Raw genomic sequence first — 144179 nt, forward strand, 5'->3', positions numbered from 1 at the left:
CATGTGGGGCTGCTTGGATGTGCACACAAACCAAAAAGGGATGTTCAGGACCACCTCCACTCCGTTCCTCAATTATTTGCTGTTTCCAGAGGCACAGTGGAGGCTGGTACAACCCAAAATGTGGCAATGCTGGAGGAAGGAGTCTCCTGGAAAGCTCTGGGGGAGGTTTCTTTGTTTGTTGGTTCTGGGATCGTCACCTGGAGCCCTCCAGAACATTCCATGGGGTGAGAGCTGTGATGGCATCGCTGGGCTCCCCTCCACTTGTAGGAACCAATCTCCACTTGCAGATTTACCCCAAAAGGCTTCTTCAACTCACCATCCCCACCAGCAAGATTGACTTAAATATTTAATTCTTCTTCAGTTTGGCGTGAGAATGTGCACAAATCTGTCCACTCCTCCCAACATAACTGGTGATAGGAGGGAAGGAATTCAATTCTCTGTGTGCAACCATTTATTATGATAATTCCTGGACAAAAGTCCTGGATTTTGTTAGTTTCAACACAACATTTAGTTTTCAGCATCAGGTGGCCCTAATTTTTTTAATATTTTAATTCTCCAGCTGCTTTCATTCCCTCTTTCTCCCCCCTCTTCTCATTGCAATTTTTTGATCGTTCCATGGGCAAAATTCTCTTGCCCTAAAAGTGACAGAACAGAATGAAACAGAAAAACAAAAAGATAAAACTTTCCAGGCCACGCTGGATTTAAGGAGAAGGTCAGGCTGGCAAAGCTCCTTCTGTCAGGAGCAGGCACTGGGATCAACTCTGTTCCTGGAAGTTGCTCAGACTTTGATGAAGAGGATGGTTTTTGGGTGAGGAAACAACTAGAAAATAGCTCATCTGCCAGCCCTTCATCCCTCTGCCCTCAGTTGTATACACAACTTTATTGCTTTGAATTCTTCTCCCCACTGAGATTTATATTTCTCCATGAGAGCCTTGCCTTGTAAAACTTTTTCAGGCTATAGGTGTGGAATACATTTATTTTAGGGCTGGTTTGACAAGAGGAAAAGCAGCTTAAAGTCTTTGCAAAGCTATGCTGGACTACCTGGCCTGTGCATTCCTCCCTCCTGGAATGAAGGAGAAATTGCCAGAGTGTGGACATGAAAGGCTGTCAGTTGATGTGGGACGGGGGACTTGGAAGAGATGGGGAAGGCAAAAAGGAGAATTTGGCAAAATTCCTTGGTGTAAGAGGAGAAAACGAGGAAGCACAATCACATTCAGCGCAGCAACCCCAATGCCATTCACAAATTTCATTTTGAAGAGAAAAAACCCATCTCGTGGCAGTGCAGAGAAAGGCACAGGACGGCCTCTAGACAGCTGACAGCATTTTGGTTCTCCAAACTTCGCAGCAAAAATAACTTCAATGTTTTATTCTCCCCCAACATGGTGTGAGACTCAATGTGCAAAAATCTGCCCACTTCTCCCAGCACAGCTGATGGGAGGAGGGAAGGAATTCCAGGACAGGAATTCCTTGCTCCCTGGAAGGAGGAGTGGAGCTACAGCAGGGAAATGCTGGTCAGCAGCAGGAAAATGTGGAATTCTGGCAGAGGAGAGTGGCCAGGTCAGAACCCACAAAGAAATGCTTGGTTTGGGAGAGGTCCTGATAAATTAAAGTGAAGTGAGGGGTCATCCCTGCTGGAAAAGGGAACGGGGATCTGGCCTGTGACAGGGATTCATTTATCCTGCTCTTTGGGCTGCTGGCAGAAATCAAATTCCTGCTCCTCCCCTCATCATAAAAAGGCAAAATCTGACAGATTCCACAAAAGACCCTTTCCCCCCCAGCCAATAAATCTGTCCATTGTCACAGAGCCTCTTCCTGTCTTATTTTTTCTCTCCATAAAGATGAGTGATCAGTTTTACTCTGACACCAGCACTCTCTCTAGAGCTGGATCTATAATTCATGAGCATGAAAACAGTGGCATCAGAAAGAAAACCTGTCATGAATTCAGCTATTTAAGCTTTTAAATGAGCAGTGATGGCAGCGTGGGGATGCAGAACATTTATTGCAATGCTAAATATAGGGGTAAAGCTAAAAGCTTTCCATCAATACATGGTAAGAACAAAATCCTGAAAGCACTCAGAGCTTGGATTTTTGTCTTCTGGAAATTGGATGAATGGTTTCTTTCGTTGGTTTTGGATTTGTGTGATTTTTGGGGTGATTCTTTGCCTTTTGAATTGAAGATTGTCACTTGCTGGAGGAATTGAATTTGAAATTTGGACTTTTCCCATCTCCTCTTTCCCCCCAGCAGCATCACTAAAGACAGCTCCAAACAGAGAGGGGAGGAAGGGGCTGAGGCTGTTTCATGGAAGGTCCCTCATTGTCCCACCAAGTTGTTTGTGAGGAAGTTTCTCCAAAAAATGCTGTGGTAGACACAGAAGCGGTGCCAACATTGCCAAAGGACAAGAAGGGCCAGCTCTCTCCTACAAATTCCCTGCCTGTTGTCATCTAAATTCACTTTTCATCCATTTGCAGGTGGCCCAGCGCTCCCATCCTCTCCATCCTAATCCCGTCTGTCCAATTTCTGCCGCCACTGCAAACGTGAGCGATGTCTGATGACTTTACAGGAACCTCTAAAACTTGTTCCAGCCTGATCAGGAAGCAAATTCACCCCACTGCCTTCCACAGGGCTTGCAGAAGACCGGGATTTCACGGCGATAATGCGGAAAAGATACGGAAAGGTGAAACACGAAAGGAAAACAGTGCTGCAGCTCAAGCTCGTGTGAATCCCTTGGAGCCCTGCCTGAGGTTTTCTGCTGGAAGCTGGGGAGGTGCTGTGGGAGCTGGAGAACAGGGGAGTTCTCCTGGGATAATTTAAACACAATTCCTGTTGGCTCCGGCCAGCCCTGACGTCACTTCCGCGGCACCGAACGCGCCGGGCTGGCGGTAAAAATAGAAACCTCATAAATCTGCCCATTCCCTTAATTAGGGAACCCTGGTGACAGGATTAAGATTGAATGCTTTCATTTCAGATTGGTTAATGAAGGGCTTTCCAACAGGCTTTTTTTTTTTTGTTCCTCTCTGCTGAGTCCTGCCATTGCTGATGGCTTCAGGTACAGCCAGTCTGGAAAAAATTCCTCTTCCAAAGGTTAAAAGAGAAGATTATGTAAACATTTGATTATCTCCTGTTATGTTTGGGGACTTCAAATGCTTTGCAGACAGATGAGGCCACACAGCTCTGCTCGGTTTGTTTTTTTTTTTAATTAATAGAGTCAACATTTAATCAAAATCAAAGAACACTTCACGTGGGTTTTTGCTCTTGAAATCTTATGAACTGGGAAAAAAACCAACCTCCTTAAACAAACCCTGAAAGAACAAAGTCGCCCATAAAATCTGTCCAGTTTTGCCAGTGAATCTCCCAAGGAAAAGGTGAATTTGGGGAGAGACCAAAAAATTTCTATCCCGTGCTGCCAACTCCTCTCAAACTTAAAGAAACTTCATTGTCCATTCCCACTGCTTTGGTGCCCAGGGAGTTGCAAAGTCCAGGTGATTCCCTGATATCCAGGAGATAAATTTACCTCACCACTGTCCTCTGCAAGGTTATCCCAAGGGATCACCGAGAACGTGCCCAAATTCCCTTTATCATCCTCAGCCCAGCGTTTCCCTGCATCCCGAGTAGGATTTATCATTTTTGTGTGGAGAGCTCTCAAAAACTGCTTTGAAAACAGATGCAGCGGGAGGGGAGGACCCGGGCTCTGCTCCAGCTGATGGAGGAAAACACCGAGGTGCTCGTAGGAAATAACAACAGGCCAAGCAAGGCCAGGGAAAAGGAGGAAAAATCGTTTTTCCTGCTCCCGAGCAAACGCCTGCAGTGGCCAGCTCGGGAACATCTGGTCTCCCAGTGTGTTTTCTCACATCATGCCAATACCTGACTGGAATAAACAACTTTATCTAGATCCTCGTTCCTTGCCATCAGAGGCTGATAAGAAAACTCTGCTATCAGCGTGAGATTCCAGCAGAGGGAAGAAAGATTTATGCCTGCTCCGGAGCTGCCTCCACCCTGCCCGATTGTTTCGCGCTCTGGAGAGCCGTGCAGTGAAATCCTGAGGGTTCTGGTTTTCCAGGAGGCTGTGGAGCACGGCATCCCTGCTGCCCTGGCCACCCACCAGGCAGGCAGCTCGCAGCTCCCATTTGTTTTTCCGTGGGAATGGCACTGCTTCCCTTCGGCAGTTTAATGGAATATTTGGTGCTTCCGCAGCTCCTCTCCCTCCCTGGGCTCTGCCTGCCTGTGAAACCTGAATTTATTAACTGTAAACCCACGAGGCACTGCAGAGGTGGGAATAATTTATATTCTGATGGGCCAACATTGCTGTTCTGCTGGCATTTTGGGATGTTTCCAGCACCATTTGTCCCCATCCAAGCGCTGGGATTCAGCTGGATCCGAGGACGAGCTCCACGATCAGCCTGGGGATTGCTCTCCTCCCGGATCCCTCCTCAGCTCTGTTTTGGGCAGCTTAAATGGAGCAACTAAAACGGTTCCTGATGCTGGTATGAGGTAGAAAAGGAGATAGAAGGGGATCAATTAGGCTTGGGAGGGCAGGTTTAAAACGTTTCCCTGGAGCAGTGCAAGGCTCTCCGTAGGTGAAGCCACCACGGCACCGGTGGGATTAGAGCTCAGCTAATCCCACTCTATTCTTGTCCTGCAACCTTTGTGTCACCTCCAGCCACAGACAGCAGCAAACTTCACATTTCAGCTGAGAACCCTTCCCACCCTGCCTTGGATAGGGAAAAGAGATGGGGGAAATTATCTATTTTCAGCACTTGAAAGAGCATTTGAGCTGTCGAAAGCCTCTTGTCACATCTTCAGCTTCCTAAAAATTCTTTCCTGTAGGTGTGCAGGTTCTCTGTGAGAGTTTGGGAGCTGGGTTCAATTTTGCCTTCCAGTGGGCTCATCATTCAGCTCCCAGCATCTCCCACAACCACTCCTAAAAAATTCCCACTTAATAGCATCGCCTCATTATCATTCCCACCTTATATCCAATGTAAGCTTGACTAAAATGATTTTAAAATTTGAGAAAGCTCCATGATGCCTTTTTTATCCCTGAACCAGCTTGAAAGGAAGTTTTATTTTCTATATAAATTGAATTTTTATGTATTTTTCACATTTTTTTTGGTGCTGAGAAGCTGTTTGTTTGGGCACACCCCATTAATAGGAGCATTTTGGGGGATTTCATATTTGCAGGACTGCTCAGATTTTGGTGTGAGGCTTTTTTTTGTGCACAGTAAAAAGTGGTCATTTCTCGATGTGCAGGCTTTGAGGCAGGTTCAGTCAGATAAATGAGATTCCCAGGGGTGAAACCACCTCTTTCATACAAACCCAGTTGGATGTGGGGGGTCCCACTCAAACAAAAGCTGAGCTGAGCAGTTTAAGAGTTCAAGCGAAGTGCAGTGGGGAGCCCTGAGTGAGCTCAGCATGGCTGATGGGCTCTGCATGGGGAAGGACAAGAACTGGAGCTGAAAAGCTTTTCCTGTTGCAAATTTCATCTTTTATCTCTTCTGTGACAGAAGATGGGAGGTGCCCTGCACTGTGCCCGGCAAAGAACAATCTGGCCAGCCTTTCCCACTTTTCAGTGTCTCCATGAAAAGGGATCGCATCCATTTGTGGGGGATTCAGTGCCATTACAAGTCACAAAAGAACCCCACAACTCTTTGTTTTAATCACCCCCATCCCTCTGGCCCAGAGCAGCAGAGACCCTCGGAAGAGCAGCACCTCCCTCCAGCTGTGCCTGTTCTCTGGAGCGTGTCTGAGCAGGAGATTCATTCTCTGAGAGCTCCACTTCACCTGATAACAGAAAGAAAATAACTCCTCTGAGGGGCTGTGCTGCCCAAGAGCTTTGACAGCTCTCTGTCTCTTTAGGCTCTTGCCCTCTATCCAGTTCTGTGATGTCTGAGCACCTTCTGACCTCTGAGAAGCTGATGAATCATTCTTCCCCCTGCTTTCCTTGAAATGTTAATTAAAACACCCTCCCAGTGCCTGTCAAGGAATACCCTGCTCAGCCAGGGCCAGTAGATACAGGTTGGCAGCATTCCTCAAAAATGCCTTCCCGAGGAGCTGCCTTGCCTTCCACTTCCAGGGACTTGTCTCGATATGAACCTGTGCTTTGAGGAGGAAAAACCTGCCCAAATTCCCTGCAGGAATGCAGATTTTTATGGAGAGGTTGAGAACCAGTAGCTGCCAGCTGTGGGATCTTCTTCCCCTTGGCACTGGAGGAATTAAGTGAGGAGGAATGAAATCCCAGAGCCCATTAGGAATAGGAAATATTAAATATATAACAATAACAATGACAATAATAACAATAATAATAATAATAATAATAATAATAATAATAATAAGAAGAAGAAGAAGAAGAAGAAGAAGAGGAAGGAGGAGGAGGAGGAGCAGGAGAAGGAGAAGGAGAAGAAGAAGAAGAAGAAGAAGAAGGAGAAGAAGAAAAAGAAAATAATAGCAAATGATAATAGGAAATATTTTGTAATATTAATAATTTGAATAGTTTGGGGAGCTGTTCCATAGAAAGCACAGGCACAAATCCTGCCAGGACTCAAACAATGGCTCCTGGGAAGGCCAGTCTTCCACAGGGTTATGGATGACTTCCCAGCCCCAGTCCAAGGCACTGTCAGAGCTCTGCATTTCTGCTTCCCCTCTTTGTTTCCAAGCTCTTTTCTTGGAACTGCCACCCCGTGTTCCCTACCCTGCTGCAGGTGCCTCCACAAACCCCAGAGAGCCCCATGGGAGCTGATCCCACTATTCAAACAAGCTTCCAGAGAACACTGTCCTAGGATTTCTTCAGGAAGAATGTTAAATTTCACCCTTCTTGCCCGTGGAGAGTGAATAAGAATAATTTTATAATAAGAATATATAATTATATATATAATATATAATTTTATAATAAGAATAATTTTAGGTTCAAAGGCTGCAAATCAACTTTTTCTTCTCTCCAGTCTTCCATCCCTTCAGTCCCTGTGGATTTTGACTGTGTTAAGTCATTTTCCTCATCTATTTCAGCAATTTTGGGAATGGTCTGAGCCACTGGACCCTGGGATTGTGCCTGTGCATCCCCATCCCAGAGCACTGCTGGTGGCACACGTGGGGAGTGGGATGTTCCCAAAGTGCTGGACAGTTCATTCACACCAGAACTGGGAAAACCTTCTAGAATGGAAATTCAAATCATTTTTTTCCCTTCAAAATGCTTTCATTAACAAAATATTTCCTATTGTTATTGCCTATTATTAATTCCTAGTATTATTTATTTCCTATTATTATTTCTTTCTTCTTCTTCTTCTTCTTCTTCTTCTTCCTATTATTCCTATTATTCTTATTATTTCTATTATTCCTATTATTATAATTAGGAAATATTTAATGTTTCCTACTCCTAATATTTACAGTGGCCGTATCTACGGGTCGCAGTGGGTATTTGCAATAATTCTTTTTTTTCCTATCAATTTCTGTTCTTTGTTCTCACCTGTTCTGATACTTTCACTGGAAATGAAGGATGAAGAGTAAAGAATCTGAATCCTCTGTCTATTCAGTAAAGCAAATTAAACAAAGAAAATGATGAGAGAATCCTGATCTCATTCTCTTTCCCCTTCGCAGATGAGTCAGGAATCAAGAATGGATTCTATCCCAACATTGATCTGGATGGAAGAGACAGGAAAAACCACCCTGTAAGCACGGAGTGGATTTCAAATAGTGCATCAACCCCTACAGTGATCCGGCAGGTGAAGAAAATTGGGATTAATTTCCCGTGCTGCAGTTCCACAGGTGAGCAGAGGGCACAGAGGGCACTCCCCTGTCACCCTCTTCTTCTAAGTTCTTCTGAGTTCTTCTGAGTTCTTCTAAGTTCTTCTGAGTTCTTCTGAGTTCTTCTGAGTTCTTCTAAGCCTTCTGATATTTACATTCTTGTAATGAATTCTCTCACACACTTTGATGTAAATAATTGTTGTTTTACGTTCCTCTCTGGAGGAGGAGAAATTTGATGGGCTGTTGGTTTGTCCAGTGTCATTGGAGAGGTGGCACTGTCACCCTCCAATCCACTGTCCCTTTTGAAAGTCTATAAATGTTGGGGTCAGAAAATAGACTGCCCTTCTTGTCGGGGTACCTGTTGGCGATTCCCCGACTTCTGGGCCTCAGGTTGGGCCCGCCCTGGGGGCTCCACTGTGGGGAGAGGCCCTCCTGGAGTGGTTTTGTGTCAGAAAAGAGAGAACCACTGAGCTTTTTTCAGTCTTCAGGTTCTTGGTTTTTATTATTTTATCTACTCTCCACACCAGGCTCAGCGTGCTGGAAAAGCACCACAAAAATGGCCAACAATCTCTGGTTCCAAGGGCTTTTAAAGCTAAACTATCCAATTAAGAAATGGCACCTAGATTATTTCCCCTTTTAACCCAAGAACTGATCCCACAGAGCCCCAATGGGGACTTTTCCGCCCAATTACAAAATACCACCCAAACCCATGGAGAAGAAGAAGAAGAAGCATGAAGAAGAAACCCAGGATGACACCCTGTGCCCTCCATCCTGCTCCCATCCACAACACACTAAAAACCCCAAAACCTCAATTTCCCACCTAAGTGACACACCCACACTGCTCTCTACAATCCATTTCACACCTGTGTGGGTTCCAGTCTATCTTGAAGAGCTGACACCTGGATTATTTCCCCTTTTAACCCAAGAACTGATCCCTCAAAGGCTGCAATGAGGATTTTTCCACCCAATTTTCCACAAAATGCCACCCAAACCCATGGAGAAGGAGAAGCATGAAGAAGAAACCCAGGACCTCACCCTGTGCCCTCCATCTTGCTCCCATCCACAACACACTAAAAACCCCAAAACCTGAATTTCTCACCCAGTGACACACCCACACTGCTCTCTATAATCCATTTCACACTTTTGTGGGTTCTAGTCTATTCTGGAGTTTAGGAAGCTTTCTCCATGGATGAGGGTCACAGTCAGTGCTCCCCTGGGGGTCAGGGCATCCCAGAGCAGACAGGGAAATATTCCCAGTGCCCTGGGTTTCCACACCTTCTTTTTTTACCTTGAAGGCTGCAGTGTGTGTGTTGTTTTATTTTGTGTTCTATTGCGACACTTCCCCCCCTCCAGGCCCAGCTGCTTTGGCAGAGATGCCTGTGCAGGGGATTGCAGCTGGAAAAGGGGTGAAAAGGGGCCAGGAGGGGCAGCCCGAGGTGCAGCACATCCCCAGCAGGGCCGGGTGCAGGCTCTGCACACCCTGAGTATCCTGTGAGTAGCGGACGAGGCGAGGCAGGTGCAGGGAGTGCGGGAGGAGTTCCTGAAGCCCAGCCGCTCCTGCCAGGAGTGCTCCCTCCTGGTGCGGTGAGAAAGATGCATCAGGAGGCGAGACTGGAACAGAAAGGAATGAATAACAAAGGCTTCTGATCCCAGAGAGTCTGACCCAGCTGCATCCTTGATTGGTTATTAATTAGAAACGCCTCACATGGACCAATCAAGGAAGCACCTGTTGCATCCCACAGCAGCAGCGAGTCATTGTTTACATTTGTTCCTGAGGGTCCCCCTCAGCTTCTCAGGAGAAGAAAATCCTGACAAAAGGATTTTCATGAAATATCACAACTACAGCCCACCATGAATCCTGACCTTCCAGCTGCAGCCCCGGCCCCGGGCTGGGCTCTGCGATCATCTCAGTGCCCCTCATGATTTACAGAGCCACATGTCAGGGAGTAGTAAAAGGGATTTACAGCAGATTGTAGGTCAGAAGGGTTAGGGCACGCTGGAAATATTGAAAACAAGAGTAAATTTAGCATAAATGAATGTGCTGGATATTGAGTGAGTGCCAGAGCATGTATGGGACTGCAGCCATTGTTTTCTGTGGGTCTGAGCCAAGGACAATGCACAGGGGTCCCAGATCTGTGGATTTGTGAGTAATTAATTAAAAAAAATTAGTAATTGTAGCTGTTAAAAACGAGAAAGAATTTGGATGTCATTGCTCTGCTGAAAATTATAATTATTCCCAACCTAGATCTCAAAGGGAAAGAGAAATCTCTCAACAGGTAAATGTATTCAGAGAATTCCTGGAGAGCTTTTCACCTTCTGTTTTCTCCTCAGAAAAATCCAAATCTCTCTCTCTCTTCTACATACTCGGGCTGCACTTTGCATTTGAAGTTCATCCTGCAAAATCAGCGATTTCTTTAATTCCCTGCAAAGCCCAACTGCCCAGCACAGGCAGGGGCCAGCCCTGAAATGTTTCTGTAATAAGGAGATTGCTCAATTACGAGAGTCTGATAAGGAACCAAAGGCATTTGTCTTGCTCTCTTTGTCACCTGGCTGCCCTCCCTGGCCACTTTGGATGAAACAGTCGGAAAAAAGAAACAAAAACACAGCCAAAAAGATAAAGCAAAACCTTCACTAATGTGACATCTTGTGTATTTTCTGAATTCCTGCCTGTCAGCGAGAGAAGAAGAAAAGCCTGGGAGGCCCAGAAGGCTCAGAGCCCCAAATACCTGTGGGTGGAGGGGAGAACAAGCCCTGCAGTCTCACAAAAACTTTCCTTCCCTCTCAGTTCTGCTGCAAAATCTTTGGATTTTCAGGTTTTTCAGTGAAATATTTCTATTTTTTCCCTGAGGAAGGGTCTCTTGTCACTTTTCCTCCTCTTCCTCCTGCCCCATCTCTCACTGAGGACAGTCTGGAGCTGCTGCTGGGAGCTTTTCCCTCTGATGGGTCCATCCTTCTCCTGCTCTCCTTGTTTTTCATCTCCACCTTCCTGTCCTTCACTGCTGTGCCCTTCCTCTCCCTCTTTCCTGGTTTTGTTGGATGATTCCCATCCCTCCTGTCCTCCAGAGAGGCAGCACTTTAACACTGCTGCTGCTGCTGCTTGTTCACACCCCCCAAAACCACAGCAAATCAGGGAAATATGACTTTGGGTGGCATTTAAGGGCATTCAATTAACACCTGGTGCAGGAAAATAAAATTTGGGTGGCATTTAAGAGCACTTAATCAACACTGGGCGCTCTAAAGTCTCTCAAGTTCAGTGCACAACGTGGGCACAACATGAGGCTTTTCCCCCAGGTACAGAAAAGTGATAAAATTCTTTACAGTGATATAAAATAACAGAAAGTCCTGAGTTGGAAGGGCCCCCAAGGATTTCTGAGTCCTGCTCTGCACAGGACACCCCAACAATCCCACCACGTGCCTGGGAGCATCTTTATTATTATTTTATTATTATTATTTTGCTGGTACAAGTTGGATTAAGCTCTGCAGGTCAAAGCATTCCCACAGCAGTTCAGGTGAAGGGGAGGAGCTTCTCCCTTTGGCCACGCTCTTTTCCATGATGGGAACAGAAATCCATGATGGATTTTAGGGTTAATTTTCCTGGAAATTTTCGCTCCCCTGTTGCAAAAAACATTCAAAGGAGAGTGCTTACGTTTGAGGAGGAGAAATTTTAACTGGGAAGAAAGTGTTAGCAGCAGGATGCCAGCCAAGAATGGAAATATCAGCCCCCAGCTCTGCCAAAAAGCGCCGGTCCCCTCCCCACTGTCAGCTGGAGGTGGCAGTGGGTGGGAGGTGGTGCTGCTTCCCCAGCACAGCGGCACAGACAATGCAAACTGCTCTTTTCTTCCCCTCCTCGCTGCTTTTCCCATCCTCCGAGAGTGCCTTTGCATCCTTTAAATAACCCGGCCCGGCAGGAGTCCTGCCCCAGGGCAGCGCAGGAAAACAAAGCTTTTTTTGGGGACAGGTTTCCAGGGTGGCTCCCTCAGCACCCCCCTGGTGCTGCTGATAAGGAGGAGATAAGAGGTGGAAGGGTGCTGGGCCGTGTGTGGGGAGGGGGATGGCTTTGAGCTGCTTTAGATGAGATTTCAGGAAGGAGTTTGTGCCATGGGGGAGGTGGACACCGGCACAGGTCACCCAGAGAAGCTGCGGATGTGCCATCCCTGGGAATATTCAGATTTAGGCAGGACGTGGCTCTGAACTGACCCAGCTGAGGGTGTCCCTGCTCACAGCAGGGGGTGTGGAATAAATGATGTTTAAAGGTCTCTTCCAACCCAAACCATTCCCTGACCGATGCCATGATTGATTCCCTAATTGATGCCATGATTGATTTCCTGACTGATCCCATGATTGATTCCCTGACTGATTCCCTGACTGATATCATGATTGATTCCCTGACTGATCCCATGATTGATGCCATGATTGATTCCTGACTGATCCCATGATTGATTCCCTGTGATCCCATGATTGATTCCCTGACTGATCCCATGGCTGATTCCCTGATTGATCCCATGATTGGTCCCTGACTGATTCCCTGATTGATTCCTGACTGATTCCATGACTGATTCCCTGACTGATCCTGTGGCTGATTCCCTGATTGATTCCCTGACTGATCCCATGATTGATTCCCTGTGATCCCATGATTGATTCCCTGACTGATTCCCTGACTGATCCCATGATTGATTCCCTGATTGATTCCCTGTGATCCCATGGCTGATTCCCTGTGATCCCATGGCTGATTCCCTGATTGATTCCCTGTAATCCCATGACTGATTCCCTGTGATCCCATGATTGATTCCCTGACTGATTCCCTGACTGATCCCATGGCTGATTCCCTGACTGATCCCATGATTGATTCCCTGTGATCCCATGGCTGATTCCCTGATTGATTCCCTGGCTGATCCCATGGCTGATTCCCTGTGATCCCATGGCTGATTCCCTGATTGATTCCCTGGCTGATCCCATGGCTGATTCCCTGTGATCCCATGGCTGATTCCCTGATTGATTCCCTGGCTGATCCCATGGCTGATTCCCTGATTGATTCCCTGGCTGATCCCATGGCTGATTCCCTGATTGATTCCCTGGCTGATCCCATGGCTGATTCCCTGTGATCCCATGGCTGATTCCCTGGCTGATCCCATGTTCCTCAGGGGCTCCTCGCTGGGGAAGCCCCTCCTGCCTTCCGTGCCTGTCCCAGCAGTGTCACGCGCGGGGTTCGTTTGAGATGCAGAGCACCTGAGAGAGGCTGAGGCCACACCTGGCCGGCCCTGCTGGCTGCTCCGAGGGAGCTGAGGGACGTGCCCGTGCTTGGCATGACCCCTCCTGACCCACTGAGCGGGGCCAGGCCGAGCTGGGCAGCAGCAGGAGCTTCCAGGCAGGTGTTGCACACAATAAACCCGAGCTGCCTCCATGGAGAACCTTCCAGGTGCTGCCTGAGAGGACTTTGAGTCTTTTTCCAGGAAACTGCAGAACCCTTTATTTACAAAGGGCTTTTATGGAGCTCATGGAGCCCGGCGGGGCCAGGGGGAGCAGGAGGCTCCTGATCCCGGCTCCAGCCCCGCCTGCTTGCCCGGGATGTCCTTTGGAGAGGCACAGGAAGAGCTGGGGAGACCTTCCTGGAGCTTTGCAGCTGTGAAAAGCAGTAAACACCAGAAGTGAGCCCAGCAGCAGCACAGTAAACACAGGAAGCTGACTCAAAATGGAAACAACAACAACAACCCCTCCCCCAAAAGGGCCAAAAGAAAAATTTTATTATTATTATTATCATCATCATCATCATTATTATAATATTTTATTTTTATTTTGTACTTTTATTTTAATTTTTTACATTTTTACTCTTTTTTATTTCATTTTTTTTAAATTTTCATTCTTATGTTTATTTTATTATTTTTATTTAATTTTTATTTAATTTTATTATTTTTTTTTAAATCTTCCCAACTTGAATGGGGTCAAGTTCGAGCTCACACACACAAAGAGGAACACAAAGCCTGGCTCTGGGGTTTCTAAATCATTTTGAAACCAGCCAGGGCTATAGAAAAAGATGGAGCAGTGGAGCAGAGCTCTGTTGGTTCTGAGCCCCAGCAGCTCCTGCCAGGGCTGGGTGCTGGAGGAGCAGGAGCTGCTGCTGGGCTTGTTGGTGATTTCCCCTTTGTCTGTTCAAGGGACGCTGCAACAAAAATTTCCTGCTCACTCTGCTGGGAAAATCCCCTCTGTTTGTGGGGATGAAAATAGCTCTGGGTCCAAACCATCCCTGGGCACACAGAGACTCCTAAACTTTGGGGGACAGCTCAGGGATCCCATTTTGAAGTGCCCCCGAGCTCTGTCTATCAGCAATTTCCAGTCCTAACAGCTTGCAAGTCACAGGGCCAAATTCTGCAGGAAATTTGGGAATAAAGAGGAAAATCAAGGAAAGAGAAACGCAGGAAAACCTTGAGGAGGAGCTGTGTTACCCCTGGATTGCTGCTACAAATTCAGCTTTGGGAGCTGGGATGAGAGCGACCCCAAGGAGGCAGATTTGGGGTGTTGGTTGATAAAAAGATCAACATCACCCAGAAAGCACCTGGGGTGTCCTGGGCTGCAGCAAACTGGGGCTGCTCCATCCCTGGCAGTGCCCAAGGCCAGGCTGGGCAGGGCTTGGAGCAGCCTGGGACAGTGGCAGGTGTCCCTGCCGTGGCAGGGGTGGGATAGGATGAGCTTTAGGGTCCTTTGCATCCCAAACGGTTCTGTGGTTATCTGAAAAAAAAAAAAAGAAAAGAAGTGTAGTACCACAATAAACAATGATTGAAATTCAATTCTAGCCAATTCTTCCCTTCAGAAAAGTTTCCATTTTGTTTTCAATATTATCAAAACACAATTTCTCTGTTAAAAAACACTGAAGCACAAATGAAGCATCACTTGGGCGTGAAAGAAGATTTTTCACTTTGCTTGAATGCTCTGCTGCTGCTCCAGATCAAACAATCTTTGCTGTGTGTTTGTAGAAACTGGAACAGACCCTTCCCAAGGTGAAAAGCTTTTCCTCATCCTTTCCTTTGTCCCAGACCCACCAGGCAATAAAACCTTGGGATTTTTGTGCACCAGTTCTGAGAATGGGATTTTCAGGAGCACCCAAGGATCTGTCTGCACCCTTAAGCATTTAACCAGCCTTAAATATAACCCCAACAATGTCAGCAGGCTTGCTGAGAGCCAGCGTGCTTCTTGACCCAGGGCACTGTCAGCTAATCCAGCAGGGCAAGAACTGAGCCTTCCTCATCTCAGACAATGGGGCTGGACCTGGGAAAATAACATCAGTCCCTCTGGGAAGTCCCATTTTCAGTGCAGCCTCCCCTGATCCTGCTGTGGCAGCTTTGGGAGCAGCTCAGGAGATCGAGAGCTCGGCAGGAGCAGGAGTGTCCCATCCCTGAAGGGTCCCCACCTCAGCTGGGGCTGCAGCAATTCAGATAAACCCTCTGACCACCTTCCTTTGCAGGGTGATCCCAGAGTCCCTGCCTTGTAAACCTCTGACCACCTTCCTTTGCAGGATGATCCCAGAGTCCCTGCCTTTTAAACCTCTGACCACCTTCATTTGCAGGATGATCCCAGAGTCCCTGCCTTGTAAACCTCTGACCACCTTCATTTGCAGGATGATCCCTTCCCAGAGTCCCTGCCTTGTAAACCTCTGACCACCTTCATTTGCAGGGTGATCCCTTCCCAGCGTTGCCTCGGTGTCTTGGCACTGGGATCACACTGGGAGCAGCTGGGAGGGCTCATTTTGCAGGCTAGGATTGCTTCTCTCTGAGCCTTTTCCTCCAAAGCCAGGGTGGTGGCCCAGGTGGAGCTCAGAGTGTCCCTCCAAACCCCCAGGGGTGAATTCCCCACCTCTGGTTTTGTGCAGGGGAACCGTTGCTGGTGTGACAGCTGGAATCGGGCTGGGTTTGCCATCTGTGCTGATATCCCAATCAATGCACTCCTCACTTTCCAGCTGGGACGGGCTCCTTGTTGTCGTAGTTGAGATGGACACAGTACAAAGCAACACACTCCATTTTCAGAAGGCTTCAGACCCGTTTTCATTATGGCATGCATGATTTTTATCCGTTCCTACCAAACTCATCAGTTTACACTTTACTCATTGGTCACAAGACAAACAAAGGGCTGATTGGAACAGGCAGCTGCAGGTTTCTCTTATTTATCCTTATTTCTTCCTTGGTTTCTGTGTCAGTGACCTTGGTAGGAAATTCTTCCAGGGGTGAACATGGATCCTCTGATCAAACTCCTCTCTGGCTCACAGAAGTCGCTGTAAAACCTCTTCCACACCTTTTACCTGTGCAAGCACTGAAATGAAAAGGACGAGCCCCAAAGAGCAGCTGAGCAGGAATATTTTCTCCTAAACGCATTCAGGCAGAGCTATCAGCCAGGAGCGGGGACAGATCAGCTCAGCCACAACTTCCTCCTCCCCGGAGAATCATTTTCCACCTGCTTCCTTAACCCCTGATTTTTTATCACCCCATTCACGCAGCTCTCGGGGATTTAAAGCCACTAATGAAAATCGCCTGTCCTCCTTCAACCCCTGCCGGAGGAGCCTCTGCTTCCCCCTCTCCTGGGTCACCCTTAAGAGCATCACCAGACACGGAAGGCTCTGCTAAGCCCTGCAGCAGACAGGGCTGGCAGTGGCCCTGCAGGGGCAGCTCAAGGTGAGCCCGGGGCTGCAGGGGACACCCGGGGCTGGGACGTGGCCACGAGCCACCCCTGACGTGGCACAGCCGGGCTGGCACCCCCCGGCCCCAGCTGGCTGGTTTAAAACCGTTCAGAAAGGCTGTGAGCGCAGAGCCAGGCTTGGTGCTCCTCCTGGTTTGTGGGAGCTCAGACTGCAGCCCTTCTGAGCTGGGAGGGTTAAAACAAACAAACAAAAAAACTAAATAAAAATAATTCTACTAATAATAGTAATAACAAATATATAATAAAAATATAAATAATATAATATCGTATACAATATTATATATACATATATATGCATATATACATAAATATGCTATAATAATATGTGGATATTTACATAGTACCTATATATTTATATATCATACATATATACAAACAATTTATTAATATACATTAATATGTATTAATAGCTAAGTAGAAATATTCTATAAAATATAGAAATAATATCTACTAATATATGATGTATATTAATATATTAAAATATAACATATATTATATATAATATATATATTAAATACCTATATATTGATATATCATGCATATCTATGTATTTTAATTTTTATGTTTATTTTTAATTTTATTATTGTATATATTCATATATTCATATATAATATATATCTATATAACATATATTATTATTACATATATATTAATATATAATGCATATATATGCATTTTTTATTTTTTAATTTTTATTAATGTATATTAATACACATTAATAAGTAGTATATATCTCAATATAATAATGTATAGATGTCTGTTATTAATGCATATATATTTATATAGAATGCATATACATATGAATTTTATTTTTATTTTTATTAATGTATATTAATTTATTTTAATAAGTAATATATATCTATACATAATAATATATAGATATATATTATTAATACATATATATTTTTATATAATGCATAGATACATGCATTTTTATTTTATTTTAATTTTAATTTTATTAATGTTTATTAATATATGAATAAGTAATATGTTATAGTATATATCTATATTATTAATACATATATATTTATATATAATACATATATATTTTATTCTATTGTATATATATTCTACATCTACATGTACAATATACATACAATATAATAAAACATACAATAATAACAACAGCAATAACAATAAACAACCCAGCTTTTTCACCGGGTTTTGCCGCATCAATTCCACGTGCTGAAAAAACGGAGAATTTTCTTTTTCTCTTTTGAGCTTTCTTAGGATTTTTTAATTTTTTTTCATTCTTTTCCATGAAAAATCAGCTGCTCTGAGGCAGCCCCGGCTTGCAGCCTCAACTTTGCTGGGCCCGGAGCGCAGACAGCTCCTGCCCTGCGTAAGCACCTCCACCTAATCCCCGATCTTGTCAATATGTATTTACCCTTAATAACTGGGATCTGGGTCAGCCTTGGGCTCCATTTGTTTCCCCGTGCCCTAAGCCGGGCTCTATTTCTGTCCAGCCTCAATGCTTGGTATTCCCCCTGCGACCTGGGCACTTTCCAGCTTCTGGCTCCCCGAATAAAAGCAGCTCTAAACAAAGCCTCTTTCCAGCCAGCCACTGGATTGTGGGCACCATTTGAGATTTCCCACCCTCAGAAGGTATTTTCGCAGCTCCTGCCCTCCTGTCATCGCTCCAAAACATCTCAAGTCATTTTCCTTTAGGAGGACAAGGGATGAAAATAAAAAAAAACCCCTCTCACATACACAATAATCCCAGCCCTATAATGCCTCTGTCAACAGGTGAGGTCTAAAAATTTCATTAGGGGAAAAAAAAAAGGGGAAGCAGGAACAGCTGCAGGCGTGTTTGGAGGAAATCAGAGGGGCACTTTCCATCTGGCATGTGCTCCACAGGCAAAAGAGCTTTTCTGGGGCTTGGAACTCGAAGGCAACTCGTATTTTGGGGAGCAGGCTATTCTTGGACAGCTCCTTTTAGGCAGCACAGCAACAGCTCCTGTTCAAAATACCCCGTTCTCCCAGCCCAGAGTTCACACCGTGGCTGAAAAGGAAAAAAAGTCCAAGTGGAAAGATGGACATGGCCAAGGTGAGGATGCCTTGGGTTTGTTTCAGGCAGAAATGCTGGATTTTGTCTGAGTTTCAGTGTTTTCCCCACTGATTTAGGGCCTGAGCTGAAGGAAGCAACCTCTGCTTCCAACCTTTCCGAGCTGCACAAGGAACCTCCAAACCTGAACCGTGGGTGGGATAAACTCTTCCCTTCACCTCGACTGCCCCCAGATTTGCATCACCTGGTGCCCGGGCACAGCCACTCAACAACAAATGGCTTTTGCTTTCCTTGAATTTTTAGTTTTGCCCAGGAAATCCTTTTCCTCTGTCACAAAACGTTGTCAGATTTTGCATTTTATTGCGTGCAATAACATCAAATTAAAGAGCAGAGGGGGTGTCTGTGAGGGGAGAGTGCAGAGGGCAAAGCAGGGACTGAGGAACAGCCCCGGGAGTTGGGGAAATCACCTGAAATTCAGGACAATCCACAGCTCCTTCCTCTGCATCCCACATAAAGCTGCAGCCACACAGACTTTGGGCTTGCCCTCTTCCTATTTTTTAAGAAGAGATTAAGAAGGGTTTTAAGAAGAGATTCCACACTGGAAATTTTTATCAAATGTCATTTTCCTAAAAGCTGTTCCCCAAAAGAGAATTCTGCCTCGTCTGACAGCAGCCTGGGAGCTGAGGAAATCCCCTGAAATACAGAAAATCCATAACTGTTCCTTCTGCCTTGCTCTGCATCCCAAATAAAACTGCAGCCACCTCAGGCTGGGACTCTGCTCTTTTTCTCATTTTAAGGAGAAATTCCATCCTGGAAATTTTTATCAAAGGGCGTTTTCCCAAAGCCTGTTCTACCCAAAAGAGAATTCTGCTTTATCTGACAAAACCTGGAAGGTCACAGCCCCCAGAAAACCCCAACACTGGGAAATGACCTTGGGTAAGAAAGCAAGTGGAATTTGATTATTTATTTTTTGGGGTGGCTTTAGTTCTTGGTTCTTTTTTTTTTTTAATTAAAAAATGAAATGCCAACTTGAAACTTTGATTATCAACTCGTGTTGACACACGACCAAGCCTTTTCTGCAAATCAAAGAGCTGATCGATGCTGCTTTTTCTGCCCACTGCCTGCTCTAATCCTGATTTTCTTTTTGGGAGTATTTATCATTCCTGTCTTCTCCAAAGCAGAGCTGCCCTGCGGAGCTCGGGGCTGAGTTAATTGTGTGGGGTCAGCCCTGGCAGCTCTGGGGAGGGTTCCTGGCCTGTGGGCAGCTCATGGAAGGCAAGAAAAGATAATAACACATCACTCATAATACTGGGAGCACAGAAAGGAATCAGAGAGGTCAGAGGAGACTCTGGGGAAGAGAAATAAAAGCTTTGGCAGGATTAAATATTTTAAAAACAAGCAGCAAAGTTGTTTTTTAGTGTCCAAGCGGAGAGAAACTGCTCAGCCATAACAAAAAGTCTCCAGTTCCACGTTGTCCTCGTGCCAAACAGGGAGAGAGCAGCTTGGATTGAGTGGATCTCACTTGTGAGCATCCTTTAATATCCCCAAAACCAGGAATGCATGCCCTGGTTTGTTACATGGTAGGGAGCACAATAATTCATAGATTGGCTTTAATTCAGCTGCCCCAGCAAGAGAGAAGCTGCAACAACAGAAATCAGTCAAACCAGTGACTGCAACCCCCTGGGAAGGAGCCAGAGGTGCTGGGACAGCTCGGGATCAGTCCTGGGGGCTGGGAGGGAGAGCCAGAGGGGCCAGTGATGCCTTGGGAAGGCTGAGCTGGAGCAGAGGCTGGGCAGAGCTACAGAACAAAGCAGGGATTTATTCAAAGCATCTCCTCCATGGATCCACCTTGGGCAGCACAAGAGCCCAGCCAGGGCTGCCCCCAAGATGAACCCAAATGGTCCCAAAATGCACGAGCGCTCCCGGGGTCTCTCCCTTGGATCAGTGCTGCTCCATTTGCACCTTGCAGTTCATTGTCCAGTTCCAGCTTTAGCCCAGGCACTCCCACCCTGCTTGTTTTTCTCTCCTCAGCCCACGCTGTTTGTGCTCCTGGGCTGAGCTTTGGATCATTTGTCCTTGGTGCCCAGCTGGAGCAGGAATTGTTTTGTCTCCCTGCTCTGTGCAGAGAGCTCAGCATCCCCTGCTGTGAGCCCAGCCCCGCACACTAAAGCAGCACAGAACCTGAAACACAGAAAAGCCAAACCTGAGCCATCATTGGGACACTTTGGGGTCACCCCTGGGGCTTTGGAGGGACACTCTGAGTTCCACCTGGGCCACCACCCCGGCTTTGGAGGAAAAGGCTCAGAGAGAAGCAATCCTAGCCTGCAAAATGAGCCCTCCCAGCTGCTCCCAGTGTGATCCCAGTGACAAGACACCGAGGCAACGCTGGGGAGGGATCATCCTGCAAAGGAAGGTGGTGAGAGGGTTCATCTGAATTGCTGCAGCCCCAGCTGAGGTGGGGACCCTTCAGGGATGGGACACTCCTGCTCCTGCCGAGCTCTTGATCTCCTGAGCTGCTCCCAAAGCTGCCCCAGCAGGATCAGGGGAGCCTGCACTGAAAATGGGATTTCCAAGAGACAGATGTGACTGGTATCTCCAAACTGAGCCCTGAGCCTGTCAATATTGGGATATTTGCAGGTCAAAGGTACCCTTCTGAGAACCCACCAGGGGAAGACGGGGAGAAGGCAACTGGTGAAAATGGAAATGGAAGCTGGGGGTGAGAGAAGCCACATTTTCTGACCTGCTGGATTTCCTAGCAAGCTTCAGAAGCTTGGGGCAACCTGGGAATTAAGTGTACAAAAGGGGCTGGTGGGAATTAGGCTTTGCTTGAGTTGGGTTTTTTGTTTGTTTGCCTTAATTTGATTAACTTGTTTCTGGTTCAATCTCTCTCTCAACAATCCCATCTCTATTCCATGGCTTTCCTAAGCCAGCACAATTCACCTCAGAGTTTGCACACAGATGTACAAGTCAGGCTTTGAGAATTCCTCACAAATCCATTTCCCACATCTCTCCACTCTGGTTTTGCCCTGGATTAGGAGCTGCTCCTGCAAACCCCGAGCTGTCCCTCTCTGCAAGGCAGCAGGGAGTTTCAAACCCCGGCTTTGGACGGGAGCAGCGAGCTTTGATCTGGCCTGGGGAGCTCCTGGCACCTGCAGCGTAGGAGATCCATAAAACACAGCTCGAGGCTGCAGCAGCACAATTTCAGCCAAGCCTGCCCCAGACTGGCCCTTCCCTGACTTTTCTCCCTTAATCCTGCGGCTGGAGCTTCCCCCACGTTCAGCCTGTGAACACTTGTGGAATATTTACACCCAGCATTATCTGCCTGCAGCAGAAATCCAGGGAAAGCCTTGCTGGCTGTCCCCACAGGTGTTCCCCCGGCCTGGGCTGCCTCTGGGCTGGGGAATCAACAGGCTTTGTTCACCTCCAGCAAGGCTTTCCTACAATGAAGCCTGAACAATCAGGAATGGCATGGAGCCCCCATGAATCACTTTTCACACTGTTTTTGCATCCTCTGTGTATGTTTGTCTTTCTTCCCAAGGCTATTCCCAAGCTGTGGCATTCCCCTGGAGCCCTATTAGAGCCCATTCTTTGTATTTACTAACAGGAAGCATCACAGCTCTGTCCTCACCAGCTTCACCCGCAGGCCCTCTTAATTATTCGTATATATATATTTTTTTAAGGCATATTTGGCAAAAATCCCCGTTCCTCCATTCTTCCTGCCTAGCAGGTTATTTCTTTCTTCCTCAAGGTGCAATCCAGTTTCCTTTTGTTGTTAAATTGCCTAATCCTGATACTTTCCTGGATATTGTGGGAAAGAGCTCTGCTTGACAACCAACTTTTCATTTCCATCCTGATTAGCGAGCACATAATAACTGGAAGCATAATTTACACTTTGATTTAAGCCACCTCATTCACATTTGGAAGGAAATCTAGGATGACTAAAGCTTGAAAGGAAAGGCAGGATAAGCAGCATTAAGGAGCTGTCAGGGATCGGAATTGCATTAAATGTTCCCGTTTAATTGTCACAGACTTGTGGCCTCCTGCACGAGCACCAGATGATGGCAGAGAACTCTTTAATCTGAATGTATGAAGCTCAGAAAAGAAGGTAGAAGGGCAAGCTGGGTGACAGGAATCCTGCATCCCACTGTCTCTCCAGCTCACCAATATATTCCTGCATTAATGCCTTGGCACTGTTCCCCTGCCCACAGCTCTTCTCTTTCTGAGGCTTTATCCTCGTGCTTTAAACTCATGTCTTTGCCTTATACTTGTGCTTTAAATTCTTCTTTTTGGTACTTAATAAACAACCTAAACCCCAAACTAAACCCAGAAGAGCTGTGATGCTATAAACATAAATAGCTGTATGCTCATAGTGCCATCAAAATTCCCAAAAAACTGCTCCTGCTCAGAGCCTTCACTCTCCAGGGCAGCTTGAGGAGCTTGGCAGATGAGGCAGAGAATCCCTGGATTCACCACCTCAAATTCCAAGGCTTTTCCTGCCCATATTCCAGCCCAGGTATGGAAATCCAGCCTCTCTCATCTCATCACTTCCTCCCCAGGCTGGGCTTTTCCATCCCTTTCCCTTCAATCTTCACAATTCCAACAATCAAAGCCACACCTTTAGATCCTCACAGACACTGACAAGCAGCCAAACACTGAAATTATTGAACAGTGCTTGTGAAAAATGTTTTTTTTCTCCCCTGGCCCTCCTGGGAGATGTTAAAGCAGGAAATCTCTCCTTCCTGATCTGTTCAAATCAAAGCAGATTGACAGAAAAGAACCCCTGAAAGAGTCAGGTTTGTGTTTGTCCCTCAGCTCTGTAGTTCACAGGGAGGTTGGCACTGGATTCGATCACTGGAGTAACTTCAGCCAGGATAAAAAATCCCTTTCAAACTTTTTTTTCGGAGACTGAAATATAAATCACTCTTGCCACATCACGCTGTACTGGTTCTAGCTGTCCCCAAAAATGTCACACAGTTCCACTGGTGACATTTATTTAATTTAGTCTGAAGCGTGTGGGGGATTTTTTATGATGTGATTTTATCTTTTGGGCTGCAGGTGAATTTCGGATAAAAGCCCTGGGTGCAGACTGAGCTCTCATGGAGCTGCTCTTCCCACTGACATCAAATTCTCTTGGATATCCAGGGATCATCCAGCCATAAACTTTCCATGGTTAAAGTTCTCTGGAAAGTCTCTGGCTTTGCCCTAAATTCTCCTGCTCCCTCTCTGATCACTCTCTTTGATGCTGAACAACATTTTTTTGTGACTTCTCTCCGAGTTTCAGCCAGGTGATCTCTTATCTTTGTAAAAATCAAATTCCTGGACACTTCAATAAAACAACAATGCAGGGAATTGAATCAGCAAACCACGCCAGGAGGAAAAAGCCTCTCTGACAAGGAGGTGTCAGGGGTGAGTGCCACCAGCTAAGCCAAAGGACACGACTGTCAGAGGATGGATCAGGGCGAGGGATGTTCAAAGGAAAGCTCAGGGAAGGGAAAAATGCAAACCCCGCACAAATTGCGTGCCTGCCCCGGCAAGCAGAGCTCACACAGGTCTGCAGGGGAACTGGGAGCTCATCCTGGGCACACTCAAGGCTCCCCAAAGTCGCCTAAATTAATCATGGCCTCAGCTTCAAGAGATGCTTTCAGCTGTGTGCAACTGGATGTGTTAATTGCTCTTTCAGTTAAAAGGGGAACGGAGCAGTCTTTGTTTTCCTCGACGTGTTCCAAAGGAGTTTTAATTTCTGAGAAAAGTGCAGAGAGTAACATTTTGTATTTTTTCTTCTGCCTCAAAAGGAAGAGAAGAAAAAGGAAAACAAGAAGAAAAAATTTTGCTGGAAAGTCTTTGGGTTCTTCAACCTTTAATGAAATCAAGCTCACAGCAGTCAATCAATCAAATCCCACTTGGATCAGAGAAGCCGTGGCTGCCCCTGGATCCCTGGAAGTGTCCCAGGCCAGGATGGATGGGGCTTGGAGCACGCTGGGAGAGTGGAAGGTGTGGAACTGGATGATCTTCCAACCCAAACCATTCCGTGATTCAGATCAAAATGAAAAGCTCCACACGAATTCACCGTGCTGCTCCTCCCCCTTCTGCCCAGGGGACGTGGCTAAGGCCACATCAAAACCTGGGGACACCCTAAAGCCCTTTCCCATCTGCTTTAAACACAGGGAAGGACCAGGAGGAACCTCTGGAGGTGGCAGAGCAGTGACACAGAGGGATAGCAGGGCCTAGAGGCCTCTGGTTGCCTGGGTGGGGCTGGGAACAGCTGAGTTCTATTTATCCAGGTGGGGAGAGAGAAATCCAGCAGGATGAACTCATCAAGGAGCTGATTTGCTGTGCCTGGGCAACTGGAAAGGAGCTCTCCCTCTGCCCACCTGGTGGTGGCTTGCACAGGTGTTTGTTGAAGATATGTGTATTTAAATTCCTGCCTCTTTATTACTCATAAATAACAAAGTTATCACCGAGTGCAGAAGCAATAGATCTCCTTCTGGTCTAATCCTGGCCTCTCCTGATCGTTTTATCCCAGGGAAATTCATCACAGCTGAACCTGAGGCTCCTTTAGGAAATGTCAGCCCTCTCTACAAGTCATTCCCCAATGAACTGGCTGGGGAACAACTTGGCATTGCTTCTCATGGGCAATAAAACTGGGAAACTGGAGAACCTTTCATGAAGCAAGTGATCCATGAATCAACTCAGGAGAATTATTGGGATCTTTGGCAGCCGAAGCCGTGGAGTTCCTCACTGGTTGTGGTGCCTGTGCCCTTTGCAGATGGAGTATCAGCAGAGACTCTCCCTTGGCTGGGGACACAGAGATGAAATCACTCTGGGTTCATCACTGAGTTTTTTGCACCACTTTTGACGCAAAACTGACCCTGGAATTGCTGCCAGCCCTGACTGCATGCTCAGCTCACAGCTTTGGGCTATAATTAGCTTGGTTTGGGCAAAGCCAAAACTGAAACCCAATCACAAGAAAAGAGAGAAACAGGAGAAAACTCCTGACAGTTTTTGAAGTGCACATCACGTCATGTAGTGCTCTGAAATCTGCGTTTCAATGCCAGTCTCAGGGCTGAAAGGTACTACAATCACTTGTCTCAGTGATTTTTTTTCTCATTTAGATGATTTCCCCCTTATTTGGGTGGTCATTCCTTCCTTCATCTGTTTACAGATTTCCATTACTTCGAATAACAATTATTTAAGTTCTTTGCCCCCTTGTTGTAGTTGCAATGAATTTGTTGAGTTTTATCAGCAGCAGGTATCAGAGAACTGATGAACCATGATGGGAAATTGCTCCCTGAGCCCTGAAAATTACCTATTTAGACCCCATTTTGCCTCCTGAATGAAATAAAAATTGGTATTCTGAGGAAATGTCTCTCTCCCTATATTCAGTGTCTGGAGAAATAACCTTGCTCTTAATTTAAGCACCTTAAAACCAGAGCTGGATGAATCCAGGCTTTGCTGCTAAGTGAGCACATGGAGCCTCTTTTCCTTTATAATTAGGCCCATCAAACCTTCTAACCCTGAGGGTCTTTTTTGAAAATCCTGCGCTAATTTCAGCTGCTGGATAAGTGTCCAAATGTTTGGGTGCCTATGGAAACTTCCTCTGGAGCAGCCATAAGGAAGCCGTATTTGTAGTCCACGCATTTCCATGTATCATTAATATATGGCAAGAATGTAAGTAGTTGGAAAATATGTTCACAGTCCCTGGTTGATTCTTCCAAGATGGGGCTGTTGTAGGAAAAAGGATTAGGTGAGTTAAAAGTGCCCAGGGCTCAGCAGTCATTAAGAGCTCCAACTGCTCCCAGCAAAAATACTTTTTGCAGCTGCACTTTGGCGAAATGTTTCACGTGGTTGGGGTGGTTTGGTTTCTCCTGGGCATGTCAATATTCCTGGGCAGGAATATTCCACTGCTCAGCAGGCAGGAGCCAAGGTGGGTGGGTGGGTTTTGGGTAAATGTTGAGCTCTGAGAGCTCAACCAGAGGGGTGTTGAGCTTGGAGTAAACATGGAGTAGATGCCTTAGGATTTTAGCTGTTATATTTTTCACCTATTTGTAACCCTGCAGTTCTTCAGTGTGGAACTCTAAACTCCATGTACAGTGGGAGCTGCTGCTTTCCCAGTCTGGGCAGACACAACAATTCCTCTCCAGGCCTGGCAATCAAGGACACCTCACTGCCCCAGGCCCCAGAGATGGAAACAAAAGGGAGCTGGGGGCAGCAAACTTGGGGTCAATGCCTTCATTAGCTGGAGCTGTAATTGGAAAATGAACCCCCAACATGCAAATGGACCAAACTTATAAAAGTGTCAGAACCCGTGACCCCTCATCCATTTTGGGTGGGCCAGAATGTAAGTGAAGGCCTTCCAGTAAATATACCTGCTTTTTATTCTCTGACTTTAGTCTGGCCTCTGTTTTTAGGAGGCCCCAAAGGCTTCAGCTGCAGTGGAAAACAAAGGGGTCAGTGTGTCGGGTGCTGCCAGTTCCCAATATGCAAATGGACCAAAAAAGTGTGAAAAGCCTGACCTGTTGTCCATTTTGGGTGGGCTTTGTTTGCCCTAAATGTACCTGAAGGGTCTTCAATAAATAAAACCACTTTTTATTCCTTTAATTTTGTCCAGCCTCTGTTTTCAGGTAAGCCCAAAAGGCATCAGAGTGATCAGACGGGGATGGATGTGTTATTTACTCTGCTTTAAAAGGCGCTTCCCCGGGGTGGTGCTGCCAAAATTGGGGTACCCGTGGTGCTCCTGGCCCTTCCCAGGCTCCCAGGACAGCCCTTTGCTCTTCCCTCTGTCCCTCCAGGCAGCTCTGCCGAAGCCTTTGTGTTGGGAGCCCAGACAGGGCTGAAAGCAAAGGGGAACTCCCCAGGGCAGTGTGGGAGCGTGGCACTGCCCCAGTCCCCACCGTGATCTGAGCCTGGCACAGCCCAGAGCTCACCCAGAGGGACAACAGAGCTGTGTCACCACAGCAACGGGACGTGCTGCCATGGGGACAGACTGGGATTGGCTTCCTGGCCTGCTGGAGCCGCCTGGGCTGGTGGAAGGGGTTGGAATGGCATGAGCTTCAAGGTCCATTGCAGCCCAAACCATGCAGTGGGTCTGACTTTCTCTGGCTGAATTCTCCTGCCCTTCCCAGCAACGAGGACATCCTCCAAAAACTCATTCAAATCACTTGGAAAGTGATTTTGGTTTAAAATTCCCTCTGCATGAATTTTCCTGAAACACTGGTGAGCTTCATCGCCATGGACTGAGATGGGATGGCCTTTGCAAACCCAAACACAAGAAAAAAATTGTTATAATGGCACCTTAACACATTTTAAATAGATCCTTAGAATTAACAGCAAGCTAAACTTTTGGTCATGACCTTTATAGCAATCTTGAATCTATGAGTAATATTCTATCTGATTCTGGAGAAGTGAAAGTACAGAGTGTTTATTCCTTTACTGAGTAATTTGTTTGGACAATTCCACACCAATTCTTTAAGAGTAGAGTCTGTATTGAACACAAACCCACGATCTTTCCACCTCTGATAAAACAGTGCTCCCTAAACCCAGTTCTACCCCACTCTAAGGTGGGAGCTGCATTCCAAGCAGTTGTTGAGGTTGTGGTGGCTCCCAACCTCCCACTAATCTCTCTGACTTTAGGTCGGGCTCTGCTGTGGGCTGTGTCTTGCCTTCATCACCCACGCACCCAGTATTTCCCTAGGAGTGTCCTTTTCCAAGGAAAATCCAATCCATAAGACCATTTCATGAAGTGGAGATGAAAAAGAATAAAATCAATAGCATTAAGCCTCTGTATAGAGCTTCTAATTTATCTAACGATGAGCCAGCAAACAAGAGTCTGCTGGGTTGTGGTTTTGGCTGCCTGACTTCCCCTAAACTTGGAAAAATGTATAAATAAAGGAACAGCAAAAAGATAAAAAGTTGAATAAACTGTAGAGATACAGCAAAAAAATATATCTGTGCCTTCTTGGAATAACCAAAAGACATAGAGACCAGGGGTGTTTACAGGACAGTGGGACAGATGAGGCTAATTCTGGGATCATATTTTCTGTATTACAGGTAAAAATAGGAATTTCCACTCACTAACTGTCCCATCACAACTGGAGTTTAGGTTTTTCTCAGCTACGTGAGTCTTTCATCCTGTGGAGGAGGATAAAGGCTGGATAATATAAAGGAAAGGGTTGTTGCAGCATCGGGGGTGAAATCAGAGATCTGGACATGGTGGGAAAAGGTGTTGCAGAATGGGAAAAGATGTTTCAGAATGGGAGAAGGTGTTTCAGAATGGGAAAAGATGTTACAGAATGGGTGAAGGTGTTTCAGAATGGGTGAAGGTGTTCCAGAATGGCAGAAGGTGTTCCAGAGTGGCAGTAGATGTTTCAGGAGGGCAGAAGGTGTTTCAGAAGGGGTGAAGGTGTTTCAGAACAGGTGAAGGTGTTTCAGAACAGCAGAAGGTGTTCCAGAATGGCAGTAGATGTTCCAGAATGGCAAAAGATGTTTCAGAATGGGTGAAGGTGTTTCAGAACAGCAGAAGGTGTTCCAGAATGGCAGTAGATGTTCCAGAATGGCAAAAGGTGTTTCAGATCAGGTGAAGGTGTTTCAGAATGGCAGAGGGTGTTTCAGAGGGCAAAATACCATGGTACTGCCCTGCCCCACGTTTTTTAAGAGCGGAGACAACAACAGTTTGTGAGAAGAAGCTGAGGAGCAAGGCCAGAGCGCTGAGCAGCCCGGGGCAGGACAGGGCTGGGCCTGCAGGCCAAGCTGGGCCTCCAAGACAAAGGCGAGGAGCTCGTGTTTGCAGTGTGAAGTCACGGAAAGGGCGCGGGAGCCGGGTGGCACGAGGAGCTCCAGCCCTGGAAAAAGCCGTGGTGGCTGCGGTGCTCTCAGCTCGGCTGCTCGAGCCAGAGATTTCCTGCTGAGCCACAAACGTCACTGCTCCTGCTCCTGCCACAACTGCTCAGGACGGGAAAATACGGGAGCTGCTGGCTCCGTGACTGCCAACATCCTGCTCCAGACCCGGGGCTGACCCTGCAGCAGCCCTGGTTGCCAAGGGACAATCTTACGTACTCGGATTTGTTTTAGCAACATCATAATAAAGGTTTTTCGCTCAACAGTTTGTGAAACTTCGGTTTGAAACTAGAGGCAAAATATGAGATCTTGGTAAAGGATGATGCCAGGGGAAAAAGCAAAAATAACATGTTTTGTGTGTGAAAAAACCATACATAGAAGTGAAAATTCATGATGTAAAAGTGACCATTTATGATATAAAAGTGACCAATTATGATTTAAATTGACCATTTATGAGATAAAAGTCTCGATTTATGAGTGTGAGAGACTGGAGGGGTCTGTCAGTGAGAGAATATTTTATATCTCCTTTCATTTGCAAGAATTCACGGTGGTTTCCTCTAACTACGAACACCACATTCACTCCAGAGAGTAAAAAACAATCACAGCTGAAAAACTTTGTTAAAATGTGTTCAAAAAGGAAAAACTGGGGATGACAGTCAGGGAATCTGAGCAGGCCCAGGTAGGGCTGTCCCCTGGAGAAGGGCACCTGTGACTGCAAAGCACTGAAAGCTTCTAGGACTAAAAACCACTTTTAGAACCCTCCCCAGCACCAAGGATAAAAGCTGAACTGAAGGAACACCAAGATGGGACTCTCTTTAAAACGTTTAATCTCATAAAGAGTAACAGTGAGGATGAGTGCAAGAAACTTGTTCCTATCCTGTTTTTCCTGCCTGTTCAAACCTCTGCCTGTCTGGAACCAGCTGCTCAACGCTCCAAACCTTCTGCAGCCACGTCTGTCCCAGTGCCACGGGGAGAAGATGCTATTGTGAAAATCGTGGATGCGCTCATCGCCCTTTGTTCCAGGCCCACAGCGCGGCCTGGTCCAGAAAACACATCAGGTCATCAAATCAGCGCAGTAAATCTTCCCTTTTACTTAGAAAGACAAAAATAATCCTGACTTTTTCATGAGCTCACACAACACCAAGAGGCATTTCAGACTCAGGAAAGGATCTCATTTCTGCTGTCACAAGTTGGACTGGGCTGCGCTTGGATGGGCCCTGGGGCTGCACACGGAATCCAGCTCTGTCCCAAAGGGGAGCTTCCAAGGCACAGATTTGGTGGCAAGACCCCATCCCCAGCTCTTTTTTTGAGCTCACCAGTGCAGGGGCCCTGCTGCAGCTGGTGCCAGGCTCAATATTAAATGCAGAAGAAGGAAAAGGACTCGGCAGGAGCAGGGGCTGGGCCTCCTGGGCGAGAGGGCCCAGCCGCCACAGAGAGCGCGGAATCGCTTTCCATGATCCTCGCTTGGAGAGCTGGCCTGATTTCCTTTCATGTGTCCTCACTATTCCTATTGGAAGGGATTTCCAGCCTCTGTCTATTTATACCCATTTCTTCTTGTGCCAACATTGTCTCTTCACTTAAATAACTTTCCTCTGCCTGCTGCTTTGCCTCCTTGATGCTCAGGCAGCTGTCAGATCCTCTCTCAGCCTCCTCTCCTCGGGCAAAACAAGTCAATCCCATTTAATAACCCCTGAGGAAGAGTCCCCATTCCCTGGATTCTCCATCCCCTACAACAAGCTCCTCTTTCTGGATGAGCTGGTGAGGATCCACAACCCTTCCTCTATGGAGGTTTTCTATCCAACACATTTTAGGGTCGTGTCGTGATATGAGGACGCAGAGGAAAGGTCTGTGGTTCTTCCTCTGCTTTCACCAGAACAAAACAATCCCCGTGTAATAATGCAGCAATTAATTACACCTCTGGTGTCCCCCACAGAGCTAGGAGGAAACACTGCGGGTCCTAGTGCAGAATATTCATTTTCTCATTGACAAGAGCAAATGAGGACATTGGCTCTTCTTCTAAAAATGTTAAGGCCCAGGTAGGAGTTCAAAAATGAACAAAATATCTGTTTATTGTGTGGAGAAGGATGCAGACCGGTAAAGAGAACAGAGTTCCCTTCATAGCTTGGGAAATGCAAATAATTCCTTTTACTATCATCATCTCTACTTTTCCCTTTTTCATCAGCATCAAATCATGGAATCATTGAATGGTTTGGGGTGGAAAGGACCTCAAAGCTCATTCAGTGCCACCCCTGCCATGGGCAGGAACACCTTCAACTGTCCCAGGGTGCTCCAAGCCCCATCCAGCCTGGCATGGACACTTCCAGGGATCCAGGGGCAGCCACAGCTGCTCTGGGCACCCTGTGCCAGGGCCTGCCCACCCTCACAGGGAACAATTCCTTCCCAATCTCAAAGCTAAACCCACTCTCAGTTTGAAACCATCCCCCCTCCTTTTCCTATCACTACCTGGCAGATAAAAGATCTGTTTCTCCTTGAAGTCAAGTCAGTGATAAAACTCCTGTTGACTTCTTGTTGTTGCAAGGAGCAGATGAGGGTTCTGGTTTTTGTAACATGGACAGAAATCTGCTGGAATAAATGAATTTCAGTGATAACCTCACTTAACAGAGCACCCTTATCCAAGACAGAAAAAAAACCAGAGAGGTTTTCAAAAGATGCAGAGAGAATTTGGTCACAGAAAGAAGAGTGGGGCTGAAAATGGAGCTAAAAATTCTTCCAAAGGTTCACCCTGTGCCCAGATCATCGAAGGTCCTGCTGGAGTTGCACACCCATGATTTACACACCCGCAGTGGGTACTGCTGCTAATGAGCACGTGGTGTTGCCATGATTTACACCTTGCCTCTGGAATACACCTTCCCACAAAAATCCTGCCACATCTATCACCCCAGGCCTCCTCCCCAAACAGCAGAAAGGGCAGAAATAACAAGATCTTGCAGCAAAAAGCCCAATCAGCTCAAAAAGAAACTATGTCAGGAGTAACAAATCCATGGCTTATGTCAGACTCTGCTCCAGATAAGGGGAAATATTTTTTAATGAAATCCAAGTATGGCCCTTGCAGATGTGGAAAGAATGCAGCAGGAAGGTATTTCCAATTCCCAGTGGAAACAGCTTTTGCAGTGGGGTTGTTTTAATATTTTTTTTCCAGTTGCCCCTTGCCCTCTTTGCTGTTTCCTTGGGGACTGGGGAGCAGCAGTGCCCTCATTCCAGACGGGAGCAGACCCAGGGAACGCCTGTGCGAGGCTGTGGAACACGAGAGGAAATCTGCGTTCTGTGATTAATTCTCCTGCTGATTCACAAATCTGATACCGCACCAGTGACAATAAAAATCCCTCCACATGGGAATACTTTTCCACAAAACCAACCTTGCTTGGCCACTGCACTCAAACACCTGCTAAAATCAGGGAAAACGGAGATTTCACCCTGGGTTTCTTTCACTTTCCGGCTTCCCAGTGGGTGGCATTTCCCTCCCTCCTTCCCTTTTCCTTCTCCAGTGTAGAAAGAACTTATTTATGATGGAGATAAGGGAGAACAAATCCTAGAAGAGCCTCTTTGGCCTCAATGCCATGTTTTTGATAAGTGTCCTCTGTTTAAGAAAAATGAGGTTAAATCTTGAATTATTTCTGAACAGTAATAATTCTGAACAGGTTTTTACAGTTGGACAGTAAAACCCAGGTGCTTGTGGGGATGCTGGTGAGATTCTGCAGCTTTATTTAAATCTGAAAAAATATGTATTTCTTTTTTTTTCCCACAAAGGGAGTCAGGGTTTTGCACTGGAGAAAGGCCAGCTTCACCTCTTGATGGTTAAAAAGCCCCAAATATCAGCTTGTACTTAAAATCCCTGCAAATGTTTTGGGTGGCAAAATTCTGTGGAAATTTGGGTTGAGCTGGGTAACATTTTTTCCTTACAATGCCTTCAGCACAATCCAAATTTCCAGAGCAAACAGCATTTTTTCCCCCCGAAGATTTTTCAGCCTTCAGTGACAATTTGCAATGTGTTATTTCAATTAATTGTCAACTGTTTCCAGATCTCAGAGCAGATCACTGGATATAAACCCGGCACTGCTTCTCAATTTGCTTCTCTTTCCTCTCATTTATTTTCCAAGACAAGAGCTTTGGGGTGACCATCTGCTTCTCATTTCAAACCTGTCTGCTTTTGTTGATACCTGATGTCTTCTGCCTCATGCACAAGCTCAATTAAAGATTGATAAGCAGAGTTTTGTTTTGACACAGGTCCCCTCTTCCGAGCAGCAAAGCTTCACAATTCCAGGTTGTTTTTGTGGTGCAGGCTTTTTCAGGGGCTTTAAATACTGTTTTAGACCCAGGTTTGGCAACCCTTTCCAAATCTGCTTTTGAGTTACCTTGTGAAATGGAATAGAGACATTTTTGGGCTAAATTGAAGGCATTTTGAAATGTGAGGCCATAGGAAATGGGAAGTTAAGGCTCCATCTCTTCCTCCCTCCTGGTTTCCATACTAAACCCACTCAGTTTTTAGGCTAAAATAGCTTTATTTGACTAATTCCCAGTGCTGTTGTAGCGCTGTGAGGATCACCCTGGCTCCTCTCCACTCTTTCACCTCTGATGCAGCTGCTGTCAGGTGAGCAGCTCCGGGCAGAGAGCCAAATACCAACCTCTCCACATGCTCAAAGTGATGTTTATTCTCTTAATTGACTCCTTGTCCCCCCTGCCCCCAGCAGGATGAAGCAGCTTTAAACCTTTCCCAACAGCCACCTCTTAAGTGGCAGTGGCTTAGAGCAGCCTTGAAAGGAAAATAGGATGAAAGAACCAATATAAGGAGGAAATTGTGTTTATCACCATCAAAATCTGCTTCCTCTCAGAGCTGTTCAGGGGCCAAATGTGAGGACAAAGTTAAAAAGTGGGATTTAAACTCAAGTGCTGCTTAAAACCAGTTTTATTTCCATTCTAAAAGCTCCAATCTTGCTTTTCCTCACCCAAGTTTTGTGCCTGGAGTGTGATTCTTGCATCAAGAATTTGGTCTTTTGATGGTTTTGAGTAATGGAGAAACCTAAGCCTGCCTGGAGTGGGCTTTGGTTCCCCTAAAACAGCAGTTCCTCACTTTATCTCCCCCTTTTCCCATCCTACAGACAGAACTGGCTGATATTGGGTAGGATGAACCTCAGACAGGAACTTCCCACTCTTCAGGTGGGAAGCTGCTCTTGTCTTCCCTTTTAATTATTCCCCAAAGCCCTTGATTATCCTCTATTTTCCCCATCTAGGCAGAACATCATACGCAAGCAAAATCCTCAGGGTTTTTTTTTTTTTTGCCCTGTCTGTTTTCCTTACTCTGTTCATATTTTTCTCATAAAATCTGTCACCGGTGGCCAGTTCCTTTCTCTCTGTAATGGAAATTTTGGGACTGGTTAAGAAAAAAAAACCCCAATCCTAAATCATTAAGTAAGATAATATCTCAGAATTATTACTTAAGAATGAGAAATTTTATAGCAGACGTTTTGACAGGACATTTTTCACTTACAAAACCACCCTTTTTTTTTTTTTTTTTTTTTTTCTCCCTTAGGTTATAAGGTGCTTAAATCATTTTTGCTGAAGGAAGGAGGAAACAGCTGTGGCTCAAACAAACTTTTTCCGTCTGTCATTCCGTCTTTATTTTCTCTTTCTGTGCATTCAGCACTCTCAGAGTGAAAGCAGCAGCAGCAGCAGGGCCAAGATTAGAAGCTAAAGAATGTAAACTTGAATTTGGATCATTTTGGGCAAGGTCTGAGAGCAGGAGCTCTCTCCTTGTTTCCTGGCCGGGCTGGACACCCCAGTTCTGGGTGAAGAGGCAGGAGCTGGGATGTGCCAACCTCTGCCCATCCCTGCAGCCTGAATTTTCCCTCACTTTGGAACCAGGCTCTGGATCCCATTCCCAGACTGTGAATCCAATTCCCAGACTATGGATCCCCTTTTCCCAGGCTCTGGATCCAATTCCCAGACTGTGAATCCAATTCCCAGGCTATGGATCCACTTCCCAGGTTCTGGATCTCCTTCCCAGGCCTTGGATCCCATTCCCAAACTCTGAATCATATTCCTAGATCATGAATCCCCTTCCCAGGCTGTGGATCCTTTTCCCAGGCTGTGGATCCAGTTTTCCAGACCTTGGATCCCAGATTCTAGATCTCCTTCCCAGATTCTGGGTCCCCTTCCCAAATTCTGGATCCCCTTCCTAGATTCTGGGTCCCCTTCCCAAATTCTGGATCCCCTTCCTAGATTCTGGATCCCCTTCCCAAATTCTGGACCCCCTTACCAGATTATGGATCCCCTTCCCAAATTCTGGATCCCCTTCCTAGATTATGGATCCCCTTCCCAAATTCTGGATCCCCTTTCCAGGCTGTGGATCCCCTTCCCAGATTCTGGACCCCCTTACCAGATTCTCGATCCCCTTCCTAGATTCTGGATCCCCTTCCCAAATTCTGGATCTCCTTCCCAAATTCTGGACTCCCTTCCCAGATTCTAGATCCCCTTCCCAGATTCTGGATCCCCTTCCCAAATTCTGGATCCCCTTCCCAGCTGCTCCCATTTAATCTAAGGAGATTCCCTGGACCGAACCTTACCCACCCAAAGGAAGGACAAGCACTTGAGTGATCATGGAATCTCCAAGGTTGGAAAAGACCTCCAAGGTGATCAAGCCCAACATTCCCATGTCCAGTTTTTGGGGATCACTTTAGGCTGAGATTATTGAAAAGAAAAAGCTTGGAGGGACGTGATCCCAGGAAAACACCAAGGGTTCTGCTGCTCTAAGTGAGGCTTTGCCCAAATTCCCCCTTCCAAGCCTTTCCCTCCTACCCTTTCCATCCCAAGCATTTCTTGTGTTCTAGCATTCCTCAGATCCATTTTCAGGGATTCTGATTTTGGATCAGATCCTGGCTGGTGCCTGTGGAAGTCTCTGCTTCCTCAGGTTGTCTGGTAGCAGGTGTGGAAAACCAGCCTGGATAAATATCATCCATATCGAAGCTGTTTAAATGCTAAACTCCAATAAGGAATAATTCAAATTAATTACATGCAGGAAAACATCCGAAGTCCAGGCCTCATTCCACAGTAAAATATTAGCATGACAATATCAAGAGAGAGTTTTCCATCAGGGAAGGTGTCTAGAAATTTATATTAAATTTTTTACATGAATTTCTTATGAAGGAGCAGAGTGGATCAGCGTGGAGCTGGAACAGAGAGAAGTTCTGCTCTTTTCAGTTGGGCAGAGAAAAATTCTGAACTAAAATACCCCAGCAAAAACCTGACGATTATTTGGGTGAAAAAAGAGTGGATAATCCCACAGTCATGGTTCATTTTTGTGCCAGGTAGCTGGGTTGGCACCCATCCCAAAAAAGCCAGCACGTATTTTGAGTTTGATTTTCATTTTCTCCTTCCTTTAAAAAACTGCCCCCATGAAGTCAGCCAGGATTTAAACAAATACATCTATAGCATGATAACACTGCCCTGAAACAAAATAATTAGGAATGAGGCCTGAAATAACTGTCTAAAGACACTGGGAAACGTAAATCAGGCCAGGAACTGGAATAACAGGGAGGTGATGATGGAGCCTGGCTGAGGTGGTCCTGCTGGAGAAGCCAGAGGTTGTTTTGATAGGATGAGCATCGGATGGATCAGTGCAAGGTCTGGGTGTTCCATGGAGCTCCTGGGCCAATCCATCTCCAAGAAACCTGTCAGGAAGGGCAAATGGGCACTGTAATTCTTCCCACGAGTTAGGTTCTTTAGTGGGAGCAGAGCAGCTTTGAACTGACAAAGACTGACCTCACCTCTGCAAGCCAGGCCTCTTATCTAATCTTCTGTACTTTTATTTTTACATAAACCCCACTAATATTCTATTAAACCTTTTTTATTCATTCTGAAGCTATAGGAATGCTGTTAGTTCTGAGATTTGCACCTCTCCTGTAGATCCCTATGGACTTTTTTTAATGGAAATAAATATTATTCCTTTTTATTACTTGATGGCAAAGAGCTCAACTCAACAAAGGGAGTTTTTCAGTGCGTTTGAGTTCTCAGTTTCCATCTTTATTGAACTATTTCAGACTTTTCCACAAATATTTCCCAGAGCCTCAGGGACACGGGGTGTGCCTTATCAATCATGGAATGGTTTGTGTTGGAAGGGACCTTAAAGACCATCTCATTCCATGGGCAGGGCCACCTTCCACTATCCCAGGGTGCTCCAGCCTGGCCTTGGACACTTCCAGGGATCCAGGGGCAGCCACAGCTTCTCTGGGAACCTGTCGAGTTTTTACCTGCTTTTTGCCAAGGTTGGGATTAAATGTGCTGGAGGGTGTTTCTTGCTGGACTCAGATGTTTATCAGTTCTTATCTCTGTCACACTCTCACAAACCCTGAGTGCTACAGCACTTCAACAACCTAAAAATGGAGCCCCATCTCTCTCTCCACAAGGCCTTTTAAGGATAAACTGTCCAATTAAGAAATGACACTCAAATTATTTTTACTTTTAACCCAATAACCAACCAGCCCTGCCCTGCAATGGGGACTTTTCTATCCAATGACACAAAACCACCCAAACCATGGAGAAGAAGGTGAAGAAGAAGGAGCAGCCTCTGCCCCAAAACCTCCATCTTGCTCTGTATCTATCACTATGTTCTAAAGCCCTAAACTCTAATTTTCCCACCCTGTGATATCACACACTTCTATCCAAACTCCACACCCACAATCTTGGCTCTGTCATTCCATTTTGGGAGCTTCTCCACGGCCCCAGGTCAGTGCAGTGTTCTGCTGGGGGTCAGAGCCTGGCAGCACAGAGAGTCTCAAATTCTCAGCAGCCAGGGTTCCAACAGGCACCCTCTGAATAAAGAATTTCCTCCTCATCTCTAACCCAAATCAATCCGTGATTTATTTCACTGCTCATTTACTTGCAGGATTTCCAGTCCCATCCCTGGGACCCTCAGAGGGAGGAAGCCCCAAATTAAGGAGCCCAGATTTGAGTCCATCACCCTGCCCTGAGCTGGGCATTTCTGCCACCTGCTCAGTGCCACCCCCTCAGTGCCACCCCCAGCCCTGGGCACTGCCAGGAGAGTTTTCCTCTCCTTAAATCTTAAATTTGCTCCTCTCCCTCTTGGCATGACCTGTTAATTTTGAAGGTTGTTTTGTGGGCAGTAAGACTTTTTCCCCCAACATTGAAACATTTCCCATTTATGTTTGGCCCCAACCAATGGGCTGTGAGATATTTTTTAAGAGAAAAAGAGATTAAAAAAAAGCCCAGGGAAGGCCGTTCAGATCCCATCCCTGCTGAGTCACAGGCTGTTCCTCAGGCTCCCAGCAGGAGCTGTCCCCAAGGCAGGACGTTCCTGGGAACACTAGTGAGTCACTGGTGGCACTTTTTATCCCCGTGCATCCATGGATGGGAATAGCAAAAGGTGTCCTGCAAAAACCACCTCGTTTTGTGCTCTTCCTTCGCGCTGCTGAGCCTAACAGGCACTGGGACAATTGGAGAAGGATTTTAAAATGAAGGAATGAATTATTTCCCACTTTATCCCTGTGGAAAATCTCACTTTTCGCCTCGCGTGCATCCACAAACTCAAATAAAGCTCTGAAATTTCTTTTTTTTTTTTTTTTTTTTGGGTGGAAAACATGTTAGTACCACTATTGACATTGGCTCTGAGGGGCAGATGACCAGGAACAGGGAGAGCTGCTGCTTTTTGTCTCATCAGAAATGTGGGGAAGTCAGCAGAGATAAGAAAAGGCACTACTGGCAATGCACGGGGTGGCCGCAGATCAATATTTTTCATGCAAAATGTTTTCCTTAGCTGAAAAACGCTTTGGTTTTGCAGGTACAAGTCAGGCCACGAAAACAGACTTTTGGAACATTCTTGTTTTGCGTTTCAAGGGCTAAAGAAGTTGAAATGATTTGGTTTTTAAAAGAAAACTATCTTTTGCAGGTGTCCCCCCTTGCCTGAAAGCTCGATGTGTTTCAACAAAACCATCCCAAGTGTTTGGTTTTCAATGTAAAAAATACAAACACTTTAAAAAATTCAGGTTTTTTTTCTCTTTAATGAGGTCCATTTTTTTTTCAAAGTTTACAGAAGTTCTATGAGACAAAAGCCAGGAAAATGAGCACAGAAAATAATGAAATGATGGGGCCAGTGGCAGCTGTGGGTGAGGGTCCTGCTGATGAACGAATTTGTGCATTTTTGTCTAATTAGGACGAGGATTCTTGGCCTAGAAAATCGTCATCCTCAAACCAAGGCCTAAACTTTGCAACGTTGTAAAAAACCTGAAAATGCATCTTGGCCTGGAAAGGTTTAGTCAGCTTCAGCACCAGAGTTCATTTCTAATGACGGAAAATCGCTAATCTTCCCAAGTTTGTCACCAAACCAGTGCTAAAATCTGAATGGAAAAAGTTTTGCAGTCATTTCTGTGAAATGTCATGGAATTCAGAAAAGGAGAAAAATAAAGAGCGTGTTGTTTCTCTTTGGCTGTTGGTTCTTGCACGGGCTGGTCTGACTTGACTTTGTTTCTTGGAATCAGCAGCCTGGACTCCACCGACCCCTCGCAGGAAAATCCTTCAGGTACCAGGAAAACCCCGGTGGGAAAGAGCTTTGAGAGGAGCTTGGATTCAAGTTCCAAAGCTCCAGAAATCACCATTTTCTAGATGTTAAATTAGGAATGAAAAGTGTTAATTACTGTTTGCTAACATGGTCAGTGCGCTTTAAACTAATCAGATTAACAGGGTCTTTTTTTTACATTTTTATCTCTAAAAAATACCTTGCAACCCATTGTTTTGGTAGTTAACTTTGGGGCCAAATATAAATGTGAAATGTTTCCATTTAACCAATTTTCAGGGGAAAAAAAACCTTATTGCCCGCATAACAACCTTCAAAATTAACAGATCATGCCAGGAGGGAGAGGAGCAAAGCACAGACCAGGGTGTAAGGAATGCCCAGGCAGAGTAAATCCCAGTGTCAGAGGCAATTCATGAGCTAATCTTCTCTAAAGAGCAAATCTAAAAGTGTCAGGTGATGGAGAGGCAGCCCAGCTCCACCTGGCTCCCTGGAAAAGCTCCCTGGAAAAGCTCCCTGCCTGAGCCATGGAAAGAATGGAAGCGACAAAGCCCTCAGCCCCCGCAGCAGCAGCAGAGCTTTGGAGGTGACAGAAGTCTCACTGAGCATGTGGTTGGTGGCACAAGGATGGGTTATAAATCCTACACCTTCTGCTCCACCACCTTTTCAGCTTGGTGCAAAATATCTCACACAGAGGGTCCTCAAAGTAACAAAGAGTGTGAAATAATTCAATTTTATGTGAAATAATTCAACATTATGTGAAATAATTCAATATTATATACATATATATATATATATATATATATATATATATAAATCTAGAATATCCTGAGGGAAGGGACACCCAAGGATCATCAAATTCAACCCCTGGACATGCACAGGACACCCCAAAGAACAAATCATGTGCCTGAGAGATTTGTCCCAGTGATTCTTGAGCTCGGGCAGGTTTGGAGCGGTTCCCACTCCCTGGGGAGCCTCTGGGGGAAGAACCTTTGCCCAAAATCAGGCGCTGCTCCACACCTGGGCACCACCCACAGAGCGGGGAAAGGGTCAGGGCAGAAAATGAGCTGCAAAAGCTCTGAAACCGAGGGCTCTCTGGGAGTTCCATGGAGTGTAAGGGAATTAAACCTTCCCTTTTGACTATTCTCCTTCATCAAGTCCATCGCCTTTCACAATACAAAAAATCAACGTCTTTCTCTTGAAGTTCTTGCAATTTTGCTTGGATGTTTCCCTCTAATTTCACCTTTTGCAGCCACTTCTTTAAAACGCCTGACAGTTTCTTGGAAAAGCTGTTTCTCAGTGTTGGGTACCTCCTGTATCCTTCACAAAAAACCCCTCACACGTTCCCGAGTTCATAGACAGAACAGCTGTGCATCTTTATTGCACATATGCTGCACTCTGGTTTGGCTCGTGTGCCAGCAGACAGGAAAGTTTTATTTTTAGGCAGATGTGAAAGCCCTAATTTGTTGCAGAGGGGGATAGAGAGCCTAAGAATAGCACACAACGCAGCCACTGCCAAATTAATTAACGCAAACCAAAACAGGTTACAGCTCCCGAGCCAAAGCTACTATTTTCCACTTCCCCAGCTTTCCCCCTCTCCTAAATAGTGGAGTAGGGCTGGAGCTGGAAGAAATGCCCTTTTTCCCTGTGAAATCTACTCATTCCTGGAGGATTTTTTTCGAGGGATTGTGCAGGGAGGTTTTGTCTTGACCTCATAAAACCTGGTGGTCAGATTGCCACCACGACTGACCGACAGCTCCCTTGGGGATGGACACATCCCACCTTTCCCAGCTGGGAAGGGGCGTGGAGGAGAAAAGCTCAGAGCTCTGGGGAAGGTTTGGAGGATCCAGCAAAGCTTCTGCTGCTCCAGGTGCTCCCAGCTCGTGGGTCTGAGGGAGCTGGTGATGCCTAAAGAGGCTGCCTGGAGCAGAGGCTGGACAGAGTTAAAGGAATAAAGTAGGGATTTATTAAAAGGCCTTCAAAGGATTCACCTTGGGCAGCACAAGAGCCCAGCCAGGGCTGCACCCAAGTCCAAGATGGACTGAAAGTCATGAGTTTTCACACTTTTATAAGCTTTGCTCCATTCCCATATTGGGGTTCATTGTCCAATTCCAGCTCCAGGTGATGCAGTCCCATCCTCCCAGTTTGCTCTCCTCAATTCCCTGCTGTTTGCACTTTTTGGGCCTTTTGGGCCTTTTTGTTGTTTGCACTTTTTGGGGCTGAAGCTGCAGCGGTGTCCTTGGTTCTGGGGCTGGGAAAGGATTGTTCTGTGGGACTGAGCTGTGAGGAGAGCTGCTGACACTTTCTGTGGAGTTCAGAGTTACCAATGCAGCACAGAACGGGGAAAACAGGGAAGTTAAACCGAAGGCATCACTGGGGATGGCTGAGCCTCCCGCTCTGCTCTCGGCTGACCACACGTGTTTGCTCTCAGCCCTTCCCAAGCAGGAGCAGAGCCTATTTTAAGCTCTGCCTTCCCCTCACGCATGCACTGTTGCCATAGCTGCAAACCCAATGCACATGGGAAGAGAGGCTCTGGCTCTCTTGACTCAGCAGACAGGCACGTTGTTCCATCTCCCCGCTCCTCAGCAGGGCACTGGGCAATGCTGGGCTGAGCTGAGGCTGCTGCAGTGCCCTGGCTGCTGGCTGAGTGAATCCCTGGGAGCTGGCAGCACCCAAAACACCAACCCCTTTATTTCCCACTTCTGCTGATGGCTTTGGAGCCACCTAAAAAACAGAGGACAGACTAAATAAAGGGAATAAAAAGCAGGTATATTTATTGAAGGGCCTTCACGTACATTTTAGCCCACCCAAAATGGACAAGGGGTCACGGGTTTTGACACTTTTATAAGTTTGGTCCATTTGCATGTTGGGAGTTCATCTGCCAATTACAGCTCCAGCTAATGAAGGCATTGACCCCAGGTTTGCTGCCCTCAGCTCCCTTTTGTTTCCATCTCTGGGGCCTGGGGCAGTGAGGTGTCCTTGGTTGCCAGGCCTGGAGAGGAATTGTTGTGTCTGCCCAGACTGGGAAAGCAGCAGCTCCCACTGTACATGGAGTTTAGAGTTCCACACTGAAGAGCTGCAGGGTTACAAATAGGTGAAAAATATAAAAGCCAAAATCCCGAGGCATCAGCACCTTCCACAAGTGTCCATCAGAGAATGGAATTATTCAGCTTCTCCTCCTGTACCTCCCCAGGAAGGCCTGAGTGGGACAGAGGCAGCAGAAGGTTGTGCTGGCTCTCCTGCTGTCCACTCTTCTCTTGGCTCAGGGTTCAGGACATCTCAGGAGCGTGGGAAATCTCCACCTTTAACTCACCTGGAATTTCCAGGGGCACACACAGCACTTGGAAGGATATTTAAAGGTAAGTTCAACACGCTGGTCGGGAGCTTTGATCTCAGCCTGGCAGTAGGATCCACACCAACACTCGCACTGGATTTTGCCCACGTTTGCAAACTTCCAGCCAGCTCCAATTCCAGGATAATTGCATTTTTTTTTTTTTTTTAAAGGTTTGTTTGCCAGGATATTTCCAGAATAAACCATCAATACACTCGAAAGGAGCCCACAGGCTCTGGCTAATGGTTTGAAAGGATACTTGATTTAAATGCTTAAATTTTCCTGCCCGCTCCTAATCTTAAACAGAAGAAAAACAATCCAACAGAACTTTTATTAAAGGCAGTTGGGTCTTCAGTGAATATGAACTTCCATAAATGCTTTGTCTTCAAAAATTTACAGAAGCTTTGGAGTAAAAAAGATGCAAATGCAGGGGTAGGATGAGGAGGGAGTGATTTTAAGCTGAAAAAGGTAAATTTAGAGTGGATGTTGGGGAGAAATTGTTCCCTGTGAGGGTGGTGAGATGCTGGCACAGGTTGCCCAGAGAATCTGTGGCTGCCCCATCCCTGGAAGCAGAGAGAGAATTAAAAATAACAAAGGCTAACGTGGGATTTGACTTCTGGAAACGATGCTGACGCCAAGAAAATGAAAGAATAGAAGGGAGTTGAGCAAAAAATAAACCCTTGGAAGAGGGGGAACCAAATTTTCCTACATTTTGTAATTTATTTTTTTTTTTCTCTAACTTGCACGTCTAACACTCTTTATTTAATCACCTAAGAATAGATGAGTTAATAACCTGCAAACCTGGGCCTGACTCACAATCCCTGGATGCAGCAGAGGGATGGGAGACAGGCGGGTTTTCTTCAGGAGCCAAACAAGATTAGAAACGACCCCAGGAGCACGCTGGATTTTATTTTCATCCACGGGCTGCTCCAGGTAACATTTTATTCACTGCTTGCAAGTACCTTGGCTCAGTCTCTTTGTTAACTGCTGTAATGTCGTAAGTGTTGCTACAGAAGCAATAAAGATCAGTTCTGGGGGGAAAAAAAGCCATTTACTCACAGTTTACTGTACAAGGTGCTGCCGGAATTAGCCATGGAGATTCAGGCTGTGCTGAAAATATTTATATTGGATTTTGGGGTGGTTTTTTTTGGTACGTTTTGCTTTTTTTCTTGTGGCAGTAGAGCAAAGTCTAAAGGAGCTAAAGGGCACCCAGAGAGTTCATGGTGGCCATGCCTTATTCTGAACCTAACACTCGGACTCCTGGATCTCATCAGCCACTCCTCAAAAAGATAAATTTAATTGAGTTTATTAATTTCCAGCCACGTTTGCTTTAGGTTTGTGAGTGAGCAGCGTGCTTTAGGTTTGCTGCTCATCAATAACTTATGTTTGTGCCAAGGCTTGACCACCACTAAACCCCAGCCCTGCAGCTCGCTTTGGAGCTGTCAAGTGTCAGGATATAAATAAGTGTCAGGATATAAATATTGCCTCCCAGCCATAGCTGTTTATAAAGTGATGCAGCCCTTTAAAAAGTCAAACTATACCGTCCCCTCCCGCGGCTTCCTGCGCCCGCTAATTCCAAAGGCTGCTTAAACACGTCGGATATTTTCCCTTTGACATGCTTTAAATGTAGTTGTCATTAATCCTGACCCCTTGACTGTTCCCTGAGGGACAATGAAGTGATCAGACAGCTGTGCCCCTCATAACTTTTAATACTTTAATGAAATCCCCTCTGGACCTTTTTCCCCCTTCTCTATTCTTTCTTTAGTTCAGCCACCAAGAAAAACCGACCACAATTTTAACATCTAAACACTGGAAACTATGAACATATAACAATGCAGAAATAATTTCTTATTTTTCAATTTACTTAATTATTTTTCAATTTCATTGCTGGAATGAATGAATGAGAGTTTCTATTTTCTTCTGAAAATCTTTTTTTTGAAGTGCCAGTGGTTTGGCCTCGTGCTGGATAACCATAAACAGAATTGTACAACTTTGGACAGATGCTCTTAAGAGAGAGTTCAAGTTCTGCTCTTCCATAGTTTAACAAGACAATAGTCTTTATAAAGCTTTTCCCCGCAGAAATAGTTGATCTGTTTTGAGAATGATCAATCTCATTTAAAGGTAGCAGCTTTGGCTCCCGGATGAAGCAATCCTTATCATTTTATTCTCTCCATTCCCATGGTTGGCGTCCCACTTGCGGTGTTTGGGATTTGCTGGCATGTATAGGAATTGCCGAAAATGTCACAGAATTGGCAAATTGTAAATATCACTGACATTAAAAAAATTAAAAAAAAACAAACAACAAACTAAGAAATTGTTTTCCACTGCCTCAAACTTTCCATGAAAACCCTGTCAAAAGTGAGCATTGCTTTTGACCCTCTAACTTTCCTTGGAAGGATTTAAGAAATCCACCAGGAATAAAAACATTGCTTAATGACTTTGTAGGATTTATTTGTGTGGTGGGGGCACCCTGGTAGAATTCTGTTTAGTTTTTACACCTCCTTCCCCCTTCTCCTCTGGGGATGATGAGAACACTCCTAATTTCAATTAAATGGACTTGCGCTTTATTTGTAAGGTAAATCTCAGCTCAGCAAAAGATCATTTTGGCTGTTTCTGGTAAAAAGTAGCCCAAAAATGTGAGTTTTAGCCAGCCTGGGTTTTTTGGTGCAGCTGCCAAATGGTTTCCTTGGAAAACCTCACAGGAACCAGCCCCTGTTGATACTTTGGGCTGTGCCTGTGGCTTCCCACCTTGGGGAGAAGGGGTGGCAGCTCAGTTTGACACATTTTTAACCTCCCCAGAACTCAGAAATCGGGGAGAAGCTCTGCCCCGTGCTCTGCCCCGTGGCAGCCTCAGCAAAACCCCTGAGAAACCTTTCTGAGCCTTATCTGGGGCACGTCTTCCACCCACAGAACAAACTGGGATCATTTCCAGCACCCAGAAGAAGCAGGAGAACCTGTGAACGTGTGGACTACAAGATTCTGGTGTTCTTTGGACTCTTCCCATTCTGCCAAGCTTCTCCACGAGGGGGAAATGGTTCTGTGGCCTCTCCTGGTCCACGCAGGAGCCCAGACGTTCCCACCTGGGAGTTACATGGCCATGACGCTCCTGATGTCTCTGGAATTCTTAAACAAATGGATTTAATGGGAATGAACCTCCCCAGCTGGAAGCAGCACCCAGGATTTTCTGACACAGGGAAGAAGATTTTACACCTGGGAGCTGGGAAATCTCTGAAAGACCTTGGAAAAGACCTCCAAGGCCCACCTTTGACCAAATATCACCACGCCCCCTAAAACACACCACAAAATCCCACATCTGCTCGTTTTTTGGATGACTTCCAGGGACGGTGACTCCAAGTGTTATTTCCCAGCCCTTCAGGACAGGCAGAACATCACAAAATTTTTAAACCTAGACCTAATTTTAAACCTAGACCTAATTTTAAGCCTAGACCCAAGCCCTGCAGATGAATGATCCAGCAATGTCATCCCTTCTCCACAGCAGAAAGGCAGCCATGGTTTTCACTTGTTCAACATATATTTAATTAAAAAGTGAAGGTGCCTTGGGGATAATTCCAGTGGAGGCTCCGGACAGTTAATAACAGTTACCATAAGCTGAATTCCATTTATCTTTGGGGGATGAGGGCATGTGCTTCGAGAGGGAAGCTCCAGAGCAGCTGAAGGAGGACCTCTAGGGCTCCTCCACAGAAAGCAGCAGTGGATGGAGCAGATTTAGACCAACACGGGGAGAGGAAAAGGGCATCCCAGATAAAAGTGGCTTATAAAATCACTTGGAATGTCAGCACATGATTATGTTGTTTTCCCCTCAATCATTAGGCAGACTGCTGGGTTGCAAAACACTCCGAAGCCTGAGAAACTGCTAATGGGCAACAGCTTTTGGAATGTCATAAATGCTCCATTTACTGGGCTGGAAAGGCAACGCTTTGTACAGTCAGGAGGCAGATGGGGAAATATTTGGACACTTGCGGCTCGTAATAAAAGGAGAGAAAGTGGATTAGTGGGTTTTGTAACTCGTTAAAAAGGAAGGGCTGCAAAAGGAGGATTTGTGGGGAATCTGCACCCACCCCTGACAGTGCCTTGGACTCAAAGTTATCCACACCTGGACCAGAGTGATCCCATGAACTCCCTGTGCCCCACCAGCTCCCAGAACCATTTGCAGATGGGAGAATCTGACAGATGATGGACCTGGAAGACATTGAGTGCTCAAGGTAACAGCTTTTGCTTTATGGTTTGAAGGTGTGAGAGGAGCCCCTCATCTCTCAAGACAGCAAAATCTTCTAAAGATGCAGCTGAGCACACAGTGCTTACCCAGACCTGGATAAATCCAGCCCTACGTGGCTTTTGGCTGCAGCAAGAAGTAGGATGAGCTGGTATCTGCCCCCCATAAATCTCCTTGACTTGCCCCCAGACTCATCCCGACGGAATGAGAACGCCTTTTGCTTTAATAACACAGGGTGATTCCAGGGGTACGTTAGGAAGAGATACATTATAAAGAATAAAAATTCCTCTCCGAGGTGTTGGACGGCACTGAAAAGCTTTGCAATCCCTCCCTGGCAGGCTCAGCACCAGCTTTCTGCTCTTTGTTCTCAGAGAACTCCTCACACTCCTCCTGCAGTAACGAGGCTTTTACTGCCCACGCCAGATCAAAGTTGCCCGGCTAGATAAACACATTTGTTTAATGATTACACCTCCCCGTGCCAAATGAAAACACATCAAAGTGCAAGATTCAACAGCTTTGTATATATTTGTTTCTGCTTGAGCTGCACAATGGAAATTGTTTGTACTCCTGGCCAGAACAGTGAGGGCTCTGCAGCTCTGGAGCTGGGACGGAGCCGAGGCCAAATCGCTCTCCAGAGATTGCCGGCAGAGAAACGCCAGCAATTCGTTTTCACACTTCCAAGATGTGTCATGTACAGCACACAGCGATCCTAAACAATTCAACCAACCCTCAGAGGGCTCTTCAGAGGGAATTTCTTCATGGAGAAGGGTGGGCAGGCCTTGGAAGGAGCTGGAGTGCCCAAGGAAGGGCGGGAGGTGGCACTGGGCTGGTGACAAGGTGGGGATTTGGCGCAGCGTGGGCTCAAGGATCCCCCATAGGTCTTTTCCAACCTAAATGATTTTGGGAATTGTTTCACCACGGGAAATTCAAGGAGCCACCAGAACTGGGCTTTCCCTGCAGGAGCAGAGTCTGGGCTGGTTTGTGTGGGGCAGTTCTAGAGAGGAGGAGCGGGCACCACTGGAGGCTGAAGGAATGATTGTCCCAAGTTTCAGTGAATTTTGGGTCAGGGCTCAGATTCAGCTTGATTAAAAGCTCTTAATTAGTCCCGGCCATGACCTCTGCCACGTTACTGAGTCCCAGCAGCACTGAATAAAGACCCTGGTTACAGATCTGTCATGAAGCAGATCTGAAAGCTTTAGGAGTTAATTGGAATTGTCATTGTTCATTTTCCCAATAATATCAGCAGTTAAATAAGCAATGCAGCCTGACAATTGTCTCTGCTGGGTCTGTAAAAACATCATTTTCTGATGTTTGATTTCTTTATTCTCACTCTCTGACAGTTTACATATTTATTTGCTTAGTCATTTGCCTTCACGACTGGAGGCATTAATCTTCCCTGATTTTGTTTTTATACATTTATTTATACAAGCTCCACTCGCTGCAGCCCACTTAGCACAGCACTTCATTAATATAGCGCCTGTTTTTCTCTCTATGAAACTCATCAAAATCCTAATAGGACAAACACTTGTCAGGTGCTGAACACTCAATCTTCGCTTCTTGTCAGAGTGGCAAGAGAGCGTTTCTGCCACCTGGGAATTGCAGCACAAACCTCTCTCTATTTTCCCTCTCCCTGTGGAAAATTAAGCCAATTTTCACATGCTAGAAGTGCACAGTTGCAAGCTAAATATTGTGGTGGGGTTTTTATTTTACCAACAGAGAGCTTAACTCCATCCCTGAGTGAGCCCTGCAAAGCACCCCGGGAGGAGCTGTTGATGTGTTTCAGTCTAAAATAGTTGATAAGCGGGGTTTTTTTTCTGACAGTGCTGACTGAAGTTACATTTGGATATCCTGGAAATTCCCAAATAGCACCAACAACAGGGACAATAATAACCTGGAGCACTGAACCTTGCCCAGCGTGGTGTTGGGAGGGAATCCTGTTCAGCAGGTTGGGATTTTCCGTTTTATTGCCCATGTTTAGAATTTCCAGTATTTTTTTTTTAATTTTCCCAGCTATTTGGGACTGATTTTAGAAACATTTAACCCACAAAATGCTCGTTTCAGATGTACTGTTTTAACTTCACCAGCCAATGTCCTTCACTGAGACCAAAACCCTCCACAACTGCACGTTCCTTGCCTCGATTGAAGCAGAAATATTTCAAACAATATGGCATTTTGCTTTCAAATCCAGGAGTTTTGCCGTTTCCTTCAGCTCCGGGGGGTTGCCAGCCTGCCTGGAATGCTGTGTCCATTTATAGAGCACTCCAGGATGCTCCCACCTAGAACAGCACAAACCTGAATGTTTTTTCAGGAGGGATCTGATTGTGAAATGAGGCAATTTTTGCTATTTTTATCCCCGTTACCTTTGTCTCCCACCACACATTTGTAGCAGGCAAAGGATGAACATTTTGTTCTTTAAGTTTCCAGGCGAGGCTGATTAATTCTTACATATTTTTTGATAGGGCAGTATCACCATAGTAGCATCAAAAGAAGATTCTCCTCGGTACAGATATTAAACCCCTGATTTTTAAGTTTAATATTGGAAAACCTGATGAGATTTTGATACTTTTGGAGGATCTTCAAATGTCTGCAGACAATAAAAGTAATACATGAAATTAAGGTATAGATTATTCCCTCCAAGGTTTATTTTCTTCGACTGAGAAATGTGTGAAATGAGGTGGAATAATTTTTATATTTATTTTTTGGACGGCATTATAAAATCCAAGCAAAACAATAGAATCATCTCAAGATGAGACCAGCACTGAACACTTTTACAACCCCAAAAAGGAATTAAAATCCATTCTTCTAGAAACCCAAACTCCTCCAACAGCCCCATTTTAGCCGGAATTTCCCATTTCAGTGAGATTTTTGTAAGCAGTGGGAATTATCATCTTCCTGAGGCATTATTACCATTCCAGCTGCTGGGATGGATCCAGATGCATCCCAGTTTTAGTTTGATTTTGGAGAAGCAGCCAGGGAGCTCTCCCTGATATTATTTCAGTTTCTGCAGGCAGAGGAGCCACCCTGAAGAACAGGGAGGTTCCTTCAGCAGCTGTGTGAAGACAAAGCTTAAAATGCTTATTCCTTAAAATGCTCATTCCTTAAAATGCTCATTCCTAATAATGCTCATTCCTTAAAATGCTCATTCCTTAAAATGCTCATTCCTAATAATGCTCAGTCCTTAAAATGCTCATTCCTTAAAATTCTTATTCCTTAAAATGCTCATTCCTAATAACGCTCAGTCCTTAAAATGTTTACTCCTAATAATGATGAATCCTTAAAATGTTTATTCCTTAAAATGCTCATTCCTAATAATGCTCATTCCTTAAAATGCTCATTCCTTAAAATGTTCATTCCTTAAAACAAACATTCCTTAAAATGCTCATTCTTTAAAACGGTCATTCTTTAAATGGTCATTCCTAATACTGCCTGCTCCTAATAATTATTTGGGGTAATTAGGAGTAATAATTCCCAATATTAGGGATTCCTAATATTACTCCTAATATTAGGACCAAGAATTCCTTAAAATGCTCATTCTTTAAAATGCTCATTCTTTAAAATGCTCATTCCTAATAATGCTTACTTCTAATAACTACTAGGAGTAAGTAAGAGTAATAATTCCTAATATTGGAAAGTCCTAATATTACTCCTGACTCCTAATTTTAGGAGTAATAATTCCTTAAAATGCTCACTCCTAATAATGTTCATTCCTAATAATTCTCGCTCCTAATAATGCTCATTCCTTGAAATGCTCATTTGGAGCATAATAATAATAAGAAGAAGAAGAAGAAGAAGAATTCTTACTCCTAATAATGCTTTATTCCTAATGAAACATTCCTCACTCCTAATAATGCTCATTCCTTGAAATGATCATTTGGAGCATAATAATAATAATAATAATAATAATAATAATAATAATAATTACTAATAATTCTTACTCCTAATAATGCTTTATTCCTAATGAAGCATTCCTCACTCCTAATAATGCTCATTCCTAATAATACTCTTGCCTTAGAATGTTCATTCCTTAAAATGCTCATTCCTAATAATGCTTCATTCCTAATAATTCTCACTCCTAATAATGCTTCATTCCTAATAATTCTCACTCCTAGTGATGCTCATTCCTGCCCTGGTGCTGAAGTTCTCCGGGCCCTGCAGCTGAGACTCAGGGAAATCTGGAGAGCAGATGGACCCAAGCGCTGCCTTTCCACCCCCCACCCTGCCCATGGTGTCCCTGAGGCCGCGGCCCGGCCCGAGGTGTTCCATGTGGGCTCCAGGAGCTGCAGGGTGCAGATGAGGCCCTGCCAAACCTTTTCCCCGTGGGGATATTGATTTTCCAGCCCTGTTTTTCCACCCTTGCCGTGGGGCGTAGCTCCCCAGCTGTCCCTGCTTGCTGGCAGGGTATTTTTATTCACTATATCCCCAACCTAGCAGCTCTTTTTCCAGCAGGTTTTAGTTTCCAGTTCCCTCCCCCTGAGCCCTTGGGAAGAAGAGAGGGTCCTGTTTTCACCTCTGCTCCTTTTAGGGCTTCATCAGGGATGCTCTGAGCCCTGTGGTTTGGGGAATCCATTTAGGAATCCACTCCTCACTCTCTAAACATGTGATGATCTCTGCTGGAGTGAGACATCAGCTCTGACACCCCAGATTAAAGCAAGAGTGTCAAAATCACCAATTAATGTGATTTTACCTCCCAGTTTTCCTGGTTTTTACCACCCATGCTTTCCCAGTCCCATCAGTTTTCCTTGATTTTATTAACCAGAAGCTGGTTTTCAGCTCACTGCTGCAATCATTAATTTGGATTAATGATACCACTCCTAACCTACCATTCCACCAATTCAGCACGGTTTGGAAGGAGCCAAAAAGACTCAGATTCCCATTTCTACCACAAAACTGATTTTACAACATTGACCATTTGTTTTCATTGCTTCCAAACCCAAGACAAGCTCTCCCTGTGCTGCAGCCCTAAGTGGATGAACACAATGAACATCAGTGTTCAGAGCAGAAACCCATAAATTATGGACTTGAATATTTAATCCTCGAGGAGAGTAAAATGTAGGGGAAAAAAAAAAAGAATAGTCCTGGTTAAAACATAAAAAGTAATTATTTCTGAAAAAGAGAGGTTTCTGATCAGATGAATTTCTGGGACAGCCAAGAGGATCAGAAGAGGAAATAATGAGGCAAAGGGAGACAGATCCAAATTCCCAATGGTCAAGGGGCTTTGGTGACAACACACTCCCAAAAACCAGCTGCTGTTTGGATGGAAACTTTTTTGGAAAAGCAGAAGCAGCCCCTGATGGAGGGAACTGATGCATTCCCCAGCTGGAATTCCCCAACCGATGGATTCTGCTCAATGCCCAAGCCCGAGCTGCTCTTTATTTATAAGAGAATGAAAAGGATCAGGTCTATTTTTAACTCCCTGGAAAGTTTAAAAATAAAGAATAATGCATTAAGCAGCAGGTTTTGAAAACGAGCCCGTGGGTGTGAAGGAGGTGAAGTCCTGGGGCTCCATCAGCGCCACGAGGAGGAGAATTTAGGACAATATGTGAGGAAGCAGAAAAAAAAACCTGAGGTAAAAGTGAGACATCAATTAATACAGGCCACATTTAGGAGCAGGAATAGATTTAAGGAATGGCAAGGAGACTTTGGAGTGGCCTGGAGCTGAATTCCCCCTCAGCTCACGGAGTTTTAGAAGGAAACAAATTGCACAGAGCATTTCTGCTGTGATGGGAACACATCCACACACGCTGGCTGCAGGGCTGCAAGGTCCCCCTGGCCCAGCCCTGCACCTTTGAGATCCTGCAGTTCCCCTTGAGGGATTTTTCCATCCTTTTTTCACTCATCTTTCCAGCACATTTGTGCCTCTCGCTATTTACAATTCCACTCGGGGTTTTCATGAATGAATTCCACAGCAAATCCTGGGACAAGGGGACAACGATGCCAGCAGCTGGAAACCTGAATTAAGGAGCTCTGAGGGCTGTGTCAGAGCCTTGGTCCCCTCTCCTCAGCCTCTGCCACCACTTTGTCCCTTTTTCGGGTTCACCAGTTGTTTATAAATTCATGGAACAATATTTTAATATGTTAATAATAATTTTTTAAATTATTAACATTAATAATAATTTAATTTCACATGTGTTACATATTCTAGACTATTCTAAGCTTATTTCACTGTATGAATTGTCTTCTTTCAATGTTGGCAAACAAAAAAAAAGGATTTAGCCCCTCAAAACACGACAAGCATTGACTGTTTTTAATTTTTTGAACTGCTTCTTGAGAAATTCTAATTTTCTACCTATTAAACATGCTAGTAGTAATTTGCTAACATTTGCCACCTTCTGCTCTTGGAGTTTTGCGGGACCACCCATGGTTTTCTCCTCTTTCTTCACGAGCTCTCTGGGTTCAGAGGCTGCAGATTTTCCAGGGACCTCGTGGATGAAGGCAGGGATGAATGTTTTAATGAGTTGATAAGACATCTCCCTGAGCAGGGGACTCCAGGTGCAGAGGAGGACATCAGCAGAGGTGGTGACATCAAAAGCCAGCACCAGGGGATGCCAGGGCCACCACTTATGGCTGGTTGGGTTTTTGGGGACCTGCAGGGATGGTGACAGCTGAAAGTGGCCCTTGGGGACACGGCTGAGTGGCCTCAGTGCCAGGTTCAGATTTGGGTTTGGTGGTCCTCAAGGTCTTTTCCTTGAAGAGCTTTTCCTTCTTTTTCCCCCCCCAAGAACCCAAATGATTCCATGATCCATCTCAGACAAACCAAAGGATTTCTTCCTTCCTCAGAGAACACCAACAACTAAACAGAAACTATTTTTTCCCAAAATAATTTTGTTTTTTTTTTCAAGTTCCAGCTCAGATAAAACCTCAAGCTTAGGGTGTTTCACAAAGCTAAAATTCAATCTCACCTCTACAACCAAGTCCTGGTAATTTTTTATCCCTTTCCTTTTATTTCTCTCGCCACAACAGGAATCATTTTCCTTTAAGGCGAGAAAAGATAATAATGAAACAACTCATTTCACATGAAGTGAAGGGCAGGGAGGAGCCCAGAACCAACACAGGGCCTGGCACAGAGCCCACAGAGAAAAACGCTTCATAAGCATCGCTTACACTTGGACTGAAAGTTTCTCTAAAAGAAATTAATCTGAAATTCTGTCCAGAAAAAGGAGAAGTAATTATTTAAAAATCCAATCGACAGACAATGATAGAGGGGTTTTTTCAAGTGTTGTCTATTGCATAAAATTAATATAAAATCATCATAATACATCTTTTTATATAATATATATTTTTATTATTTTCTATATTATAAAATAATAGAATAGAGTAGAATAGAATAGAGTAGATGATATAATAATATATATAATAATGATATAACTATTATAAAATTATTCCCACACACAAACCAGGACCCACCTGAGTTTAAAAAAAGCTGGTTTTTTTAATCACAGAAGGATCAGGGATGGAAAGGACCTTAAAAATCATTGTTTCTGCAGATAGGAATTGCCTAAATAACGGGATTAGCAGCACTCTGAGCCCAAACCCAAGTGACACAACAGCACCAGCACCGAGGGGAGGGACAGCAGAATTCCTCTAAGGAGGACTTTTCCAACAGGAAATTTAGGAATTCTCCTAACCCCAGCTTCACTCCCCAGTCAGGGGCTGCAGGAGGAGGAGGAGGAATTCCCAATTCCCAGTGGAGCCATCCCAAGGCTGTGCTGCTGGTGGGCTCCATCCTCCCGTGTCACCTCCCCCAGCTCCTGCTCCCAGCCAAAATCTGCCTTCCCCCGTCTGGAAAAAAAAAAAAAAAGGGCCAAATTCACCTCGTGGCAATTCCCAGCTGGAATCAAGGGGCCAGTGCTAATGACAGCAATTAGAAATTCAATTTTAAACCCCGCAGGATCCCTGGTTTTGCACTGGAGCTCGGGGAATGATATCCTGTACAAACACAGAGTGAATTTAGCTGCTGAAAGCTCCCAACAGTCTGGCTTTTATTGGCATTCCTCCCTCTCTGCCCTGGCTTCCTCTCCCCCTTATATTTTAAGCAGCAGCTCCTTTATTTCTGTCCATATTGGTGCCTTATGCTCACTGGAAATACAGCAGCCTCAACTTTGGGCTTCCCAGAGCTTCCCCCCCAAGATTTTTAAGGAGAAAAGGTCAGAGTATTCCAGTGAACTGACGCACTCCGTCTAATTTATACAGCAAGAAGCTTAAAATTGTGCGTCATTTGACCATTTTCCATTTGTTCATGCTGAGATTAAGAGATGGGCTTATTGTTGAGCTGATAGTTGAAATTACAACTAAGAGAAAAAAAGGGTTAGAGGGGATCAGTAGCTGCAGCTGGGCTGGGATTTGCTGCCCAGTCATGGCAGTGGAAATTAGAAAACTTGAAAAAAGCAGTTTGGGAGGGATTGGGAGGAGCCGAGTGAGTAATTAACCATTTCAAAGGTGAATGTTTCCAAATAAAACGCGGGAGCCAGGACTTGCTGCGAGCTCTGAGAGCTCATTTCATTGCCAAAAAGCATCTGTGACCAGGGAGGGGGCGAAAAACCCAGCAGCAGCCTCAGAAATCAGCTGGAATAAAGGATTTTACTGGGGACTCAGCTCATCTCGTACCAATCCCTCTCTGCTCTGCACCTCTCACACGGCAGGAGTTCCACCCCACCAAAACTCCCTTCCCTCAGGTGCCTCTCCAGCTTTTTTTCCCAATAAATTGGATGTTTTCACCAGAGAAATCACAAATTTCAGACTGAATATTCCCGAATTTTGCAGCAAGTCCAGTCAAAAACTGGAGCTGTTTGTTCACCATTTATCCCAGGAGGTTTTTGCGATGTTTTCTGCACCCCCAAACCCTGGTGCTGAAAAATCCGACTGAATTTCGGTGGAACCACTGAAATTTCTACAGGAAAATGGGTTCAGCTCCATTTTTAAGAATTAAAGTTTTTTTAAAATTAAAAATTAAAATTAAAATTTTAAAAAATTGAAATCCAGATTTGAAACCTGGACCAGCAAAAATCAGCTTCTATCAAGCTGGGAAATCCATGAGAATTCTCCCAGCTCTGATTTCTTCTCATATTCTGTTCTGTGTACTCCTTGAATCCCAAATTGATCTGTATTTGCACCACCACGGGGAGGAGGGGAGCAGACTTGCTGACGTTTTCTTGGAAGGACTGCTGCTATCTATAGGATTTTCCATTTTCATCTGGGATATTTTCTCGGGGCTGCAGACAGATGGCTTTTCTAGGAAGGTGAAAGGAAGAACGTTGCCATCCCAATAGTGTATTTCCATCTGTGGCAAACCCCTAATACCCCAAGATTCTGCTCAGACTAAATTTAGGGATTTTTCACCACCAAAAATCCTCCTTCCCTGGTGGAAAAAAACAAGAAATCTCACGTTCTGACTTTGCAAATATTCAAAAAAGGTGAAAACACACAAAGCTCTGGTGCCAAATGCTGCTTGGGACAGCCAGGGCAGTTATTTTGCTGTTTAGAGGAAGATTTATGGTGAAATATCCATTAACAAACTTTATAACTCTGAAAAATACATGACATTTTCCAGAGCCCTATCATTCCTGAGTGGAAGTACCAGAAAAATAGGAAAATGTGGCTGCAGGAGGGAGCAGAGCAGCAACTCAAACACGAGGGAGCTAAACCAGGTCCCCTCAGCAGGAGGCTGCCAAAACAAGAGCCATGAGGCCAACCTGAAAAAGCAAATAAATTAAATATTGTTTCAAAATCTGTCAGCAAAGAGTCTGTCTGTAGTTCCACTTCCTGCTCTCGGAGTTTTGTGGGACCATCCGTGATTTTCTCCTTTTTCTTCACGAGCTCCCTGGGTTTAGATTTTCCAGGGACCACGTGGATGAAGGCAGGGATGAATGTTTTAATGAGTTGATAAAATATCAGCTGCTATTTGGCTCCGCCTGTGACACCCTGACAGAGGTGAGACAGGAAGGCCAGAAATTTAGGGAATACCTGGATTTATCTGAATGAAATTTGATCTGGGATTAGAATTTGAATCTTCAGGATGCAGTGCCCAAACCTGGCTGTGAGATCTGAGCGTGACATCACAGAGGAATGGGATTTGGTTCCCAATCCCAATGAAAAGGATGGGATTTCACTGGGAATCCCAGTGCAAGGAGTGGGATTTCACTGGGAATCCCAGTGCAAGGCGTGGGATTTCACTGGGAATCCCAGTGCAAAGGATGGGATTTTACTGGGAATCCCAGTGCAAAGAATGGGATTTCACTGTGAATCCCAATCCAGAGAAATGAGATTTCACTGGGAATCCCAGTGCACAGGAATGGGATTTCACTGTGAATCCCAATGCCAAGGAATGGGATTTCATTGTGAATCCCAGTGCAAAGACTGGGATTTCATTCTGAATCCCAATCCAGAGAAATGAGATTTCACTATGAATCCCAATGCCAGGGAATGGGATTTCACTGGGAATCCCAATGCCAGGGAATGGGATTTCACTGTTAATCTCAATGTAAAGGGATGGGATTTAATTCTGAATCCCAGTGCACAGGAATGGGATTTCATCCTCAATTCCAATCCCAAGAAATGGGATTTCACTCTGAATCCCAATGCAAAGAATGGGATTTCACTGTGAATCCCAATGCCAAGAATGGGATTTCATCCTCAATGCCAATGCCAGGAAATGGGATTTCAGTCTGAATCCCAATACAAAGAAATGGGATTTCACTGTGAATTCCCATGCAAAGGAATGAGATTTCACTGTGAATCCCAATGCCAGGAATGGGATTTCACTGTGAATCCCAATGCCAGGAATGGGATTTCATGCTCAATCCCAGTCCAGAGGAACAGGATTTCATCCTCAATCCCAGTGCAAAGGAGCAGGATCTCATTCTGAATTCCAATCCAAAGGAACACGCCCACAGCAAATATCTGATAATCTCCCACCCTCCAAGGTATGGAGGGAATTTTATCCCAATTCGAAGTGACAACATGAGACAGGCACAAATTATGATTGCATAATAAAATTATCAATTATAATAAACTAAAAAATTATCTCAGAGAGCATTTTTCTCCTGGAGCCCTCCAAGCGCTGACAGAACAAGGAATTTAATCCGGGTGTCCCCAGCATCCTCAGTGTTGGATCACCTGTATTCCAGGTCAAAAATGGGATGGGAGCTCTCCTGGAAGCCACACGTGCAGCAGGTTTATTTCTGCTCCAAATGCACAGGTGGGACAATAAGAAAAATGAAGCGATGCAAAAGGAAGATAAAAAATAAGAAAATGAGGATGCAGCAGCTCCTTAAGCCCCGCCACAGATAAACCTGGACCTGCTCAAAGCTGGTGTTCCCAACGTGAAGAACCCAGCAGCATCTCTGTCCTGGTGTTTATTCCCATCACCAGGCCCATTTCCAAACCTCCTGTCAGATACAAAAAGTTCAGGGAGCTTAAGAGGAAAATGCATTTATAGCCCTGGCTGCACGAAGGCAAAGCAGATAAAGTTCAGTGCCTGAACTTGTGGAGGCTTCAGATGTAATTCTGACATGAAACACACTGTGCCAATTTTCCAGCTCCAGCAAACGTATTAAATGTCATTGTCTTTCTAAGAAGAAAGGATCCATTCTATTTTCTTTTTTTTATTGACTGAGGAAGATTAAAGGTAATCTCCCTAAATCCTCAATCACCCCACAGGATATATTTTTTTGGATGTGGCTGTGTCATTCAGAATATCACATTCTGTAACGGAGAGGACTTGGGTTATCCCTCCCTGCTTTTTTTTGTCCCCTCAAACCTCCCCTAAATCACAACCCTCTGCTTTTGCCACCCAGTTTAAATCTGGTTTTGAACCCAGCGTGGCCACAGCCCTCAAATATTACTTTAAAACACTTCAGAAAGGCCAGTGGCCAAATGCAAGGGGGTTTCCTTCCTGCTGGATAAAAACCAAGTTCAGCTTTGCCAAGATGGATTCGTTTCCCTGCTCCCCCTCTGCTCTCTCCCACCTCCTGTGATTTAAAAAAATAAATCAAAGTTAAATTCAGCCCCCAAACAAGCAGGTGAAAAAAAAAAAAACCAAAACAAAACCAAAAACCACTAAATCAAACCACTTTGGCTTAATGAAATCCAGTTTTTTGTCCAAAGATAAAACTTGCTGGAAACGTCTGGGTCAGGTGGCAGCACGGGGAATTCCGGGGGAATTCTCTGGCTGTGAGGTCATCTGTCAAAAAGGAGGTGACAGAGGTGGGGTTTGTGCCAAATAAAGATTATTTCAGGCCGGGGGTTGCTGGGGACAAGTCACAAAGCCCAGCAGAGCCTGGACTGACCCAAGGAAAAACGACAAATTGCTCCCACGTCAGTTATTCCCTGTCCCAGGATCACCACAGGGACTCCTCTGGAATTTGGGGCCCAGGAAATGTTCAGAGATCTTTAATTCCCACAAAACGTCATTTTCTGTCCCCTCCTGCTCTGCTCCCTGTGGGTTTGGGTGGCTCCTGGAGGCAGCAGTGAAATGGGAGCTTGAGAAGAGATTTGCACCTCCAGAGGGACATTCCCACCTGGAGAGGCACCTGCTGGGGGATTTTGGGATGAGGACAAAGCTTCACCCCCCAGTGGTCACCTGCACTCAGCCCAGCATGGATTTAAAGGCTCAAGATGGATTTAGGAGGAGCCCAGGCCAGGCTCAGCCTCTGCCAGGATGAATCTGCTACAAAATTCAACCGGGCAGTCCAAAAGGCTCCACAAAACAACAAAAATGGCAAAAATTTACAATATTAGGGAAAAAAAAACCACACCAAAGCAGGGGGTCTGAACAACTTGGGCCTGAGGTCTTGACCTTTTCCACCAGTTTTTCTTTGAAAATCTCCATTTTCTTTGAATCCCAGCATTTCTTCCCAAGCTCTACTAAAAAGACTGCTCTGAAATTGACCAGGAGGGAAAAATTCTGCAGGAAAAAGATTTCTTTTCCCAGCATTTTCTCATTTAAAGGGATTAAATCCCATCAATCTGTGCCATCCATCAGGGCACCATTGGTCTCTATAATTTTTTTTTAATAAAAGAGTAAATTTTGGATGCACAAATCATATTAAAAGCAAGGGTTTCAAAGCCAAACTTTGCCCTCCCACCTTTACCATGAAGTCATTCCGGAGAGTTTCAAGAGAAATCTGAATTTCTGAAGTCAGCTTTGACTTTTTCCCCGCGTGTCCAGAACAGGTGGGATGTTTACCTGAGTGAGCGTGGCACAATTAGTCCTGGGTCCTAATGAGGAATTAATGACTGCAAGGATCCTAAACAGTGACAATGGCACAGTTTGGGAGCCTGGCAGTGCTCTCAACAAAAAGCCCCCAGAGCCATCTCCAGTCATTGCAGGCAGCACCTCCAAAGTCAATTTGGATGATTTAATTGGAAATGATGTTTAATGGGAGGCTGGTTTTGCAATTATCATGAAAGCCAAGTGTCCCTTTTGCTTTCAGAGCCTTTTGCTAATGGTGTTCCTTGGATTCCTGACTTTCTGTCAGCTGGGTTTTCATCAGGGCCCAATTTGATGTTCCCAGGTATTTCAAACAGAACACGCCGTTCATTGTTCAAAAGTCACATTATTAGAAATAGGGTGGAAAACACCGTGTTACTTTTTTTTTCTTTCTGTTTGAGAATTAGAGGCTTCAAATTCTCTGAATCTGATATGATTCAACAACTTCTAAAAGACAAAAGACACTGAAGGGTTTTGTATTTGCTGGGCAGTGTCCCGATGAGGGCAGGAATGATGAATCTGACTCCATGTGCTCAGAAGGATAATTTATTATTTTATGATCTATATTATATTAAAGAATACTAAACTGTACTAAAGAATACAGACAGGACACTTACAGAAGGCTAAAGGATAATAATGAAACTCGTGACTCTCTCCAGAGTCTGACACAGCTTGGCCCTGAGTGGCCCAAGAGTGAAAACAGCTCCCAGCAGAATGCACTGGAACAATCACCTGTGGGTGAACAATCCCCAAACACATTCCACACCAGCACAGCACAGGAGAAGCAAATGGGATAAGAATTGTTTTCCTTTTCTCTGAGGCTTCTCAGCTTCCCAGGAGAGAAATCCTGGGTGAGGGGATTTTTCAGGGAATGTGAATGCCACAGGAGGGGAGGCTGGTTTTAGGTTCCAAAGCAGTTTTGGCTCCAAAATTCAGCATCCTCTGCTCTGAGCCATCCCTGTGTCACAGCAAAACCCAGCCTCAGCTTTGTGTCACCCACAGGAGGGTCAAGGAAAGGAAATTCCTGCAGATTTTGGGGAATACTAAAATAACCTGAGCTGGGAAGGATCATCAAAGCTCAATTTCTGCACAGGAAACCCCAAAAAATCCCACCAGCTGTTGTAAAAAACTAATTCACCTTGCTGAAATTGATTACTTAAATATTTTTGGTAATAATCATTGAACTGAGCATGAAGAAAATAATTATTATTGCTATATTTGATTTTTGATAAATAAAAATAAATAATAATAATAATAATAAAAGAATAAATTTTATAATAAAACATATTAAGTAAATTAAAAATATAATAACAATAACCAAAGAGTAAATAATAATGAAATAATAAATAGTTATAAAATAATAAATAGTAATGAAATAATAATAGAATTCTTAATAATAGTAAATCTTAATACTAAATTCTTATTTTATTATTATTTGTTATTTTATTCTTTTACTCTTATATCTATATTTTAGCAGCAGACTGGCAGTGGAAGATGGCAGTGGGAAAAATCCCTTTATTTCCCATATTTCCCATCCCAATCCTGGCGCCGGGGGTGGCCAAAGGTGAGATTTCTTTCCTTGCTGCGTTTCTCTCCATGCTGCATTGGAGCCTTTGCTTTTCTCCAACAGGCAATTGATTTTCCAATTAAAAAAAAAATTGGATAACCAAAAAAGGTTTTCCAATTAAAAAAAAAAAAAGGATAACCAAAATTTTGGTTTTCCAATTAAAAAAAAAAAATTGGATAACAAAAAATTTGGTTTTCCAATTAAAAAAAATTGGCTCCAGTTAAACCTGAGGGAGGAGTTAAATCCCAGGGAGAGGTGCAAGGAGGAAAATCCCCTCCAGTCTGCATTCTCTGCTGCCCTGGCAGGTGTTTCCTTGCTGCAAAATTCCCTTTATTTCTCAGCTCAGCCCTGCACAGCCCCGCTGGGGCTGCCGGGAGCCATCCCCAGGAGCATTTGTCCCTCTCCAAAATGAAATCCAAAATGAAATTCCTGCATTTGCGGGGCACCTCCTCCTGCAGCTCCAGCCCGAGGTTCTCCCAGCCCCCCGGAGCTGCTGCCTCGTGGCTTTTCCCCTCTCCAAACTCTTCACTCCCACTTTGGATTTCTTGCCTCATCCCAATATTTTCTCACCAAAATATTATTATTCCAAATAATATATATATTATTCCAAATAATATTATTCCAAAATCCTGAGGGCTTTAAGGGGCCCTGCTCAGTGGGTGCAGCAGGGATTTGCTTTTGGCTCCTGCTGGAGGAAATCCACAATGGAAAAGCACAAAAAAAATTTCCTTAATGCCAAATACACCTGAATTTTGCAGTAATTTCTGCCTTGGTTACACATTTTGCCTTTTTGCTGTTAGAGAAAAAAATGGGGATTATTGGGGGAAGAAGAGGAAATAAGGAAAAGGAACAACATTTTTGCCTTGTGTCTGTCATTCCTGGGGACAGTCACTGCCTTTGGGCTTGGTCAGAATTACAGCAGCACTGCCCTGAGGAGCCCAAAGTGGGGTGAAGAATGACCCCACTAATTAAAATAAATTGATAATAAATTAAAATATTCCCCACTAATTAAAATAATTCCCCTCTCCAAGTGTGGCCCCATGACTCAGGTCCTGTGCAGAGCCAGAAGTTTTGGCCATTTCAGGATTAATGTTGAAAAAGATGCCAAAAGCTGGAATCCTGCTCGGTGCTGAACTGAAATCTCAGCAAAAAAAAAACCAAAAAAAAAAGCTGCTTTAAGAGATCCATGGCTGCATTCCTATTTATCTTTCTTTTTTATTAAAAAAATCCAACTAATAAAATAAAAGGCAGCTCTCAGAGACTTTAAAGAGAGGAGAGGAAGCTCAATTCAGCCACTGCTGCCCAAACTGATGAGATCTTTGGAAGAGAATCCCAGATGTCAGCAAAAACTCATCTGCTCAGTCCAAGTGAGAAAGCAATTTTTTCCTTTTTTTTTTCTGGAATAAAAACAAGCCAAGGATGACAAGATTGTGCAGAAGAGACAGCAAACACAACAGAAAAAGGAGACGAAAACAAGATTGTGAGGATGGAGGGAAAAAGGTGGCAGCAGATAAGGAATTGAAAGAATTGCAGCTTGGGAAAACAGGAGCTGGGATAAAGCTCCGCGTGCTGGAATCAGGGTAAAAACTGGGAAAAACAAGGGAAAGGTGAACTCTGAGAAATTCTTTGGGTTGGTTCCACTCCCCTGTTTGCCACTCACGGGGCACTTCTTGAAGGGGGGCACATTCCAGCTGGGATCCAACGCACAGGGGCCTCATGGGAAAAGGGCAGGTTCCTGTGTTCCTGCAGGGGAATTTTGGATTTTGCTGGATTTTGGTTTATTTCCAGAAGGGAGGGAAGTTGGATTTTGCTGGATTTTAGTTTATTTCCAGAAGGGAGGGACATTGGATTTTAGTTTCTTTCTAGAAGGGATGGCTGTTGGGTTTTGATGGATTTTGGTTTATTTCTAGAAGGATCAGCTCCCTCAGATCCCACCCCAGCCTTGGGATCAGCTCCCCCAAATCCCATCCCAATCCCACCCCAGCTTTGGGATCAGCTCCCTCAAATCCCATCCCAATCCCACCCCAGCTTTGGGATCAGCTCCCTCAAATCCCATCCCAATCCCACCCCAGCTTTGGGATCAGCTCCCCCAAATCCCATCCCAATCCCACCCCAGCTTTGGGATCAGCTCCCCCAAATCCCATCCCAATCCCACCCCAGCTTTGGGATCAGCTGTCCCAAATCCCATCCCAATCCCACCCCAGCTTTGGGATCAGCTCCCCCAATCCCATCCCAATCCCACCCCAGCTTTGGGATCAGCACATCCCAAAATCTCTGTGCCAGAGATCTAGGACTGGGTTTTTCTAGGACTGGGTTTTTCTAGGACTGGGTTTATCTAGGACTGGGTTTTTCTAGGACTGGGTTTATCCTGAGCCCCTTCTGAGCCCTCCACCCCAATAAATCACTCTGCAGCTCGTTAGAGCCCTGGGAGTTGAATGATTTAATTAAACAATGCCTCAGAGTGGATCAGCAAGTGTGGGGTTTTTTAGCTTTCACAGAGATGGGGCAGCTGAGGCGTTTTAAAGGATTTTATTTCATTATTGATTTTATTTATTCCATTATCAGTCTCACTGAACAGTGAGGCACAAGAGATGTAAAACTCAAAGCCATTCTCTCAGAAGCTGACTTCAAAAACTGAAGTTTGCTGAACCCCCAAACCCCAATTAAATCACACTGCAGCTCGTTAGAGGCTGGAGAGTTTAATTATTTCATTAGCTGAGCCACGCTGGCAGCTCAAAAAACCTGAAGGTTTTGAGCTTGTTCTGTGAGGCTGCACGTCTAGCAGCACTAATATTTATCATATTTCTAATTACAATGGAGTCAGATTGATTGATTTCTTTGCTCGACTCACAGCCTAATTGTTTTAATGCTGAAGTTGAGGTAAAAATAAACTTGATGGAAGTTTTTTTTTTGTAGGGCTCTGGGGTTTGAAATCACTATTACAGTTTTCTTCTTCCTTTATGTTTTTTCTTGATGGCCTTTTTGACATCAGCAAGCACCTTTTGCCTTTTTCCCACAAGCAAGGAACTTTTTTTTTGGTGGCAAAACCATCTCAGGAAACTTTATCCTTCATTCCAGAGCCATTCCTGGAGAGTTTGCAATTCCCAGGTGGAATATTTGCATCCCTGTGGAAGAATATCCCAATTTAACAGCTGAGGGATGCTGCACTCATTCATCCCAGTTCCACTTCTGAACCCTCCCCTGCTCTGAAACCTTTCAAACTCCCACCTGTGGAGACGCTCCGTGAAAATTCAGTGAGAGAAAGAAATAACAAAGCAGTGAGAGGACAATCGGAATATTTGGTCACAGGAAAAAAGTTCATATTCCCCCCCCCAAAAAATAGGAAACCTTTTGGAAAGGAAAATTCAGCCCCTCCTGGCAGAGCAGCACAAGCTGCTCCCTGTTTGGAGTCATCCTGACTGCTCAAACCACGGCAGAAAAGGCTGATTTTCCATTTTTGATTTAATTTTGATGGTATTTCATCAGTTAGGGGAGAAGCTTTAGGAAAACAAATCAACCCCAAGTAAAAAATCAATTTAAACCTTCAAAACCAGCAGCAGTCCTCCACAGCAGCCAGCTGGCCACAAGCCTACTGTTAAATTAATAATTATAAACCCCAGAATAATTAATGGAGCAGTGTCTCAGGTGCTGTTTTGATGTAAATCTGAGTTACTGCGTGGCTGAAGAATCCAAATTTATCCCAACAGGTAAAACTCCCAGCTGATTTCACCCCGAGGAAGGGAGAGCAGAAGAATCTCCTGTAACCTGTTAAAAACAATCCAGGATGGGGGAAGAAATCAACCACAAGATCCTTGATTCATTTATCTATTTTACAGTTCTGAGTAAAGAATATGAAATATTTAATCATTTTATAAATAAATGTAATAGTAAATATACTACATCGACACATAAACGGATTGCTTTCTGGAAGTCAGTCCCAGGTTCATTCACTGGAAAAAATTCAAGATTGGGAATCAGCAAATGGGTGTTGGAATGAGGAGGAAAAAAAAAAGAGCTGAAAATGCCTAAATGACCCAAATTAGCTCATTTTTAACACTCTGAACCAAGCTTTGTTTGCTCCCTCCCAGAGCAATAAATCCCAATAAAGCAAGAAGTGCAGGAGCTCCCAGCTCCGGGCAGGCTCCACACCCCCATCAATATTTGATGGAGGCAGAGTTGCTGTTTCATTCAGGAAATGATCTGATAGCATCAAGGGCTGGGAGCAGGGCCAGAGCAATTCCCGGGGCAGGAGCAGCTCCCTCCCTTCATCCGCTGAGCTTCGCTAATTGCTCCTTCTGATTGTACATTTATTAATTGGACACCCAGGAAAAGGGCTCTGAGTTTTCCTTGCAGCAGCTCTCTCCTGCCAGGCTGGCAGAGCAGGCTGGGGGGTTTAAGGAGCCTCTGGAATGGCAGGAAGAGAGAATTTGAACAGATTTTGTTATATTGTTATATAATATTTTATTATTGTTATATTGTTATATATTTTATGATATTGTCATATTTATGATATTGGGATTATTGGATCAACTGGTGATATAACCAGCGATTATTGTATCAAACAATCTCCAATAGAATCATTCCAGTCACCTCATGCAGCTGCTTCTCAGCCAGTTCTCTTTATTAATTTTTAAATTTTTTTTAAATTTTATTTTAATTATTTATTGAATTATATTTATTCTTTAATTTTCAGAGGTTTTCCCCTCAATTTTGGCTCTTGCTTGCAGGTGACCTCAGCCTTTTGGGAGGGCTGTGGTAGAACAAGTCCCTGTCCTGCTTCCACAAAGGATTTTCCAGCTCAGTTGGGGCAGGAGTGGAGGAATTCATCTTTAAATTCTTTTAAAGCTGCTTTTATTTTTTGGATTATTTTTTAGTTGGATTAATTTTTGGTTTTTTGGTTTTGTTTTTTTTTAAATAAAAGCATCTTCTGCTTCCTGAAATGTTTTTCCATAACTGGACTCTGTGGAGTGTGAGATTCAAGAATTGCCTCAACTCCCACCAAGCTGCTTCCCTCCAACAGCAGCCAGGAACAGAACGAGGGGCTTTATGCAAAATGAGGAGGATGGGACTTGATAACCTAAAGCTGTAATTGGGAAATTAACTCCAATATGCAAATGGAGCAGAACGGGTGAAAATGAGAGTCCCAGTGACCCATGAGAGCTTCTGGAGCTCCAGCCCTGCACGGCTCCGTTCTCAGCTGAGGAGCAGAAGCTCCTCTCTCTCAGGGACTCTGGAAAAGCTGCAGACAGGCTGTGGGGTTGGGATGGAGTTTAAATGGGGTTTTATTGGGATTTTATGCCGAAACCTGAGGAATGTCCTCTCTGCAGATGGGTCAGGCACCTGCTGGAGGCCACCCATGGAAGGGGATCTGGGGGAAGAGTCCTCCTGGTGACGCCTCAGGTTTGGCTTTTCTGTGTTTTTGTGACACCCTGCAGCCCCTGGTGACACCCCACAGCCCCTGGTGACACCCCGCAGCCCCTGTGACACCCCGCAGCCCCTGTGACACCCTGCAGCCCCTGTGACACCCCGCAGCCCCCTGCCCTCAGCTCCCAGCCCCTGGTGACATCCCGCAGCCCCTGTGACACCCCGCAGCCCCTGTGACACCCTGCAGCCCCTGGTGACACCCTGCAGCCCCTGTGACACCCTGCAGCCCCCTCCCCTCAGCCCCCAGCCCCTGTGACACCCTGCAGCCCTGTGACACCCTGCAGCCCCTGTGACACCCTGCAGCCCCTGGTGACACCCCACAGCCCCTGTGACACCCCGCAGCCCCTGTGACACCCTGCAGCCCCTGGTGACACCCCGCAGCCCCTGTGACACCCTGCAGCCCCTGGTGACACCCTGCAGCCCCTGGTGACACCCCGCAGCCCCTGTGACACCCCGCAGCCCCCTGCCCTCACGGGAGGGGCTGCACGCCAGGGTCTCAGATGATTCTGACCTGGCTCTGGAACATCCAAGAATCTGAGGGACATCCTGGCTTCCGACATAGCTCAGGCTTTTCCCACCTTCCCAATTTTCTCTTATTTTCCTTATTCTTTTAAAGAAACAGTTTCCTGTACCTGGGGCAGAGCTGGGTTTTGAGACCTCATGGAAGGAGTAAAAACTTCCCCCGCACAGAAAATTCCAGCTTTGGGCTGCTCAGGGTGGTTTCTTGGGATTTGAATTGGCTTTAGATACACAAGAAAGGTGGTGGAATTTCCCTTCCATGAACTTCCAGGCAGAGCTGGAACAAAGCTGGAAAGCAGGAAGGGAAATTTTAATCTGCAGATAAAAATAGGAAAGAGAGAGAAATCAAGAGAAATCGAGGGAAATTAAATAAAGAGAAATTAATTAGTGAGAAATGGAGAGAAAGAAAGAGAATTGAAATGGACTGAAACAGAGAGAAATACAGAGAAATAGAGAGAAAGGAAGAGAAATGAAATAAAGAGAAATTAATTAGAGAGAAATAGAGAAATAAATTAAATAGAGAGAAAAAGAGAGAAAGAAAGAGAAATGAAGAGAAATTAATTAGAGAGAAATAGAGAGAAAGAAAGTATTGAAATGGAGCAAAATAGAGAGAAATAAAGAGAAATAGAGAGAAATAAAGAGAAATGAAATAAAGAGAAATTTATTAGAGAGAGAGTTGAAATAGAGAGAAATAAAGAGAAAATAATTAGAGAGAAATACAGAGAAATAAAGATAAATTAATTAGAGAAAAAGAGAGAAATAGAGGGAAATAAAGAGAAATGAAATGGAGATTGGAATGTTCTGCTTCTTTACTTTCCCAAAGGGAAGGAAATTCTGGGATTGCCCTGGAGATCCCAGGCCTGCAATCCCATCTCCCACGCCTGAAAATGTGCTGGGCAAACTGGAGCTGGCTTCCATTCATCTTTCCCGAGGGTGGAGCAGGAGGAGCCCCCAGTGCAAAGAGAAGAAGCCCAGGAAGGAGCTGGGAAGGCAGAGGAGCTGCAGTCGCTGCCAGGGGCTGCGTCCTTGGCCTGGCAGCTGCAGAACATCTGGCCACTGACACCCGGGACTTCCAGCGATTCTGCAACTTCCCATCTTCCTTTCCATAAAACCCCTGCCATAAAAATAAATAAATAAATAAATAAATAATGGAATTTCCCAGCACATTCTCCAGTTCTGAGAAATGAAATCCTTTGCACCAGCCTTGCCTGTTCCTGCTCATTAACAAGCCTTGAATTTCCCAACCAGGAGCAGTTCAAGGGATCAGGAAATGCAGATTTATTTTTAAAATACCACAGAAAGCACCAGTGATTGTGGCAGACTTTACCACTGATTAGTGCTCACTGATTATTATTTATTAATTTAATTATTATTTAAGAATAATAATTTAAATAATAAACGTATTGAATCACAATAAATGTAATTAATAATAACTATGATACCAATTTAATAACGATTTAATAATAATTTAAACAACGAACACATTAAATAATAATAAATATAAGGATAACGAATTACTACAATAAATATTTAATAATTATTTTATAATATTTAATGGTAATTTGATATTTAAATATTTAATTAAAATATTCTGCTGCTCTGGGATTTTTCAAACACAAAAAATGCTTTGGAAAACCACCCTTAAGTCAGGTTTAGAGGATTGATCTTGGAATTGGTTTGGAATAATCACACCTGGTGAGGAAGGGCCAGCACGAGGCAGAAAGTTGCCAGTCCAGGATTTGCATCCTCAAGAGGAATAGGAAATGGGAAATTGGGAAATATGGGGAATTGGGAAATATGGGAAATTCCAGTTTTGGAGCTTCTCTGTCCAGGTTTTATCCCAAGAGCAACTTTATGGCAATATCTTCTCCTGCAGAGATCAGCTAGCCTGGGTCACAAAAAGTTCTTTATTGGGAGGCTGGGGAGGGCCTGGCACAGGCTATCCCAAGAATCTGTGGCTGCCCCTGGATCCCTGGAAGTGTCCAAGGCCAGCTTGGACGGGTTTGGAGCCCCCTGGGATAGTGGAAGGTGTGAGGGTGGAATTGGATGGGTTTTAAATGCCTTTCATCCCAACCCAATCCACGATTCCAGTGCAGAACTGAGCGAGGCACTGAATAATCAAAACAATTCCCAGTGAACCAGCAAAACACAGAGCTGCACCCCTGAATTCCTGAGTTTATTCCGCAACATCTCAGCTCGGGGCTGTGAGAAATGCCACTCACTCCCAAAAATGGAAAAGATTTATTAAAACCTTATCAAAAATCCAGCAGAAGACTGAAGGGAGAAGGGAGCAGATGATTTTCCCCATCATGTGCTCACCCACACCATGGAGGATTTGCCTTTTAACCCTTTATCCCCTCCCGAAGTTCTGTCCATCTTCCCTGTCCAGTGGTGGAGATCACCTCCTTCAGTCCTGATTGGAGGTCACCTGTTGCCATAGTAACCAGCCAACCCACCCAAATGTCCCAAACCCAGGCCATCCCATAATAACAATGCAGGGGGAGGTAAAACATAACTATAGATCTACAAAACTTAACATTTATACGTGATATTTGCCTTTGAATTGCGAGAGTCAGCCATGGCATTACTCATCCCTCGCAGGGTCATCACCCCTGCTCCAGCACCAGCCCTGGCCGTGGGAAACTCCTCATTTCAGGCTCACTTTTGTGTATTAAATGTATTAAACTTAAATTTTTATATGAAATGTATTAAATTTAGAGGTTTTTTTACTAGAGAAGTGAGCCTGTGCCTCAGCCCAGCATGCAGAATTCCTATTTAATGCCATGGGGGTTTATTAAAAAATATGGAAATTGATCTAGCACCGATATCCAACTGTGACGGACAAAAACTCTCTCACAGTTTAAAGTTAGAAAGTGTGTGTTTGTCGCGACGCCGGGCAGCGTGCGGGAGAGCTCCCAAATGCACACCACGATTTACAGGTGATTACAGAGCTCTTTTATCCATGCAAGTATTGAATACAACTCATATACATATAATAAAATATGTATATGTACTTTATAAAATACAAATACATATCCGTGATTTTGGTACATCCCATTGCCCGCTTCGTGTGGTAATTAGTTCAAAAGCCATTAAGCATGCGCAGTGTGTTCCTTGAAATGGGTCGGTGGTCGCTTTCATGGGGAGGGGTCCCAAAATGAGGAAGTAAATGCAGTCTTCCTCGTTCTGACCTTTTTACCTTTTCAATGCAAATGTGACAAATGAACCCTTGGTGGGACTCCCGTTCCTTGTCTTCAGTTGGTTCCAGAGCAGAGGAGGCCCACGATTGTCTTCTGTTCCTCAAAGCTATTTGTCAGGTTCTGTATTCTTCATGATAAACCCAGCTGACCAAACATTATGTTGACAGGCAATCAATTATTAGTTAACTACAAACTCTTGACTTCATCAAGGCCTACCTATTTGTTTTAATTTAGCATTTAATTAGGTCCTAATTTTTAATTAGCTCCAGCAAAGCTTATCTCTAACGAAAATCTTAGCTCCTCTAAAATCTCTACAGTTTTTAAAGTTTATGTTTCCATGGGAGGTTTGCCCTCCCCATCCTAGAGCGCCACACACAAAAGACACAAAAGTGAAACCATTCGCTCATCCACCCAAAGACTGAGCAGAAAACCCTTTTTTAAAAATATCATCCTGCTTTTTGGAAATATTGCTCTCTCCAGGACTGAAAACTTTCCTCTGCATTGCCCTATTCTGTGTGGCTCTGATTCTTTATGAAAGAATTCCAGATCTCTTCTAGAACATCATTTGATGACATCTGCGCCGATGCCACGGCCGTGGATGCGTTGCCGTGCTACAGAACAAATATTTTCCCCGTTTGGGTTGTTTGACAACAAACAAAAACCCGTGGGGAAGTCGTTTTCTGATTTCCTCCTCCAGGGAGAAGTGATCCTTGGAACCAGAGCAGCCTGGCTCCAGGGCAATTCCTAGAAATGAAACGGGGAACATTCCGTGCCAGGGAGGGGTGGGGATGCACAGCAGCCCTTCCCAGCCAGGTGCCAAGGAGATTTGCCTCCTCCCCTTCCATAAAAATGGGATTTAATGGCATTTAATGCTCTCCAGGATCCGCTGGGCGCTGAGCTGGATGGGACAGGGGTTTTTTCACCTGGATTTTAAGGCAAAGCTTGGCAAAAAGGGTGATTTTTTTCCCCTTTCGGGCTGATTTTTGTCCATTTTGGGGCTGATTTTCTTCCTTTCAGGCTGATTTTCCTCCTTTCAGGGGCTGGTTTTCCTCCTTTCAGGGCTGATTTTCCTCCATTTTGGGGCTGATTTTTCTCCCCCTTTATAGGTTGATTTTTTTCTCCCCCCGCCTTTTCCCCCATATATTTTGGAGCCAATTTTTTCTCCCCTCCTCCTTTCAGGGCCGATTTTTCCTTTCCTTTTTGGGGTTGGATTTTTTCTCCCTTTCAGGGCCAATTTTTCTCTCTCCCCATTTTTTGGGGCCATTTTTTTTTTCTCTCCCCCTTTTTGGGGTCAATTTTTCTTCCCCTTTTGTGTCTGTTTTTTCCCCCCTTTTTTGGGGCCCATTTTTTTCCCCACCCTTTTTGGGGCTGGATTTTTTCTCCCCCATTTTATGGGCTGGATTTTTCCTTTATTGCAACCCAAATTCACCTCCCCCTGAAGTGCTGATAATTGAGATTTTGTTACAAATCAGCATCAAATATTTCCAGGAAATGGGACGGAATTTGGCTGGGAAAAAGGGGGCACTGAGGCGATTATGGAATTCAGATCCCATTTAACATTTCGAGTCCTCATCCACACACAGGATCAAGAATTTGACCCCCAATTTTAACCCCACAAGAGGAGCTGCAGATACAAAATGTGTTAGAAAATCCTACACATGGACAAGAGCCATTAAAAGTAATTAATGAGAATTAACTCAATAATTAATTGGGGGATGAAGGGAGAGAATTAAGTGCATTTTAAGGAGTTATTCTTCAAGAAACAATGCAGTGATTTCCCCCCAAAGCATCAATTTCCCCCCAGTAATGGACAGGATAAAGCTGAGGGAACTTCAAGAGTTTTTAAGCCACATAAAAAGAACATTTTATCATTTATGTACCTAGCAGAAAATGCAGCCTCTGTAAGAACATTTTTGCTCCATGTAAACCCTGATAGTCCAAAAATTTTAATTCTTCATGGGCAGCTCGTGATGAATTAAATTAAATTGTGTGGGCGCAATTTATGGGCAAATAATGCTGTAAAATTGCATAAAATACAGCTGTGACTTTGAGGAACCAAAACCAGGCAGAGAAATAGGAGTTTTCCAAAGCAGGGCTGGCTCAGGCAGTATTTACTTGGAATGTTCAGAAAATCATCTTCAATTCTTTAATTTGATCTTCTGTGAACTTCAATCATTCATCCACTGCACTGAATAATAAACTTGGGTTTAACTAAGCCTAAATTAGGCTTTAGCTAATGCACGCTCTGCTCTTGGTGCAGGAATTCTCTGTCTGAGCATCCTCCTTGCCCTTGGAAATCATTTCCAGATATTCTGGAATTTCCCACCGTCCTTTAGATAAAAAATCCTAGCCATTAAAAAAAAAAATTAAATAAAACTATTTTATTAAAAATATCAAAATGCTAAATAAATATACAACGAATATATTGTGTTAGTCTATAATAGAATATATAGTACATATATCATGTTAAATAAATATATTATTAAATAAAAATATTATTATTAAATAATAAAATATATAAAAATGCTCAATAAATGGCAGTCTCTCATTTCAATTTGATTTCAGCTCCCAGTGAAACTCCGGATTCTCTGCCAGATTGCAGAGGCTTTAAGCACAGGAATTCTCTCCAAAGGGGAACGGAACACATTTCAATTCCTTCATTATCAGCTCAATGGAGGTGTTGAAAGATTTTATCCCATCTCCAGGTAATTCCCCATGGCTCCCTCTCCATCTTAATCACATTTAACAAAGGCAATAACAATTAAAACAAAGAGGGATTGATCAGGCAGCGTTTTATTGCTAACCATTGCTTTGCAAAGCTGCCATAATTTGGAAAAAATTAGATTTTTTTTTTATATACAGTAACAGCAGGACGAGGCATGAGGATTACACAGGAAAATTGGAATATTTAGATTTATATATTCTAACCAGGAATAGAAATCATTTAGAGGGAGAACCTCCTGCTCAGGCAGCCCCACAGGCTGTGAGGATTATAAAATAAAAGGGCAGCTTGATGGACAAAAAATACAAATAATAAAAATGCAATTTTTGGATACAAAAATCCCTGCAGCCCCCAACCCCTTTGGGATCTCTCCCTGCCCCTGCCCAGCTGCTCTGGGTAAAACCTCTGGAATTCACCCTGGGTAGGAATCGAGAGAAACAGGAATCAAGAGAATGAAACAGAGATGGGAATGTTCTGCTCCTTTCCTTTTCCAAAGGGAAGGAAATTCTGGGATTGCCCCGGAAAAAAAGCTCAGGAAAAACTTTTTTCCTCCTGTCCCCAACCACCCCGGTGGATTTTGTGGGATCACACAAGAGCTGAAAACACTGCAGGAATTTTTTAATTTATTTTTGATTCCTTCTTTTCCTTGGGAAGAAGAAAAAGTGAAACTAAACTTTGGCCCTACTCAGCATTCAGAGCCGCTCTTTGCTTCCAGCTCCGTGCTGCTGTCAGAGTTTTTCCCAGAGTTTGGGCTATTTTGGGTTATTTCGGGTTATTTTGGGGCTGGCCAGGCAGTAAATCTGGCAGGAGATGCCAGTCCCTGATGGCAGAGCTGTGACCTCTGCTAGGGGACATTGCTCTGGGGTTTAGGGCTTGCAGGATCCTTGGAAAAATAAAATTAAAACCCCCAAACCGACCAACCAACAAAACAAAACCAGGAAAAAGCAGGACAAAGTTGAAGGCTTGGTAAATATGTAATAACTAACAATTAATCATAATTAGCAATAAATAATAATTTACAATAAAATTAAAATAAATACTAAATTAATTAATATTATTAATCATTATTAATATTTATTAATGCAGAAAAATCTGTTCACCAAATTTTTGTCATCCCAAGCAACACCACAAATCTGAGTCAATAAAAGCTGATTTAAAAAGCCAAATCCCACCATTTCAAAAGCTATTCAAAGCCAAATTTATTCATTTAAGGCCCTTTTTATTCATTTCAAGGACTGCTATAAAGTGTTTTTAAAGGAAAGAAGGAGCTTGTTGGGCTTTCCCATACTCCTGCTGGACAATTCTCTGCTTTAATCTCTGGTTTTTGCTTTATTTCAGCTCTTTGCCATTTGATTTATGCAAGGAAAAGCCTCAGTGAGGTCAGAGATCTTCACCTGCCCAACAGGCAAACCTAAAGTAAAAAAAAAACCAAACAAAAAACCCCCCCAAAACCTCAAAATAAAATAAAATAAAATAAAATAAAATAAAATAAAATAAAATAAAATAATAAATTCTACAGGGCCATGTGACATCAATCCCATAGCTCCCTCCATTCCTTTAATTTCAATTTTAATTAAAATCTAATTAATTAAATTAAAATTAATTTCTTTTTAATTTCCTCCAATTAAAATTTTGGGAATTCCATTCCCCAGTTTTAATTCCATGCTGATTAAAATTGGGGAACAGAATGGAATTCCTAAAATGGAATTGAAAGGAATTCCCAAAATGGAACACAGTGGAATTCCCAAAATGGCATTGAAAGGAATTCCCAAAAAGGGAATGTAATGGAATTCCCAAAATGGAATTGAATGGAATTCCCAAAATGGAACACAGTGGAATTCCCAAAATGGCATTGAAAGGAATCCCCAAAATGGGAATGTAATGGAATTCCGAAAATGGAATTGAACGGAATTCCCAAAATGGAATGGAACGGAATTCCCAAAATGGAATGGAATGGAATTCCCAAATGGAATTGAATGGAATTCCGAAAATGGAATTGAACAGAATTCCCAAAGTGGAATTGAACAGAATTCCCAAAATGGAATGGAGTGGAATTCCCAAAATGGAATGGATGGAATTCTCAAAATGGAATGGAATAGAATTCCCAAAATGGAATTGAAAGGAATTCCCAAAATGGAATTGAATGGAATTCCCAAAATGGAATGGATGGAATTCCCAAAATGGAATGGAGTGGAATTCCCAGAATGGCATTTCAGCCTCAGCTTTGGCTGATGGGATCCTCTTGATGCCCCTGGCAGTTGGATGGAATCTTTTTGTCAGAAAAAATGAAAATATTTTTCTTTTTCCCGCTCCCAGGCCGTGGGAGCTGCAAATATCCAGCCCCGGTGATGCACGGAACCCGACTGCTCTCCGGGCAGTCCCAAACCCAGCTCCAGTTTCTCTCGGCAAACACTGAATTTGTCATCTGCTCGTTAACCGAGGAGCTGGAATGTTTCCCGAGGAGCCCAGGAAAGTCCAGCCCCTTTCAGGAGCTTTTCAATCCAGCGATCCCCTGGCTCAGGAAACATCCCCAAACGGAATCTGATTGCTGCAGATAACAATCAGCTCTGATTTTCCTTTTTATTTCAAATTTTTTAGTTTTAAAGGGAATTTTTGGGCAGAGCTCTGAAGGTTTTCTCTGCTCCGTTCCACACTTTGATCTCTCCCTTCGAAGCAAAAAGAGGCACAAAAATGAAATAAAAATTCAATTGGAGCAAAAAGAGGCACAAAAAAATGAGATAAAAATTCAATTAAAGCAAAAGGAGGCACAAAACTGAAATAAAAATTCAGTTGGAGCAAAAAGAGGAACAAAAAACGAAATAAAAATTCAATTGGAGCAAAAAGGGGCACAAAAGAGACGAGATTTTAAATAGATTTTGAAGAGATTTTAAAGAGATTTTAAAGAAATTCTTAGATTTATTTTAGATTTTTTAAGCTTACTTCAGACATTTTTACATTTTTAAAGTTAAGATTATTTTAAGATTATTTTGATTTTTTTCAGTTTTTGGGTATTTTTAGAATTTTTAACATTTTTAACCCTGCAGCAATAAATACCCTCAAGGAGGAGAAGTCAGGGCCATAGTTTTTAAAGAGACTTTAAAGAGATTTTAAAGAGATTTTGAAGAAATTCTTAGATTTATTTTAGATTTTTTTTAAGCTTACTTCAGATATTTTTACATTTTTAAGGTTAAGATTATTTTAAGATTATTTCGATTTTTTTTGTTTGTTTGTTTTCAGGGTTGGTTTAGATATTTTTAGAATTTTTAGCATTTTTAGCATTTTTAACCCTGCAGCAATAAATACCCTCAAGGAGGAGAAGTCAAGGCCGTAGATTTTAAAGAGATTTTAAAGAGATTTTAAAGAAATTCTTAGATTTATTTTAGATTTTTTTTAAGCTCACTTCAGATATTTTTACATTTTTAAGGTTAAAATTATTTCAAAATTTTTTTTTGTTTTGTTTTCAGGGTTTTTTTTAAGATATTTTTAGAATTTTTAGCATTTTTGCTAAAATAATAAAATAGGTAATTATTGCAGGAAATTATTCAAAAGAATAATGTTAATTGAATAATTTCCAGCAAACACAATCATAGCGGATCCCAGGTTGGAAGGGGCTCCCAAGGATCAAAGCCCAGCTGCTGACAGGAGCTGTGTTGTGACTAAACTGGATGTTTATGATGGATGAACTGCAGTTTTTAGGATTTTTAGGGGATGTGGAAACACGAGCTCCGTTCAGGAGTTTTTGCCTGTCATTCTTATGAGACAGCAAAGAAGAAGTTACGCTCCACTGGCCTTAAATCTACGTTTAAGAAGTGGCTTAAGTTAATGTGCACAGAAAGATCTTTAGAGAACTCTGTCAATGCTGGAAAACTCCTTTATTTCTTTGGTCTGACAGAACTTTTATTATGAAAAAACATTCCCCACATACATCGCTGAGGACTTGTCTGCTGCGTCACCAAATTAATATTACTCTTGGAATTCAGCTCTTCAAAAACTGCAGTGACATTTGGGAAGAAGTCCCCACACTCAACTTCTCTTGCAACTAATTATTTGTGACCCCATAAATATTTCAGGAAGTACCATAAAGAGGTTTATTAAGGTTTTGTTGTTTTTTTTACAGTTGATTGTGTTATGGATAAGTGTCAAAATTCATATTTGATGAATAGCAAATGTAATATAGTATAAAGCATATTAGAAGTAGTTATGGGAATTACAGGATTGGGTTCTATGTGGGGACGGTGTCTGGACATGTTTCAGAGAAACCAGGGAAAGACGGGCCGGCAGGATTGAGAAACTGGCACTACACATACCTCACCAAAAGACCACATTTACATGTGAAGCACAGCAGTAACTCAGGGTTTCGAGGTTTTAGTTAAGCAAAGAATTACGCCATCGACAGCACACCTGACTGCTCACGACTGGAGGGAAGGAGACAACACTATTCAGACTTGTAATCTGTTTCTGGGAAGTCTCTTAGTTTGTAAAAGGGACTTCCAGTAAGGGATGGTTATCTGGTATTTGGAATGTTAACAAGGATATCTCTCTCGGTATGGGACGGTGTGGATTGTTAGCATGATTGTTTGAGTCCTGTCTAGCACAAGACCAGAAGTCGATGAATTATTCCCGAAGACATCGAGGACTGGACCATCTTCCATCAGATAGCATTCTGCTAGACCAGAGAAACCTTTGGGACTTGCTTGATTAAGAAAAGGACAAAGGACTTCCTAGCCCGCGGCAAGAAAAAGAGGATAAAACCTAGACTCGAGAAGGCCATGGTGTGCCGCTGCACTCTGGAGCTGCCAGGGCTCAGAGAAAAAGAATATAAAACCTAGACTCGAGAAGGCCATGGTGTGCCACTGCACTCTGGAGCTGCCAGGGCTCAGAGAAAAAGAATATAAAACCTAGACTCGAGAAGGCCATGGTGTGCCGCTGCACTCTGGAGCTGCCAGGGCTCAGAGAAAAAGAGGATAAAACCTAGACTCGAGAAGGCCATGGTGTGCCGCAGCACTCTGGAGCTGCCAGGGATCAGAGCTGCACAGCGTGTCACCCAGAGTCTAGTCCCGGGCTAGACTCTGTCCGATCCGTGGCTGACCTAAATCCCGTCATTTTAACGCAAAATAAATTTTGTACCTTGTTATTATATCATAATTCGGCTATGGCAAATTATTGATAAAATTAGATTGGCGATTTCATTCGTAACAATTGCAAAGGAAGAACTGCTGCTGCTCCCAGGGCTCTGCTTTGCGCAGGAATGGAAACCAAAGCCTGTCACACTCTCAGGGAATGTCTTCCCCGTGCATTTGTTCGTAAATTAGAAACCAACCTTTAGCTCCTGCCAGCAGTCCCCAGAGTGAAGTTTCCACGTCTGCACGCAGGAAAACATTCCAGCAGCTCCCCCTCGCCGAGGAGGGAAGGGCCCTTGCACGTGCTGGGAGCAGAAATCCTGATTAATGTCACATCGACTCGATGTCACTTTAGCTCTGGTGAGGTTAATTGGGTTTGAGCCTTGTGCATGAGCCAGCAGGAGCTGTCCCCAGCTCGGAGCTGTCAGCCCACAGCCACAGTCCTGTGCTCTAACACTCCAAAGTCACTGTTTCCTGGGATTTTAGATCTTCAACTTGCATGGAAAAGGCCCAAAAAGTCATAAAATCTGCTACTGCAATGAGATTTCTGATCTCTGCGGGTAGTGGCATTTCTTTATCAGTTCAGCCTGAATTTTCCCTGCCATAAAATCCCTGGACAAGGTGGGATGGAATCCTCAGAACAGCACAAGCCAGAGATGCTTTCAGGGAATGCAAAATCTGCAGGATTGCACTTCAATATTCCTGCAGGACTTGGGGTTTTTTAGTCCTAAAGAAGTCCCCCGGTGGAATTTCTGGTTGGAAATTCTGAGTGGAACCCAAAGGGGTTCTGGCAAGCAGGGAGCTGAAGATTTCTGGGGAATTTGAAGCAGATCTTGCTCCTCACATTGGCTTGGGAAGGAAAGCATCAAGACCAGGCTGAGAAGAAAAAGAGAGTCCCCAAAATATTCATATTTTAAATGAATTATTCCATTTTCCTATCCCCCCTTCATATTTTAGCTGGATTTCACAGAAACTGCTGATCCCTTTGGATTTAAAGCAAACATTCCTGCTTTCAAGGTGAATGTTTCCTGCTGGGAGCTCATTTCTCCTCTTAGGCTCAGCCCTAGGCCAGGCTCAGAGCCCGGCTCTCCCCAGTCCCAGCCTGACCTCTTCTGACCTAGTGAAGAAAATCGGTTTAAGCAGCAGGCAGAGAAATCTGGGGCCTTTAACACGAACCTGAAATCGAATTTGGCGTTTTCAGTGGGATTTTTTTAAGATTAAGATGCTGCTTTAGTTTGAGCAGGCAATAAGATTCTTTCTGGAGCTGACAGCTCCACACGAGATTCCTCAGGGTGGGATTTTTGGAGCAAAGTTTAACGACATCAGGAACATTTGAGGAACTCTTCGATTCACGGAATCATATTCTGGGCTGGAAGGGACTAGAGTATTAAAATCCAAGTCCAGGTCATTGAGGCATCCCTTTTATAGCTACAGAATTTCCTGATGTCTTTGGGAAAATTCAAACCTGTACTAAAATCTGGCTTTTCCTCCCAATTCCCATTTTTGGGGCAGTTTTCCCAGGATAACAGCCCCAGCTGTTACTAAAATCTGGTTTTTTTCCCCCAGTCCCCATTTTTGGAGCAGTTTTCCCAGGATAACAGCCACAGTTACTAATAAAATCTGTTTTTTTTTCCCCAATCCCCATTTTTGGAGCAGTTTTCCCATGGTAATAGCCACAATTATTATTGAAATCTGGGGTTTTCCCCCAATCCCCATTTTTGGAGCAGTTTTCCCAGGATAACAGCCACAGTTATTAATAAAATCTGTTTTTTTCCCCCCAATCCCCATTTTTGGGGCAGTTTTCCCAGGATAACAGCCCCAGGTGTTACTAAAATCTAGGTTTATTCCCCCAGCCCCCATTTTTGGAGCAGTTTTTCCCGGTTAACATCCCCAGCAAACAGGTTTGTGTGTTCCTGCCACCCATCCCCTCCCCAGGGAATTGCTGTTGGGCCTCCCTGTGACAAACGAGCAATTAGCACTCATTAGGTGAGCCCTTCATTCCTCAACTTCCCAAACGCATTTTCCCTCCCAGGAGAAGGAATCCTGCTGATCCCATGGTCCCAGGGCCGCTGTTACAAACCCAGCCAGGCTGGGATTAGTCCCAATCCCAAATTTTCCGGGCCCAGCCCAACCCTGCAGAGCCTCTTTCATCTCCCGGCCATTCCTGGAGGATCTGAGACAGATCAGAGCAATATGATTGAGTTATTAATTTATTAATTATTCCACAATTATTAATCGTGCAGTCACCAACACAACTCATCCAAAAAAAAAAAAAAAAAGAGTTTCCAACTCTTTGCATCTATTTACCCTTTCCCAAATATTTTTGTGCTGCCTGCTATTATTTTATTTCCACTTCTCCCTTCTTAAACCAGCATCTTTTGCCTTCTTTTCTCCTCAACACCCCTTAATAAGAATTCCCAGCGGTGAGAATTGATTCAAAGCTGACATCTTGTTCTCCTCACGCTCTGGAGAGTCCAAGAGCTGGCTGAGAATTGAAATGGGCTACAAAAACAATACTAAATAGGAATAGGACCTGAAAAAGTCAAATTGTCTTGAAGTTTTTGCAGCCTTAATGCACTGTGAGCATTAAAGTGCCTGCGGGGAGTTAAGTGTTGTTATTTTGAAGAGGTTTAATGAAGGCTGGTCTTGTTCCCCCATTAAATGGATAAAAGCTTTCCTTTATCTGCTGCAGAATTTCCTTCACCTGTAACTCTATCCCCTGCTAATCACCGTGTTCTCTGCATGAAGAGCTCTTTAAATACCCAAGGAGCTGAACGCGGCGTTCCCGTCCCCAAATCCCCCATCCGACACCCTGCTGTGCCCTGGCAGAGCACCAGGAAAGGGTTAAAGAAAAACAAACACGTTTGGAGCAGCAGCATTGCATTACCTGGGGCCAAAATCCATCACCGCGCCACGTGCAAAGCGGTTTTGGGGGGTGGCTGGGGCTGGAAGGGAGGAAAAGGAAAAGAGAGGGAAAAAAAAACAACATAAAAAATAAAATAAAAACATTTCAGTGTGCTTGAAGGACGTGGACAGGAATGAACAGAGCTGCAAAATGCTGGCACAGAAATTAATGCACATTCTTATTTAATTTGGGAATATTGGGGTTGGGTTCTAACAAGTGGTTTCAGAAATTAATGCAAATTCTACTTTAGCTTGGGAATAGCTGGGCTGGCTTCTAACAAGTGGTTTCAGAACAGAAAGATGAAGTCCCAGAGCTGCAAGATCGTTCCTGTAATAGAGAATATCTTTAAAAAAGAAGGTAAATTAATCATTTTGGCAGTGTGGCTTCATTAATTTCCAGAGAATGCATCACCCTTGGTGTCCAAAGCAGGGGAGCCAAGAGCCCTTGCTCCCATCCTGTCCCATCCTGGGTGTTCAGGGCTCCCTGCCCAGCTCAGCCTGGTGGAAATAAAATAACTTTTCAAACTTTTTATTTCATTTCTCCAGGCAGGCTTGCTTTGTCTTTGCACCCCTCAAGGCAGAACGAGCTGAGCATCTCAACAGACTGGGAGTGGCACAGAGGATGCACAAAAGATAAAAACCATCAATGAAAATCACCCCAAAAATAAAAAAATCAATGAAAACCAACCCCAAAGATAAAAACCATCAATGAAAATGAACCCCAAAGATAAAAAACATCAATGAAAATGAACCCCAAAGATATAAAATATCAATGAAAATGAACCCCAAAAATAAAAATCATCAATGAAAATCAACCCCAAAGATATAAAATATCAATGACAATCAACCCCAAAGATAAAAATCATCAATGAAAATGAACCCTAAAAATAAAAACCACCAATGAAAATGAACCCCAAAGATAAAAACCATCAATGAAAACCAACCCCAAAGATAAAAACCATCAATGAAAATGAACCCCAAAGATAAAAAACATCAATGAAAATGAACCCCAAAGATATAAAATATCAATGCAAATGAACCCCAAATATAAAAAACATCATTGAAAATGAGCCCCAAATGTTGCCTCTGGCATGGTTGGAGATATCTGGTCCAGGAAAGCCCAGGGCTGAGGACCAAATTAGCATTGGAGGAGAAGGAATCCACAGTCAATGAGCAACAAATTTTAGAAAAACTCTGTAATTTGGGACAAAGAATGGGATCTGTCTGAATCTGAATTTTTTTGGTGTATAAACCTGCAGAAAGCTGGGTAAGAGGCACATATGTGTGTGTGTGGAATACTTTCTGTGGCACATCCTGGAACAAAACCAAGCCTGACTCTCTATCACTTCAAATACGGCATTGGAGGGTTTCTATTTTCCTCCCAAATTTTGGTGACAAGCCCAGCTCTGCCAGGGAAGACTCCCACCAGCCCCGAGCTCCCAGCAGGGCCCCAGGCCACCTGTGCTGGGTAAAAATAGCTGTCACCCCACGCCAGGGTGACCTTGGCTCTGTGTCCCTGCCCGGTGCAGGCTGCAGAGGCACCAGGCTGGTGGAGACCAAATAAATCTGCAGGAAACAAACCCAGCCCCGAGGTCTCTGCTCTGTCCCCGCTCCTGTTTCCATCTTTCCCTGCTTCCCTTCTCCATTTGTCACCTTGCTCCTGTTCTGGAGAACATTCCATGCCTGACATCGTCTCCCTGAGCTTCTGGAAGGGAAAGGGAAGCTTTGGAAAACTGAAAGCTGGTAAAACTCTTGGGTGAAAATCCATAAATAGCAGAAGACTCGATATTTTTAAGGTTCATACATTTTATTCACCTTGCTGCTACAACTTTTAGATATTCATGGGTTTGCTGCAAATAATTGGGGTTTACTCTTGAGCAGCAAGGTGTCCCTCAGCCTGGAATCCCCAAACCTTTCCTCCCCAGCATCCTCTCAACCTGGAATCATGGAATTTTTTGGGAGGGGAGGGACCTGAAAGCTCATCTCATTCGCAGGCAGGGACACCCTCATAGCCCAGGTGGCTCCAGATGCACATTGAGTGTTTGGCACCCAGCTGTACAAAAATAAACCACTTTTAAGGATGCTCATCCAACCCAGAGCTATAAAAGCTGGAGAAAAATCCAACATCCCACTGCAAGCATTAATGGGGGAGCACAGGTGAAGCTTGGACCTTCTGCACTTACCCAGAGCCGAGTTTCCCCCAGATTCTCCACATGATTAAATCTTTGTGCTCCCAGAATGGAACGGGCATGAATCACCCATGAATCCATACACTCCAAGAGAATTTATTTTATGTCCAATGACAGAAATAAAGCCACAGAGGAGCTGGAGTGAAATCAGACCTTCATGCTATAAATCCTTTGTTATTTTTAAAGGAGAATGCTTGATTTCAATCTATCAAAGAGAATTTCTTGTTCTCCCTCTCCAGCCTTCACCTCCCTGTGCTAAGATCCAGCCTGGCCAAAATATCCATGGTTTCATTATTCCAGACAAGCTAAAGAAATCCTTTACGGGTTTTGAGCATCACTGGGTGCTCCATGGATCAGCCAGGGAGGGATTCTCCAGCTGCCACCCCTGAAGGGACAACACATCCAGCAGCAAAACTCACCACTGCAAACACAGTGGAAATCTTTTCTTCATCTTCCACAGCCACAATTTGCACAGGGTTTGTCAAGGCTGCAGATCTCTGATGGTGAAATTCTAAAGATGAATTTTACCAAATTTTACCAAATATTTTTACGCCAAATTTTACTTTCTGGTGTTTCCATCAAAGCATGTTGAGCTGAGAAGAGACTCCACTCTCCAAAAGAAGAACTCAACAAAAACCTGAGCTTCCACTGCAAAATAAACTCCAAAATCTGGTTTCCAACAACCTTTTTATTTCCAGAAAAACATTCCCTGTTATCCCCAGCACTGCTCTGAATCCTTCACTTCTTTTGATTCAATTTTTCTACCTCAGCTGTGCAAGTGGTGCCAGAAACTTCACTGCACAATTACTCCAAAATATATTTTCCCTTGGCATTAACCATTCATTTATCATGGTTGTACTCAGAAAATAAACATCTCAAGACCACCCTGAAGGGTGGAAATTTGCATTGACCTGCAAGACATTCCTCCAGCAATGCATTAAATTCTCGCTACTCAAATATGCCAAGGTTTGAAGTGCATTAAATTGATGCTGGGAAAGGAACTGGGGAAAAAAAAACCCTCTTTAGGCTCAGATTTGTGATTCTTCAAGGTTCTCATACACAAAACTCCACTGAAAATATTCCTAATTATTAATTTGCTCCAGAGTGAGGGAACATTGCTCTCAGTGCATGTGATAATTCTGGAGAAAATGGAGGAAAAAGGGAAATCTCTGAGCTGCAGAAGCAGCTGTAGAATCTCTCTCCATGCTGAGCTGAGGTCTCCACACAGGAGAGGATGAAAATCACTGCAGTAATTTTTCTGCAACTGGGACAAATCCAAATTGATGGTCAGTCCCTTTAATCCTGCAAATTACATGAAGTGTTACTCACTCCTCAGCATTTTTATTTGGTATCATTTGTCCAAATGGATCCAGCTCTTACTGGCCAGGCCAGAAAATCACAGTGAGGAGCAGCCGTGTTCCAGGAACATCAGGTTCTTATTGTCCTGGCCGGGGCTGCATAAATCCATTCAGTGCCAAAGCCTTCTAAATCAGGTGGTTAAAAGTGGGGTGAATGTGAGGGTATTTGGACAGATCCATTTTTTGGGGGGAATAACAGCAGAGAGCACCTCAAATAAAGGAGGAGCAAGAGATCCTTGTCCCATCCCTGGAGGTGTCCAAGGGCAGGCTGGAGCAAGGGGGTCTCTGGAAGGTCCCCTGCCCATGGATGGAGGGATGAGATGAGTTTTAGGGTCCTTTCCAACCCAAGCCATTCCATGATCTCTAGAGGAAGATATGGAAGATGTTGCAGGTCCTTTCCGACCCAAACCATTCCATGATCTCTAGAGGGAGATGTGCAAGATGTTGGAGTTCCTTTCAAACCCAAACAATTCCATGATCTCTAGAGGGAGATGTGCAAGATGTTGGAGTTCCTTTCAAACCCAAACAATTCCATGATCTCTAGAGGGAGACGTGGAAGATGTTGGAGTTCCTTTCCAACCCAAACAATTCCATGATCTCTAGAGGGAGACGTGAAAGATGTTGGAGTTCCTTTCCGACCCAAACCATTCCATGATCTGTAGGGGGAGATGTGGAAGATGTTGGAGTTCCTTTCCAACCCAAGTCATTCCATGATCTTTAGAGGGAGATGTGGAAGATGTTGCAGTCCTTTCCAACCCAAGCCATTCCATGATCTCTAGAGGGAGACGTGGAAGATGTTGCAGGTCCTTTCCAGATGCTGCAGAATTCTGCCACACCTTGGTGTTTGCATGATTGTGGTTCACAAAGCTCCAATTCACTTCTAAACTTTTAAAAATTGCAGCTGCATGAAGCAGCAGGCAGAGCCCCTTTTGGAGAACTGAGACCTTTCATCTGTGTTACTTTGTGGTTTGGTTCCTTGGGCAGGGATTCATTACCTCAGGAATCAGAAGCCTGTGGCAAAAAGGAGGAGATTTATGCACGGTCTTTTCTACCTGAAGGAGACCTCTTGATCCAACCTCAGCATCCTCACATGGAAGAATTTCTTCCCAACATCCCATCCAAACCTACCCTTTGTCAGTTTAAAACCATTTCTCCTACCTACACAATTCCTGATGAGGAGACCCTGTCCCACTTCCTTCTCCCATCAGCCACCACAATATTTACCACATTGTGGGAAATAATCCAAATCATTTTGCGGAAGTTCTGCTCTTGAACACTGCAGCTCCAAGTGTGAAAGATATCCACAAAAATTTCTGAAATTTGCGTGATTTAACTCGTAACCAGAAGTGCTTTGAGCACATAAAATTGGTGACTCCAGGTTTAGTTCGTGGCAGAAGGAAAACCTTGCCAGGAATTCCAGGCAGATCTGCACGTACATTAATACATCAGGGTATTTGGAAATGTGAAAAAAAAAAAAAACTGGATAAGGAAGGTAAATCAGTTTTTTAGTCACCTCCAGGTTATCAAGCAACAATTCCCCAGGAAAAAGGTACTCCAGGCAACACCTGGGACCTCCCAAAATGAAATTAGAGGAAAACCCCAGTGTGATCCCAGGGCACAGAGCATTAATTCGGGATAAATTCTGCAGGATTCCCTTTTCCCAAGCTGTGTTGGACCCTCCTGACAGAGCAATTCCTCTCCCAAAGCAGAGAATAATTCTTCTTCAAGTCAAAAAAGCTGAAAAAAATCTCATTTACAGGGAAGTTTTCCCCCTTATTCCAATAGCATGAAAAATATTCAGAATTTAACATTTCTTCCAATTTCTGCACAAGGTTTTAGCACTTCAGTTTCATTATTTTGTGTCTAGAAACCCCCAAATTTTCCCCAAAACTGAGCTGTAGCAAAAAGCAGTTAAAATAATTAAAATAAACAAGAGCGCTGGGGCAGGGTGGAAGTTTTGCATGGCCAAGGGGAGAATGACAAAGAGGTCAAGTTAAAAAATAACTTGGAGGAGAGTTGGGAGTGAGCCCTGAATGGATACAAGGCCATAAGTCCGGTATTGAAAATAGCAGATATTTTTATATATATTTATTTATATATATATATTTATATATATACAGCCCTAATTTATCCCTGGCTGCCTGGTTATATATTGGACCTCTCCACTTACAGCAAAGAAAATAAAATAATTTGTATTTGAGGCTCTCAGGTTCCCAAATCCTTCTTGTCCCAACCCAGCTGGCAGCTGCCTTCAAAACTAAAATCCTGCTGTCAGCTCAGGAGCACGGCTAAACCTGTGGAAACTCCTTCATTTTTCAGTTCTGAGGGGTAAAACCCCAATTTTTCTGGCACTACCATACCTCCAGTAATGCAGAAAGCTGTTTACAGCCTCTAAAATACTTAATCAGCATGAATAATTTCATTTATAGACATTGTTTTTCTCTTTTTTTGGGGGGGATTGAAGTGAGAATTTCTGTTGGAACAACACAGGAGTTATTTCCTCACCTGCTCCTCTATTAGGGAGAAGCACCAACTGTAAATCTTAAATACAGGAAGCAAACACAACCCAGAAATAAAAAAAATAAAAAAAATAATAAAAAAAAAAACGGAAAGCATTTAATTTTTAATGAAATTAAGAAGAAAATGAGCAGAATAAACAGAAGAGAGTTACAAAACTCAATTATTTTGCATTTAAACCCACAAAAGATAGCAACAACTCAAATAGCTACAGCCTGTGAATGACTTTAGCCTTATGAAATGCAAACCTGCACTTCCCAGGGTAAAATTCCAGGGGTTTTTCCTAGTTTTTTATATTTTCTGTAAAATCCTGGGGATTTTCTTGGGGCAGAGAGGTGAATTTGGCCGTTCTTGAACTCCATTTCAGACATGGAGCATGGACAGAAAAAAAAAGAGAATATTCCACGATTCAATGTGAGACACAGAAGGAAGAACATCACCCCTGATCCACGGAAACACTCTGGCAAAACAAAAAAATCATGGAACTTGCTGATAAAAACCATACAATTTTTGAAAAAGGCGCATTTGGGCTCTTTTTGTTTCATTTCTGAGCCTCTGGATTATATTTTGGATTATTATTTTGGATTATTATTTTGGATTATTTGTCTTCAAAACCCACAATGGCCAGAGATCCATGGGCTGATGACTTTGCTTCCTTGTTATTTTGAATTTCCTAGAAATCAGGAGATAGTGGGAACTGATATAAAAAACAAAACCCAGGGTAGGAGGATTCTAAAAAATCCTGAGAGCTGTGATGCTGGTTTTTGGAGCAGGAAAAATAACTTTAATAAAGCTTTGAGGGTTTTCCCCCCCTGTCCTGGTGTGTTCCAACACGTAAAGGTGCCCAGGAAATTGGAAATATTCCAGAATATTGGAAATATTCCTAATTCTGGAGAGAAGATGTGGAAAAAAAACCCCACTGGAAAAGATTTCCCCAAATGTCCAATCAGAACTAATTTTTTCCCTTCAGTCATCAAGAAGCACGATACTAAATATTAATATTCTGCTGTGATAGGAAAATTAAAGCAAAATATTTACCGGCTTCAAGTTAAATATTTGACTCTTGCCGAGGAGAAGAAATTGAAACAATCCAGCAAAACGCTGCAGTGGGGACAAAACTGCTTTTTCTCCTGGGGTTTTGCTGTCCAAACATTGGGAGCAGCTCTAATAAACATCTGCATAATGAGTATAAACATGGGCGCGGGGCAGGAATTCCGCGTTGAGCGTCGCGGCAGAACCCGGCGCTGTTTACGCACACGAGGGGCTGAGCGCGGGCAGCAGCTGCTCAGCTTTTCACCCCCTCAACCCTCCCCTTTTATTTATTTTTTTTTGCAGGGAAAATCTGGTTGTGTTCAATCCCGAGGGTCCTCGTGGGATGTGGGGTGGTGGACATCCCAAAATTTCGTTTATAACTCGATGTCAGGTTTTGTTCACCCGCGGGGACTCCGTCCCTCCACTCAGGAGGTGAATGAAATGAGATTTTTTTTTTGGCTGCAGCTCTTTCAAACCCTCAGAAAATGCAAAACCTCCGGGAAAATGATCCCTCAGCCCTTTTCAGCGAGGACTTTTCCAGCAGTAGCTCTAAAACAAATGTTTGCCCATGGAGAGGCTCTATTTGCTCAGGGCAAATAAAGAATAAATCAGGGGCTTTGTTGGGAATAACTCACAGGGCTGATGCTCAGGGCCTGTTTTATTCCATGGAAAAATCTTGTCAGGGTCCCTGTCCCCTCTTGGGGGACACAAACTCTGTCCCTGTTTTTAGATCTGGCCCTAAGTCAGGGATGGAAGGAAGGAAAACAAGTGGAGTAAAATTAGGATGTCGAGTGAATTGCCCAGGCTTTGTGTAAAAGGCAAGGGGAGAAATCATTCCTTAGGAAAGCACTTTTTTTTTTTTTTTTGTGGGAAAAAAGAAGAATCATTTTCCTTGGGATGCCAGGCTCAGCAGGTTGGGAATGACATCAACCACTGGAAAAGTCCAAATTTCATTTATTTGAGCCAAAAACTATTGGCTAATCTCGAAAAACAATATTATCTGAAGCAGCAGGGACACTGAGGGCGATGAGGGAGGAGTGGGAGGCACCCACAGCATCTTGGGCAATTGCTGGGACAGCGCTGCCAAACTTCCCTGTCTTCTCTCCCACTGTGCTTTCAGAGCAGGTGACAGGACCTGTGTGACATCTCCCACGGGTGTCCCCCCTCTCCAGGGTGACATTCCCGTGACATCTCCCATGGGTGTCCCCCCTGTCCAGGGTGACATTCCCCTATTCCCCTGTGACATCTCCCATGGGTGTCCCTGTCCAGGGTGACATTCCTCCTGTGACATCTCCCTGTGAGTGTCCCCCCTCCATGGTGACATCTCCCATGGGTGTCCCCCCTCCATGGTGACATCTCCCATGGGTGTCCCCCCTCCATGGTGACATTCCCTCTTTGACATCTGCCATGGATGTTCCCCCTCTCCAGGGTGACATTCCCCTCTGACATCTCCCATGGCTGCCTCCTCTTCATGGTGACATCTTCCATGGGTGTCCCCTCTCCAGGGTGACATCTCCCATGGATGTCCCTCCCCTCCATGGTGACATCTCCCATGGCTGTCCCCTCTCCAGGGTGATATCTCCCATGGCTGTCCCCTCTCCAGGGTGACATCCCCCATGGCTGTCCCCTCTCCAGGGTGACATCTCCCATGGTTGTCCCCTCTCCAGGGTTACATCTCCCATGGATGTCCCTCCCCTCCATGGTGACATCTCCCATGGCTGTCCCCTCTCCAGGGTGATATCTCCCATGGCTGTCCCCTCTCCAGGGTGACATCCCCCATGGCTGTCCCCTCTCCAGGGTGACATCTCCCATGGTTGTCCCCTCTCCAGGGTTACATCTCCCATGGATGTCCCTCCCCTCCATGGTGACATCTCCCATGGCTGTCCCCTCTCCAGGGTGACATCCCCCATGGCTGTCCCCTCTCCAGGGTGACATCTCCCATGGCTGTCCCCTCTCCAGGGTTACATCTCCCATGGATGTCCCTCCCCTCCATGGTGACATCTCCCATGGCTGTCCCCTCTCCAGGGTGACATCCCCCATGGCTGTCCCCTCCCCAGGGTGACATCCCCCATGGCTGTCCCCTCCCCAGGGTGACATTCTCCCCTCCCAGAGCCCCCACATCGCTGCCTCAGTGCCCATAAAATCCACCTGATCCCAAAGAGAGTTTGGGATGGGCCTGGGGACTCCCTGGGGGATCCCCGCGTGCCCCCATGGTGCAAAGGCCTCCTGGGATTTTGGGAGTGATTTCAGCTGAGCTCTGCCAGCCCAGGAGGGGAGGGAGATTTGGGTTCATGATTGACCCCCTCAGGCCATTGATGGGATTGATTACCAATGGAATTGTAATAAATATTGTGCTGGTTTGTCTCGTTCTGCAATAAACGTGATGAAACACAGGCTCTGTCTCCCGTGTTTTTATACTGGACTGACTTTTGAAAATACCTGCTCGAATTCCCTTTTATAGCAGCTCTCTTCTCCAAAATTTGAGCAATTTTAGCAGCGTTTTGAACAGCAGAGGCAGGAGGAGGAGAACTGTTGATACTCTGAGCTTCTTCCTGCAGATATTCACACAGAGAGGTGTTTGCCACATGAAACTCAGCTGGAAAATGCACAAACAAAGCGATTTTCCAAAGTACAAACCCTGCTTGTCATTTTTCACTCTCAGCCCACCTCTGCAGCAAGCCCTGAGAATTCCTCCAGTTCCTGGCTCTGAATTCTGCCCCAAAGGCAGCAGGGCTGAAGTGGGGATTTGGAATTAAAGCTGGATTCCAGCTACCTGAGACTCTGCTGAGCCTTTCTGTCCCCCCAAGGGGGTTTAATTTACACCAGGCACTGGTGGGACTCCAAACTTAGTTCAGGATTTAATTAAGACAGGACTAATTGACCTCCCTGAAGGGGATCTTTAATACAATAAAAATAGATCTAATATTATCTAAATATATAGAAACATGTATAACAAAAATACCCAAGTTTGTCTGCAGACTCGCTGTAATGATTCTGATTTTCCCTTTTAAAAGTGCTGCTGTTGAATTTTTTTCCAGGAATTTTTCCATCTCCCTCCATAGGATGTGAAATGTTAATCTTTTACTTGACAGTAATCTTTGCCTGTCATTAACAACATCCCCTCAATAAAAACAGACTTATTTCCCCCTAATTCACCACAGATCCACACTCCAGACACTTCCCAGTTGTTTTATCTCAAAAGGATTAAAACACTTGCAAATATTCAATTTAATCCACTGGAAGGGAGGGCAGAAATTAATCCTAATTAAGCCGCAGCAGCTGCAGTTCTTAGTGGGATGAATTATCTAATGGGGATTCTTGCTGAAGAATGGGGCTGAGTCATGGGCATCCCATTTCTTCTGGGCTGCAAATCAACCCAAAATATGAAAGGAACAATTCTTTTCTTCCAAAATCAATAGGAGGAAATTGATCCCCAGCCTCCCCGGGCTTTATGGCACGGTTCTGGTTCTGCAGAACAATAAAAGGCTCAGAGCTGTTTGCAAAGCAGGGGGAGGAGAGCTTTTATTAGGGATGGAAACACCAGGAACCTGTGGCACCAGAGCCTGAGAGCATTTGGCTCCTTTTAATCCCAGGAAAACTGCAGGAACTGAAGGTTTTTATCTCCCAGGCAGCTCAGAGTGCCCAGCTCAGGAGAGCTGGATACCTGAACTTCAAAGGATGATGAACAGTTTGGGGTGGAGGGATTTTTTTGGCCCACCAGCAACACTTGGGTCCACTTTGCCTCATTTGCACAGCACTAAATGTTCATTATCGCATTAATTATCACCCGCATGGGGTTAATTTCTATTAATTCCACTCCCAGGAGCACAGCCCATGGTGCCCTGTGGAAAGGTGAGTCCTGGTCCAGTGTTTTAAGGATTTAAGTGACCTAATTTCTGATTGGGAAGGCCCTGATTTAGGGGATTTTGGGGATGGAAAAGCCCTCCAGAGGCTTTGGGAAGCTGTTGGATAAATGCTGTGCGTGCAGAACACGCTGAGAGTTGTTCCACTTGCACCTTGCGGGAATGAAATGAACACAGAATTGATTCTTTCTTACAAACTCCTTTTATTTGGGGGCTGGAAAAGTTTCCAGCTGCCACCAGGTACCAACAAGTGGCTCCATGGGTGAGCTGCTGAAATTCCTTTTTTTTGTGAAATTTCCAAATCCTGACTGATACCTCGCTCCAGGTTTTCTTCCTGTGGATGGGCAGGGCAGGGCAGGGAGGAAGGCCCTCAATACAGCCCATAATAAGCAGCCATTAAAGGGATTTAATAAAACATCAGCCTCATTAAACCAAAATGACATAAAAATAACGTCATGATGCAGGGAAGAAATGTTCTTGTTCGGCTCTAGGATTGTTGTTTACTTGTTTGTTTGCATCTGAAATAATCTTTACCCCAATTTCCCAGTTTTCTTCCATAAATATACAAAATATTAGCTGGCTGCTTGATTCAGTTTGAGCTAAATATGGCTTTTTAATTTCAGATAGATCTTTCTGCTGCCCTAAAATGGCAATACATGTGCAGGGCCATGCTTAGCGTGAGTAACAGATGTTGTGCCTGAAATACTCCTGTAAACAAGGCCTTGAAATGCAAGGTTTGGGAGGCTCAGACTATAAAAACAACACAAAAAAAGAGATCAGTTCAGTCAGGTCATTATTGGGATCATTATTTCTGTCTTGGGGTGACAAATCTGAATCCCCACGTGACTTCCCAGGTTGCTGGAAACCATTGTGGAGCAGGAGCTGCTGCCATGGAGATTTATTCCAGGACTGGCTTTGCCTTTATTCCCTCCAAGAACCCCACCCTGACCCAGAACTGGCCCATTTCGTGCCACGTGACACCAGGGGACAAATCTCAGGTCGTGTTCCTTGCCCTGGGAGGTGGCACCTGAGCTGCAGGAGGTCACAGATGGTGCTGGGGCAGGGTTTAAACCTGCCTGGCTCTGGGCTGGGCTCTCTGGGAGCTCACTGAGCCTTGCAGTGGCTGCTTAAACCAGAGGCTGGGCAAGATTAAGAGAATAAAAGTGGGTTTTTATTGCAGGCCTTCAATAAATACACCTTGGGTAGTCAGCAGCCTCTGAGGGGTACACCTAGGATGGACAATGTCATGAGTTTTTCAGACAATTATAAGTTTGGTCCACTTAGATATCAGGGGTTAATCCTTCAGTTGCAGGTAATGAAGTCATTTACTCCAAATTTTTCCCCCCAATTCGCTGTTGTTTCCATCTCTGGGGCCTGGGGCAGTGAGGTGTCCTTGGCTGCCAGGCCTGGAGAGGAATTGTTGTGTCTGCCCAGACTGGGAAAGCAGCAGCTCCCACTGTACACGGAGTTTAGAGTTACACACTGAAGAGCTGCAGGGTTACAAAGAGATGAAAAATATAGAAGCCAAAATCCTGAGGCATCAGCACCTTCCACAAGTGTCCATCACAGAATGGAATTATTCAGCTTCTCCTCCTCGAAGGATCTGAAAAATATAAAAGCTAAATCCTGAGGCATGGTGATGAGGGCAGTTGAAACGAGCTGGGACAGATCAAACTGTTTAAATCCCAGGTGAATAAAGAGAAAATAACATTATTGGGGTTTTTTTCTGCGGGGCTGAGCTGGGGCTGGAGGGTGGTTGCTGCTGCTGGGTCACAGAGTGGGGTTTTCCCCCAAAATCTTCACCAAAACTCAACTTAGCCAGAGATCAGGTTCAGCTCAGTTTCTATCACAGATCAGTCCCTTGTGCCCAGCTTTCCACAAGGGAACCACGTGGGACAAAAGTGGGACAAAAGTTTGTCCCCCTCGTCCCCTGAACTGTGGCCACCTCCCAGGGTGGCAGCAGGCCAGGCCTCCTTAGGACAGGGAACGGGAAGGGTCCGGGGAGTTTTTGTGGCTGCAGATCGGTGATGTGAGAGGGGCAGGTGCTTGTTAACCGTCCTGAAAAGGCGCTGAAATGTGCTGGCCTTGCTGCGTGCTGTCACTGTCACCTGCCTGCCCCATCAGGGCCTTGCTCCGTCCCTGTCACTGTCACCTGCCTGCCCCATCAGGGCCCCAGGGAGCCCTTCCAGGCTGGCAGCACCTTGGAGGAGCAACAGGAGCCCCGGGTAACCCAAGTCCTCCAGGACTGAGCGAGCAGATGCCAAAGCAGTGACCTCCAAAGGTGTCCTGGAGAGGGCTCAGGAAATCTTATTTCTGGAGTGACCTTTAGCTGAGTTGTCTCCTGTGACAGCTGATAGGGGACAACACTGGAGCCTCAGGATGCGGTGTCAGGAAGAAATACGTACAGAAGGAAATAGGAGAAGCTCGTGACAGTGCAGTCACTCAAGTCCACAATGCAGGAGTAGAAGTTTTGACATCAAAAATACGAGAAATCTCAGCATGGAAATGTTGAGAGTGGAAGATACCAAAACAGCCATTTAGGCCACAAAAAACACAACTGAGAACCAATGTCAGGATCACTGAAAGAGAGGGAAGTCCAAGCTGAAGTAGATTTCCTCATTAACCTCGTTAATTCTTCTAAGGTCATGGAGTAATCTCCAAGAATTAGAGCTTTTCTTGGGAATGACACACACTGGAGAATTCCAGGGACTCTTTGTTGGCTGAGTGTGGCCTTTCTGCAATTGTTCTTTCACTAAGAACACTCAGAGGGCAGGCAGGAGGTGGGGTTGGGGTTTTGGTGGCTGAAAGGGGATTTGGGAGCTTTAATCCCACCTGAGAGAGGTGTGGGCTCTGTGTGCTGTGTCCCCTCCGTTGTGTCTCTCCCGTCCTCCATCCTCAGAGCTTCTGTCTCCTCTTCATCCTTTTGGCCAAGCACCCACGGCCTGTGGCAGCTGAAACGAGCTGGGATCGCTCAAACTGCTCAAATCCCAGGTGAATAAAGAGAAAATAACATTATTTGGGATATTTTCTGCGGGGCTGGAGGGTGGTTGCTGCTGCTGGGTCACGGAGTGGGGTTTCCCCCAAAATCTCCACCAAAACTCAGCAGCTGTGGTCTCAAATGAGCCTTGGTTTGAGCAATCTGGCAGAGAAACCTGAGCGCGGACATTTCAGCCCCCACTGCAGCAGTTGTGAGAAGATTTGGCCTTCTCAGCCAACTGGAATTGCCTCTTAATTATTGTCAGGGCACGAAAATGCAGTTGGTGATTCTGGGGAGAAGTGTGTCCATACCCTGCAGAAAACAAACGGGTGAGGAAAGAGGCAGGGCTGAAAAAATGGGGATTTTTCCTCTGTGGTTCAAGGGGAGCTAAGTGCGTTATTAGCTGCAGAAAGTATTGTATGCTGCTAATTAAAAGAAGATGACATTAATATAAAAATATTTTTAAAAAATATAAATATATGTTCATATAAAAATCCTGGTTGAAGCTGACATGCTCAAGACTCATTCCTATATAGCTATATAAATGTATATAAAATATTTTATATATATATAAAATATATATTATATTTTTAATATTATTATAAAAATACTGGTTAAAGCTGATGTGCTCAGGAATTATTAATATTAAAATATATAAAATGTATGAATATATATACTGTTTGAAGCTGATGTGCTCAAGACTCATTCCTATATATATATAAATATTTTTATTTATTATTATTACTATAAAATACTGGTTAAAGCTGATGTGCTCAGAAATTATTAATATTAATATTAATATATTAATATATTAATATTAAATTCATATATGAATATATATATTCATATATGTATGAATATATATATTAATATAAAAATACTGTTTGAAGCTGACAAGCTCAAGACTCATTCCTATATAGCTATATAAATGTATATAAAATAATTATATATATATAATATATATTATATACTTTTATATTATTATAAAAATACTGTTTGAAGTTGATGTGCTCAAGAATTATTCCTATATATATGTGTATATATATATATATATGTAATATTTTTATTTATTATTATTATAAAATACTGGTTAAAGCTGATGTGCTCAGGAATTGTTAATATTAAAATATATAAAATGTATTAATATATAATAATATAAAATACTGTTTGAAGCTGACATGCTCAAGACTTATTCATATATATATATATATATAATATTTTTATTTTTTATTATAAAAATACCGGTTAAAGCTGATGTGCTCAGGAATTATTAATATTAAATATATTAATATATTATATATATTAATATAGAAATACTGTTTGAAGCTGACATGCTCAAGAATTATTCATATATATATATATATATATATATATAATTTATTTTTAGTTTTTATTTTAAAAATACCGGTTAAAGCTGATGTGCTCAGGACTTATTCATTTAAAATATATAAAATATATGAATATATATATTAATATAAAATATTGCTTAAAGCTGACATGCTCAGGACTTATATTAAAATATATACCTAAAGATATTTTTATAGATATAATACATTATATTATATTTTTAATATTAATATAAAATTCCTGGTTAAAGCTGACGTGTTCAGGCTGGGATTGGAATACAAAGGAACTTCCTGCCCAGGATCTGGAGCACAACGCGAGGGATTGACTGAACTGCTTGACTCCACCGATCCCGTCTGTGAGCAGAAGTGAAAGGAATTAAGTATTTATAGATAAATTCCTGTGCATCAATGGGGAGCAGCCTCTGGCTGAACCTGCTGCAGGTGGGCAGAGGGAGTTTGATGTCACCGCGGCGTGTTTGGAGGTGCCACCTCCCGGCTGGGATTCCTTTTGTCCAGTAGAGCATCCCACAGCACCACGCTGAGGAGCCGAGGGGAAATGCTGGTAAAAATGGGGAAAATGCTGATAAAAATGGGGAAATTATAATAAAAATGAGGGGAATGCTGGTAAAAATGGGGAAATGCTGGTAAAAATGGGGAAATGCTGGTAAAAATGGGGAAATGCTGGTAAAAATTGGGAAATGCAGGTAAAAATGGGGAAATGCTGGTAAAAATTGGGAAATGCTGGTAAAAATGGGGAAATGCAGGTAAAAATGGGGAAATGCTGATAAAAATGGGGAAATGTTGATAAAAATGGGGTAGATTATGATAAAAATGAGGGGAATGCTGATAAAAATGGGGGATTTAATCACCTGCCCCGGGGAGGTCTCACACCTTTCTCCTTGGTGTCCACTGCTGCTTTTTCTTTAAAAAAATAACTCAGTGGGTTGAGTTTGTGTTGGTTTCTGCATCCTTCCTCCAGGGCAGGGATGCTGCTGGTGATGCTGTGCCCCATGAGGCATTTAATTAATGAAGTTGCGGTAGTTAATCAAGATTTATGGGATTTGGGTGCTCATGCAAGGGAGGAAAAGCTCCACGGAGAGGATCATGGAATAGGCAGGGCTGGAAAGGATCTTCGAAGGTCATCCACTGCCACCCCAGCCATGGGCAGGGAGACCTTCCAGAGCCCATCCCAGCCCTTCCAGAGCCCATCCCAGCCCTTCCAGAGCAAATCCCAGCCCTTCCAGAGCCCATCCCAACCTTCCAGAGCTCATCCCAACCTTCCAGAGCTCATCTCAGCCCTTCCAAAGCTCATCCCAACCCTGCAGAGCCCATCCCAACCCTGCAGAGCCCATCCCAACCCTGCAGAGCCCATCCCAACCCTGCAGAGCCCATCCCAACCTTCCAGAGCTCATCCCAACCCCTCCAGATCTCATCCCAACCTTCCAGATCTCATCCCAGCCCTTCCAGAGCCCATCCCAGCCCTTCCAGAGCTCGTCCCAACCCGGCAGAGCCCATCTCAGCCTTCCCAGAACTCATCCCAGCCCTTCCAGAGCTCATCCCGGCCCTTCCAGAGCTCATCCCGGCCCTGCAGAGCTCATCCCGGCCCTTCCAGAGCCAGTCCCTTGCTGCCACCATGTGTCGAGCCAGCACTTGGAACACCTGGAGTCTCCAAGGGAATTTTTGCTGGCCGATTTCACAGGGAACTGCAAATTTCTCCTCCCCGGAGCCTCTGGAGTTTTCCTGCTGAATGCCATGATTTCCAAGCGCTCCATTTTCTCCCTGCCCCTGGATTCCAGCTGTCTTTATTCTTTTTGACACGCTCCACCCTGAGGGATTTAAATCCATTTTTAATTTCAATTGCTATGTGCCTTTACAACTTTAACACAAAGAATTTCTGATGGAGAACTGAGTTCTATAAAAAGAATCTAAATTCACAAATAGTTCCCTTTTAATCAATAAATGTGATTTTGTTTTTTGTCCCATACCAAAAAGGGATGAATTGAAATCTCAGCAGGTAAATTTTAGTTCCAAAAGTGACCTGAAGGATGAAGCATTAAAAGCCATATAAATTTATAATGTAATAATCTTTTAAAAATGGCCTGTAGATAAATATTAAATTCAATTAATGGATTTTTTAAAAAAAATCCGTGATTTCATTTTTAGGAAAATTGCTGGAAGAAGAGCTGGGAAAGGCTGGTGAGAGCTCAAAGAGGTGAGGGAGGCTTCACCCACAAGAGGGAGCTCAGTGAACACGAATAGAAAGAGCCCAAAATCTTGAGATTGCCATGAAATCTGCTCTCTGCCCGGAATTAAATGGAAAAAAGCACAATGGGAAGCACCATAAACCCCTCTTTTAGTGTCGCTTGTGCTTAAATTCACAGAATTTCCCTGGGAATGAGCAAGGGCAGTCGTGGCACAATCACGGCTCTGCTGAGCCAAGGATTCCCAAGTTTGCTGGAGCAGAGGAGTTTCTTAGAACCAGCTAATACAAGTTTAGAGGAGATAAAATCCGATTTTTTGACAGATATGGCCTGGTACAGATCTGTGGATCTGCTGCTGGTTCATACTTGCAGCAGGATTATGCTGTGGGCTGTAAGAGTGGTTTTTTCCCTTCACTTACGTAATAAAAAATTATTAATTCTCACAAATTTGGGCAGAAAGGGAAGGTAGAAAAGGCTCTGGGTGAGTCTTTGTTGGTGTGGCAAAAGGGCAAAAGTCAGGCTTCATCTTCCAGGTTGTTTGTGCAGCTCCCTGGGTTGGCTCTTTGCTCACAGCAGTAAATTTGTAAAGGAAAAAGAAATCCAACATCCTTTTTAGTCTCTTAGTAATATAAAAGGCACCAAACGATGGGAATTTATTAAAGTGAATACTGAGAGGAGAGAAAAAGAACAGCATCAGAGGAAGAGAGGCCACTTTGTGGAGCTGCCTGGTGTTTTGTTGTCTAATTTTGACATATCTGAGTTTTTTTTCCTTTCCACTCTCCCTGTTCTCATCCAAACCCAGAAGCAGAATTGCTGAGATGAGGCAGGCAGAGCCTCTTCCTGACAGCACCCTCCAAAACCAAAACAAAAGTTTAATTCCAGCCCATTTATGCACAGAAAACCCTGATTTCTGAAGATCTGGCTGTCTCAGAAGAGTCTTTGAGTAACTCCTGGATGGGACAGGGAGATGAGCTTGGGCAGGACAATTCCTAGGCTGGTTCTCCTGTGCTGGGAGCTGGGTTTGGAGCCAAACCCCCCAGGCTGGAGCCTTTTCCCATCCCCACGGAGCCCCCGGCGGGTCGGTGCCCACGCTCGCCGGGGTGGTCGGCGCGGGGGAAAGCCGAAAGCAAACAAAGGCCAGCTGCAGCCAGATGTGGGGAGCGTTCGGGGTCACCGAGCCTCCCCGGGCTGGGCAGCACGTGGCCCTGCTCCTGCTCCCAGGAGGAGCCCCAGCAGCCGTCCCTTTCCAAAGGGAATCTCTGCTTCTCCTCCTGAGCCACCGCAGCACATTCGGAGCGTTCTGAGTGCTTCCCGAGCCCTCAGGTGCCGCATTCACATTCTCTGAAAAATCCCTTTGCCCAGGATTCTTCTCCTGGGAAACTGAGAAGCCTCAGAGAAAAGGAAAACAATTCTTATCTCGTTTGCTTCTCCTGTGCTGTGCTCATGTGGAATGTGTTTGGGGATTGTTCACCCACAGGTGATTGTTTTATTGATTTTCAGTGTGAATTATTTTGACTTAATGGCCAATCAGGGCCAAGCTGTGTCGGGACCTGGAAAGAGTCACGAGTTTTCATTATTATCTTTTTAGCCTTCTGTCTGTGTCCTTGCTGTATTCTTTAGTACAGTTTAGTATTCTTTAATATAATATAGATCATAAAATAATAAATCAGCTTTCTGAGCACATGGAGTCAGATTCATCATTCCTGCCCTCGTCTGGGGGGAACACAAATACAATACTCAGGGCTGGGCCAGGCTCACCCAGCTGGACAATCCCCGAGCTGTCCCCACTGCCAGGCCTGTGGGAGGCCTTCTCCCTTCCTTTTCCTGCTGTACCCACCAGGATCCATGAACTCGCTCCCCACAGCCCCACCGGTTTGATTTTCCTGAGGAGGGAGATTCCAGAGGGGATTTGTTCCAAATCCCTGCAGCTCTGGTTGATCCCTTGGGCAGGGAGTATTTCCCACTTTGTCCAAGGCAAGAAATCCTGCTTATTCGTGGAATGAGGCAAGATTTTGCATTATCTTTATTTGGTTTTGTGTATCTTTGGTGAATATTCTTGAGAACATCACTTGCAGTCAGCCGCTGAAATCAAATCAATTTATTCACAAGTCTCAGGTGGTGGATTTGGAGTTATCCCCAAATCTGGAGAGATTCCCCAAGCCTCACCCGATCGATTTGGGGTGATCCCCAAATCTGGAGAGGTTCCCCAAAAAACATCTTTTAAAAGTCCCCCCAAGAAGAGGTTTCTGTGCTCTCCTTACCCTGTGCAAGGGGCAAATCAGTGTTTGTGATTACAGCCTGATCGCATTCAGATCCCAAAAAATGGGGCAAGAACAGAGTTTTCCTTTAAAATTTTGGTTTCATAAAGTACTTCCTTAGGAAAGCGTGAAGGAAAGAACAAAAGGAATGACACTGGAGACAGCAAGAGGAAAAAAAAAACATTGCCAGAAAAAACTGCCAGAGTTTTTTGCCAATTTCCAGGATTACACGTCCATGTCCTGAAGTTACATGATCCATCCAGGATTGGTAATGGCACAATAAATCTCACTCACACATGGGAGAGCCTGACCTGATGTTTCTGTAGAGAACAGATTGCAGATGGACAAATGTGGATTTCGATTCCTTTTTCTGTCTGCTGCAGAATTCTTCAAGGCGACCAGACCCATTAATTTAAGATTTTTTTTACCAGTAACAGCCAGAATGTAAAAATATTCAAAATGTATTCATTCAATGATATTAAATATTGAAAATAAACGTAATAATTAACATGGAATACTTCTTTTTCCACTTAGTCATGGGCATATTTAGACACCTAAATCATCCCTGAGATTGTGAAAGTTGTTGATGCATTTAAGATTCATCAGATAAATCAAAGTCAGTACCATTAATAAGCAGCCCAGGATCTCCCTCAAGGGAAAAAATGAGAAAGGAATGTCCAAACACATTGGGTGGATGATGTGACACCACTTCCCCAATAAAAATATAAATTTACATCACAAAAGAGAAGGAAAACGTTGTTTGTCCTGCTTTTCCTTGAGCTTGATCCCTTGGATTACAGTAAAATGAACCCCTTAATTTCCAAGGCTTTCCTGGGATGTAGTTGAGGCCCCTCACACCTGATTAACCAGGTTATGAGCAGGAATTGGGCAGATTTAAGGATGGGATTAAGTTGTGTATTTGTTGTGAGCTCCTCAGAGTTCACATTTGCATTTGAGCTCACATTTTGAGCTTCGTTTTATGTTGCTTCCAGCTGTGCTCCATGAACTAAAATTTGATGGCAGCAGGATGCCAGGGAAATGTGGGAATGGGTATCCTGGCGGTTTTTCCAGGCCAGATCTTCACCTAGATTGGTGCTCATGGCCCTCAGGAAGAATTTACTCTTCAGCTCTGGAAATGATGTGAACAGTCCCACATGAAATAATTGAGGAGTTTATTATGACGACAAATGCAGGTAGCAACGAAGACACGAATTCTTTACTTCTCCCTGCCCGTATTTTCTCCAGTTTGTGTTTTCCCTCAACTCTGCCTCCCCCAGGGCGGGAGAAAAGGCAGGAGGAGGAGGAGGAGGAGGAGGAGGAGGAGGAGGAAGGACCATCTGTGGTGGGGTGAGCACTGAGCCCCCGAGGCAGAGCTGCCTCGAGCTGCAATTCTCACGATCCCAGGGCTGAACTTTGTAAATAGACTTGGCAAGGGCTCCTGCCTGCAGAAAACAGCCTTGGAGAGGGGAGAAATAAATAAACAAACAACCTTCCTTCCTTCCCTGCAGTCCCTGCCCTCCTGACCCACCTCCAGAGCACACATGTGGCTGCTCCGTTGCAAATTGGTTTGTGGGGTCGATTTTGGTGCTGGAAAAGGCAGAGCTGCTGCTTGTCTTTGTTTCTGGTCTGTCTCTGAGGGGCAGAGCTTGTCCTCTACAAAGTGCAAAAGGGACAAGCTGAGATTTTATCTCAGCTCCGATTTAAAATCTTGGAATTAAGATACCGAGCTCGGGTGTGAATGAGGACGTGGTTCCTTCAGGGCTGGACAGTTTGTGATTAATTTATTTAATTAATTAACCACTGATTTTGTACTCTAGAAATGCCACAGGCCCTAAATCCACCTCTCCCATCACCCCAGTGTCTCCCCAAGGCAATAAATACGATGGAAATGGGCAGCTGGGAGCACAGAGGCTTTGCGAGCCTCACTCAGTGCTGGAGAGAGCTCTCCCAACCCTGATCTCTGGAATTGCTGAGAATCCTCCTGGAAAATCAGCAACATCTTTTTCCGGCTGACGTCCCTTAAAGCTGAGCTCGGGAAACTCCACACTCTGCAATTCCAGCGCTGATGCAGCAGCCAGGGAATTCCTGGAGAACACCACGCGTCTCTCAAGGTGCTGAGCATCCTTCAGCAGATGGTGCCTCATTGGTCTGAGGACAGCAGAAATCAGAGAATCCTAGGATAATTTGGGCTGGGGAAGACCTCTGAGATCATCAAGCCCAACCTCTGGATGAACACCACATTGTCAACCACTAAGCGCCACGTCCAGCCATTTCTGGAACATCCATGGCAAGAAAAGTGTCCACACTTCCCAGGAAAAGCCATTCCCTGGGAGGGGCTGGGCCCATGGAGTAGATCTGGGTGTCCTCACACAGGGCACCATTAAATGCTATTTTCTGCTTCCTTTTCTGCCTCTGTCAAGGTCGGGGTTGAAGGCACTGGAGGCAATAGTTGGTGTTCAGACTCATTGTTTCTTATCCATGTTACAGTCTCACAGCAGTGAGTTCTGCAGCTCGTCACTAACAAGGCACAACATGGCCAACAGTCTCTTGCTACAAGGTCTTTTAAGGCCAAACTATCTAATTAGGGAATCACACCTAAATTATTTGCACTTTTAACCCAATAACTGATCACTCGAAGTCCGCAATGCAGACTTTTCTGTCCAATTACAAAATATCACCCAAACCCACGGAGAAGAAGGAAGAGAAGAAGGTGAAGAAGAAGGTGAAGAAGATCTCCACCCCAAAACCTCCACCTTGCTCTATAACTATTACTATATTCTAAACCCCAAACTCTGAGTTTCCCACCCTGTGATACCACACACTTCTATCCAAACACCACACCCACAATCCCAGCTCTGTCATTCCATTTTGGAAGCTTCTCCATGGCCTCAGGTCAGTGCAGTGTTCTCTTGGGGGTCAGAGCCCGGCAGCACAGAAAGCCCAAAATTCTCAGCATTCAGAACTCCAGCAATCCCGCGTTCTGCTGCTGTGGGATGTGTTGGGATGGTGCCTGGAAACCTGAGCCGTGCCAAACCCATCCTTGGTGGCCCTGTCATGTCCTGCATCCCAACAGGAGCACTCAGCCCTCTCTGTGGAGCTCATTTGCATTCCATTGCAGCTCCTGTTGATTCTTTTGTTGTTTTTTTTTTTTTGTTAAGGTCGGGATTAAATGTGTGAGATGGTATTTTTTGTTTGGGCTTAGATGTTCATTAGTTTTTATTTATATTATAGTCTCACAAACTGTGAGTTCTACAGTACTTTAATAAGCTAGAAATGGAGTTGTATCTCTCTTTTTATAAGGTATTTTAAGGATAAACTGTCTAATTAAGAAATTACACAAATTATTTTTATTTTATATTGAATAACTAACTACTTGTGATCCTCAATGCAGACTTATAAATTTAATTACACAATACTACCTAAACCCATGAAGAAGAAGGTGAAGAAGATGGACAAACTTCTAAATCTTCCATGTTGCTTTATATATATTACTATATTCTAAAACCTTAAACTCTAAGTTTTCTACTATGTGATATTTTACATCTTTATTGAAACTGCACACTTACATTTTTATTTAAACTGCACGCTTATAATCTTGGTTCCATCATTCCATTTTGGAAGCCTCTCCACGGCCTCAGGTCAGTGCAGTGTTCTCTTGGGGGGCAGTGCCTGGCAGCACAGAAAGTCTCCAATTCTCAGTAACCAGAGCCCCCGTCGCTGAGGGCAGGAAGAAGAAGCCAGGCAGGTTCTCAATAAGCCACTGAGCCACCGAGGAGCGCCCACCTTGGCTTTCCTGCAGGGCTGGGAGGGCAGCACGATTCCAACGGCGCCCAAAGCCAGGCAGGAATTCCCTGGCTCCTGGCAGCTCCTGGCCAGAGCTGAGCTGCATCTGCCCCTCCCAGCCAGCCCCCGAGGGGGACATCCACACTTTGCCATGGATCCATTTGTTTTGCCACGGATCCATTGTTTAACCCACCTTGCTGCTGAGCGCAAGTCTGGCTGCTCCCTCCTGACTTTGTCCAAATCCCTCAGTCTGTTCCTGTTACAAGACTCACACAAAAGGACATTTTCTTCTGCTCTTTCTTCCAGAAATGGGAAGGCTTGAATGCTTTTTTGTCATTGTTGTTTTGTTTTGTTTTTCTCCTTTCTCCCGGCTCCTCTTTTGACGGACTGGGATTTTTCATGGCTGTAGCAGGGAGCTGGACGTTCCCCTTTGTTTCAGCAGCGCTGGGTGATGGATCACATTTTAATTGGCGTTGAGGTTTCCAGAAAAAGGGAGCACCACAGGAAGTTATTAGAATAACAACACTCTGCATCTGCACAGGAATTAAAACTGCAAATGGACAGGGCATATTAATTGCTACCAAATGCTTTGGTTCGCTCCTGCCTCCCAAAGCCCAGCTCAACAAAAGCTCGCGTTGGGCTTTTTATTTTTAATGTCTATTTTCCCATCTTTCCCTTCCAGCAAAAGTGATGAAATCTGTAGGATTTCAGCCTTCTGGAGAAAGTTTCATCTGCAGAGTGTTTCAAAGGAGATAAACACATTTGTTTTGACAGGGAGGACACTGATGGCTGCAGACAGACCCAGCCTGGCCAAGGCTCTCGTTCCCACAGCACGAATCCGAGCGTGGGCTCCGCCGGCTCCTGCCAAAGCTGCTCAGAATATTTTGCTCTCCCTTTTTTTATTTTTCCCCAAGAAATTATCAGTGTCACCGAGCTGCATCTCTCGTTACAGAAGTAACAGATTGTGAGTGGTTTTTCTTTCGCTTGCTGTGGTTTTTTTTTCTTAGTTTTGTAAATGAAAGGAGGAAAAGCAAAGGAGAAAAAGCAAATTTAACACACAGATATCCAAAATCTCTTTCAGCCAATTGAAACCCAGTTTTTTCTTAAGAGAGGAGAAGTTGGAAATGTTTTGGGCTTCGGTGCCTTCTTTTCTTTTTATCTTTGATTTATTCCAACATGTTACTTTTCTCTATTCCTGAATTACTCCAGGAATTTTGCCTTTTCCCACATCTTAAAGTTAATTTTGGCCTTCCTTGGAAGGACGTTCATCTTCTGGGCTCTTTTTAGCTTCCCTGAACTGAAACATCCCTTCTACTCCACATCAACTTCAAACTTCTTGTGAATGTCTCTGAGAGAAGGAGAGGGGAAAAGGAAAAGGAAAAAAAGGGAAAGGGAAAGGGAAAGGGAAAGGGAAAGGGAAAGGGAAAGGGAAAGGGAAAGGGAAAGGGAAAGGGAAAGGGAAAGGGAAAGGGAAAGGGAAAGGGAAAGGGAAAGGGAAAGGGAAAGGGAAAGGGAAAGGGAAAGGGAAAGGGAAAGGGAAAGGGAAAGGGAAAGGGAAAGGGAAAGGGAAAGGGAAAGGGAAAGGGAAAGGGAAAGGGAAAGGGAAAGGGAAAGGGAAAGGGAAAGGGAAAGGGAAAGGGAAGGGAAGGGAAGGGAAGGGAAGGGAAGGGAAGGGAAGGGAAAGGAAAGGAAAGGAAAGGAAAGGAAAGGAAAGGAAAGGAAAGGAAAGGAAAGGAAAGGAAAGGAAAGGAAAAGGAAAGGAAAGGAAAGGAAAGGAAAGGAAAGGAAAGGAAAGGAAAGGAAAGGAAAGGAAAGGAAAGGAAAGGAAAGGAAAGGAAAGGGGAAAAGGAAAAGGAAAGAAAACCCTTGGTTTATCTCAAGCTGCAGTTTCAGGGTAGCCCTTGAAAGGTGTAAAAGCCTCCATGGATCTCCTCATCCCTTGGCCTCAGGCCCAGCTGGGCTTGGCTGGAACCCTCCAGTGCACAGGTGGGATTTTAGGGAAATAAACAGCACCATGGGGATGTCAAGTGCTTGTTGGGAAATCCAAGCCCAGGCTCCTCTGTGTCCTGTTCCTCTCCCATCTTGCACATCTGGGACTTTGGCACCCGTCCTGGAGGAAGGACACGCAGCTGACACACAGAGAGGCAGGCAAGGAAATTCCTCCTGCCTGGGGTGCACATGGAGGCTGTGCAGAGAGAGGAAAGCCCAGACCTGCAACTCTTCAAGCTCAAGGAGGCATCACAAAAACCCTGTTCACTGCCTGGCGGTGTCACCTCTGCCACGCCTGCAGTGACAGCCCCTTTCTTTCCAGGCCAAAGAGGTTCCTGAGTGGCATCATCTTGGTTTTATCAGCAGCACGTGGAACCGATGGTTCTGCTGTTTAAAACTGCTTGATATTTGAAATTCCACACGTGTATGGATAATGTTCATGTGTGTGAGCCCCCTGTGAGAGCTGCAGGGTACAAACGTGTCCCAGGTCCCTGATGACATCACAAGATGCTCTTGATTTGCTTTATTTTGGCAATATTGATTATTTATTTGTTATTTTTATTATTATAATAATACATTTTATATTTTTTATATTTATTGATTGATTATTTTCTGTTGTCACTGCATCATTTCAGGAGGACCTGGCACACACCAAGCATCATTCCAATCCCTCTCTTTCCAAATATCCAAAGGTTTCCTAGAGCGTGCCTCTCCAGGGCCATTCCTTTCCTTCCTGGGGTGAAGGATCAGCCAGCAGGAAAAACCAAGCCCAGATCTTCCAAAGGGTGAAGCACGAGGTGCAAATTTAGCCCTAAGCAATGTGGCCATGAAGGGAGCGGGAGGAACAGGGATGGAGGAGCCTTGGGATGCTCCAGCAGGGAAAATCCCAGGTAAGCTGGAAACCCAGGAACCCGAGGGAGATGCCAAGCTCATTAGCATATTTAGAGCCACGGGATAATGAGGAAAGGAAAACAAAACGGGAATGTGGCCATTGAAAGCACTTTGTGGCGCAGTGGCCCAGCGCCAGGGCCCCCCTCTCCCAGCCCCGCCTCGGGACTACAAAGCCATGGCAGGGAAAAACCAACACCACTCCCCAAAAACCGACCCCAACAAAAGCCCCCCTGGCAACAATGGTCTGTCAGGCGTGATTTAGTGGGCCTGCAGCCCCCGCGCAAGCTTCAGTGAGCAATCTCAATCCTCGGGGTTCCCACACTGGGCTGCTGCCCTGCGCTCCCCGCGCACAAAGCCGCGAGCAGAGGAGCGGGGCAGTAAATAAAGCTGCTGCCTTTGTGTGCCTGGGAGGGGGCCTGGCTGCGGGGGAGGCAGGAGAAATGAACTGTGAAATGTGATATGAAATCAATTTCTACTCTTGGGGGGCTGGCTTGGGAGGGAGGGGCGGGTTTTGTCACCCAGGAACAGATTCTTCATCCGTTTGCTTCAAGAAAGCCACGCTTTTCCTCCTGGCTTTGCTCATTCCCACTTTATTTTTTTGGATTCAAGCTATTTATAAATGTGAGGAATTGGCATTCCTCTTGATCTGCCTCACAAAACAACAACAGCCCATCCTCTGGGGAATCACGGTCTCCCATGGAATCTTTGTGAGTCAGGGGTGGCCTCCTCTTTCCTGTGCAACAATCTGAGTTCCTTGCCTCTCTCTGGCCGTGTCACCACCCCCCTGCTCCAGATGGTGCCCCCAGGAATATCAGAGGGGATTTTGGTGCAGAAACAAACACTGCCCTCCATGCAGTGTGTCCTCACTTGCAATAAATGTGTGCAGCTCCGTGGGTGTCAGCAGGGAGCAGGAACTCCTCCGTGCCTGGAGATGCGGCGTCCAAGTGTGGTTGTTTTCTTTTCCTTCCCCTGGATTTTTTTATTCAAGCTGTTCCTGATGGGGACTGTGGGATTTCTGCAGTAATGCAAAAATGATAAAGAGCAGGAAATCAAACACGATGCTTTGGATGTGGTGGGCAATCAGAAGAGCAGCATTTGTGTGATGAGATATCCCAGGAATAAACTGCCAAGTGACATCATAAATTAGATAATCCCAAACAATTGCCTCCCTAGCATCTCCCACATCCCCTCCTCCCGGGACTTGTAGAAATAATCCTCCCTGCCCTGTGGATTCCAGCAGCTGGATGGCTCAAAATCAAGTTGCTACTATAAAAGTTACCTCCTTTCTGCTGGAAATGTTTGAATTCCCTTCTCCTTTTCCACCCCCAGGTTCACCTTAGGTGTTCACCAGTCCAGCTTCATTTCTGCTTCACTGCCAGCCTGAGCATTCCCCCATGGAGCAGGAGGAAGCCTCAGCCAGGGCAGGGCAGCCACACCTTTGCTGGCTGGCTGGCTCTCCTGATTCTCCCCTCACATTTTTGTCTGAGCCTGGTGTCACTGCTCAGTCCCCAGCGGGGTGATCCTCTCCACGAGGTGCTGCATTCCACAGGGATTCCCACCTTTCCTGGGGAGGTGAATGTGGGGGAACCTCCTGGCAGCCACACCTGAGCCATTCAGGAACGGGGAGAGCTTTTGAGGTGATTATGGGGTGGTTTGGGGGCTCTGTGAGTCTTTGCTTCTTTTTTGCCAAAGTCAGGATTAAATATGTGTGACAATATTTCTTGCTGGACTCAGATGTTTATCAGTTCTTATCTCTGTCACAGTCTCACAAACCCCGAGTGCTGCAGCACTTCAACAACCTAAAAATGGAGCCCCATCTCTCTCTCCACAAGGCCTTTCAAGGATAAACTGTCCAATTAAGAAATGACACCTAAATTATTTTTACTTTTAACCCAACAACCAACCACCTGTGCCCCACAACGGGGACTTTTTATCCAATGACACAAAACCACCCAAACCCATGGAGAAGAAGAAGAAGAAGAAGAAGGAGCAGCCTCTGCCCTAAATCCTCCATCTTGCTTTATATCTATCGCTATGTTCTAAAACCTTAAACTCTGAGTTTTCTACTATGAGATATTAGACACTTTTATTTAATTCCATACCCATAATCTTAGTTCTGTCATTCCATTTTGGAAGCTTCTCCACGGCCTCAGGTCAATGCGGTGTTCCCTTGGGAGCCAGTGCCTGGCAGCACAGAAAGGCTCAAATTCTCAGCATCCAAGGTTCCAAAACAGCCCCAGCACCTTTGGGGGGGCTCTGCCCCCAGGAAAGCTCCTTTTGTCCTGCCCTAAATCCAGCCTGGGCTGCCCCTGCCTGGCTCTTGTGGCGCTGGGTGCTTGGCCACCTTTCCTTTGCCCTGGCAGAAGGATCTGCCCAGGGGGTTTTGCTCCAGTGAATCCCAATCAGAGCCCAGAGGATTCTCCCCTGAGTGTTCAGCATCCCAGCCCGGAGGGGCTGAGGAAGATGCTGCAGCAGGACTGGTAAATGTCAGCTGTCACACCTCTTAATCCACTTAGGGTGCTTTGTTTGCTTTGAAAACTCTAATAAAACCCATAAATGCACCTCCACCAGCTTCACATCGGCTCAATTATCTGTCCCTTGTAGGACTTTATCTCCCCTCAATTACTGTTCAACACACAGGCATCCTTCAGCTGTAAAATCCACTGACAAAATTCAACAAAAATACCCCTGACAAAATTCAACACTAAAATCCACTGACAAAATGCAACACCAAAACCCACTGACAAAATTCAACAATAAAACCCAACACTAAAATCCACTGATAAAATTCAACAATAAAATCCACTGACAAAAATCAGCAATAAAATCTACTGATATAATTCAACACTAAAACCTACTGGCAAAATTCAACACTAAAATCCACTGACAAAATTGAGCAATAAAACCCAACACTGGAATCCACTGATACAATCAACACTAAAACCCACTGACAAAATTCAACAATGAAACTCAACACTAAAACCCACTGACAAAATTCAACACCAAAAACTCACTGACAAAATTCAACACTAAAATCCATTGACAAAATTCAGCAATAAAATCTACTGATATAATTCAACACCAAAATCCACTGACAACATTCAGGAATAAAATCCACTGACAAAATTCAACACTAAAACCCAACACTGAAATCCACTGACAAAATTCAACGATAAAATCCACTGACATAATTCAACACTAAAATCCATGGATATAATCCAACACTAAAATCCACTGGCAAAATTCAACACCAAACTCCTTCTGCCCCTTCCTGCCACCTGCTGCTGGCAGCACAGAGGTGCCCACGGGAGGTGGGAGCACAATTCCTGCCGGGAATTTTGCCGGGTGTTGGATTGCTGCTGCCGAGCAGCCCTGCCTGATAAAGGCAGTTGTTCCTGTGCTCAGCACATTGTTCACTCCCTCTCCAGATGGAACAGATTAGCCAGGCCCTGAAATGTTGTTAAATAAAATACGCAAAAAGAAAATACAATTATTGCTAAAGTGAAAACATACCGCATGGGATTATTAAAAGGCCAAGATGTTTTACATTTTAAGGATGTTCTGCAGGGGGTTTTTTCCAGCCTTCATGCACCAAAAGCTTGCAGGGGTAGTGTTAAACTTTTCCATGTGATCTCAGGGATGGGGTTGCCCTCTGTCCCTGGCCAGTGCCCAGGGCTGTGGGGTGGGAATTCCAGGGGCCCAAATCCGTGGCTGCTGCTCCTTCAGTGAGCACCAGGCATGCTCGGGAGCAGGGGCTTGGCAGAGATTGAGTTCACCATGGAAAGGGCAAATTTCTTGTGCTGCTTCTACCCCATGCCCAGGTGGAGTAGAAACTTGGTCAGGAGAATTCCCAGCAGTCAGAGGAGTTCCCTGACTGTGATTCCCCCTGAGATCCCATCCCTGACTGTGATTCCCCCTGAGATCCCATCTCTGAGTGTCATTTCCCCCCAAATCCCATCCCTGAGCGTCATTTGCCCCCAATCCCATCCCTGACCATCATTTCCCCCCAAATCCCATTCCTGAGTGTCATTTCCCCCCAAAACCCATCCCTGAGTGTCATTTGCCCCAAATCCCATCCCTGAGTGTCATTTCTCCCCAAATCCCATCCCTGACCATCATTTCCCCCAGATCCCATCCCTGACTCTCATTTCAGATCCCATCCGAACCCAACTGTGTGCAAAGGCCTCCAGAAACTCTTCAAGTTTGTGTGCCAGGCTCAGTCTAACAATCACTGAGTTTAGTACCACAGCTACTAAAGGTGGGATGGTTTGGGGTGGAAGGGACCTTAAAGATCATCTTGTCCCTCCCCTGCCAGGGACAGGGACACCTTCCACTGTCCCAGGCTGCTCCAAGGCCTGCCCAGCCTGGCCTTGGACATTCCAGGGGTCCCGGAGCAGCCACAGCTTCTCTTTAATACATGAAATACTCTCAAAGATTATTTTGAAGGGATTCTGCAAACCTTGATCTGTCGAGGATCACCTTGGGCTGAAATTGTTTACTAATTACAGGGATACCCAGCAGGTGGGAAGTGGAGATGGAAAACGTGAGGTCTGCAGTGATTTTGGCTACAGAAAATGCAGTTTAGAAGAAGAAAAAAACACAGTTTAAAATAAGTTTAAAATGAGAAAACACAGAGTTTAAAATAAGCTGGGTGACTGAGTTTAAAATAAGCTGGACTCAGCAAGTGCCCAGCTCAGAGAGTTCAGCAGCACTGCCTCGCTGAGTTTATTTGAGCACGTGTTTAATGTCTTTCCTGGATCTGGCTGCAGCAAGGCCAAGCCTTGCAGATTTTCAGGTGTGTGGTGATAATAAATCACTTTTTAAATGGCCTTAGAAGGGGAGTTTGAGCAGAGCTGCATCCGTCAACGCTCCAGCTCTCTCCTGAGCATCACTCCATCTCCTTAATGTCCCCCCACCTAAATCAACTCTTTCATGATGGATGAAAAATAAATTCAGCTCCTTGAAACCGTTCTCTCCCATTTGGTTTTGAATGACTGGGGCCATGCTGGTGGCTGGTGACTGATGACAGGACTTGTCCCCAGCAGCCCAGCCTGGCTTTTCACCGGGCTGTCACTCACCGAGGACATTTCCACTGGCAAAGAGTCCCCGTGGGAAGGGGTTTGGGGGGATGCTCAGCCACATCTGCACTGCAGAGCACAGCTGGAGAGGCAGCCATGCCCCCCCCTGGCTCATTAATTAGGGAGCAGTTCTTAGAAAACGTGGAAACACAAAGCTGGAAATAAAAAAAAAATCCCAGCTTTAATCAGATTTCCCTGCAGCCACATGAAAAATTCCACCCCCAAATCCCCCCAAATCCCCAAAAATCCCCCAAAATCCCCCCAAATTCCATCCCCAATCCCCCCCCCCCCAACAAATTCCACCCCCAAATCATAGGAATTTGTAAAAACTTGGTTGAACACCCCCAAAATCCTGCTTTAGTTCAGGTGTTTTGTCAGCAGGAGAGTGGCATTTTTTGCCACAGAAAACTCCTGAAATGTTGCAAATTCCTTTAAAATAGAACACCAAATAGAGCCCAGGTGATTTTTACAAGGTGCCTTCAAAAGAACCATGAATTTTTAGCAGAATTCTGATGATTCCAGGGTGTTTTTCCACATCATGGCACCTTGAGAATGCATCAGGATGCAGGTGTGGGCGTGTGAGTATAAAAACATCAATATTGGTTTAAAATGTTGATATTTTCTGTTCTAAGAAAAAAAATGCAAGTCTGTGGTATGTCCAAAACGCTGCTTTTTTAATATGCAGGAATATTTCTCGGGTGGAAAACTTTGCAGAAAACCAAATATTAGGGGAAGGATTGTGGAATGTGTTTGCCGTGGCAAAGGGGAAAGCAGCGATGGGAAACTGCTGAGCGGTGCTTTGCATTTTAAAAATGTTTGCAGATTCATGGAAAAGTGGGAAAGCAGCAGAAGGAAAGGGAGCTGCTGCTGATGACAACTTTCTTTCCTTTAAAAAACAGCTGCTTGTGGCAGCCTGGAGTTAAAGCAGGAGTTTTGTTTCATAATATGGGAACTAAAGTGGGAAATCTGAAACGAAATCTATGGGAAAATCTAAATCTAAAACTATGGGAAATCTGCTCCAGGCTGGACCAGGATCTTCATCCCCATGGGAATCCAGGCCAGACCTGCTGGGGAGCTCTCAGGGGTGCTGCTGGGGAACAAGGGACAGCCACTGGAACCAGCTTTTCACTGTCAGAGCCTGCAGATTTTTACTCCATCCCAATCACACCGCCCGCAATCGGATTATTCCTAAATGCTGCTTGCAGAGCAGTCCTCAACTCCTGAGGGAGCAAGCTGATGTCTCAAAGCAGTTGAGATTAATAATTAAATGTCCAAACGTTAAATGACAAATAATTAAATGTTCTCCCGGCAGATCCTCTGAACCCCACAACCCCTCAGCCACGCAGCGACTCCAGCACTGGGAACGCGGATTCACCTTGGATTTGAATCTGATTTAAATTTCAGCTCCGCCACAGCCCCCCCAGTGTAAAAGTGACTTTATCAAGTCACCCAATCCATCAGGATCTCGGCTTCCCCAGCCAGAATTCAGGAAGAGAAGCGTTCTCCTCCACCCCATGAAGTGTTTTGCAAAGAGGCCTCTGTGATGTACTTAGGGATTTCCTCTGTGGAAGCTGAAACACCTCAAATCCTGTCAGAACCCCTCCAATCGTTCCAGCCCAATAAAGTTCAAATGGGGAATGACACATTTGTTAAAAGAGGCCCGATTTTATGCTGAGAGGATGACATGGCCAACAGTCCATACGTCCCTCAAAAATAAAAAAAAATTTAAAAAAAAGAAATAAAAAATGAGGACAAGATTACCCAGCCAACGTAAACTGGAGTGGCGTGGCCGGGTTTTTAGGATTTTTAGAGACACTTGGAATGAAAGAGGGAAAAATCCCACAGCCAAGTCTCAGGCACCACACGGCCTGTGTACACTGCAGGAGGAAACTTGGGTTCTGAGCAAATATTTTAGTACAAATCAAATGCCTTCCAGGGATCAGCAGCTGGGGAGGCGGGAAGAAATTAATATTGGAAGCTTTAGAACTTCCCAGAACTATTCCCTCCCTCCTTGATTGAGGGAATTAACTTTTATTTTATTAACTTTTTCATGCCCTTCTCCCATCCAGGCTGCTCTGAAGGGTTCCTCCCCTCCTCCAAAAGAGCTGCCCTGGGGATGTTGCTCTTCTGAGGCTTTAAGTAGCAGCTGGCTGTGATTAAGTGGATTGGGAGGATCAGTGCTTGATTAACTTTGTGCTGCTCCTGCCTTGCTCAGGTTCCTGCAGGAGAATTCATCCCTGGCTTTGGGAGAATGTTGGGCTCTAATGGATCCCAGACCTGGGAGCCCACCCAGGGCCAGAGCCCGCCCTGGGCACGGTCAGGCCTCGATCCCCTGTCCTGCAGAGGTGAAACTCCTGTGGGACCTCTGCTAGTCTGGGTTTTAGTCTAGATGTTCATAAACTCACCAGTCTAGGAGTTCATAAACTCACTGGAGGAGCTTTGCCAGTCTGGGTTTTAGTCTAGGTGTTCATAAACTCACCAGGAGAGCTTTGCTAGTCCAGGTTTTAGTCGAGGTGTTCATAAACTCACCAGGAGAGCTTTGCCAGCCTGGGTTTTAGTCTAGGTGTTCATAAACTCACCAGGAGAGCTTTGCCAGCCTGGGTTTTAGTCTAGGTGTTCATAAACTCACCAGGGGAGCTTTGCCAGTCTGGGTTTTAGTCTAGGTTTCATGTCTTGGTTTGTTATTCTGTTGTTGGATTTTTCAGGGCTGTGGAGAATCATGGCATGGGTTGGGCTGGAAAGACCTCCAAGATTATCCTTGAAGATTATCCTTCAAGACTAGGAAAGCCCTGAAAGGTGATATTAGCATTAAGAAGGCCACGGGCAGGGCCACCTCCCACTGTCCCAGGGTGCTCCAAGCTGGCCTTGGACACTTCCAGGGATCCAGGGGCAGCCACAGCTGCACTGGGAATTCTGTGCCAGGGCCTCCCCACCCTCACAGGGAACAATTTTTCCCCAAGTCCCATCTGAAATTCCCCTTCTTCCTCTTCAGGCCATTACAAATATCTGGGTGGACAAAGTTTTCTGAAGCAGAAGGAATTTCTAGGTAACACCCTCAGAACCGAGGGCTGTAAGTGATGTTTATTTTGCATAATAAACAAATAAACAAACCCTGGCAAAGATCATTTTAGAAGGAATCTGCAAACCTTGATCTGCCAAGGATCACTCTGGGCTGGGCTTGTTTACCAATTGCAGGGATTTCACGCAGAAAATCAGATTTTCTACATTGAAAGTACAACAGTGATTGAATGAAACCCCAAAACTTCAATCACTGTGGCTGTAACATAAGAAACAGCAGGCTCTGAGTGTGTAAAATATTCTTTTATTACCCAAACGAGGTGGACAAACCTTCCTGGGGGGAGATCTCTGAGCAGAGCTCAGGCCAAGCCCTTGGGAAAACAAGGGATGTCCCTTCAGCAGTGACAGCCTTGCAGGGGACTTGATTCTCTGCAAAGACAGGAGAAGTTATCCACCCTGTGCAAACTGTGACACTTGCTGGCCAAAAGCTGGCCAAAAGCTGGCCAAAAGCTCACTCTGAGTGTCCCCAGCTGGCCAAGCCTAAGCCAGGTTTTATAATGTCCTTTTCATTTTTTAAACTGAGCCCAGAAAGGGGCAGGAAAAGCAAGATGAGCTCAAAGCAAATCAACATCCTCCTATTAACAGGCATCATGAAGTAGCTCTAAAATTGCTGTCATTTCCCACTGCAGAGAAATCCAGCAACAATCCTAAATCAATAACTGAGCTGAGGAAAGCTGCTCTCCCAAGGAGCTTCTGGTTCATTGAAGCTGCAATGTAAAAATAGTACAAATTAAAAAGGAAATAAAAATCAAGAGAAAGCAAATGGAGGCTTGGCTGGGCTTCTGCACTAAATTCTGCCTTGATGGAAAGGAATAAAGCTCAAGTGAAGTCCACAGGCATCTCCTAATTATATCACAAGGTTTTATTCCACTTAAATTTTCATGAAAGACTCCTGATTTCTTTTTATTATTCTCCATGGGAGTATAACATGTTGGTTAACCAGGAGAAAGGAAGCCAAAAAAAAAAAAAAAAAAAAAAAAGATGAAACTCTTGATGGCCGTGTTTGTCGGGATAGATCAATTGTGGGGTTTCAACTGGGTATGGAAATTCCCTGCTTGCAATATGGCTAAAAAGAAAGAGCATGGATGATTTAACAATTTACATAACCTGAGAGACTCAGCTGCAAATTGAATGAATGGGGCTCTTTGTTTTCCCCAAACTGGAATAAAAAGAGGGAGAGAACAAAAAAAAAAAAAAAAAAAAAACAAAAAAAGAAAACAAAAAAGAAAAAAAAGGAAAAAAAATAAAAGGTTCTTATATAATTGTCTCTGTGGCTGGCATGATAGGAAGTTTTCTGGCTATTGGTGGAATTAAGACTGGGAATTATGAGAAAACACAAAGCAATCAAGGGGCACTGGAGCAATTGGACAGAGGGACTAATAGGGAGTGACAGAGCCAGGCCTGGCCAGGGCCAGGCTGGGCTTTGCACCATTGTCCTGAGCAGAGCTGGGTCCCTCTGGGGCCACCCGGCCCCTCCAGGACATCCCTGCATTGCCTCAGGCCTGGGGATGCTGAGCTGGGGTTGAGCTGGGAGCAGCCTGGGCTGCTGGAGCTGTCCCTGCCCACGGCCCTGGGGGCACTCTGGGGGCCCTTCCCACCCAAAGCACTCCAGGAGCCCCAGGGAACATTGTCCCTGAGGATTTCATGGGCTCAGAGGCACAAATCCCTTTCCTGGGGCAGCCCAGGGGTTGAATTATTTGTCCAGGGGAAGCTCAAGTATTCTATTTCCACCAGCTCAATTATTCCATTTCTGCTGATGACTTTTTGAGGCTACCTAAAAACAGAGGCCAGACAAAAGTGAATAAAGGGAATTAAGGGAATAAAAATTGGTTTTGTTTACTGAAGGGCCTTCAAGTACATTTAGAGCAAACAAAGCCCACCCAAAATGAATGAGGGGTCAAGAGTTTTGACACTTTTATAAGTTTGGTCCATTTGCATGTTGGGAGTTCATCTGCCAATTACAGCTCCAGCTAATGAAGGCATTGACCCCAAGTTTGCTGCCCCCAACTCCCTTTTGTTTCCATCTCTGGGGCCTGGGGCAGTGAGGTGTCCTTGGTTGCCAGGCCTGGAGAGGAATTGTTGTGTCTGCCCAGACTGGGAAAGCAGCAGCTCCCACTGTACATGGAATTTAGAGCTCCACACGGAAGAATTGCAGGATACAATGAGTTAGAGTTACACAAAGTTTAGAGTTATACAAAGAATTGCAGGATTACAAACAGATGAAAAATACAAAAGCTAAAATCCTGAGGCATCACCACCATGTCCCCTGCGGCCTGGCCAACACACACCTCCAGAACCAGGAATAATTTCTGTCTCTTTCTTGTGGGCACCGGCTCCTCTGTTAAATGTGGATCCCTCAAAAAATCCAGGGAAATCCTGAGCTGTCCTGGCAGCCACGGGCACCCCTGGCCTGGCCCTGTGAGGATGGCCCAGGGCTGCCCCTGCCCGCAGCAGGAATCTCTCATTTTTAAGGCCTCTTTTAATCCAGCACGTTTGCAGCAGGCTGGAAAGGGCTCCTCAAATAAACTGCTGGGAATGGGGACGGGAATGGGAATGGGAATGGGAATGGGAATGGGAATGGGAATGGGAATGGGGATGGGAATGGGAATAATGGGAATGGGGATGGGGATGGGAATGGGAATAATGGGAATGGGGATGGGGATGGGAATGGGAATAATGGGAATGGGGATGGAGATGGGAATGGGAATTATGGGGATGGGAATGATGGGAATAATGGGGATAATGGGAATGGGAATAGGAACAGAAACAAGAACGTGAATAATAGGAAGAATGGGAATGGGAATTATGGGAATAATGGGAGGAACAGGAATGGGAACGGGAACAGGAACAGGAATGGGAACGGGAACAGGAACAGGAACAGGAACGGGAACAGGAACAGGAATGGGAATGGGAATGGGAACAGGGATGGAGAGGGAAAAACCTTTGGCAAACATCTGGCAGCAGAGCTGGTGGCATGTGGGGCGTATCTCCTCCCTGAACTGCTGCAAGAGGGAAAAACAAACTTCACCTCTTGGACTGCAACCAGCAGATGAAAACAAATTAACCTTTTTTTTAATTATTTGTGTGCGTGTGTTGTATATTTGCAGCCAGTGTCTGTCTGAATGTCCTGCTTTAAAGCTTTGGGTTGGAAATTCCTCAGTTTGCCCCCTCCCCTCTGAGCAGGACCAGCTCAAATCAACAAATTCTCCCTCATCAATCATGGCCAGGATTCTTTTTCCTTCTTTTTCCTGCCCCAATCCTTTTATTCACTGTGGAGATCACATTTTATTTCCACACCAGGCATTAAAATTATCAACTTGTGGCCTCCAATATGCTTGTAAATTTTTTCCTTTTTTTTTTCTTTTTCCAAACAGATTTTTATCATTCAGTGAAAAAAAAAAAATTAATTTAAAGGCTCATGGCACAATGACCCTGGATGGGCATCGTTTATTTCAGAGCAGATCCTGACCAGAAAACCTTCATCAAGATGATGATGGGAGCTCAAGTTCCTTACTAAACTCCAGAGATTTCACACAGAAAATCAGATTTTCTAAACTCAAAGTACAACAGTGATTGAAGGAAACCCCAAAACTCCAACCACTGAAATTGTAACATAAGAAACACCAGGCTCTGAGTCTATAAAATGTAAAAAAAAAATTAAAACCTTCAATATCCAGCATTAAACCTACATAGATCCATGAATTCTGGTCAAGTTTATCTCTTATTCTCCAAAACTTGATACAGCAACAGTGGTTTTTTACCCACAGCCTGCTCCCAAAAAATAATCAAGTATTTCGAGGGCTTCTTTCAGGCTACATTTTTTTCCTCATAAGAAGTAATAAATGGCAATATATGAACCACATTTAGGTATTTTATTCGCTCTCGGGCCTGCCAACTCAAACAATGATTTGTGTCTTTATAGGAAGGCACTTCACCATTTTCAAATACATATTTAAATGCTCCTTCACAGGAAAAAATATTCCTGTGGTTAGGTGAGATATGCTGGAAAAATTAAGGCTGGTCCTCAAAGGCCTGGTGTTGTTACACTTTCCTGTTCTTAATTTGCCTAATCCTTCCTCAAACTCCAAAAATTCAGATCAGAGCGAAAGAAAAAGTGTTTTTAAAAGAGCTTTGATACCCACAGCAGATTTCTTGATGAGTTTTATTTTAGCAATTTGCTGCAGAAAGAGATGGGGATGAAATAAGGGCTTTCATCTTTATAATTCATCTCTTTTCCTGGTGATGGTGCTGCACAAATTCTGTGTCTGCCAGGCGAAGCCTCTCCATCAAAACTGGAGATTTGAAAGAAATAAAGTTTTGGTTTTTTATGTGTGTTTGTAATCAAAGAGGTGTCACTTATGTATTAAATTTCCATTTTTCCTCTAAAAAAAAAACCTGGGGAAAATGATGAAAGGGAGGATGATGAACACCCTGACACAAATTCGTGCTGTCACAGGGAAAATCAGCACCTTCTATTTAAGCAGCTCTCAGAAAAAGGCTGAGTAGGGGGAAAAAAAAAAATAGAAAAAGGGAAATATTTGCACCCCTTGAGCTGTTTGGTGGGGAGAGAAGTGAATCCTGCCTTTCTGCCTGCCAAAAAAATAAGCTCAGATGGGAAAAATCCTCTAAAATTTCCCATTTCCAGGAGGTTTTTAAGTCCTGTCAGACCTGCTCCTGCTTAAGACTGGTAGAGAAGCTCATCAGGCACAGAGCCATGGTGGGGGTGAGGTTCAGCCTGGTGTCCCAGCCAGAAAATCCCTCTGAAGCCATGGAAAAACTGGGATCAAGATTGTGGAGGGCTGAAGGAAAAATTCCTTTTTTTCAGGCAGTACCTTTTGCTTTTGATGCTGGAACTTCCCAGCATTTGAACCTCACCCCTTCTGTCCTAATGAGCTCCTTGTGCTTCCCAAATCCTGGTAACTCCTGAAATTCCCATCCTAATACCCCTGAAATTCCCATCCTGATATTCCTTATCTCCAAATCCTGATAATCCCTGAAAATCCCATTCTGATACCCCTGATCTCCAAATCCTGATAACCCCTAAATTCTCAGCCTTACATCCCTGAAATTCCCATCCTGATACCCCTGATCTCCAAAGCCTGATAGTCCCAAAAATTCCCATCCTGATACCCCTGAAATTCCCATCCTGATAACCTCAAAAATTCCCAACCTGATATTCCTTATCTCCAAATCCTGATAACCCTGAAATTCCCATCCAGATACCCCTAAAATTCCCATTCTGATACCCCTGATTTTCAAATCCTGATAATCCCTGAAATTCCCATTGTCATACTCCCTAAATTCCCATCCTGATACCCCTGAAATTCCCATCCTGATATTCCTTATCTCCAAATCCTGATATCCCTAAAATTCCCATCCTGATAACCTCTGAAATTCCCATCCTAATACCCCTGAAATTCCCATCCTGATACCCTTGATCCCTAAATCCTGGAAACCCCTAAATTCCCACCCTGACACCCCTGCTCTCTTTTTTTTGGGGCTCTTTTTCAGCAGCCCAATATCAGCTTTCAGAGCCACACCCCCTGCACTGCAGGGCTGGCAAAGGATATCCCAAATCTTTCTTTGGGATGATAAAAATCCCTTTTTTCCCCCTCGGGCACTGAGGCAAGTGTGAGGCAGCAAATCCCACATGACTCTATTTCCAAATCAGATCCCTTTGGTCCACCTTTAATACCATTTTTCCCCCTCCCAATGAATTAAATATCCGTTCTTTTACCCCCTGGTTTATTTGATCATCCAGGAAGATAAATGGCTTCTGCTGAAATATTAAACAAAGGGAAAATTAAAGTACTGGGAAGGGTAAACAATGCAGTAAAGCACAATTTCCTTTCTGCTGCGTGGAGAAAAGAATTCTCTCTTTCTTGCTAAATAGCAGCACACAGGCTCCAGGTCTGGCCCTGGGCGCACAGGGAGTTTATCTCCCCAAAATCAATAGGATTTTTACCTGTCTGGGTGAATTTTTAATTGAATGAGAGCAAAGGAAGGGTTTCTAGATAAGATCCACCTCAAAAATAAAATCTATCATGAAATTTAGCATGGGGAGGTTTTAATATCACAGCTTTGATTCGGTTTGAAATGAAAAATGTTATTTTAGTTGGGTTTTGGGCCCAGGTTGGTGGGACAGCACCAAGAATTGGCCCATCCCCTTGGAGCACCAGTCCTTCCAGCCCCAGGGATGGATCCTGGGAAGAGCTGGAAGGACTCAGCTGGAAGGTGAGGAGCACCAGCTCATTTTCTGAGAGCTGATAGGGGTTGGATTCCTCCCAAACCATCCCAGAGATGGGAAATGGCCTTTCTGGCCTTCCTGGGCCTTCCCAGAAGTGGCCTTCCTGGTCTACTTCTCCCTCTGAGGGGTGTCACATTCCAGCAGGGACATCAGCTCCAGCCCAGGCCAGGATGAAAATTCCCAGGTGAATTTCTCCTGACTGCTGGGTGCTCTTTCATTTCAGCTGCTCTTTACTTTAGAATTTCAAAAATTCGTTTCTTACAGTATTCCAGGAGCCCAGTCTTGGAACTCTGAAATAAATTAGTTTGACAGATGATTGATGGGAAGGAAGAACTCATTTCTTATGGACTTGCCTAGGAAATATCTGAGTATCACAGGAATTTTTTTCTCCTTTTTGCACAGTTACAGCCCAGATTCTGAGTTCAGGCTGAGCAATCACTGAATAGCTCTGATGGGAACCTGATAAATGGCAGCAGATCAGGATTTGATCCACGGATATTGATTCTCCTCAGAGTTTTATTGTGATTCACTTTTTTTTTCCCCAGCAAAGCCACCTATGGATCAAAAAAAATTCTGCTCAGTGGAGGCATTTCTTGGTTTATTATTGCAGGATTATTCCAGGGGATTTGTCTTGGTTTGAACAGACAGGTGTGTGCTAAGGAAGGCAGGAGCCTCCCCTAAAATGAAAACTGTAAAACCCCTCCCTCCCTTCAAATTGCTATGAATTTGAAATGAAGGGGCTCTCAGGCAAAGATACGGGAGCAGGAATAACAGTTCTTCATTAGAGAAGGAAATAAAAATAAAATAAACAATGCAGAAATACAAAACAACACTGCCAAGAGTCAGAGCAGGCCCTGGCCCCCTGTGGGTCAGGGTGGTGGCAGCAGTGCCATTCCACGGTGGCTCAGCCCTCCTGCAGGGCCAGCTGTGCTTCTGCTGGAGCAGGGATCCTGCACAAGGGTGGAGTTTTCCTCTGAAGCTCCAGGGCTGCTGGAGATGGGCCTGGAATTCCTCTGGGAATGCAGGGAGGAGAAAGCTGCTCCTCTGGGAATGCAGGGGGCAAAGGCTGCTGTGCTGTTCCCAAAGCTCAGATTGTATCCAGGTAGGAATGCTTGGCTCCTCCCCTGGGCAGGGGCTGATTCCATCTCCCCATGGGATGATGGAATTTTATCATCCTTGCAGGGACACTCAGTGGCCATGAACAGAAGATAATTAATAGTCAATGGCCCATGAACAGCAGATAATTAATAGTCAATGGCCCATGAACCGCCGAGATCTCCTGGAGGGAGGATTGGGTGTGGGAGAGATAAAGAAAGCTGCCCAATGAACAGCAGAGAACTGCCCCAACTCTGACAGATGGGGACAGAACACACATTGCCTGGCAATCCAGGACAGGGGGTTCCAGCCCTCTGACCCTTCATGACAAGGAGACAGAATTGCCCCAGTCCTGGCTGATTCCCCAAATTTCCAGCTCAGGGAGGTCCCAGCACTCCTGCCCTGAGAGCTTCCCTTTCTCCTTGGGTTCAGGGGGTTTTTGAGCAGCCCCTGAGCCTTTGGGAATTGTTGCTGCTGCAGACACAGGAATGGGCACAGCTTCCAGAGGAGCCTTTCCCTTCTCCTTGGGAGGCTGGGAATGGGGACGACTGGTCCAGCCCGACCTTCGCAGTTTGGAAAACACTCAGGAACCTCCTCCTGTGCTCCAGGGTTGTAGCATGACCCCTGGGAAGTGCTGGGTGCCACATCCTGGGTTCACCTTCAGAGCTGCATGTGAGGAAGAAACAGATTCATAAAAAATAAAAATAAAAATAAATAAATAAAATTAAAATATTCAAAAAGAAAATTAAAGTAATCAGAAAATAAAATTAAAATAAAATAAAATAATAACATTAATTTAAAATAATCAAAAATCAAATTAAAATAATCAAAAAACCAAATTAAAATAATCAAAGAATAAAATTAAAATAATCAAAAAATAAAATCAAAATCCTGAAAGCCAACATTTTCCTGGACAATTAGCAGCAACGTTGGGCACCCTCTTTTCGGATTGCTGCGTGTGACTTCAGCGCCTGCAGGACACAGGGCTAATTTAACGAGGCATGAATTTAAATATATTAAGAGATGAACAAAACAGGGAGAGAATAAGAGAGGTGAAAAGTCAGTGCCCCTCCTTGTACCGCTGTCTTCTTTTTGTTGGCTGCTGGGCTGGGAGACACGAAATCAAACGGAGCAACACAACCTGTCTGAGTTTTATTCAAATCAGCCAATTAAAACATCAAGCTGAAATGTCAACGAACATGTTCTGGCCACTCAGGAATTAAAGCAGGAAAGCATCTGTCTGTCCTCACCACAAAGCGGGGAAGATTTTTAATTCCACTTCTGCAAAAGCTGCGACAGGAGATTGCAGCCATGAAAAACAGCCTGAGCAACGGGCCCCGCCTGCCTGGCTGTCAGCAGCTGCTGCTGGACACTGAATTAGAGCCAGCTCAACACCTTTTCTCCTTTTTATCCACAGGAACTCTCCACCAGTGTCTTGGTTTGAACAGACAGGTGTGTGCTAAGGAAGGCAGGAGCCTCCCCTAAAATGGAAACTGTAAAGCCCCTTCCTCCGAATTGCTATGAATTCGAAATGAAGGGGCTCTCAGGCAAAGGTATGGGAGCAGGAATAACAGTTCTTCATTAGAGAAGGAAATAAAAATAAAATAAACAATGCAGAAATACAAAACAACACTGCCAGAGTCAGAGCAGGCCCTGGCCCCTGTGGGTCAGGGTGGTGGCAGCAGTGCCATTCCATGGTGGCTCAGCCCTCCTGCAGTGTCAGCTGTGCTTCTGCTGGAGCAGGGATCCTGCACAAGGGGGGAGTTTTCTTCTGAAGCTCTGGGGTTCTGGAGATGGGCCTGCTCTCCCTCTGGGAATGCAGGGCAGGAGAAAGCTGCTCCTCTGGGAATGCAGTGGAGCAGAAAGCTGCTCCTCTGGGAATGCAGGGCAGAAGAAAGCTGCTCCTCTGGGAATGCAGGGAGAAGAAAGCTGCTCCTCTGGGAATGCAGGGGGCAGAGGCTGCTGCGCTGTTCCAAAGCCCAGATTGTATCCAGGTAGGAATGCTTGGCTCCTCCCCTGGGCAGAGCATCTCCCCATGGGATGATGGAATTTTATCAGCCATGCAGGGACACTCGCTAGCCATGAACAGAAGATAATTAATAACTAATGTCCCATGAACAGAAGATAATTAATAATCAATGGCCCATGAACAGCAGAGATCTCCTGGAGGGAGGATTGGGTGTGGGAGAGATAAAGAAAGCTGCCCAATGAACAGAGGATCACTGCCCCACCTCTGACAGATGGCAATGGACCGATGGCACATTGCTTTGCAATCTAGGACAACCAGGCAGCATTCGGGGTCCACCATCCACCTCTGACATTGCCACAGCTCATGTAACTCCTTTTTACCTCTCTTTACTGCCCAAATTCTGATTTCAGCTGCTCCTTTTTGTCACAAGAATGCATAGATGGAAGTTCCTCCATCTTTGCATTTTCTCCAGAGGATAAAAGAAATATCTGATAAAATCCAGAGGATTTAAGGCTGAATTTAAGGATCTCCTCACTCTGACAGGATATTGGAGTGAGCAGGCATCATTTCATCACTCCCACAGCTCCTCTTTGTGACATGCCACTCAGGGCTCCTCTGCTAGACAAGGGGATGATCCCAGGGGTCTTTTCCAGCCTAAATAATTCCATGAGAAGAGCTTGAGGTTGATAATTCCAAAGGTTAACAGAAATCAATACCTACTCAAGGCTACCCTGGCAACCTCTTGACTACAGACAGAAATTCTTAAAAAGAAAATAGGATTTTGTCAGAGTGGATCTGTTTCCACAGAAATGTGAGATCTCAACAAGTTCTCTCTTTAAAAATAGAATGATATTGTGTTGAATTGCCATCGGTAACCAGATTTTAGGCTGGAAGTTACAGAAGAACTTCAGGTAAAGAGATCCATTAGGCCCTTTTAAAAATCCTATTTCATAGAATCTCTGAGGTTGGAGAAGACTTCCAAGACCCTCGAGTCCATTTGAAGTGCATCAGATAAATAAATGTTATTTTCCAGACAAATAAAATCCACACTTGTTCCAATCTCTCAATTTAATTCAGAGGGCTCTGTTAGGAGTGCATCCTATGGATACACACACAGACGGAATCCTGGTATCCAACATTTCCCAAAAAATGGGGAAAATGGGTCTAAAAACCCCCAAACAAACAAAAATCTCTCCATAATACTCATGTTCTGTGTGTTTCCAGTGGCAGGAATTGGCTCCTCAGGGAATCCTGTGCAGAGCTGCTGCTGTCTCTGTAAGGAATATTCTTCTCCCCAAGCCAGCTCAGGATCACAAAAAATGTCTTGGAGCTGCTCCTGGGATGCTGGATTTGATATTTAGGTGAAGGCTTCCTGAGAAAGGGGGGAGTTTCACTTTTATCTCAATTTCAATTCTTATTTCTTACAGAAATGAAGGCTCAGCTGGGGGCAGCAATGCCTTTGGTCTTCAAAACCAGGATTTTTGAACTGTGGGTGGAATCCTGGCTGAGGAGCTTCCACAAGATGAGGAAAGAGGGGAAAATGGGTTTTGATGCATGGAGAAAAGAGAAGAAAATGAGTTTGGATCCATGAGGAAAGAGGAGAAAATTGGTTTGGATCCATAAGGAAAGAGGAGAAAATTGGTTTGGATCCATAAGGAAAGAGGAGAAAATGGGTTTGGATCCATGCAAAAAAGAGGAGAAAATGGGTTCGGAGCTGTGAGGAAAGAGGAGAAAATGGGTTTGAATCAATGAGGAATCCGATCTCTGATGAGCCCAAATTGGGGTCATTCCATCATTTCAGAAAGGCCCCCAAATCAGCTCCATCCCTTTCTGCTGGAGGCTCCAAAAGGGTTTGAAATATTATGGAATATTTCAGTGTCCTTAAATTTATAGGACCAGGTCCTTGCTCTGCTGATTTCAGAGCTGCACTAAATTTTCCCTGTTAAAGTTCTGCCCCAGAAAAGATAAAACTTCCTGAGATGAGCTCCACACCAATCATTTTATCTACCATAAATCAGCCAGGTCAGCTTTAGATTATCTATAGCAATTCAGTTTTCTTCCTTATGAAAAAAAAAAAACAACAAAACAAATCAGGGAAAGGAAAAGGAATTCCAGTGTGCAAATATCCCAGAGAACAGATTAGTTATTGTTCCAAAATCTCCTCTTTAATGGCATTACCAGAAAATCAGCCTTTCACTAGAAAGATGGGCTGATTTTCCTGCCCAGGCTGGCAGCTGGGAGGTGTCCTGGACAGGGAACTCGGGAATAAATCCATGGATATTAAACATGAAACTCCTCCATGAATAAGGAGGCAGGAGATCTCATTCTGCTGTTGAGATGCTCTTTAATCTCCTCTTATTTTATGAGCTTCCACTGCAGCCTCCTCTGGCTGGAGGTGGTTTCCACCAGGAGTGGATTGGGCTGAGAACTTTCATCCAGGGAAATTTCCCACCTGGAAATTCCCTTCCATGTTCACCAGGATGGGTCACGGGCTCTCCTTGCTTCAGTCAAATCATTCCTGGCCAGTTTTGTTCTGCCATCATCTCCATTCCAGCGTGGAGCTGGAAATGAGAGAGGTTAAAACTTAACAAAACCAAAATTTTGCTCTTTTCACGACTGAACTTTTGCATAAAATCAAAATAAATCTTTCTGATACACTTGGGTGTGGGAAATGGATTTGTAGAGAATTCTGATTGTGGTGGTGTGAATTATCACATCTGTATTGTCTCACCCTTCACCTGAGACTGAAAATAGAATAAAAGTTTTTAAAACACCTCTGTGACCCCATCTCTGGGTCAGAAAAAGACATAATCCAACACTTGGGTTCACAAATAATGATCACATTTGCATTTTTCAGCTGAAACCGAGATTAAAACCAAGTCCTGAGCTCCTGAGCCTATTCTGGAGGGAATTTTTGGTGTTCACACCCTGTTGCAGATTTAGTCAATCACCAGGTCCGGGCAGTCTGGTTTTACAATAGGATCCCAAATTCTGCTGATGCTTTCAGGGTGCTACTCCAAGAGAAGTAATAAGCAAAGTGATGATCATAAAGGAATTTTATTTTTAGGGAATTGGGACCACAACTTCCTGAAAACTACCAGACCAGATAATGTCTTTTTCCCTTCTCCCTCTTTTATGGCAGGCACTTGTTCTAAAAAAGCTCCCCCACTTTCTTTAAAATGGACTTTTAAAATCCATCATTTCATGCAGCTCTGGCAAATCAGCTCCTGTGCTATTTCCTTTCCTTCCTTCCTTTCCCTCTCCTCTCCCTTCTGAAATCCAGCCCTGCATTTTAAATCAGCCACGAGAAATAAAGGGAAAGGAGCTTGAAGGAGTTGAAATCTCTTCATCGTGACAGGGCCGTGTTTTCTTTGTGTATGAGCCTAAATGAGGCTTTAGAAAATGATATGGTCCCCCCTAGATGGATCTGCTGTGGTCAGAGCCCATTAGGCAGGGCAGGAAGATTCCTCAGGGACAGCTGAGAGCAGACTCCAAATCCCAGAGGATGGAGATCTCTGTTTACTTTCCTGCATGGAGAATTAATAAATGTCTCCATCTTCCAGCAACTGAACATAAAGGAAGCAGAACGAGTGGGGGGAAAAAAGCAATGGGATGTGTGTTTTTCCCTTTTTCCTTTGGTGCACATTCGTGTGCTCAGGCACTATTTGCACATTATTCTTTGCTTGCTCCCTGGAGGATTTTCTGCCCCGACTTGAAGGCAATTCATCTGTCCTGAGCAGGTACCTCAAGATAATGAAGAGGCCATAATTTAGTAATCTTGGCCATCTTGTCCTTGGAAGATTGATTTTTGGCCTTTAAGTGTCAAGGTTGGTGAAACCCAGTCAGCAGCAACAAAAAGGCCCAGGCAGAGGGACAGACAGAGCCCTGGGCTGAGGCAAATTCCCAAAAAAAAATGGATTCTGGAGTCACTGCCCTATCTGCAGATGGACTAATGATCATTAAAACAGAAGCACTCCCTGCTTCCTCCAGTTCAGAACTTGGAGTTGCTCCTTTCATTTTCTTTCCATTTTTCCACAGAAAATTCTGTCGCTGAGCCGGTCCTGGAATTCCTCATTTCTCCTCAGCTCTGGAGATGCTTTGCTGGGTCTGGAGGCTTTGTTGGCTTTCCCCATGGCTTGGATGGGGTTTGGGAATGTTGCTTCCTACAAGCAGTGGCTGATCTCGAGGAGTAAAGGAGTTTTGTGCCCATAAAGTCGTGGAATCGTGGAATGTTTGGGATGGGAGGGGCCTTAAACTCCTTCAGTTCCCACCCACACTTTCCACTGTCCCAGGCTGCTCCAGCCCCATCCAGCCTGGCCTTGGGCACTGCCAGGGATTGGGCACAGCTTGGAGCTGGGTTTAATTCCTGTGCAAACCCCAAAGTGAACCCCGAGCCAGCTGCTCCTGCGGTGCCAAGCCAGCTCCTGACCCAGCCGATCAATTATGCAAAATAGAAAATCTGTTTATTTTCTAGGAGCTGGCTGGAAAATCAGCTCCACCAGGAGCAAAGAGCTCTTTATTCCTGTGAGCAGGGCCTGAACAAAGGACAGGAGCATGGAAGGGCTGAATTTATGGGGGAGAAAACCAAGCTGGAGTCTGACATTCCTTCTGTCCCGGCTCTCTCTCTTCCCAAATCACGCTGGATGCGCTGCTGGCTTTCAGGGAGCATGTGAGATAACAGAAACAGAGACTCTGCCCATCATCCCTCCATGTTAAAGTGGCTCTGCCCCCACTCAGATGTGCCTGTCAGAGCTTTGGGGTCTCACTTCTCCTTTCCTTGGTCCCCGATATGGCTCCAAGGCCCCTGAAACATTTCCCAGCTGGATTTCCTCTGTCCTCCAGGAGATTTTCCTTTTCCGTCACTAAGTGGTGACAAGGCTCCAGTTTAATCCAGTTTTTTTGCCACCATTCCCCCACACTTGTGTCCTCCATCCCAATTTTTGTGTGGGGGGGATGGAAACCTGGGAGTAGGGATTGGTTCTGTTCAGATCCCAACTGGAAATACCCTGGAGTAAACCTGGGAATAGGGACTGGTTATATTCCAGTTCCAAACTGGAAATTTCCTGGAGTAAATCTGGTGTAAACCTGGGAATAGGGACTGGTTATATTCCAGTTCCAAACTGGAAATTTCCTGGAGTAAATCTGGTGTAAACTTGGTAATAGGGACCAGTTATGTTCAGATCCCAACTGGAAATATCCTGGAAATATTCTGAAATAAAGCTGGCAATAGGAACTAGTTATATTCCAGCTCCCAACTGGAAATTTCCTGGAGTAAACCTGGGAGTAGGGACTGGTTATGTTCAGATCCCAACTGGAGATATCCTAGAAATATCCTGGAGTGAATTTGGGAAGAGGGACTGGTTATATTCCAGCTCCAAACTGGAAATAACCTGGAGTAAACCTGGCACTAGGAACTGGTAATATTCCAGCTCCAAACTGGAAATATCCTGGAGTAAACCTGGAGTAAACCTGGGAGTAGGGACTGGTTCTGTTCAGATCCCAACTGGAAATATCCTGATTTTAGGAATGCCTCCCTCACCCCTTTCATTTTTTCAGTGCAAAGTTCATCATTCTGGAGAATAGAAAGTGAAAAAGTGAGAAAACTTGAAAAAAGTGAAATTATTCCCTTTTTCCCACTTGTTGCTCTTTTATAAATGGAAAAAATATTCAATATTATGCTGTCTGGAAAAAATTAAAGAGAGATGGGAATTATTTTTTTCTACATTTTTGCTGGTTTTGTGCCTTTTTCTGCATAGAAAAGACTGAGCAGAGGGGAGAGGAGGAGGGCAGAGTCAGCAGTGAGGGAAAGAAGGTGATGAAAAATTGAAGTGCTTAAGATGGAGCAGGGAAATCTTATTTGAATATTTTTAAAAATAGGAATGAAGTCCCATCTCTGCATTGAAAATGTTGCCCAGGCTGACATTTCAAAATGAGACACAGGTTTTCGTTTCAAGGCTTTATTTCATATCCACACACGCACACAAAATCAAACTGGGTTTTGAAATGAAAACACCACAGGGAAAATAACATTTTCAATCGAAAATTTTTATTTTTTTTTTTTTTTGCCTCTGCCTCCTCCAATGAATAAATAATTTGGTTTTCCAGCAAACTGTAAAAGTGAGAAAGAGGGTGAAACGTGACGAAACAAAAGGGGTTTTGCAATCTGGAGCACCAGGGTTTGCTGAAATATCTGGGAGTTCTCAGGATTATTTTCTGACTTTTTCATTCATCTGCTGAGGAAGGGGCTGCTCCCAAACATCTGGGGGTCATTTCCCAGCTGTAAATAAAATATTTGTTATTATTTAGGGGTTTAGCAGTCCCTCAGCCCATGGAGTTTCTGCTGACGTGGCTCAGCTCCCATCTGAGCTTCTCCTCCACGGGGTATTTTTGGGGATTTTGTTCCAGCAGCAGAGCAGTCAAAGGGTGATGTTCCCCTGCCAACAAATGGGAAATTCCCCCTTAATCCAGGAGTTCCTTGGATGAGAAAGAAATGATATTTTAATTATGGCAGGTCAGGAGAATGGGCTTGAATTAGCTCTGGACATCTCAGGAAAAGGTGGATGAAATTGTATTTTAGCTCTGGAAATCTTGGGAGAATGGGGCTGAAATGATATTTTAACTCTGGAAAACTCTTAAGAATGGGGACAAAATTCAATTTTAGCTCTGGAAAACTGAGGTGAAGATGTATGAAATGATGTTTCAGCTCTGGAAATCTCGGGAAAATGGGGCTGAAATGATGTTTTAGCTCTGGAAAGCTCAGGTGAAGATGGATAAAATGATGTTTTAGCTATGGCAGGTCAGGAGAAGGGGAATGAAATTGCATTTTAGCTCTAGAATTCTCAGGAGAAGGTGGATGAAATGATGTTTCAGCTCTGGAAATCTCAGGAGAATGGGGCTGCAATGATGTTTTAAGTATGGCAAGTTCAGGAGAATGTGGCTGAAATTCTGTTTCAGCTCTGGAAAGCTCAGGAGAAATGGGGACAAAACAATATTTTATCTCTGGAAATCTTGGGAGAATGGGGCTGAAATGGTATTTCAGGTATGGCGAGTCAGGAGAATGTGGATGAAATGATGTTTTAGCTATGACAAGCTCAGGAGAATGTGGATGAAATGCTGGGGGAATGGTGCTTTAGCTATGGGAAGTCAGGAAAAAAGGGATGAAATTATATTTTAGCGCTGGAAATCTCAGGAGAAGATGGCTGAGATGATGTTTTAGCTATGGCAGGTCGGGAAAATGGGGATAAAATGAAGTTTCAGCTCTGGAAAGCTCAGGAGAAGGTGGATGAAATGATATTTCAGCTCTGGAAATCTCAGGAGAATGGGGCTGTAATGATGTTTTGGGTATGGCAAGTTCAGGAGAAAGTGGCTGACATTATGTTTGAGCTCTGGAAATCTCAGGGGGATGGGGATGAAATGGTATTTTAGCTCTGGAAAGCTCAGGAGAAGGTGGGTGAAATGATGTTTTATCTGTGACAAGCTCAGGAGAATGTGGATGAAATGCTGGATGAAATGATGTTTTAGTTGTGGCAGGTCAGGAGAATGGGGATGAAATGAAGTTTCAGCTCTGGAAAGCTCAGGAGAAGGTGTCTGAAATGATGTTTTAGCGATGGCAGATCAGGAGAAGGTGTCTGAAATGATGTTTCAGCCATGGCAGATCAGGAGAAGGTGTCTGAAATTATGTTTTAGCTATGGCAGCTCAGCATAATCCCACCTCCCACCACAGCTCTATCCCGATTTTCCCTGATCCAAGAGCTTTACCAGCCTTGCAATCTGTGAGGAGCTTTCAGCCCTTTGGCCATGGGAACTGCTCCATACTTTCAGTTTTGTTGTTTAAACCAGCCCTTACCCCAATTTTGGGGCTGGAACGAGCTGATCCTCCAGCTCCCCCCAACCCAAACCATCCCTGACTGCTTCGTGCGATCCCTCAGGGTAAATCCTGAGCCTCCAGAGCAATTTGGGGTTTTCAGGACTTTTCCATGAGTTCTCCACAACCTCCTGCTGGCTCCAGGCAGAAGAGATGAGGTGTGAGCGCACGGGGAGCAAGACTGTGCCTTCTGTTCCATTTTTTTTTGTGGGATACAAACCACACTGTGCATAGCTGGGGTGGGGATGAAACGAGCTCGTGGTTCTCCAGCTGCACAGGCTGTACTTTGGAGCATTCTCCTACGTAAAGAGCATGCAAATATATTAGCAGGGAAGGAGCTGGAATTGCCCATTAAGGCTGGTGATTAATGCAGTGCTGAAAGCTCGTTTGAAGGGCTGCACATTGCAGCTCGCTCCAGAAACAGGGGGAAGAGCAGGGACACAAACGGAGAGGAATCCTGAGGGTGAGAACAGATCCAGAGTGGCTGTAGAGGGCACTAAAGATCTTTGGGATTTCTCAGCGAGAAGAGAAAGCTCCGAGTTGCTTTTTACACTTCACTGTTTAAAAAAATAATAAAATTAACCCTGTTGAACAGCAAGTGGGACCACATCAGGCTCCGATACTGCAGCTGCTCCCCTTTTAACCACTAATAACAGGGTGAGCTGGGCTCTGTTTGCACTTGGGGTTTCTTTCTGCCATTGCTGAGAACTGGGCAGTTGTGTGCAGCCCTCTCCCAGCACCGATTTTGGCAAGACAGGATCTGCTCAGCACAAAGAAATCTCCTTCTCCGAATGAGAGATCAGCCTGAGCTGCTGAGAAATGGGATTTTCTCATCAGGCTGTTGTGGCTGAAGCAGAGGGACCACAAAGAGATCTGGTCATGTTAACAGGAACCCCCAAAAAAACCTTCCCTGTGTTTCACTGTTTGGTTTTGCACGGCCCTGAAACGTCTGGGTTTGGCTGGGATAAAGCTGCTCCTTTCTTGTGGCATTTTCTACCATCAGGATCTGGAAATCTCACAAGAAATCCTGTTCTGATGAGATTCCCAGCCTGATACACAGCCTGAGAGAGAAACTGCTGATTAAAAATTGGATTTCAGAGCTTCGCACGAGCCAGGTCAAACCCTCCAAGAAATAAAGATCTGAAATGCCTCGTTAGGAGCTGAGGTGGTTTTCAGATTGCAGATTGAACCCAGTTTTATGGGCAAACTCTGCATCTTCAATCAGCAAGGGATATTCAGGATTTATTCCATGCAGGCTCCTCTCCAGGAATCTGCACAGTCATCCTGTTTTCCCTGGGTGTCCTGTCAGCTTTGCAGCAGCCCCACACCAGAAATCCAGCATGACTAAGAACTCTGTCTGCTGCCTAATTACATGGCCAGGGCTGCAGTGGGGTTGTTTTCCCTTGCAGTTTCTATTCTGGAAAACACGGCCCTAATAATAACTTAATAATAACTTTATAATTTCCCTGCTATGGTTTCACTGGGAACCTGCCCTGTGGGCTCGAGCCTGAAGTGCGGACCCAAAAAATACCACAGGGTGCAAAAAAACCCCTAAGAGAGCCATGGGAACACCTCAGGAAGGTGAAGATTTGTGAAAGAAAAGAATTTGATTTCTCTCAGCTTGTCCAGATCCCTTCTGACTCCCTGCACTGCTGAGGGCATTTAATTATCCAAACCTTTCAATTCCCCAAATTAATTGCAGATAGAGAGGCTGCAGACACTGAGATATCCTGGTGAATTGATTGGACTGAGCTCCTGCAAGTCTTTTCCACCCCAAATTCAGGCTGGCAGTGCTTTGGGAGCTGCACAATTCCCTCCAAAAAGAGGCAGCTCTTGGCTCCCCTCCTTTGGGAAGGGATGCAAATGGAAACCACGAGTTTTAGGCATGGTTTGGGGACAGGTTTAGGGTTGATTTGATGTAAAATTGACACACAAAAGGCATTTTCAGCCCACAGGGGAGGCAGCTGGGAGTGTTGGCAGGGATTAAGCTGGTGGTGATTCTGCTGGAGGAGGCTGGGAGCAGTTGGGATGTGGGATATGAACCCAGCTCCCTTTAATCCCAGGATCTGCTGGGTCAGGTCCCATCTCCAAGCAGACATTCCCAGCCAGGATCAGTGTGCCAGGCTCAGCTGGGGCTGGGGCTCACTCAGGGCTCATCCTCCACACTCAGCTCCCAGCTCAGAGGTGTGCAAACCCAGGGCACTGGGAATGTTTCTCTGGCTGCTCTGGGGTGCCCTGACCCCCAGGGGAGCACTGACTGTGACCCTCATCCATGGAGAAAGCTTCCCAGACTTCAAGAGAGACTGGAACCCACAAAAGTGTGGAATGGATTATAGAGAGTACTGTGGGTGTAGCACTGGGTGAGGAATTCAGGTTTTGGGGTTTTTAGTGTGTTGTGGATGGGAGCAAGATGGAGGGCACAGGGTGAGGTCCTGGGTTTCTTCTTCATGCTGCTTCTTCTTCTTCTCCGTGGGTTTGGGTGGCATTTTGTAATTGGGCGGAAAAGTCCTCATTGCAGCCTTTGAGGGATCAGTTCTTGGGTTAAAAGGGGAAATAATTTAGGTGCCATTTCTTAATTGGATAGTTTAGCTTTAAAAGCCCTTGGAACCAGAGATTGTTGGCCATTTTTGTGGTGCTTTTCCAGCACGCTGAGCCTGGTGTGGACAGCGTGCAAAACTTCAGATAAGACAATGATAAACAAGAACATGAAGACTGAAAAAAGCCCAGTGGGTCTCTCTTTCCTGACACAAAACGGCCCCAGGAGGGTCTGCCCCGACAGGGGAGCCCCAGGGAGGGCCCAGCCTGAGGCCCAGAAAGCAACACAGAGGGAAGCTCTGGACACAGGGAACACATTCCTGGCCCAAACTGCACCAGCCCAGGGGGCTTTGCTGCCTCTCTTTGCCCACACAGCTCTTGCTTTTTTTTATTTTTTTTTATTTTATCTTTTTTAAATTTTTTTTCTTGTTTTTTCCTTCCCTGGTGTTGGATCAAGCTCTTTTCTGACCCAGAGATGAGAGGCATTTTAAAAACTTTTATTCTGTTTTTAGTCTCGTATAAAAAGTGAAACAATATAAACGTTTCACTTTTTATACCTATAAAAAGTAATTATATATATTTTATATATATAAAAATTAATATAATTCACTCTATTACAATCAAAAGCCAGCTACATCTTAATTACAATATAAGTATTTCTTAACTTATCAACTTTTTATCACATCATGCTATAAAATACTTTAAAACGAATCATCTAAAATTACCCCTCATAAATCCTATTACAATATAACTTTCATAATTCTATTTCTCCAAAATATCTAATCTTATTTACAAAAACCATCCTTTAAAACTTTTTTACTAACTCCATTTCTCTCTCAACAATATCTGTCCTATCCATAGCATTTCCAAATCAACATTTCTTATCTCAAATCTTACAGACAAATACAACACTACGTAAACCTTCTACCAAGCTTTAAAAATTCTCTACAAATCCATTTCCCACAGCCTGGCTGCGTTCCCAAGGGCTTTTGGCAGGAATATTTCCATGCTCAGACAATCCTGTGACCTCCAGATTCATTCCCACCCACATTTGTGCCATCCCAGCTTTGTGTGAGGGGTTGGGGATGCACAACAAGAGGATTTCCCTTCGGGAGGCAGATTTTTTACACTTGGAAAAGCAGGAAAATTCTATTCTTTTCTTGGATCCAGTGAATTCATGGATAAGCCAGTGGCAATCAGGCAGCTGGACAAAGTAATTTCATCTCCACTCCTGCTTCCAGCCCAGTGCTGATGAGAGCTGGATGGTTTCATCCAGATTTACACCAAAACACAATTAAAAAAAAAAAAATCATTTGGAAGAGGAAAATAAACCCCAATTTCAAGCTTAAAACCAGGATGAAATATTGCAGTCTGGAATGCGAGCTCTCCCCAGGAGCCACAGATCCTCTCAGCTAACAAAAAAAGATGCAGCTGAGCTAATAAAAATAGTCAGGCAGCAAAAAAACCCCACAGTTTCCAGGGAGCGCGAGCCAAACAATGGGGATTTCACTGAAATCCTGCCCTGACATCATCCTGCAGAAAGCCTGGAGGAGCTGGAGAGCCCGAAGTGCCCAGCTGGGAAACCGGGCAGAGCTGGGAGCGGCATCCTGGGAGCTCAGAGCCACTGCAGGAGCCACTGGCACGAGGAAAAAGATTCACATTCCTCGTGCTCAGGAACAGAGAGCAAAAGGGTTAAAAATCAGTGTCCCTGGGCAGAGCTGGGGGCTCTGCCAGCCCCACACCAGCTGTGCCAGAGCCTCACAGCCACGGAGTGTTCCTGAGCACCCAGGGAATGCTCCTGAGCACCAAGGGAGTGTTCCTGGGCAGCCAGGGAGTGTTCCTGAGCACCCAGGGAATGCTCCTGAGCACCAAGGGAGTGTTCCTGGGCAGCCAGGGAGTGTTCCTGAGCACCCAGGGAATGCTCCTGAGCACCAAGGGAGTGTTCCTGGGCAGCCAGGGAGTGTTCCTGAGCACCAAGGGAGTGTTCCTGGGCACCCAGGGAATGTTCCTGAGCACCCAGGGAGTGTTCCAAGGCACCCAGGGAGTGTTCCAGGGCAGCCAGGGAATGCTCCTGGGCAGCCAGAGAGTGTTCTAGGGCACCCAGGGAATGTTCCTGAGCACCGAGGGAATGTTCCAGGGCACCCAGGGAGTGTTCCTGAGGATGCAGGGAATGTTCTGGGCAGCCAGGGAATATTCCTGAGCACCCAGGGAGTGTTCCTGAGCACCCAGGGAATGTTCCAGGGCACCCAGGGAGTGTTCTTGGGCAGCTGCTGCTGAGTTTTCCTTTTGGCATGGCCAGCAAACAAGGCACTGGCACATCCCTTTAGTGACTGATGCCTGAGCAGTTTTTTGGGACAATATACAAATACTGTATTTGCAGGGTGCCTCGTGGCAGGAAGGAATGATGAATCCGACTCCATGTGCTCAGAAGGCTGATTTATTATTTTATGATATTATAATATATTAAAGAATACTAAACTATACTAAAGAATACAGCAAGGACACAGACAGAAGGCTAAAAGATAATAATGAAACTCGTGACTCTCTCCAGAGCCTGACACAGCTTGGCCCTGAGTGGCCCAAGAGTGAAAACAGCTCCCAGCAGAATGCAATGGAACAATCACCTGTGGGTGAACAATCCCCAAACACATTCCACACCAGCACAGCACAGGAGAAGCAAATGGGATAAGAATTGTTTTCCTTTTCTCTGAGGCTTCTCAGCTTCCCAGGAGAAAATCCTGGGCACAGGGATTTTTCAGAGAATGTGAATGCCACAGGGGAACTCTTGGATTTTGTGTGTCTGGAGAGCTCTGGAGCCCATGGAAATTCCAGGCAGAAGCTGTGCTGGGAGCAGCTGTGCCTGGTGGATGCTGTGCCACGGGGCCGTTTGCACGTTGCCCTCCTTTCATCCCTGGAGGATCCAGGCCGGGGCAGAACAAAAGTGTCCCCTTAATGATTTCTCCTGGCTGAATGTCCCAGCTCCCCATGGAGCTGCTCCAGGCTCTACCCAGCACTCCCAAAACACAACCCTGGCGTCCCTCCCCAGCCCTCCCTGCTGATTGTCATCCTTTTATTGTCATCTTCCTCATTGTGTCCTGCTCAAAATGGATTTGCAGTCCCCTCTGAGCACCAGAACACTGGGAATCAAAACACTGAACCCAACTTGGTGGAGTTTGGGTGAAGCTGAGCTGACTTTCCCCACCTGCAAGGTCTGAGCTCATGAAGATTTTATCATTTTCAGGTCTTTTTGCCTTGCAGATGAAGCAGATTGAAAAGCATGAAGTGATTCAGTGCCTGCACCTCCCACAATCAAACCTACCACGTTAGCAGGCACATAATTAGTTCTAATTAGTGTAAACGAGTCCAGCCAGATTATACTGGAACATGAAAATGGGTTTAATTTGACTCAATCACTCCCCATGTGAGCCTGTCACAGTTTATTTGTATCAGAAAAAACCCCAACACAAACCCAAATACCCAACAATGTGGAAATATGGCAAACTTTGGGATTCCAGGGTGCTCTTGGCTGGGTGGTCCATGGAAAAGGACAATGGGACAGGTGCTGAGATGGACGGGGTGAGCTCCTGCTCTGGAGCCAGGAGAGGGGGGATTGGATGGGCTGCTGGAAAGGGCTCCAGAGAAAGGTTTGTGGCACAGCAGGCAGTCCCAAAAATCGTGTGGGCCATAAATGAAGGGAATATTTCATGTTTGAAGGCGCTCTTTTCTCTCAGACACCTTTCTTTCCTTTCCTTTCCTTTCCTTTCCTTTCCTTTCCTTTCCTTTCCTTTCCTTTCCTTTCCTTTCCTTTCCTTTCCTTTCCTTTCCTTTCCTTTCCTTTCCTTTCCTTTCCTTTCCTTTCCTTTCCTTTCCTTTCCTTTCCTTTCCTTTCCTTTCCTTTTTCCTTTCCTTTCCTTTCCTTTCCTTTCCTTTCCTTTCCTTTCCTTTCCTTTCCTTTCCTTTCCTTCCCCTTTCCTTCCCCTTTCCTTTTTCTTCTCCTCTTCCCTTCCCCCTTCTTCTTTCTTTTTCCTTCCTTTTCCTTTTTCCTTCCTCCTTTTTCCATCTTCCTTTTTTCCTTCTTCCTTATTTTCCATTCTTTCCCCTCCTTTTTCCTATTTTTTTTCCTTTCTTTTTCCTAATTTTTTTCCTTTTTCCTCCCCTCACATCCCACTGGCAGAAAGGCTCAGGGGGTCCCCTTTGGATGGGGTCTGGGCAGGCAGCACAGAAGATGCAGAACTGCTCTGCTGCCCCACCAAAAACTCCAGGGGGACACTTTCATTTCAGGTGGGTATCAAAAAAAAACCAAACAACTGCAGGATGGGCAAAAAAACCTGCGGGATGAGCATCAAAAACTGCAAGATGAGCATCAAAAACTGCAAGATGAGCATCAAAAACCACGGGATGGGCATCAAAAACTGCAGGGTGGGCATCAAAAACTGCAGGGCGAGCATCAAAAACTGCAAGATGGGCTTCAAAAGCTGGGGGATGGGCATCAAAAGATGCAGGATGGGCACTAAAAACTGGGGGATGGACACCAAAAGCTGGGGGATGGACACCAAAAATGCAGAATGGACATAAAAAACTGCAGGATGGGCATAAAAAATGGCAGGATGGGCATCAAAAGCTGTGGGATGGGCATCAGAAACTGTGGGATGGGCATAAAAAACTGCAGGATGGGCATCAAAAAGTGCAGGGTGTAGGGTGGACACCAAAAACTGGGGGATGGACATCAGAAACTGCAGGGTGGGCATCAAAAGCTGAGGGGCAGGCATCAAAAACAGCAGGATGGGCACTAAAACTGGGGGATGGACATCAAAAGATGCAGGATGGACACCAAAAACTGCAGGATGGGCATAAAGAAACTGCAGGATGGGCAACAAAAGCTGTGGGAATACCTGAGCCACAAAGGCTCGCTCCTTGTGTTGCTCCTCCCATGGATTCAGACAATCCTTCAAATCTCCAGGCCCCTTTATTTCTGGCTCTCACTGTGCCGTTTCACAAATCGTGGCTTCCAGTTACTCTTTTCTTTCCCATTCCACCTTCCTAAATATTTTTTGCTGGTTTATTTCCCGTGTCCCCGCATTTCTGCCCTCAAAGATCAAGAACAGCATTACCCAGGCATGAGGAAAAAATCCTTCGGTGCTGCCTGCAGCTGCTGGAACCCTGGTTACTGAAAATTTTAGATTTTCTGTGTTAAAAAGCACAGACCCTCAAGAAAAAACCACGTTTAACCTGAGACCCTGGAAAAGGCTTCCAAAGTTGAATGATAGAGCTGGGATTGTGGAATTTGGATAGAAGTGTGTGATATCACAGGGTGGGAAACTCAGAGTTTGAGGTTTAGAATATAGTGATAGATATAGAGCAAGATGGAGGTTTTAGGGTGGAGGCTGCTCCTTCTTCTTCACCTTCTTCTCCATGGGCTTGGGTGGTTTTGTGTAATTGGATAAAAAGTCCCCATTGAGAGCACAGGTGGTTGGTTGTTGGGTTAAAAGTAAAAATAATTCAGGTGTAATTTCTTAATTGGACAGTTTATCCTTCAAAGGCCTTGCAGAGAGAGAGATGGGGCTCCATTTTTAGTTTGTTGGAGTGAAGTGCTGCAGAACTCAGGGTTTGTGAGAGTGTGACAGAGATAAGAACTGATAAACATCTGAGTCCAACAAGAAACACCCTCCAGCACATTTAATCCCAACCTTGGCATTAAAAGCGCAAAAATTCCTCCCATGCAGCCCTACTGGGAGCGAAATCCACAGCTGGGAGAGATCCCCTGAGCATCCCAATTCCCGGGGCAGCAGATGCTCCAGGAACTCTCTCAGTGCCAACAGTCACCAAAGAGTTTTTGGGCTTCCTGAGCACCTAAATATGGGATTCAGTTTGCTAAAAGAGAATTTTAGTTTACCTAAATATGGGATTCAGGTTGCTCAAGCAGAAGTTCAGAGCACTTAAATATGGGATTCAGGGTGCTAAAACAGAATTTCAGAGCTGATCAGTCTCATTTTCCACCACAGGCTGCTGCAGGAGAAATCCTGTGAGCCCATGGAGCTTTCCAGGCCTTTGGAGGTGGAGGAAAAGAGATAAAAGCCCTCAGTGTGATTTGCACTTTGCCCATGTTATAAATCCATGTGGTAGCTGGATTTTCTCTAAAGGCATTTTTCATCCAAGTTCACTTTCTGGTTGTTGTTTGCTAATTGCTGCTGGTATTTAATTATGGCAAGGCTGAAATGACACGAATCCACATCACGCAGAGCCATTTTCCAAAGTTCTCCTCCGAACATTCCTCGTGGTCCTTGACAAACACAGGCAGCGCTCGCTTGGCCCCAAAGTCACACTGCAAATATTTTCTCAGAAGCAAGGATGAGCAAAATCACCCCAGGGCCAACTCAATTCATTACACAGACTTCCACCCATGTTTAATCTGGAGAGATCCAGATGTTTTCCTGAACTCCCTTCCCAACCCTAAGTGAAATTAGGACCAAGCCTACTTGGACCATCATGGATTGAAGAAAAATACGCTATAAATTAATTTTTAGGGGATTTTTCTTACCTGCTCCTGAGAGGAAAGTGCTGTCCTCTCCACATTCAGGTGCTCCTCAGTGCTGTGGGTGAGGGAGAATTTGCACAAATCGGTTCTTTAGGAATGCAGCTCCTGCTTTGGGAGATGGAGCTCTGAGTTTCTTCTTTTCACAGCTTATATCCCTGCTCCCTTTCAAAAAAAGAAACATTTCCTTAATAATTGCATTTTTACTCACAGCATGACTAGCAGAGGATTGGAATTAAGGAGATCACAACAGCAAAATTCAGCCTGGAGAAGAGAAGGGTTTGGGGTGACCTTTGTGGCCTTCCAGGGCCTGAAGAAAGAAAGATGGGAAGAGATTTGATTGGATTTTATAAGACTTCATTGTTTTTTTATAAGGACATGCAGTTTCAGGATGATGGGAATGGCTTCAAAGTGACAGAGATAAGCCTTGGATGGGATTTGGGAATGAATCCTTCCCTGTGAGGGTGGTGGGGCCGTGGCACAGAGAGTTTGGGGCTGAATCCCAGTATTCCAGGAGGCTGTCCCTGAGCTCTGGACAGGTGAATTCTGGAGCCAGTGCTGCTGGAGGAGATGCCAGCCCCAGGCTGGGGTTTGCAGCTCTGAGCTGCCTGCAGGGCTGGGCTGGGGCCAGGGCTCCCCAAACAAGCTGGATCAAGCCTGAGCTGGTAAAATACTGAGCCTTTGATAAGGTGGCAGGGCAGGGAAAGCTCCTGGAAGAGGAGGAGGAAAATAACCTCTGTGGGACTCTGGAATGACATCAGGGCTGGGCTGGTGGCCAAAGTCCAGAGAGAGCAGGGGAGAGAGGAGCTGGCTCTGCTCTGCACCCCCAGGGCCCTGCAGCAGGACTGTTCCTGCTGGAAGAGAACATGGCTGGGGGTCACAGCCACATCAGCACATCCAGCAGGTTTGGGGGGGCACAAATATGGGGGGAAAAAAGGAGAAAAACCACGGGGTTTCAATCTCCCTCAGCCTTTTTTAGTGTGGGCATCACCTTGGTTCAGGGTTCTCTGCAGGGAAAGAAGCCAGCCTCATTTGGGGACGTCCATTAGTTTCTTTTCCCCTCCAATTTTTCCCTGTTTATTCTCTTGGAAATATCTTGTTTGGTTTTGTCGACTGAAGAAAGCCCTTGCAGGTTGCAAGAGGCACAAACTGTCCTCGGAGCCAGGATCAGGTCTTGCTCCTGCAGGTCCCTCCCCGGCTGTCAATCCCTTGTCACAGCCTCAGAGGAAAGAGCATCACAGAAAATCCCCACTCCAGGCACCCAGGAGTCCCTGCCAGAGCCCAGGGGAGGGGTTGTGACTCTCCAGATTCCTGCACAAACACATTCCTGGGCTGCTGGGATGGTGTGATGGGTATT

This window comes from Motacilla alba, chromosome 18 (genome assembly GCF_015832195.1).
Source record: "Motacilla alba alba isolate MOTALB_02 chromosome 18, Motacilla_alba_V1.0_pri, whole genome shotgun sequence".
Classification (NCBI taxonomy): Eukaryota; Metazoa; Chordata; class Aves; order Passeriformes; family Motacillidae; genus Motacilla; species Motacilla alba.